Here is a 140,732-nt window from a genome sequence, read left to right as displayed (position 1 = left end):
TATCAGTTACCCGTGGGCAGGCCTCTCTCTGCTCCATTCGGCCTCTCTTCCCCGACCCTCCAGCCAGCGAACAAGAAGATGCTCTGTCAGATTGGGATGGACCATGCAGAGGTCAGCTGTTTGGAAGGAGGCTATGCCACTAGACTACAGGCTAGCTCCAAGTGAGGCCAATGAGAGGAGAAAAGTAAGTTGCAGCCTGCAGCTTGATCACAGAGAGCCCACACCAAGTGAAGGAGAACTATCTCTTGCCATTAATAATTACATTGTTTCTAGCTGTTCTAGGAACAGCTCAGAGAAGGAATAATCAGCTGAAAATGGATTTAAATGATTTTTTTAAGTAACGGGGAGAGAAATATCCATCAAAATTAACATCAGAACATAAAACATGCATACACCTGGGTAAGTGTTTGCAAAATGTCTCTGCAGGGAAAACCAGTGATTGGGGATGTTTAGTGACTAGGGACACTCGTGTGTGCCCAGATTCCTTTGGACAAATCTACTTTTTGCCACAGTGGAATGCTGGTTCAAGTAGACAATGTTGTTTTTCCATGCCTCTCAGAGTTGCAGACACTAGGGAGTTGGCGGAGGTGTGGGATTTGTCAAAAGACAGATATGGGATCCAGAAATAGTCCAAAGCTGGTAAAGAGTGATGACAAGACAAACAAGGCCCGACAAAGCCGCCAGGGGGTAGGGACTCTCCTTAGCAGCAGCTTTGGGGGAAGGGTGAACAGATTTCAGCCAACTGGGCTTTGTCAAGAGCAGCTGGGACTAACAGACCAACTTCCTGCCTCAGTCACTAGGGTGGGCCAGGCTGCTGCTGAAACACATACGATGCATCCACTTGCAAGAAGCTGGGGAAGGTAAACGTGGAGAAAGCAAGGCAAAGATGACAGGGAACTCAAGTAAGTGGCAAAAATATTTTGCATCTCCTGCTATTGTTTTAACTTCGTGTGAGACTGTCATCATTAACCATATGACTCTGCTATTGTCAACCAGTCACTGCCTCCTGCAGGAGCAAGGACTTTTAGAGATCTGCTTCTAAATGATGTAGCGCACTTAAGTAACTTAAAAATTCCTACTTTGTGACTACACATATTTCCAAGGTAGAAGATGTGCTTCCCGAACCTCTGGTAGTTGCAGCTGTGAAAGGGCAGAACCTAGCTTCTACGGCAATGAGGGACCAGGCACCAGGTCTCCCAGCCTCCTTCTCCATCTCCATCTGAGTTGAGCAACTGTTTGTTCATTCATTCAGGAAACATAGTCAGTACCCATATGTTTCAAGAGCAGTCTAAGTTCTTGGAAAGAAAAGTAAAGGGCTATTCCTCTTGCCCGTCAGCAGGATACCTTTCAGGTTTCTGATGTTATCCAGGTTTTTGGTCTCAGCAAATAATGACTATATCTTGTCAAATAAACACAAATCCAGACTTAGGTAGAGACTTTATTTAGAAAGGCCACTGCAATAGGGAGAACACTCATCTCAGAAATCTGCAAACATCTTAAACTCAAACAGAAAAAGGGTTTTCTTTTATATGGCAGAGGAGAGGCAAGATTAGATAAGCAGAATCTTTGGAGGGAAAGCTGAACATGAAAGGGGAAATACCAGCGAGGTTTGGCAGGAAAAGTGTTCTGCTGTGGTCGTGCAATTCCCAGGAGCGGCTGGTGGGGGTGAGGGATGGGGGGCATACCCCAGTGTTTCTGTGCTTGCTCAGGCTTGGCAGAAAGCAGGGTTGAGGGGCCCGCCGCGAAGAGAGAAGCCCGCCTAAGTGTGGTCAAGGCAAAGCGGAAGTTAAGCAAGGGGCAATTGTGGACACTTGGTCCACCTGCAGACACTTTTGATAGGTGTCAGGTGGGTGGCTGATAAGTCCGAGGCCGGTGCTGACGAGCTGCACTCCTGCCATTTTCCAATAACCATCCACTCACTTACCCACACACAGACAGACCCATAGGGCTCCTATCCTGTGGTGACTTTGATTGCTTTACTCTATATTTTATATTTTTCTAGGCCACAAGCAGTAGCTTCCCTTCCGATGGGTAAAACTCAACCTAGTTACCCGCAAAGCACACCCTAAAGCCAAAGAAAAAATGAGGTAACAGATTATTCTTCTGTCTCCTGGATAGAAAAGCCAGAAGAACGGGAATAGAATTTGTAACTTTCAAATCATGAGGAAAAAAAAAAAAATACAATAAATAAAACGACCAAGCTAACAAAAGGCAAGAAATAGGAGGGGGGGACAAAGCCAAAAGAAAAAAAAAGCATGGTAGAGAGAAAACCCAAAATAAGGTGTTGGGAAGAGATATGAACATGTCATTAAGTACAATAAATTGTGGACAATTTGTTATCAATGAAAAGGAAGATGTTCAAACTGGGTTTTTGAAAATCCAGTAATATGTGATTGTGTGATTTACAAGCATTGGGTTATCTATTGCTCCATGACAAACCACTCCAAAACTCAGCGGTTAAAAACAAAAAAGTTTCTCACAATCCTATGGGTTGGTGATCTGGGCAGTTCTGCTGGTCTTGCCTGGGATCACTCATGTGGCTGCTGTCAGCTCAGCTCGGGCTGGAGAGTCTGGGATGTCCTCAACCCATGTGTGGCAGTGGTAATGGCTGTTGGAGGGGCTCCTCAGTTCTCTTCTATGTGGCCTCTCATCCTGCAGGAGGTTGGGTGGGGCTTCCTCACAGCAGGACAATCAGGGCGTTCCCAGGGGGCAAAAGGGAGAGCTGCGGGACCTCTTAGAACCCAGTCTCAGAAGTCGCAGATCACTTCTGCCACATTCTATAGGTCAAAGCAGTCACACGTCCAGCTCATGCTGGTTGGTGTCAGGAGTGACTGCATCAGATTGGTTCAGATTGAGAATGTATTGAGCGAGGGAAACATTTAGTTTGGGTTCAGTGACATATATATGTATGTGGTTTTCAGTCACTTCCTTATGCAGTTGTGATTGCTCACATGTGATTGTAAAAATGTTAGGGAGTATTCCCATCACCCACTGGGCTCACTTACCTGGCATTGTGACTGCAAGGGGCAAGGCCAAACATTGTGTTATAATACGAATCTGTTCTGTGGCATCTGGCAATTACATATGTGGGCAGAAGAGAAAAAACAGGGTTTGAGATACATGGAGCCGAAAACTGATCTGTGGAAAATTCTTCCCATCACCAGATGTACAAAATTGTGAGGAGGGAGTTCAGTTCTCAGTGAAGCTTGTTCAATGCCAATGGTCAATCTTGTCAAGAATATATTCAGTTGCAAAATAGACCAATACCTTCCAAATACTAAGGGAAAATAATCTCAAACTTAGAATTCCATACCCGGCCAAATTATTGATTAAATGTCAGGGCACTTTTTTTTTCTTTTTGAGTGGGAATCACACAAAATGGAATTTATCAGAGTCCCTGTGTCTGCAGGACACAAAACTATAATAGTATTATAAATATCAAGTCCACTTGTGTGAGGTTGTGTGTTTTATGAATCTCAACTAGAAATAATAGAAAATAAATTTCGATCAAACATGCTACAGGAGAGACTGAATTATCTTTTTATTCTTGCAATGGAAAAATATAAAATGTTACAAAATCATTACCACTAAGAAGATGCACTGGTGCTTTGGAATGTGTCGACTTGGCCAGGCTGAACTGTTTCCCAGAATTCCCTTTCTTATGTCTCCATTTAGGGTGGCCACAAGAGACATTCTAGGGGGAGATTTAGCGAGCAGGAGGGAAGCAGCAGCTACTTTGTAGCTTACACATATTGCTGCTTTCCAGCTGGCTCACCTCCCTGGTGTGGGGCAGCAGCTGGGCAGGCAATTGCTCCATCTTTCCCTAGGTGCTCTTCAGCTTCTCCACCTCCTGAGTCAGCTGTATTTTAGCTCTGTGAGGTAGGGTACCAGCTTCCCCCACAGGACATCCACACCATCAAGGCTGGAGACAGTTTCAGTCTGTCCTTGTGGGTCCCAGTTTATGCTCTGGGATGCCAACTTGTCCTTGCTCTCCCCTAGTTTACATCCAGCTTCCTTTCCACCCTGACTGTCCTGCAAACTTCAAGCTCCAGCTGCAGACGCAAAGGCAACAGCCTTATAAAGCATGCTTAACCAGCTCCCACAATGTGCAAGGTCAAAGCTCTGTAACAGATCCCTAGATAGGTAGATAGATGATAGATAGATAGATAATAGATAGATGGATAGGTAGATATAGATAGATAAGAAACATAGATGGATAGATAGATGATAGGTGGATGGATAGATAGATAAAAGATACATGGATGGATAGATAGATGATAGATGGATAGAAAGAAAATTTTCCTTCTAGTGAGACTGGTTTCTGATTGAACCTCAACTGATTCAGAAGGCATCAGAGACACAACTAAAATTTCAGTACTTCCCTGGTGGCACCGTGGTTAAGAATCCGCCTGCCAATGCAGGGGACATGGCTTCAAGCCCTGGTCCAGGAAGATCCCACATGTCGTGGAGCAACACTACCCCATGCTTCACAACTACTGAACCTGTGCTCTACAGCCCGCGAGCCACAACTATTGAGTCTGCGTGCTGCAACTATTGAAGCCTGTGGGCCTAGAGCCCATGGTCTGCAACAAGAGAAGCCACCGCACCGAGAAGCCCGCACACCGCAATGAAGAGTAGCCCCGACTCTCAGCAACTAGAGAAAGTCCACGTGTAGCAACGAAGACCCAAGACAGCCAATAAATAAATAAAATTTCAGGAGAAAAATTACTCTAGGGGTATGTCATGCAGTTTCACGTTAGACTAATTTCCTGGCTTTTGTGATGTTTATGTTTTTTGTTACCATTTTCAAAAATGCAACTTGTGATTTCTTTTCTCTAAGTAATTATTTTTCTGTCATTTAATGTTGTATAATGACATACCTTAGGTCCTACGAAGCCAGGATCCTCTCCTCCTTCTCTAGAGAATGTGCTCCCTCAAAAAGAGGGAATAAACCAAGAGGAAGACAGAGGATCCAGGAAACAGGAGGTCGTGCGTCAGACAAGACAAAGGTAATTTGGAGGATGAGGGTGCACGGAAGTCCCAGGATGCAACTGTGCAGCAGGCCTAGGGAGTCAGCAGCCTGGATGGGAGCAGAGAGGAGGAGGGCTTTAGGGGAGTGTCTCCAAGAAAAGAAAAGAAAAGGACCGAATAGCTCACTTTTAAGAATATACTGAGAGAAAATGTATATTTCTGCAATAAGTTTTAGGTATAGTAATAGAAACATAGGAAAAAACAAAAAACAGCCAGGATAATTATGAGCTCCAGGGAGCACAAAAGATTCTACAAGAAAAGAAATATAAGCATAATTAATTGCATGAACCAGCTGTGAAAAATGTTTGAGTAATTATCATAATGTAAACAATGAACATTGATCTAAGCAAAAATTATAATTTAATCATATTGGAAGGATAGAGGGAGGAGGGTGAGAGAGAGTTTGTGAGAGAGCTAATTCCTCAACTTCCATAGAAAGTCTATAGGTAACATACAAAATTGAAAAAAATAACACAAAATATTTTTTTTAATATGGTGGGAAATATTGGAAGAAGTAGCTGAAAACGTTGAAAGTTTTTGCCTTAGGGAGCTGAAATCAGGACTATTTTTTCATTATAAGCCTTAGAGAATTATTTCATTAAAAATAAGTGTTAATAATAGAAAAAGATATATTAGCTGTATACTTTTTTAAAAGTAGGTGTTGCAATATTAACAGCAGAAAAAAAATAAAATTCAAAGCAACCCACATTAACAAAGGAGACTATTTCATATTAGTAGATGGTATAGTCCTTCAAGAAGATATAATGGGCATAAACATGTATGCGTCTACTAATGCAGCTTTGACAGAAGTTTAAAGAGCAAACGAATCTATAATCAAAGTGGGAGATTTTTGACACATCTTTCAGGAGATCAGGTAAGGCTATGGATGGTTTGATAATAATTAAGTACCTTGATGTAAAAAGTTACCTGAAATATTTTATCCAATAATTGAAAAGTACATATTTTCTTCAGGAACACATTAAGTTCCCCACCCCCCAAATTAAACATTTTTAGGCCACAAAATAAATCGATAATATTCAAAAACAAGAAATCATGCATGACACCTTCACAAACCACATATAATAAAATTAGTATTTTTTTAAAAAAAGAATAGCCGAATGAAACAACAGCAACAACAACCACAAAACCATCTACTTGAGAAACTTAAAATACATGCAGGAAAACTCTTGAGTTAAAGGGGAAATTCAAACTGGAATTACAAACTTTTTTTTTTTACTGTAGTCAAACACATACATAACATAAAATTTCAACCATTTTAAAGTGTACATTAAGTTCATTGATACTGTTGTGCAACCATCACCACTATCCATCTCCAGAATTTTCCTCATAATCCCACACTGAAACCCAAACTTAAAAAAAAAATTATTTATTTATTGGCTGCGTTGGGTCTTCATTGCTGTGAGTGGGCTTTCTCTAGTTGCAGCGAGGGGGGCTACTCTTTGGCGCGTTGCTCGTTACCGTGGCTTCTCTTGTTGTGGAGCCCGGGCTCTAGGTGCACAGGCTTCAGTAGCTGCGGTGCCAGGCTTAGTTGCTGCGAGGCATGTGGGATCTTCCCGGACCAGGAATGGAACCTGTGTCCCCTGCATTGGCAGGCAGATTCTTAACCACTGCGCAACCAGGGAAGTCCCTGAAACACAAACTTTTTATAAGAACAAAAACATGACATAGAAAACGTGTGGGATTTATCTAAAACAATATGCAGAGGATCTATAAACTTCAATGAATTTATTCAAAAGCAAAAAGTTTTTTTTAATTAAGTTTCAACTCAAGGAGCTAGGAAAAAAAAATAAACCCAAGCAAAGTAGAAAATTTCATAAAAATAAAAATCAGAAATTAATGAACTAGACAAAAAAAAGTAGTGGAGTTGATCAACAAAAACAAGAGCTGTTTTTTTTGTTTGTTTTTTTTAAGTCCACAGCTTGGAAATCTAATAGAAAAAGGAGACATGAATAAACAACATTAGGAGGGATGATGAGGACTTGATCATGTAGATAAATAAAGAATTGGCTATAAAAATAACATTAAAATATCTACCTAGAAAATTCCAAGGTATCTACAAAAAATTCTTAGAATAATGAGTTCAACAATGTTGCAGAATATGACTGACACACACAAATCATCACATTTTTATATACTAATAATGAACATGTGAAAACCAGAATTAAAAACACAGCACCTTGGACTTCCCTGGTGGCGCAATGGTGGGGAGTCCGCCTGCCAATGCAGGGGACACGGGTTCAGGCTCTGCCCTGGGAAGATTCCACATGCCACAGAGCAACTGAGCCCACGTGCTGCAACTATTGAAGCCCATGTGCCTAGGGCCCATGCTCCATAACAAGAGAAGCCACTACAATGAGGAGCCTGCGCACCACAATGAAGAGTTGCCCCTGCTCGCAGCAACTAGAGAAAGCCCGTGTGCAGCAACGAATACCCAACGCAGCCAATAAATAAAATAAATAAATAAATAAATAAATAAATAAATTTATAAAAAACAAACAAAAAAAAACACAGCACCTTTAACAATCACCCCAAAGAAAATGAAATACTTATGTATACACTTAGTAAAATATGTACAGAATATGCATGCTGAAAATTACAAAATGCTCATGAAAGAAATCAAAGACAACCTAAACAAATGGAGAGACAGATCATGTTCATGGATTAAAAGACTCAACAGAGTAAAGATGTCCATAAGTTTAATACAATTCATACAAAAATCCCAGCAAGGTTTTTTGTTTTTTTTTTTAAACATAGGGAAGCCTATTCTAAAAATGTTATGGAAAGGAACAGCTCCTAGGATAGCTAAAAGAATCATGACAAGGAGAAGTAAAGTGGAAGAAATTACTCTACTTGATATCAAGTCCTACTGTCTAGCTGCAATAACCCACATACCATACAATACCACAGTATGGTATCGGTCATTGATCAATGGAAGGGAATAGAGAACTCAGAAACAGACCCATTCCAATATACCCAACTGATTTTTAAAAATTTTATTATTTATGTATTTATTTATTTATTTAGTGGCTGCATTGGGTCTTCATTGCAGTGCACGGGTTTCTCATTGCAGTGGCTTCTCTTGTTGCAGAGCATGGGCTCTAGGTGTGCGGGCTTCAGTAGTTGAGTCACACGGGCTTGGTTGCTCCTCAGCATGTGAGATCTTCTCAGCCCAGGGATGGACCCCACGTCCCCTGCATTGGCAGGTGGATTCTTAACCACTGTGCCACCAGGGAAGCCTCCATGCCCAACTGGTTTTTAACAAAGGTGCAAAAGCAATTCGCTGGAGGAAGGGTAGCCTTTTCAACAAATGGTGTTGGAGCAATTGGATATTCACAGACAATGGGTTCTCTGCCTAAACCTTACACTTTATACAAAAATTAACTTAAAATGGATCATAGATGCAAATGTAAAACCTATAATGATAAAACTTTTGCGAAAAAAAGAAAAGAAAATTTTCAGAATCTCGGGCTTGGCAAAGAGTTCTTCGACTCGACAGCAAAAGCAAAATTCATAAAAGGAAAAATTGCTAAATTTGACCTCATCAAAATTAAAAATATTTGCTGTATGAAAAACTCTGTTAAGAGGATAAAAGGAAAAACTACAGTGTGGGAGAGAATATTTGCAAAGCACATATCCAACAGAGGACTAGTATCTGGAATATACAAAGAACTTTCAAAATTCAACAGTATAAAAACCCAAACAATCTAATTAGAAAATGGGTAAAAGTCATGAACAGACATTTCACTGAGAAGGACATGCAGATGACACATAAACACAGGAAAAGTTGTTCAACACCATCAGCCACTAGGAAAATGCAAGTTAAAACCACACAGTGATATGAACAACAACAATAACAAAAACACACAGGATGGGATATCACCACGCAAGTATCAGAATTACTAAAATGAAAAATAGTAATGACACCAAATATGTGAGGATGCAGAAAAACTGGATCACTCACTACAGTAGGAAAAATAATGGCCCTCCAAAGATATATATGTCCTCATCCCTAGAACCTGTACATATGTTAGGTCACATGGCAAGGGGGAATTAAGGTGCAGAGAGAATTATAATGGTTAATCAGCTGACTTTAAAACAGGGAGATAATCCTGGATTATCTGGGCAGACTCAATGTGATCACAAGGATTCTTAAAAGCAGAAGAAGGACACAGAAAAGAGACACGGAAAGAGATATGATGGTAGAAGTAGGATCAGAGAGTCCAGAAAAGAAAACAAACAAACAAACATATATGTGGTCTCCTAAGTAATGACAAAAGTTCCAAGGCTTATCCTGGGGGGAAAATTATCTTTTCAATAAAAGACGTAGGGTCAACTGTTTATCCACATAGAAAAATATGAATTATGACCTCAGCTTACTCTATACACAAAAATAACTTCCAGATGGCTTGGAGATCTAAATGTAAAAAGCAAAAAATAATGCTTTTAGAAGAAAAGATAGATTATTTTCATGTTACTGGGATAGGCAAAGATTTCTTAAACATGGTCCAAAAAATTCTAACGGTACATATTCCAAATCAATAATTTAGAATACTTTAAAATTAAGAACAGCTTTTCATTAAAACACACACACACACACACACACACATACACACACACAGGAATAAAGAAGCCATAAAGAGGGAGAAGACATTTTATATACAAAGGACTCATCCAGAATATATAAAGAACTCTAAAAATCAATAAGAAAAGGATAAATGACCCAATAAAAGAATGAGTAAAAGACGCTTTACATAAGAGAATATCCAAATGGACAATAAATAACAGTGTTCGACTTATTAATCATCAGTGAAATGCCAATTATAACCACAGTGCAATGCTGCTACACACCTAACAGAACGTCCAAAACCCAAAGCAAACAGTGCTGAGTGTTGATGAGGACTCATCGCTGGTGCAAGTGTTAGTTGGTACGTATTGAAAAACTTTGGCAGTATTTACCAAAGCTAAGCATATGCACACTGTATTGCCTTGCAATTCTGCTCCTATAAAAATGTATACATTCCCCAAAGACATATACAGGAATGTTTATAACAGCACTATTTCTTTTTGTTCTTTTGTTTTTGTTTTTGTTTTTTTTACAAAACTAAACAAACTCTCAAAAAGCTTATTCAGATTAATTTTTTTTAATAAATTTATTTATTTATTTATTTTATTGGCTGTGTTGGGTCTTTTTTTGCTGTGCGCGGGCTTTCTTTAGTTGCAGTCAGTGGGGGCTACTCTTCATTGTGGTGCGCGGGTTCCTCATTGCCGTGGCTTCTCTTGTTGCGGAGCACAGGCTCTAGGCGTGTGGGCTTCAGTAGTTGCAGCATGTGGGCTCAATAGTTGTGGCTCACGGGCTCTAAAGCGCAGGCTCAATAGTTGTGGCACATGGGTTTAGTTGCTCTGCGGCATGTGGGATCTTCCTGGCCCAGGGATCGAACCCGTGTCCCCTGCATTGGCAGGCAGATTCTTAACCACTGCGCCACCTAGGAAGCCCCAGATTAATTTTTAAATTTATTTTTTATTTTATGTTGGAGTATAGTTGATTTACAACATTCTGTTAGTTTCAGGTGTACAGCAAAGTGATTGTTTCATTCATATATATATATATATATATATACACACACACATTCTTTTTCAGATTCTTTTCCCATAGGGGTTCTTACGGAATATTGAGTAGAGTTCCCTGTGCTATACAGTAGCTCCTTGTTGACTCTCTATGTTATATATAGTAGTGTATGTATATAACAGCATTATTTCTAGTAGCCCCAAGCTATTGCATAAATGTCCATCAACAGTAGTATGAATAAATGAATTGTGGTATATTCACATGATGAAATACTATACAACAGTGAGAATGAATGAACTATATGCAATGACATGGATGAATCAACCTCACAGACATTCTGGAAATACAGGCAAAACTAGTCTATGGTGTTCGAAATGAGGGTAGTGGGGGCAGGGGAGTGACTGGAAGAGAGCACGGGGAGGCTGCTGAATGCCGATCGTTTTCTTTTTGTTGATGTGAGCGCTGGTAATACATGCTTTCTCTTTGTGAAAATACTTTCCTGTATGCATAGTATACATCAATAAAAATCTAACTGAAAAAAAAAAATGCATCTTATGACCTTGCCTCAAAAATACCCAATATAAAATGAGCAAAATATAAGGAAAAATGCATAAATCCACAATCATAGAAGGAGATTTTAATACAGCTTTCTCAGAAATTAATAGAGAAAGCAGACCAAAAAATTGGTGAGGAAATAGAAGATGTAAACAACAAAATTAACAAATTTGATCTAATGAACATATAATCATGAACCAAACAATTCAATAAAGATTCTTTTCAAATATATGTAAACATTTACAAAGATTAACTACATACTATTCCTCAGAGCAAGTTTGAATAATCAAATAACCAACATCAAACTGTCCTTATTCTCTGAATACAATACAACTGTTAGTATCAAAAACAAAACAAAAGTGGCAGGGGAAAATACATACATTTGGAAATTTAAAAGCGCATGTCTAACTAATTCATGAGTCATAGAACAAATCTCAAGGAAATAAAATATTTAAAACTAAATGACAATGCAAACTCTATCAAAACTTGGGAGATGTTGTTAAAGTGGTACTTAGGGGTACATTAATAGCTATAAATGCATATATCAAAATAAAGAACTGAAATATATTAAAATGAAGAAAGTTTAAAAATTAATGAATTAAGAACAGAACTCAAAAGGCAAACACTGAGAGTTGTATTGGTCTGATTCAGAGGGAGCCTGTGCCACAAGTCCCTGCAGTGCTGCTCAGAGAGAAAATTATGATGTTGAAACCAACAGCATCCTGGGCAGGCTCACAAAAGAGTTTCATGTTCCACTGTGGTGTGAAAGCAGCAAAAAACCTTTGTGCGAGGCCCCAGTGGGAGTGGAGTCCTGCCTGCAGACCCCAGCAAGCATCACCATCAGTCAGGCTGGCCCTGGGCCACAGGCTAGCTCTCCACACGGTCAGTAAGGAGTTCGACTCTGCCTAACTCACAGTTGACTCCCTGCCCTGGGAGCACCTCTGCGCTGAGACTGTGCTTGGTCCCCGTCTGACTTGCCCCAGGTGATATCTGTTCTGACAAAACCCCGGGACCACAGTAGCTCAAGATAGGGTGGGTAATAGATCCCTCGACCCCTGGGTGAGGTACGGATGTTGGAGATCACCGCCTTCACACGCACTGGGGGAGACTGAACTGAACCAGATGGAAGCTCCCTGAGCTGGGGCGGTGTTAATAACACTGCTTATATTTCCATACAGATACATACATGTTTACAAGTGCACGCAAAAAAGGTCTGAAAAGATACATGCTACCTCAGCAAGAGTGGTTATCATTGGGGAGAGCTCTGGGATTGTGGGTAGTGGTCAAGGGGAATTTCAGTTAATCAGCATTTAATTATTTTAGGACAAGAATGAGTTCATATGTCACTTGTAATTTCATAAAAATTCTTTCAGAATGAGACTGGATGGTTCTCATTGGGAGGTACTATAAATAATGCTTTCTTTCCTATATACTTCTGTATTTTTTCAATTTTCTGTTGAAACACTACCAATAGAACTTTCTGTGATAATGGAAGTGTTCTATCTCTCTGCTGCCCGATATACAGTAGCCGCTAGCAATGTGTGGCTATTGATCAGTGGAGACGTGGCTAATGTGATTGAGGAACTGAATTTTTCATTTCATTTCATTTTAATTAATTAAAAAGTTAAATCTAAAATAAACACGTGGCTAGTGGCTGCTATATTGGACAATGTGGTTCCATAATGAGTACATGTTACTTTGTTGCCCTATTTTCAAGGGTTACTTTTCCATTTTTATTTATTTATTCTTTAACTTATTTATTTTCTGCATTGGGTCTTTGTTGCTGCACACGGGCTTTCTCTAGTTGCCGTGAGCAGGGCCTAGTCTTCGTTGCAGTGCGTGGGCTTCTCATTGCAGTGGCTCCTCTTGTTGTGGAGCACGGGCTCTAGGAGTGTGGGCTTCAGTAGCTGCAGCACGTGGGCCCAGTAGTTGTGGCTCAAGGGCTCTAGACCACAGGCTCAGTAGTTGTGGCACCCAGACTTACCTGCTCCTCGGCAGGTGGGATCTTCCTGGCCCAAGGCTCGAACCCATGTCCCCTGCATTGGCAGGCGGATTCTTAACCACTGCACTATCAGGGAAGTCCCTATTTTTCCATTTTTAAAAATTGAGGTATAACATACAATAAAGTGCACAAATTTTAAGTTTATAGTGTGATGAATTTTGACAACCCCCCACCCAGATCTAAATACAAAACACTTCTTGCACCTCAGAACACTCCTTTGATCCCTCCTACTCCAAGTCAGTGCCTTGCAACACTATTCTGACTTCTTTACCAAAAATTAGTTTCACCCATATTTGAACTTCATGTAAATGAAATCATGCCTTACATATTCTTCTTTTTTTTTTTTTATGGCACACGGGCTTAGTTGCTCTGTGGCATGTGGGCTCTTCCTGGAGTAGGGATCAAACCTGTGTCCTGTGCATTGGCAGGTGGATTCTTAACCACTGCGCCACCTAGGAAGCCCTACATGTTCTTCTTTCATTCAACATTATGACATCCATGCTGTTGTATGTAGTTGTAGCTTTGTTCTTTTTCATGGTTGTATGGTATTCCATTGTATGAATATACCACAGTTTCTGCCCTCCTACCTTGCCACCCAGTTCTACTCTTGGTGAATAGCTGGGTTATTTCACCTTTGGGGCTAAAAGCCACTATGAACATTCTTGTCCTTGTGTCCACCAAAAGACTTGTTTGTCTTTTGGTGGACATAGCGTTCATTTCTATTGGGTATATGCCCAAGATTGAAATTGATGAATCACAAGCTATATGTATCTTTACCTTCAGTATACTGTCGAAGATTTTCCCAAAGTGGTTATAACCATTTACATTTAATCATGCATAACTTTTATAATTGGGGGGATGCTATTTTGAGAACTAAGAGAGACAGCAAGAGAAACCCTTTTTCTAGACAAATTCCATAATTAGCAGCAAATTTAGCAATACTACGTAAAATACATTATCCCTCACTTAAACTGATTTATACAGGTATTGGGAGGAGGTTTGGCTTGGTGTCTAAAGAGCTCTGATGCTGGAGTCAGATAACCAAAGTACAGATGTCAGCCCTGCAAATCACAGCTGTGTGATCTTCAGCAAATGACTAACCCTCTCTGCTGTTTGATCTCTTTGCCTGTAAATGGAAATAATATCACCTCACAGGATTATTGTAAGGATTAACAAAATAATTTATAAGTTCCATAGAATGTGCCTTAAATATGGTAAGAATTCAATAAATGTTAGCTACTATTGGTATTACTAATATTTTTAGTTACATTTGGTGACCAGTAGCATTTTTAGCCAGTCAATACATGATAGGCCACTTTCATTACAAAGCACTGATAATTAATTCTCCATTCCCATTCTTTCCCCATTTCAACACTGATCAATTCTTATGAAGTTCCTATCTGATCCCTATGATTGTTGCAGTTTTTCTCTCAAATGGTTGGATGCCTTGAGTGGCTTTTAGACTCAATTTAAGGACCAGTTTGCTAGAGTGTTGCTAAGAGAAAATGCATCTAATTTGCCAAAACCAAATTAACTCCTGATACACAAGGGGAAACGTTTAAGCAGTAAACAGTTGATAAAAATATAAACACTTTTATTTTCCTTAGTCCATGTGGACTTAAACTTAATTATTGAACTTATATTCACATGTCCAGACAAAGCATATGCAATTAGCACAATTTAAAAAATCATACCATCTTCAAATTACCTAAATTACTTATTCAACCAACAGATGATACAAAATCTTTCCGACTAATTTAACCCAACAAGTCTACTCATCATGGGGTCTTTGGATGGCTCTTTCTTTTTTTTTTTCTTTTTTTAAACCCATATCAAGTCTCATTAGGAACACTGGCCATATTTTGAAATAAATACTAATATTGTAAGACACTTCATAATTCAATCTCTTTTATATGCCAGTCACAGCAGATCTTTCATTTTCAATATAATGTTATTCTCTATTGAGTCCTAAGGCAAAATCTTGTCATTGAACACATATGCGTGGGTGGGTGTATTGCAAATGCAATCAATTAATTGACACATTACAACTGAAATGGCTCCGCTTGCTCCATCCTCACTTTTCCAGAATTGCTCTTGTCAATATTCTTATGTTGGGGATTTACAAGGTAAAGGTATTTGTTAGGTCAGACTTGGCAATTTATGGCCTCTGCCTGGGACCTTTCTTATATCCTAGTACCTGGGCTTGGCTTTTTCAGCAGAAAATGCATCTAATCCTTAAAGGACAAGGTCTTCCAGTTTCTTTTGCTCAGTGCTCTTGCAGTCATAGTTCTTTCCCTGCAGATGATGCCTCCTGTTGTGCAGACAGAAGGTCCCTCTTTCCCTGCGGAGTGTCTCATCACTGGGGCTCTGTTATTAACAAATCTGGGGCAAGGTAGTCATAGCAAGATCCCACTACTTTTCCTTTATGTACCAAAATGCATCATCCCGATATCCCGGAAGGAAAATCAAGATTAGCATCACTATCAGGGACTAGCAGTCCAAACATTTACTGACCCAAGTAACCTTCAGAGATGTTAGCTTTAGTTGTGGTTGTTATTCAGGTGGGGGGCAGGGGCAGAGGCGCTGCATTTCAGACACAGGATCAGGAAGCAGAGGTCCCTACACCAGCTGCTTCTTCCTCAAAGAAGCCCTGCCTCCCTTTGTTCTTTTATATTAATGGGCTTTCTCTAATGATCTTCAACAGGGTTCTCATTCCAGCTGATCTTTAGGAGACACTTGTGGGTGGGGGGCACTCCTTTCAAATCACCTTTCTGCAGACAGTTTTCCAATCTGATTCAAGGCCACATCCTGGGCATCTGGTTTCTGTAGCTCAAAGAATTACTGCTCCTGATAAATTGCTCTGAGTTCCAAGGCTACTGCTGTCATATTGCATTCTCTGACCATTTTCCAGGTCCCCTCATACACACTTAGACCCTCTCTCTCTCTCTCTCCCCCGCTCTTCGTCTCTCTCTCTTCAACCCACCAGACTCTATTCCCATCCACATAAGTTTTATGACAAAATACACTGGAGAGAGCTAGCTAGCACAGCACCTGAAGCATATAGTAGAGGCTCAAAAATGTGCATTGAATGAAGAGCTTTGGAGCCCTGAAGTGAGGGATGGAGGTGGGATCACATCTCCACACTTCTGCAGGTTCTCACAGAGCTGGTGCCAATGGCAACCTCAGGCTGGGGGCTGGAAGTGAGGAGGAGACAGATTGTAAACTGCTCAACAACTGGTTCCTTGGCGGGAGGGAGTGAATAGTGAGTTCCCATGTCTGGATAAATATAAACTGAAGTTGCACAACCACCTAATGGGGACGGTGTAGAAAAGGATTAAACCTCAAGTGGGTAGCTGAATTAGCAAGTCTTCAGGGTCCCTTCCCACTCTGGGATTTTATAAGATTCCTTGAGGAAGAAAGAAGGGAGAGGCAGAAACTAAAAGAGAACAGAGAGGAGAGAGGGGGAGGAAACGAAAGAATAAAATTTAAAAGGAGACAAGAAGGAAGGCCAGAGGCTGGGGACCGTGCATGGGCCGAACATTTGAATAGAAACTGCAGAGTTCCTGAGCGCGCTGGTATGTCAACAGGCAGTCAGCAGGGTGTCACAGCACCCTGGTCCTCCGTCTCCAGCCCCCACCCATGCCTGTCCTGTGGGCCAAGCCTTTGGGCCTGGCCTTGCCCAGAGAGCACAAGGCCTAGCTGAGCGTGTGTGTGCTCATGAGGAAGCGTGGCCTGGGACAAAGGGGCAGAACTCTCAGCAGCTCGGCACAATTCCTTGGGGCACTCCGAATCCCAAGGGGTCTCTCGGAGGGGTCTCAATCCATAGGACAGAGGCAATAAGAAGGAGCCCTTCCCTCCACCCGCCCCCTCTCATGAAGAGAGGATTGGGTGCGACGGACCTTGATAAGCTCTCACCAGCCCAGCCAGGCCTGTACCCAAACGCAACCACGTGGGTGGCTTCCTGAACTGTAGGAATTGGGCCAGTCCCTGTCCCCTGCTCAAAGGCAGCATTTGCAGGTAGAACAAAGCAGCCCTCTTCCTAAAAGATATTTCTGAGCTATATCCCGGACCGTGGTGTGGGCTACAGTGGTGGGGCTTGGGCTGTGGTCCTCAGAGAGAGCTTTGCTCGTCTGGGAGGGGAAACTGGGCTCTGGCCCTGGGAAATGTCCCAGCCACCACCTCTGCCAGGAGACAGGCTAGGACAGGATGCTGGGTGTCTGGACCTGGGCCTGGTCCCTAGACTGGCCTGGTCCAATTAGGAAGACAGAGAGGGTGAAGGATGAGAAGAGATTGGAAGTGGGGAGAAGAAAGTGTAGGGATGGAATCTTCACCTGCCCTCCTCATTTTGATTGCTTTCCTCTTCCACCACCCTTCCAGGCTGCTCCCTATTCCCTGGGGGGATTCAGCGGAAACACAATCAGCCCAACCCCACCACGGTAGGTTGGATAGGAGCATCCACTTTTGATCCCTCTGTCTCTCCTGTTCCCCACCCAAGAAGCCCCATTTCTAGGACAATTAAATCAGTGTACTTCCACCCTGATGGTACATGTGCCCCCACCTCAGCCTACACCCACAGCCATGCACTCTGCCCGGTGTTCATGCCTCATTCACTGAGCATCACCCCCCCCCCCCACACACACACACACACACACGGCTCCTGTGCTAAAGGTGCCAGCTTGTTCTGTGGAATCACCCTTCCCTTTGCTTCTCTCCATCATTTGCCGGCTCTGTAGTTTGTGTTACTTGCAACATTTTTGTGCACAAGTCTTGCCCCCGTACATCCTCAGAGAACCAAAGCTGGTGTTGAGACACAGAAACTAGGCAGTCCTCACACACACAGCCACACCCCATCGTAGTGACAGTGTCAACTCAAGGAGGATTGTGCCCGCGTACACACTCACGCGCACACTCTGGGGCTCCCTGTGATCAGTCTGCAGAGAGCCACCCCTCCCTCCCTGCAACCCCTCCCCACTCACTTCCAGCCTCCCGCATCCCACATGGTTTCCCCCCTCCATCCTTGAGTTGGAGGCACCAAGAGCCGGCACCAGGTGTAAACACCCGGTAAAATCACAGGACAGTTAAACAAAAAATCACACAAAGGATCCCAACGGGAGGATCCTATGGGCTCCTTCCTTCTGCGGTTTCCTCCTGCATCCCCCAGGCTTCCTCCCTCTGTCCCCCAACAAAGAGTCACCAAGCCCAGTTCAAATCGATTGTTTTATTGACTGTTTACATACAGACGCCTTTAGAAAAGGGCGCGGACCCCAGAGGGCTATTCTGCCCCGGGCCGCACTTGTGCTGCGCTTCACAAGACAGGGCTGGTCCCGAAGCCCCAAACGCCCCACCCCAAACCCTACGCTTTTCGGCAAGAACAAAAAAAGACCACCGCCCGAGTCGCCGCGCCGCGTCCCCTCTCCCCACCCTCCCTCCCGCGCGCCCGCCTCCCTACACTACACTTGACACACTTTTACAGGACACAGACTTTTCTCCTACAAGAGCACGCTCGTCTAGGACTACAGCCGGGCAAATATGACTACTCTCTTGGAAGGAGGGGCGGGGCGGGGAGGCGCGAGGACCGAGGGGCTTTTCTTCCTCCGGATCCCGCCGTATGGTTGCGCGCAGGCTTTGTGCGAACCGGGGCGCTGGCCCCTCACCAGAGACCCGGGCCCGGAGGCCAGAGTTGGCTTCCTGCGCCCCCGGCGCTTCTCGAGCTGAGGTCGGGGCCGCGTGCAGCAGCGGAAACCGAGCTGTCGGGTCTCCAGAAACCCCGACTCACCCACAACGAAATTGGCCCGGGACCAAGGCCGCACCCTCCGCGGAAAAAGGGGCGCGTGGTTTTGCGGCGCTTTAAGTTAGGGAGAGAGAGCGAGAGAGAAGACGGATTCCTCCCATCCCCATCCCCATCCCCAGACACACGCACACACACACATCCAGTTTTCCCAGAGGCTAGGAAGGGAGTGTTAGCACCAGACCCGGAGTGTCACTGTCTTTGAAAACAACGAAAATGTGAAAATCGGAGCGCGGAGCTGAAAGGCGCCGCAGGCACCCGGCTCGACTCCAGCTGGTCAGAAGCGGTGTGGGGGTGGGAGGACAGAAGCGTTTGGTGGGGCTTTGAAAATAAAAACTGGGGAGTCGCCACCGAATCCTGGCTCCTGGGAGGTGCACCCCGGAATGGGTGGAGTAGGGGTTAAGGCGGGACCCCGTGGCGCCCCACGCTAGGGACATCTGCTGGGGGTCCCGGGCTGACCCCCAAGCCACAGCATTACCATCAGATGTTTCCAGCGTCTTCTCCCATTTCCTCTGGCTTCCGAGCCCACTGTGGAGCGGGCTCCGGGGCGGATTTCGCAGATAATTGCAGTGGGAATGGAGAGGCTTGGATTTCGCCTCACGGTCAGCGGGTGGTGTCTTACACAGGGAGGGAGAGGCGGGAGCTGTGCTTGCCACGGAGGGGAATTCAGCCCACAAGGACAATGACCGTCGTGGGTGGGACTGGTAAAATCGTCCCACTCCCCACTAGAAGTCCCCAGCAGTCAAGGTTAGGGGGTGGTGAGAGAGTGAACAAGTGAAAGTTGGGGGGGGGGGGGGAAATCCTGCCAGCCCTAGGCTTCTGCTCCCAGGCACCCAAGGTGGGGGATGGGAATGGGCTGCCAGACGGGCTGGGGGTTCAGCCCGCTGTCTGCCTGTAGTTGCCGTTAATCTCCTGGGCGATGTTGACCGCTTCGGCACCCAGGGGCAGCCGATCACTGTACTCGGAGCCCGCCTCGAACTCCTCTTGGTTGGCCTTGGACTGGGATTCCGCCAGCGAGCAGGCCGCTAGGCTCTCCTCCCTCTGCAGGTCCCCACCGGGGTCCCCCTGCTCCACATCTTCGTCAAGGCCCTCCCCAGGGGTCTCCTCTGGCTCCTCGCCGCCCGCCTCGCCGCCCGCCGGGTAGCTTTTCTCGGACTCGAGGTAGGAGGCACGCGGGTCGAAATCGGCGGCGATGCGCTTCTCCATGGGATCCGGGGCCTGCGGCCTGAGGATAAGGCGGTAGGGCTTGCCCGGGTGTTTGGCCAGCAAGTGGCAGCAGGCGGCGCCCAGCAAGGGCACGGTGGCCAGCACCAGGAGGAACACGCTCACCGCCACGATGACCAGCAGGGAGGGCAACTCTTTCTTGGTGGCGAACACCACTTGCACGTGGCAGGCCTCGCCCGCCAGCGCCAGGCACACGGAGTAGTTGGTGCCGGGCCGCAGGCCACGGAACCAGTAGGCGTTGACGCCCTCCTCCACGCGCGACCACTGCACCGCTGCGCCGCCCCCCGCCGGGCACAGATAGAGCAGGCGCAAGGGCCGCCGCCCGGGCCTCCCCGCTCCCGCAGCCCCGCCGGGCCCAGGGCCCCAGCGGGCCGCCAGCGGCGTCAGCTGCACCCGCGCCTCGCGCTCCGCCACGTCCAGCGCGATGACGCCCAGCTCAAAGACGTGCGGTTTGAGCTCGGCGCTCTGGTTGAACGCGTGGTTGGACACGTACCGCGAGGGGTCCCCGTGGCCACAGCGCTGCTCCTCTACCGGGTCAGCAGAGACCTGGTCTTCCGCCTCGTCACCCTCACCTGCCTCCTCCTCCTCCGGCCCTGCCTCTGTCTCCCCGAGGACGGTCACCCGGCCCAGGCCTTGGCCTTTGATTTTGCCCTCGGGCTTGGAAGGTAGGACACTGTTGCCCCGGGTTTTGGCTGTGGACTTACGCTCAGAGGTTGGAGCCTGCCCATCAGGGTCTCCCCCTGCGCCAGGAGCGTGTTTTGGGGGCCCGGCCGCTGCCACTGCCACGTGTACTGACGTGGAGTTGGCACCCAGCTCGTTGTGGGCACGGCATGTGTAGACGCCTGCCTCCTTGGCACTCAGGAGGGGCACCAACAGGGAGCCGTTTGTGAGGGCCAGGAAGCGCGGGGTGGCTGGGGGCGCGGGCCAAGCGGGTGCAGGAGTCGGGGTGGGGGCCTCTGTCTGCGTTGGCCCATCCCCATCTCCTTCCTCATCCCCGTCTTCCGCCGCGTCCCCGTCGTCCTCCCCGCTCCGGATTGGCGGCACTAACACTACGGTGCCACCCGGAATCTGAAGCTGCCATTGCAGTTGGGGCGTCGGGTGTCCTTCGGCGACGCAGTGTAGCATGAGCGTTAGGCCGGAGCGCAGGGGGCTGCCCGGCGCCTCCGGCGGCGGCTCAACACTCAGATGCACACTGGGCGGTGCACAGGACATGGCGGGCAAGCGGTGCACCGGCACCCCCTGCAGCGCAGGAGGAGAGGCGCACGCGATGGAGTCGGGCTCCGGTAAAGACACCCGGGTGCTCGCGGCCCAGGCCTGCAGCCACACAAGGCTGCAACCGCAGTGGAAGGGGTTATGATAGAGCTGCAGATGTGACAGCGCGCTTAGCGCGTCGAAGGTGCCAGGAGCCAGTGTACGAAGCCGGTTGTTGTTGATGCGCAGGGAACGCAGGTCGGGCAGTGCACCGAGTGCGTCCCGGGGCAGCGAGCCCAGGCGATTGTGGTTCATCTTCAGCAGCTGTAGCGCGCTCAGGTTACGCAGGTCGCTCCACGGGAAGCTGGATATGAGGTTGTGGCTCAGGTCGAGGTTCTTGAGCTGGCTCAGCACCGCCAGCGAGCCCGGCTCCACCGTGCGCACCTCATTGTGCGCCAGCCACAGCGACGTGACCTGCGTGACGTCGGCGAAGGCTCCGCGCCGCAGCACCGTGATCTTGTTGGCCGACAGACTAAGCGTGGTCACGTTGGCCGGCAGTCCTTCCGGCACCTCGCGCAGCTCCTTATAGGCGCAGTCGGCGAACTGGTGTGCGTACTTGTCCACGCAGGCGCACGGCTCTGGGCACGATCCGGCCACTCCTACCAGCGCCCAAGCCAGCCACAGGGCCCTCAAGGGCACCATCGCGGATCCTGCAGGTGGAAGCCAGGGGAAGAGGGGAGAAGATGACTCACTGCGCCCCAGCTTCCCACCCCTATCAAGCTCTTCCACTGTAAACTCGTCTAGGGCAAGTCCCAGGGCCCCGGTAACTTTCTCCTCTGTGCCCAGGAGCCTCTCTTAGGCACGAGTTGGAGATAAATAAAAGCCTCGGAATTCAACGCGTGGTCCCTCTCAGGGTCCTTACTTCCTTTTCTAGCCGCCTCATAACTCGCTCTTTTTTCTCTACCTATCCTGTCAGCCATGGGCTGTGCCCTCCGCAGGCTGAGACGGTAGCCGATCTGCCCTGGGCTTTGCATCGACCCTTGATTATGTTTCTAAGCCTTCGTTTATCTCAGGGAAAGGGATACATAGAAAGGGTTTTTTTTGTCCCTGACCACCTGTCCTCCCTTGAACTCTGTCCCACGACACAGCACACGCCCAGCACACGCCTATACAGGCACACAACAATACAAACACATGCCCAGACACCTGTCATCAAACCGCCAACTTCCGCAGGGGGTTAGGGGTTCACAACACCCAAACATACATGTAGACGTACAAACACAAAGACACCCAGACACAGACACAGTATATTCTGGAGACCTCATTGTTCTCTCAACTGAACACGGCATTTGTTCAGCGTTCTCCACCACGGGGCAAAGCACTTTCCTGTTCATTGTGAGAACTGAGAGACACCAGGGCACATGTCCTCACACAGACCAACCCACACACAGGGATACAGGCGAGCACTTGCGCCTGCACACAGCCCTCTAAGACTGAAATCCCAGCAGATCAGCAAATGCTGAGAACTTGCTGCAGGTGGCAAGAGGCTTGGGACAGGGAAACAGACTCCTCAGGCCCCTCTCTGGCTGCAACTTAAGCCACCTGCCCTGGGTTGCAACTCCTGGGAGGGGAAAACCAACAGGGTTCTTGGATCAACCTTATGTCTGATGAAGGAGGTCCTCTCCTCCCAGCTGGGACAGAGAGCAACGGAGGGAGGTCACTAAAGATTCTCGCTCCCCTCTCCGGACCTTTCCAGGCAGCTCCCATGGGGGCGGGGGAGTCTCCAGTTGATGGGTCAAGGGGGCTGCCACTAGCTAATCAAGTAGAAGGTTCAAGACTCGGCCTCTTTCTGCAGGCCACAATGCCGGAGGACTCCCCCCCCCCCAAAGATTCTTATCCCCAGTCACACCAAACGCACTTACAAACAGATTCCCCGCTCCCACTTAGGGCTCCTGGCAGGTTCGGCAGAGCCCCTCCCACACTCTGGTCTTGGGAACCCGCGTTCCCCACTCCCTCTTGCTCCGGAGGAAAGGCCCCTCCCCTCTTCTCCTTGAGAGCCGGCAGGGTCTGGCACCCTGGACGGAATCTACCCCCACCTGGGTCAGGGTTGTGGGGTGGTCTCCGCGGCTTACCCGCTGCTCGCCGACTCTCCGCGCGCTGCCCTCGGGCTGCAACCCCTTCTCTAGACTTGATGTCGCGCAGCCAGGACGACAGCCCAAGAGCACTTCCCACATCTGTTGCTACGACTGTGCGGAAGATGAGGAAGAGGCAGAGAAAGGGACAGGTAAGTTGTGCACTCCCCTAGCCCTGATGTCCCATTTCAGTTTTTCCTTTCACGTCTGTTCCCCCCACCTCTCACTGGCTGCAGAGTGAAGAGAGTCCTCGCGCGCTCCCGGGCTCGGTAGGGACGCGCACAGCCTCTCCCACCTCCCGCATCATCTACATTTGTTAAAGCCACAGAGACTCTTCCCCTGGCCAAGAGACGTTGGTCACAAAGGGGCGCCCCCACGTCCACCGCCCTCGGCTTGGCTCTTTCCAGTTCATCACACTCCCGTAACCCACATCCCCCCCACATTTACGCGTCTGCAGACATTGTCACTATCCCTAATTACACAACCCCCTCCGCATTCAAAGACGTTGGCACAGACACAGACCCTCACACCCTCCGCACAGTCCCTCTTCGCAATGTTCGAATTACCCATCATCATGTAATAATCGCACCAATGTGTTGAGGTCTCGCTACGTGCACACAGATTTTCAAAGGCACACCTTCACCCGGGACAGTCACCATTCCCCCCTCCTGCACGCACACACATTCACGCGCACTCACCCTCACGCGCGGGTCCGCCAGGGCCCGTTAGCTTTGCTGCTAATTGAATGTGAGCCGCTTTTACGCCCCGCAACACGTGAGGCAAACCATCTTTGAAGAATTTGGGGGAAGGAAAGGCGCACGCCTGAAGTGGGGGAGGCGTGTCTCTGCCTTAAAACTCTTTTTGCAAAGGCAGGCGGTGGCGCAGACAGACCTCGCGCGGGACCGGCTGAGCTGCGCGCCGCCGGGCTCGCGCGGACCCTTCCTCCCCGCACCCCGGCTGCTAGCCGCCTCCTCCCCGAAGCCACGTTCAACACGATGCATAATTGATAGTGTTAGCAGAGCGCCTCATCCTCCCTGCTATTTTTGCCTGGATCTGCAGCTACGAACCCTGGTCTCCCCCGCCCCCACCTCACCTCAGCCCGTCCAACCCGAAGACTGGAACGCACCGCCCTACAGGGCGCGCGGGGAAGCAACGCTCCCCTCCCCAGCCCACCATCGCCCCTGCCCAGGCTCCTCAGCTTGACTCTGTATACGTCTCGTCTTTTGTGGCTAAACCAGCGCTTGAAGCCCACCACCCAGCGCGCGGGCTCATACACACCGCCGGGTGGGTCAGGGCGTGTGGTTACCAGCCTCCGCTCCCTGGACGCCGGCCCGAGCGCAGTGAAGCGCCTCGCCTTCAGGTCTTGCCAGTTAGAGGCGAATGGGGCTCCGGGGCTGCAGCAGACGGCCGTACGGAAAAGGATGGTTACAAAACGTCTGCTCCTTTTGAGCACTGTGGGTTGGAGACTTAAGGCTGGAGCATCTCTTTCCCTCCTCCGCCCCCGCCAACATCTTCACAGTCTAACGAGCAAACACACCATCAACCCCAAACACTATCCCCCAAAGCCTCCGAGGCCCGATACCGCCCTACTGTCTCACACCCTCACACAACAGCCGGCCTCAGCAGACTCGAATATTTGCTGTTCCGGACTCTCTCTTCCTGTCTCTGGCGAAACCCCGATATTTCTTTTAGCGACAGGGAAGTGGAGGCGCAGGGATGTCGAGGCATTTGTATAAAACTCGAATTCTGTTCCCCTGCAGTGCCCATGGCAGCCCTGGAGACAGTTGCTGACCAGAATCGGAAAAGGGGTGCAGGCTCTGGGAAACAGAGCCCCTGCCTTCCCCGGTTTTTTCATAGACACTGAGCACACCCGGTGCACATGGCCCCCCAGCCCTCACTCGGGCCGTGGCGGTCTCTGGAGGTGGTTGGGTTTGGGGCTTCTGAGATCAATCTTCCGATTTGAGTGCTGAGCATTTTAATGAGCTGGAGAGGGGGAGGAGAGAAACGCGTGAGGAGCGCTGCATCGAAAGAGACCACCCGACCGGGGTTCCGAGGAGCCTTTGTAAATTAAATATGAACAGACTGGAGCACGCACACTCCGCATCCTTCCCTCTCTGCTATTCCTGCGGTCGCTACAGGCAGCCCAGCCAGCTGGGACCAGCGCATCTCGCTCAACCCAGAATTCAGAAACCAAACTTCACTCCACCTGCCTGGGCCCGTACTTCCCACAGACGCCCCGGGGGAAGGGCACGGGGGCGCCCTAAGGGAGAAGGTGTCTTCGAGGAAGGAGGAGGAGTAAGAGGATCTTGACCATGCGGTGGGGGGCAGCGGGAGCAGGTCCCTAGTCTGGGAGTGAATCCAGGCGATTTGGGCCTGACTGGGCCGGGGAATGGCTGGCCTGGCACGCAGCCTCTTTGTCTGCAGACCCGGGGGCGGGGGGGGGGGGGTGGTGGCGCGTCCTGGATGTGTTGTCCGCGCATCTTGGGAATCCTGAAAGGCAATTCCAGGAGACTTGGTCGAGGAAGGAGGATCTGGGGAGTCGGGGGCCCAGCAGCGAGGTTGGAGAATTGGGTCCTGGTTGGGGGTCCTGGAGATTTTCCCTGGAGCGGGGAGGGGGGCCTGGCATAAAGGCAGTGACCGAGGCATGAAGGCGCGCGACTCGTGGACCCTCCACGGAATTTTCACCTTTTTTTTTTTTTTTTTTTTGGTTCTTTTTGCCTTCGGCTAGGAGGCAGGCGTACGTACGGGGAGGCAAGCAGGGGATGGATACTTGGAAGGGTTGAGGGACTGGAAGACAGGCTGGGGAGTGGGAGGAAAAATGAGCTCGCTCACTCTCCGCGGAGAACTTCCCTGAACCGCAGGGACCTGCCCAGCCTGCGTCCTGGGAATCTCTGGGACCTGCGAGGCAAAAAAGACCCCCATTCCTTGCTCTTTTGCCGGGGATGCAGAAGCCAGGGGAGACAGGGCTCCAGGCGCCTGGAGGGCGGCTAAGGGCGCCGAGTCCCGTGGACCCCCGCAGCTCCCGCCCACTCTCCAAGCAAGCGCTTTTGTTCCCCGAGTCTGCCCTGGGGGAAAGACAACCCTTATCCCCGCTTTGGACCCTGGAGAGTTCAGTGCCCGCCCTGGCAGGGCTGGAGCCCCAAGTCGCCCCGAGCAGAGTCCGCCGAGGTCTGGGGTGGGAGCTACGACTCCAGGATAGGCCTCCGAGCTCAGCTAGGAGAATACTAAGCGCATCTCGACCGGCGCCGCCAGGCACGTAGGAGCCTCTCTAATGTCTGCAATGTTGATAACTGAAGGGCTGGGAAACCAGGAGCGAAGAAACCACCCCCACCGCCACCCACGTCTTTGATGGTTAAAGAAACAGACACCTAATTAGGTGTGTGGGAGTAGGGGAGAGGAGGGATACGAGGTTCCAAGACGCCGGCGTGGAGGGCCCAGATTTGGAATCTACAGAATCCGGGCTAAGGCTTTTTGACTAGGCTGGGGTACCGACCCTAAATACACCCAGGGAGGAGAGCTAGAGCTCTGGGCAGCTTTCTGTGGACCTCCATCCTGCCGACCCGCGCGGTCCCGACGGTAGGGCGGTTTGAAACCCCCTGGATCCCGGCACTCGCTACCCGGGTTCTGTCTATTCAAAGCCTGGGGCCCAGGCCTGGTTCGCACGCGCCCCCTGCTGGAAACCGCCTGCCGGGCTCAGAGGCGCGGGGCAATGACTGGGGTGCTCTGGGGGGCCAGGAGGGTCTGCGGCTTGAGCCAGGGACCGAGGCGTGCGCTGCTCCCGGCTCTGCATCCCGCACACTGTTCCTAAGTGGGAGACGCTAAACCAAGGCACCGAAGCTTTTCTTCCCATTCCCACTTAGTGCATGTCCCAGGAATCTGTAACCTTCTCACCCCTGCCCAACACAGGCACAGTCCCGGCCTCGCACCCGGTGGTGTTTCCAACATCCAGGGCACAATAGGTACCCTTGGGACACTGAGCAAACCAATAAATTTAGTTCTCCCGGGATGAAACCGTCCAGTACTCCTCCCCAACCTTCCCTGTGCTGCGTGAGTGCTTTGTCTTTGAGGCCGGTACCCAGGCCTAGAAGGCAGTCCTTAAGTCTTCTGACTTTGCTAGGGACATATAAAATGCCTGAGATCTGAAAAAAATATTTTTCAGGCTCTAAGAGGGGAATAGAAAGCTGCAAAGTTGGAAGTAATAGACGTTTGATTAAATGTTTCAGACATGAAACAATGTGCACACGATTCAGTTGCAACTGCACTCAGAGCTGTAGGTGCCCTTGTATTTAATGTGACAGGTGGGTGATTTAATGAATGAGGGAGAGCCTCTGAGAGTAAGAAAGCCAGGACCCGGAAGGGCATCACATATCCCCAGCACAGCAGCCTACACAGGAGACCCTTCCCATCTGCCCTCCAGTCAGAAGCTCATACACACACAGCTTCCCACCTTTCAGCTTCTGTAGTCCCTGTTTATAAACCACCCCCACCCAACTTCCATCTCTCCTTCCCCTCATACACATTCTACATAGTGGTTAGGAGGGAAGGTTCTAGCATCAGACTCCACCATGTACTCACTGTGTGACCTTGGCCAAGTTACTTAACCTCTCTGTGCTTGGGGGGGGGTTATAAATAAGAATACCTATTGGGTTGCTGTGAGGATTAAATGAGTCAATGCATCCAAAGCACATAGTACTTAGGTAGTGCTCAGAAATGAGCTATTATTTTTTTCAACAACAGCTAGAATTAGCCATCATTGTGACCTTGCAGCATTGGGTACAGGTATGATGAGATGTCCTGCTGAATCTGCTCCTACATGCTTGTGTCCTGCCTCCCCAATAGGGGGAAAGACCTTGGTCCTTCCCCCAAATATCTCTCCTCACTCCCCCTTGCATCTCCCACACACCATGGCATAGGTAAAAATCAGAATTACTGTTATTATTTGTTAAGATTTCTAGTCTCAGATACTTAAACCCAGATTCTGATGTTTGTGGCTGTTACCAATGTGCCTGTTTGGGAAGAGAGACCTGCAGCTGCAGGCTTGGAGAAAGGTTTTTAATTAAAACCACAATCTGTTTAAGTATTTATTGGGCTCTGTGGCTTAAATTATTTTCTAGGGAAAAACAGAAAAATCCACATTTGCATATGGGAAGACTGTTGATTTCAGAGGAGAGTGGCAACCTGTGGCAGTTTGCTGGAGGCAACTGGGAGGAATTTCCTGAATGGTTCAAATGAAGCTCGACATTATTAATAAGCTGGGATCCAGTCCATGACCTTCCTCCCAGTGCTTTTATGAAATTAGCTTAACTTGCTGCCAAGGCGCTTTATTGCCATCAAAATTAACGACAGCTCTTCCAGTGGCATCTCATGTAATTATCTGGGTCTGAGCTTATCTCACCAAAGATGGGAAACTCCTGCCTGGAAGAGGCAACACTCCTGCCTGGGCAACATGCTTAGCTTTCTACCCAGCCCAGGTAGCACTGGTTCCCCCAGAGTGGGAGTCCTGGGCAGCCAGCCCCTCCATGGCAGGGGGAAGCAGGGGAAGGGGCTGGGGCGGAGGCAGGGAATCATTTATGATGCTTCCATCTGCAGATAACTAAATTTCCATCTCAAGTGTTTTAAACTATTAAGTGCATCATTTCACAAGTGGGAAGCCAGGCTGGCTTCAGGGATGGTTGATTCAGCAGCTCAATGACATTGGCAAGTTCGGGTTCTTTCTGTCTCTCCTCTCCCACAGGGCTTCAACTTGAGACTCATGTCCCTCAGTGTCATTGGAGGGCATCGGCAGCAGCTGGGGTCACATACTTATCAACAGCAGACTAATGGAAGAGAGACATTGGATTCTCTTTCCAGAAGCCATGCCTCTCCTTAGGTCTTATTGACACATATTGGCTTAGGACTCCCCACCTATGAGCCAGTCACTAGCAAAGGGGATGGAATTGATTGGCTTAGAGTAATCACCTAGCCCTGAAATGGATGTTGAGGAGTCAATCCCAAGATTCACTACAAGCAAGAAATCGCCTTTAAGTAGAAGTTGGGGAATTGCATGATCAGAGTAATCTAACATTGTATCAAAATGAATTGAGAGGGGCGTAATTAAAATGAACCATAGTAGATACCCCCCTTATCTAGAAATTAGACCAGTCTATGTCCACAGCCCGTGACCAGCGTCAGGGCTCAATGTGTGACCAGGATCAGGGAACTCTCTTGGGTAGGCATACAAACTAGAGGATTCTCTGCTTTCATAGAATTCTTGAAAGGATAAAAATCTGTTCCTGGAAATGCCTGTGCTGGGATTATTCAAAGCTATTTTGGGAGCAGTGGAAGTTTCAGTTGTTAGTTGGATATTTATGAACAGGAGATGCTTCTGAATTCAAAGATGTTCCTACATGGCTTCACATCCGGAACATGTCACCAGGTCCCATTGTTGAAGGAATCGGTAGAGGTAGGCAGGACACTGAGGCTTGTAATACAGGAAGCAATGTTTATTGTACCGGTACAGGCCCAGTGGACTAACATCCAAAGACTGAGCCCCGAAACAAAGAAAAGTTTCCCCTTTTATAAACCAGTTCCCGCACTTTTTGGGAGCCTATAGCTATGTTTATCTAGGCAGGGGCAAGGTACAGAGGCCAGAGTGCAGAAGTTAGGTTTTCCCTTATCTCCTTGACTCAGATGTCTGGGCTGTTTATGGCAGGATCTCTGTAAAAGAGGCCATAAGTTACTTATTCCCTGAGGCTTGCATTCTCTTCTGTTTGCCTCTTCCTTCCCTGCTTTTGTTATTAACCTGCCTCACCATGGCAGAGGAGAGAGGCACTTTATTGTCAAGGTGGAAAACAGGAGGAAGAATTCTGCTGGTCTTTGAAAAATGCGGAGGCAGCACAAAGCTGCCAGCTTCACAAATTTGCTGTCTGATCTTAAGCAACTCCTTGGCTTCTCTCATTCTAAGTCACTACCATTGCGAAGGTAGAAGAATGGGCTAGATGTACTCTGAGGTCCTTTCAGGGCAGCTGTCCTGAGATGTGGCTTGAGAAGCGGGTTTGCAGGTTGAATTGGGGCATTTAGCAGGCATCTGCCAGGGCTTCCTGCAGTAGGAGGTCTTCAGAAAGTCTGGGGACCACTGCTTGCCCTCTTCCTCATGCCCCTGGACAGTTTCTTTGTTTTCACTCCCACCACACTGCAGCCTGCCTCATCTCTTGAGGCCTTCAGCACACCTGGGCCCAGGAGCTAAACCCCCCCCCCCCCACCTTCCTTCCCCCAAACTGCTGCACACAACTCACAACTCTGTGGGCAGTGGGAGTCCTGCTACAAAACACTTCCTGAAGGTCCTTCACATAGTAGGAGTCGGGGGACAGAGGGGATGATGTGATTAGAGATTAAATCTGATCAATGAATGTTTCAAGAGCCTGGTGTGTAGGACCAGGAAGAAAGGCCAAGGCTGCCAGGGGCTCCCTGGCTGATGGGGTGGGGTTGGTGGAGGTGGATGCAGAAGGGAGACACAACCCTTCCAACAGCTGAGGCCACTCCTCTCCGTTCTGGGGCCCTCTGCTCTCCATTGCCTGCTGCCATCAGAGGACTTGGAGAGAGGTCACAAGAAATATGCAGTCAGAGACTCCCTCCCCCAACCCAGTGTGGTCCCCAGCAGAGCCCACAAGGGCAGGGCCCAGGGAATCTCCTCCTCCTCCTCCAGCCCTCAGACTCAAAGCTCCTGGAGGGTCACCCAGGGTCTCCGCATCCACTGTCCCCATCCAAGCCCATGGGGGCACATGGCGGCATGGATTAAATTGAATTTCCTCCTGGGTATCTTCAGTCTCTTGCCGTCATCAGGCTTTTCATTTGTTTTTGGATATGGTTTCCCAGAAGCAGAGCTGAGACAAGGATTCTCACACCAGTGATCTAGTAAGGAAATGCCTCAGCAGAAACCAGCCAGGGAGAAGGGAAGCGGGAGAGAAAGGCGAGGAAGCCAAGCCAGGGTGCGGTTTCAGGCGGTCTCAGCCTGATCCCAGGAGGCTCTAGGCATAACCACATCTCATTGTTTGTCCCGCTTTAGGGAGGGAAGCTTGGCTTCCACAGACACAGGGCAGTCAGACATTCCCTAGGGACTGCCCCCCCACCCCCCGGACAGAAACTTCCCAGCATTTCTGCTCTCTTTGTGCCTATAGGCAGTCGGCTCCAGTAGCCGAAGGGCAGGCCTCGGAAGAAAGTCACAGGTGTGAGCTGTCAGAAGTAAAGCACACAGAAGCAGAGGGATGGGCACGCAGACACGGGTGTGCTGCACCATTCATGCCACGAGTAGTCCCTGAGTCCCCCGTACGTAACCAGGTGCCCGGCTTGGCCTGGGTGCCCCTGTGAAGCAGGCAGACGCTGTCTCTGCCCTAAGAGTGCTTACAGGCTCTGGCACCTCCCGGCATGTTCAGACATTCTGTGTGCGTGAACTTTGGGGCTTCTGGGAGGCTAGTGTCCCTTGGACGGGCTCCATCTGCTCCATCAGGTCACCTGGGGCCAAAGCCGGAAGGACTCTTTGAAGCCTGCACTTGTCTTAGACAAAAGACAGACAGGGAGCTGTCCGGAGTCTCAGAGCATCAGAGCTACCCTCTCTCCCTACCCCTCTGCTTTATTGGAGAGAAGACAGGCCAAGAGGAAGGTCGCAGAGCAGGTAGGACTGGGAAATGCCCCCCAGCATGCAGCTTCTCTGAGATGCCCTCCCAGGGCAGTCTGGTTAAGGGTAGGCTGAGCTCGGTGGCCATCGCTGACCTTGCTGGTTAGGAAGCCCTTAAGACTCTCAGGAGATGTGGCCTCTCCAATGGCAGAGGGCAGCTGTTTCTGGAGTGGGACAGGTGCCCCTACTTTAGGCCTCTTGTAGTAGCCCCAGGTAGTCCTCCTCCAGGGCTCGTGGCCACCAGAAGCAGAGCCGTGCCCATGTCTGGGAGGGACCAAGGTTGTGCTGTGAACTGGAGCAGTCCCTAATTGCAATATGCTGTCCCCAGCCAGGTAGCCACTGGGGCAGAGGTTTGGAGGAAGGAGAGCCCTACCTCAGGTGGGCCTTGGTGCAAGGCAGAGGTGCCTCCAATCTGCACCCACGCAAGTCCAGTTCTAATGGTCACATCTTTTTAACAACCAGGTAGAGTTCAGTGTCAGAGAATCCAGAGCAGATCAGGGGTGGGGCTGCACCTGCTTTGCCACTGACTTCCTGTGAGACTTTTGGAAAATTTCTCTATTCCTGGTTTGTTTCCTCTCCTGTGCCTTGGAGCTAATCATCCCTCCCCACCTACCTGCCTCAGCTGGGACAGTAGCTCAGATCTGTCACATTCCCCCTCATCAGACCCGTCCCTACCAAATTCATCTCCCCAGGAGGGACAGTCCCTCACCCCCACCCCCCACAGTTCTCCGCAATGTCCCCTTTGAAGTTCCCCAAATAAGCTTTCCTGCCGCCTGCAAAACCAGCATGGACAGGCTGGGAAGGGTAAACCCATGCAGCGCCTGTGATACCTCAGCCTGTCTCCCCGAGCCCTTATCTCCAGACCCAGCTGGAAACTTGATGTATTTATTTGCTTCTCCCAGGACCTCCTCTATCCAACCCACATCTTTGTTGGTGCTGTGAGAAAGTGACCTTCCTGCAGATGGCTGTGTCTCTTAGCCAGGTGGGGGCCGAGGAGGGAGGCGACCGTAGTAAATCCCTCCAGCCTGCAGCCTGCAGGGTGACCCTAGGGTAGAGGAGACAGCGGAGGAGGTTTGGAGAGATGGGGACAGAGGTACCAGCAGAAGGAGTTGGGGACAGTCACCCAAATCCTAAATGGACTGGAACCAGAATGGGGGGAGGGGAGGGAGGACTGGAGGGGAGTAGCCCACAGTGCTTTCTGGGAGTCAGCACAATGCCTTCTCCTCTGTGGCGTTGGATGTATACCGTTATTTTTTATTGAGGATTGCCAATTCACAAACTTTAGTGCCTTATGTCTCTTGTTTAATCTTCACAATTTTCTAAGTATGCACTGTTACCCCCAATTTGCATATAAGACCACAGAGGCTAAGTAGTTTGTTCAAAGTCACACAGCAGAGCTGGGATTTGAACAAGGTTCCTCCACAGCCCATGTCCTAACTACTACTCAGCATCCTTCCCTGCCCCAAGCAGACTCAACAAGGGCACTGCCACCATGGCCCAGCCTTGCCCACCCCCTGCCTCCTCCTTCGTTGGTCTGATTTACTCTAGAATCAGTCCACTGTGGTGTTAGCCAGGGCTTTATGGCTGTAGAGCTCGAGGAGAGAGTCAGCCCTTGGGTAAATTCTACCTCCAGGCCTCTGCACTCTGTATGCACAAAGAACTCAGTTTTAGACAATCAGACAAGTGCCATTGGATTTTGCAATATCTCCTATCACACTTGTTTGGCTGGATAGCTCTGTGGAAAATTTCTGTGGTTTGCTAGCCAGCTTTTGTAATCTGCTTGGCTATCAAGTTTGGGATATTTATAATATTTGTAAACTGACTTTAGCATAGTCCAGGCAGCTGGTCTTTGAAAGAATTCTTCTGGACTGAGTTTAAGGAAGTTCCTTGAGCCAAGAATGAAGGAATTTTTCCCTCTGTTGGCAGCAAATGCATTTTGTAGGAGTGGTAGAGATTTTCAAACTTTTTTGTTTTGTTTTGTTTTTGAGAAGGGGAGTCAGTTGAAATTCCAGACCGTTCTCCCAATAGAGTCTCCACAGGCATCTGCTTTATTCAGGTCCAAAAGGTTTGGAGCTGTCACCTGGATTCTGAGACAAAAACAAATGATGGTGCTGCCTCCGTTCCTCACTGGCCCCAGGCTCCTGGGCCTGGGACTGAGTCCAGGACCAAGGCCACCCCAGGGAAGTGTGTCCTCAGAGACCCCTGCCCATGTTCCCTCTCATCTCCCTGTAGCCTATTCTCACCTCATCCCCACCCGGGAACTGAGCCACGTGGAGGGGCTAACTCCCACCATGATACGTCTTACTTGCATTATAACTGGGGATAGGGCCTTACCCTAAATCATGCATTCTCAACAGGGGCAATATTACCCCAGAGAGGATGAAAATTGGTCCAGGGTAGAGAGGGCACTAACAACCTTAGATATTCCAATGGTTTCTGACCCTCCAAAGGACCACAGAACATAAACAGATATACAGTTTATCTGTGTAAGGAAGACGTAAGATGACCTCTATTTGCAGATGACCTAATCTTACATGTAGAAAATCCTAAGGAATCACAGTACTAACATTTCACTGGGGAGTCATGACTAGAAAAAATTTGTCTAAAAAGTCTCCTCAGGGGGGCCAATTAACAGGCAAAAAAGTTGGAGAAGCACTGTCCTTAAAGAAAAAAAATAGAAAAAAAAAGAAAAAGAAAAAAGAAAAAAATAGAATTAGGATAAGTTCAAGCACTGGGACCAGAAGGCTGGGGTGTGAGTTTTCTGGGGTCTGCCTTTTGCATCATGTGAGATAAACAGACCAGGAGGACACGGGAAGGAGAGAGTGGAAAACTGCCTGCCACCCCTCAAACGCATGGCAATGCACCCGGCAGTGTGGGCCACAGAGGGCTCCAGTGTAGACACAGACTCCCTGGGGGCCATATCCCAACTCTACCACATTCAAGTTAAATGACCTGGAGCAAGCTATTCAACCTTCCTGTCCCAACCCCTACCCCACTTCCGGGATAGAATGAGGATGAGGATGTAATGGCACAGGCTGTCTGGGGAGAGTAAATGAGGTTAGCTGTGCTGAATGAGAAGAGTGTCCAGCGTGTAGTTATCTTTCAGTCGTTAGCTGGGAGCTTTACTTACCTGGTTGGCCTTGAGGCTTTCATGCCTGGATGGTCATTGCACTCTCTCCAGGGTTCAGTGAGCTCAGGTGGAACCCCTGCCGGGTGCTTCTAGAAGAGGATGGGAAGGGAACCTGACGACACTTGGGGCTCTGTATTAGGGGGCCCTCCCCAGAAGTTCCTGCCCATCTGTCCACAATTTCATAGACATTTGTGTTGCTAAAGTGACACCTGTAGCTTGAAGAGTGACTCTAGCTCCATTCCTTTTTTTTTCTTCAAATATTTATTTTGGCCATGCAGCGAGGCTTGCGGGAGCTCAGTTCCCCAACCAGGGATTGAACCCCAGCCACAGCAGTGATAGCAATGAGTCCTAACCACTAGGCCACTGGGGAAGTCCCTATCCAAATCTATTCCTAATTAAATTCCTAACTCAATTCCTAACCTTAATCACCAAATGTGACCCTAAATTTGATATAACCCCAAATCTTAACCTTAGGCCTCATGCCGACCGCGAACCCCACCCCATCTTACTCTAGTTCTAACCTGGGCCCTCACCTTAGTTCTAATCTTCACCTATAATCCTTACTCTAACGCCCCTGGTAGCCCAGTATCTCCCAAAATTAAGTCCCCCGCTTCCGCAGTCACAAGTTTTGCTATACCCGGCTTCCTTCTGAGCTTGGAGTTACTCCATATTTGTCTTTTAACTAGACCTTTAAAGAATCCCATTTTAGCATCATTCTGACCAACTATATTCCAGAAATCATGGTGTTGATAGACTGGCTATATTTTTTCAAATAGATGTTACAATAAATACAAAGCCGTTTACAGGTTAAAAATGTTTCTCCATGCACCATCTACCTAAACATCCCTCCCACACCACCCGAAGTATGCGCAGCGCTTTGGAAAAGACTGTTGCTACCCAGAGCCTTAACCCCACACACCGCCTCTCTCCATCGCGGGGAGCCGCAGCCTCGGCACCCGACCCCGTGGGGCTGCAGCGCCCTCTGCTGGCGAGTCTGGGAGCCGCTCCAGCTCGGCTCGCTCTGACATTTGATGTCACTAGCTGTGTAGTTCCTTTAATTGCGAAGACTGAAGAGAGGTGAGAAAGGACCCCTTACTCTAGGTATAGGAGCTGGGGCACCCGGGGTGTGAGGTGGAGACAAGCCTGAGGTCAGAGGAGGTGGGAGCAGGGAGGGTGAAGGGAGGTGCGGGGTGAAGGGTCACCTCTGAGTTACGGAGAATTGTCAAGGTTGGGACTAGGAGTCAGAGTGAGTCTAGGGTAGGAAGAAGGGTGGAAGCGGGGCTGGTCAGGGCTGGATGAGGGGAGGGGGCAGGGCAGGCGAGTCCTGTGTTTGCTAAGATCAAGTCCTTTGTCTGCTAAGATCCAGTATCTGTTTATTTTCTATAATTTACAAAGCAACAACACAGTCATCTTGGTTGTCAGTAAAATAAGATCTTATATGTGCGGTTCTTCATACATTAAAAGGCTATTTTCACAAACATTTTCTCATTGGTTCACACAAGACCCTATGAGGTAAAAACAACCCATATTGTACCATTTTAGAGTCGGATTCTGAGCATCAGGGAGTTTGATGTTCCAGACAAGAGTCAGAGGCCACTGAGTGAGGACGGAAACTCAGGGTCCTGACTTCTAACCTAGCAAGCTTGTGAGCAGTTGACATGGATAAACCTGAGACAGAATTCAAAGATGAAGCACAGGAGACATATTTGAGTTTGTGATTAGAGACTAAAAGTCTAGGACTGGAATTTGGGCACCTGGGACAGGTAGGTGGGGCTATGGGCGGTGGCACTGCTGAAATCACGTTACCTGGCTCCTCACCCAGGCCAGGGGGATGCTAATTCCTACCCTGTCTGTGCCAAGGGAATCCCTGCAGATACTCATGAGAACTCCATCTGTGACATCCAGGGTACATGATTATCCAGCAGGGGGCAGAGGTAAAGATCCTACATACCCTGGGCTCTGGTCCCTGACTCCCTCTAGGGGGTAATTTTTGAAGCTGGTGCTTTTTTTCCCTCCCTGTGCCCCCCCCCCCCTTTTAGGAGATGATCCCAGACCAGGCCCACCCCGGTCTCCCCACTTGGGAATTGGAGTTTATATCCTTGAGGCCTTTGGCACTGAGCAATATGGGGCTCTCAGCTCTGCTGAGTCCAGAAAGATCCCCCCACAAAGAATAGCTATGCCAGCAAGTGTCCCCTTCACCAGGCAAGAGGCTGCTCAGTGGCTCCTGGGGTGGGCTGGGCAGAGTTTGTGGTTGGTGCATCAGGCTTTGAAGATTCACATCTCTATTAAAGCCTGTGACAGTGGAGAGAGGCGCAATAGCCCTTTGCCATAAAACTTGTGATCAGCTCCATCTGAAGGCAGAAAGCATTGCGAGGCTGAGCGTGGAGCTGGAAATCAGCAGGCTCAGTCCCGGGGTGGGACTCAGGGGGAAGATGCCACAAGGCGTGGCCCAAGCGCGGCCTTGCTACTGCCAAGATGGTCATCACAGCCAGACAGAGGCTGCAGCCCCTTCCTCCCCTCACCCACCAGCCAGTTTCCCTAAGCTTCAGAGCCAGCGCCTACTTTAAATAGAAATCTTATTTTAAATGCATCAGAGTTCACTGTGAGAGCCAGTACTCTCACGTGGCAGCAGGTTCCTAGATGATCCCTCAGTGGGCCTTCAGGGCCCCCACTGGATGGGGGCAGGGGTGTGGGCACACAGCCTTCACCCACTTGAAAGCTGAGGCCATGGAGGCATCCCAGTATCAGGGAGCCAAGGAAGAGGGATGGGAGAGGGGCAGGGAGGAAGGGACAGTGCTTCTGCTAGTCAGACAAGACTGGTCTGACCTACCTGTGTCCTGCTGCTGACCTCTAGTGTGACCACAAGGCTGGGGCCAAGGGCTCAAGAATGAAAACATCCTAGACCACTGCCTCAGAGGCCTGCTGTTCATTCCTAAAACCCCAGAACAGCAGAGTTGGATGCGCGCTCTGCGACCAGGTGGACTAATCAGCCCATTTTATAGGTGGGGACATGGGGGCTCAGGAAGGGGCCCTTTCCTGGTTTTCACTCAAAGCACACAGTCAGGGCCAGAGCCAGGACTTTCTCTGCTGCTCCACACTGCTTCTCCTTGGAAGTCTATCAGAGCAATGGTTCTGAAACTTGGCAGGCACCAGAATCACCTGGAGAACCTGCTAAAGCACCTCACCGAGCCCCACCCCAGAGACTCCAATGCTGCAGGTCCCTGGACTCCACTGAGAGCAGTGCTGGGTGGAGGACACACCTCAGGAGGGCTGCGGGCCGGGGGCAGTGCAGAGAGCGCTAAGGGAAAGCCTCGACCAGGGGGAGGCACCTGCGTGGCCAGGAGGAGGGACGTGCGCTTGGAAGGGTCACAGTCTGGATGCAGGGACAGGCGTGGAGCAGCAGCCCCTGCCTCTGCTGAGAGGAGGCCTTTTGGGGGTGAAAATGCTCCAGAGGGGAGGTGAACAGAGCAGGCCTCCGGGCAGGCAAAGGCTGGGAGAACCCAAATCCATAAGGGATGGTTTGGTTTGAAAGGCACTTCGGTACCTGTGGGGCCGCTGGTGTTGCAGGCAGTGTCTGCGGGTGCCGTCAGCAGGTCCCCTGGGACCACGGCCAGGGGTCAGGGAGAAGCGGCCAGAACACCCTTGGGAGTGGGAGTCGGGTGGCTGGGGCAATATGGAGGCTACTTTGAGAGTCCAGCGGCCAGGCCTTCTTCACCAGGGAATTCCTGGCTTCTGGCACCTGAAGGGGAGGGGCCAGGGGTCTGGTGAGCTAACTCCCCCGTGCTCTGGGAGCACCGCACAGGGATCTGCTGGCCCCTGGCAGGTGGCTGCTTGGCTTTGGAAACGTCTCCGTGGGATTTTTAGAGAAGGGGAATTTGGTCCCAGAGAAGGAGAACTGATTCTGGACCAAATGACAAAGGAGAACTGGGGACCAGGACCTGGGAATGCTGTGATGGGCCGTGCCTGGCTCAGGGACTTCATCCCCAGAGAGTCCAAGCCAGTCACCCCCCTCCTCTCAGCTCTGCTGGAAAGCCCTTTCTGCCAAGCTGGGGTCAGACAGAGGGGTAGCAATGCCTTCTGCCCCTGGCGAGGCCGGCTCCTCCAGCAGGCCTTCGAAGTAGGTGCCTAGAGCCTGCAGGTTGAGTACAGCCTGGTTGGGGGACGAGGAGGGGATGTGCAGGCTCAGGAAGCGGTTGTACCTCTTCAGGCCCCCCTGCGGGTCACGACGGTGTGCGGTCAGCAGCTCCTTGAAGTTGACCATGTGGAGGGCCAGCAGGCGGGCCTTGGCCCGGGGCAGGACGGCTGCCCGCACCAGGGGCTGCAGGGACGCAAAGCACTGCAGGCTGCTGAAGGAGTAGACGTGCGGGGCCAGCTGGGGGCCCGGGGACACCTCCAGGAGGCTGCACAGGTCGCGCATGGTCAGCACGGCTGCCAGGGCGCTGCGCTCACTCATGTTTCTTGCCAGGTAGGTCCTGGCCAGATTCTTGAGTTTGAAGCTGCTGGCCCCAGGCACGCACTCCCGGATGAGGGGCAGTGTGGCCAGGAAGCCTGAGATGGCATTCTGGAACGCCCCCAGCTTGTTCATGTTCTCCAGGGCCTGGAAGAAGTTGGGAAGGCCAGGCCCCCACAGCTTATAGCAGGCCAGGATGGGCTGGTGCATGTTGCCCAGAAAGTGCAGGAAGTGCTGCAGCCCCACCTCCAGGGAGACGGCCTTGGAGCAGACATTGAAGGCCTCGGGCTGGATGAGCACGCGGAACTGGCTTTCCTGGTTCACGGCCGCCAGCTGGCTAATCTTCTGGGCTGGGCAGGAGAGAAGGGCAGCGTGAGGCCCCCAAGGGCACCAGGGAGCACCGCCGGGAGCAGGGGGTGCTCTGGTGCTCTAGGGCTGCCGACCCTACCATCTAGAGACCTTGGGTGGGGCCTGCTGGCAGGAACCAAACATCAGCCTCAAATGCAGCTCTGACCCTGGCTCTGATGGGGACAAGGGTTAGAAGGGCAGGTGGGGCTGTCCTCCATGCCCACACCTTGCTCCCCTGCTAGGAGTCCAGCTGCCCCCTGCCCTGCCACCTGTCCGAGTTCGCTAAAGCCTCTTGCTCCAGGTTGCTCCTGCCTGTCTTCTGCCAGCCTCCACCTACCTACCCTTGAGACCAGTCACTGTGTCTGCCTAGCCCTCACTCCCTTTCCCCTGGCCTCCAACCCCACCAGTCACGTAGCTAAGGCACCCAGCCGTCAGAGCGTTGGGTCAGACAGCACACCTGCCTGGTCCACTCCATTCACAGCATGGCCTAGAATCTTCCAGTGAGGTCTGCAAACTGCCTCCCTATCCTATGGAAACACCTGCTGCTTCCGTCTGCCTGGGCTGGCCCCACGTTGAGTCCGGGCCACAGGACGGGGCCTGGCCTTCTGCAGGGCCAGGGCGAACACTGTGGAGTTCAAGGAGGAGGGGTCATATCTCTCTGTGACCTTGGCTCTGTTGGCCTCCCTGTGCAGCTACTGTGGAACGCATGGGCCCTGTACTCAGAAGTGTGCAGTCACAGCCTAAGACTGTGCTTGGATTGCTGGTCTCACAGGAGCAACCTTCACATTGTGTGAGGGGTGAGGGGGGCGGGAACTCAGGGAGGCTCTTGCCTCACGCCTCAGGCACTGGTCAAAGCAGACGTCCTTATTCAAAGAACTAAGTTCAGACACCTGGGAGGCCCAGGGGAGGCCCAGTGCTCTACCCGCCTTCTGGCTGCAGCCATCGGGCAGAGCTCAGGGCTCTCCCAGGCTCGCAGATGGCTCTGCCTGCACTTATCTGGGGGACTCAGGGACTACGCGAGAAAGGGGTGGGGGTGGCCACTGGGGAACCCACTTTCATTGTCAATCTTGAGGTCAAAGAAAACCAGGGGCCTGTCTTCCGCTTGGGAGTCGTCGAGGCTTTCATCCAGGACCCCGAGGGAGCTGGGACCCTCCAGCTGGAGATCGCTGGACTCGCTGCTGCTGTCAGCCGGCTCTCGGGAGGACTGCAACACAGAAAAACTAACAGGTCAGGGGTCTGCTGGGGGCGAGAGGGAGCACAGTGGAATGGGAGCCTGCGCCCGTGAGCCGGTGTGCATACTTGTGTGTGCACGTGTGTGGTGGGGGGGATAAAAGCACACGGGTGTGGCGGGGGCATCTGTGTGCTCCCAAAGGGGGCATGTTACTGGGAGAGGGAGGGTGGGTTTCCAAGCGAGTGCATGAACAGATGAGAATGTGTGGGGTTGTGAGTGTGAACCGGGGCTTGTGCATTCGTGTCTGAGTAGGATGAGATCACGTGGGCAAGGGTGAGTGTGTGTGAAAAATGTGTCGGAATGAATGGAAATGTGTGTGTGTGCCTCTGGGTGTGCACGAGGGGTGTGGGTTTGTGGACCTGTGTTGACACAAGTGTGTGTGAAAGTGTGACACTGTGTGGGTGAGCGTGCACGTGGGTGAGCAGGGCTGGGTGCGGAGGCTCAGGGACGCTGCCAGTGCCGAGGTGGGCGGGGTATGATGTGTCTGCTCCTCGCTTCATCTCTCTGTTCAGACTCAGAACAAACATCTTGAACTTGGGACAGAGGGAAGGAGGCTCATCTCGACCCTCAGGTGTTATTTGGAAGGGGCAAGCTTCCTGGCTTTTCTTGTCCCCCAAGGGAGCTGAGGCCCCAGTGTCCTGCACAAAGGAGAAGGGAGAGCTGCTCGGCCTCTGGGACATCACATCTAGGGGGACACACAGAGCCCGGCTGTGAGAACACTGGAGACAAGACTCAGAACCTGGGGGCCCTCCATCATTTGATGTCTAGGAGATGGCTGTTTGGGGAAGCCAGAGGCTGGCGCTCCTCCAGGCTGGCACCTGAGGCTCTGTTCTCTCCAGCACCAAGGCAAGAACACCGTTGAAAGGCCTTGGGGGTGAGGAAGGGCTCTGGCTCTGAGTTTAAACCCTGGGCTGGGGCTAAAGAGAGGGGTGGAGCCTTTCATAATATAGAGTTAACTGCTTATCATTTGCACACCTGCCAAAGCTCGACATCAGTCTTTGGTGGCCTGCTCAGAACCTCCTGTGAATGCCCCCTGTAGACTTTCACCAGACACCAGAAGGAAGGGACACGGTCAATGTCACAGGGCCGGCTGGGGGCACTGCTGGGAGCAGGCCTCCATCTTTTCCCCTTAGGGACTGCCCCTGGTGGTTGATGGAGACGGCCTCACCGAACTCTGGCCTCTGACTAACGTTCCTGGTCTGGGGCAGAATTAGCATCCTCTCTTAGGCTCTTCCACTCTCCAGGTGAAACATTTGTTTTACCAAAACTTCAGTCAAGAGCAAAGTCTTTACTAACCACAATCAAAATGTGCTGGCTTGTCCTGAGAGTGGCTGATTTTTACTTTATTTGCATTTCATAGCCCTACCCCATGCTCACCAACTTCCTCCTAGTCACTGGTAGAAAAAGACTTTCACTATGAGTCCATCTAGAGCTGGTTTTGCTAAGAGCAGCCTGTGAGTTGTGGAACTTTATATCCGAGGCCCTAATTTGACAAAAGATACGCCTTGCATATCTGTAGCCTCGATTTAGCCACGCAGGGAAGGCTGATCTGGCATGTCTTGCTCTGAGTCTCTGTCTCACTGTCACGGCTCCCTTGCCCCCGTGGAAGCAGCCTTCTCCAGGAGTCTTCCTTAAAGTTGCTAGCTGGTAGACAGGAGATGCCACCTTCTTCCTCCATGGGAGAATCTAGTTGTTTTCTGTTTCCAATCTTCCAGTGACTGCTCTGATCACCACGCAGGGGTGTTCTCACACTTGGGCCGGTGGAAAGAGCTGGATTCCCCTTGCTATGGCCTCCCCTGGGCTTCGGCTGAAGAGCTGTTCCCTTGGCCAAGTGCTCTCTGCCACCCACTGACACGGTATGCTGGGCTTTCCCCTCTTCCTTCTCCTCTTTGTTCCAAACTGCAGAAGCCCTCGCAGTGGCCCCGTGTGTTTCCATCTGTCTTCTGGCACTGCCTCTTCAGGATGTAGGGCCAGACTCTTCTCTTCAGATATTCTCTTCCAAGAGCTGAGCTCCCTGGAGAGCAGCACAGCTGCAACCTTGAGCTAACCTCCCCCATCTGTACACCAGGGTCATTTATGATAGCCATGAGAACCTCATTTTTTAAGCACCTCCCATGGTCCTGGGTTCATTTTCTCTTTTATAGTCATGGAAATATCCTTTGTCCTGAACTTACTGAAGACTCTGCCGGCTCCCTTCATAAAAGGATACCCCTTTCTGCTGAGTTGTCAAGGGATGGAGGGCTGACTCTTCCAGCCCTGACTCCTCTTCCTCCCAGATTCCTCTTGCCCTTGGGGGCTTCCATAAAGTATGGCTGCCCTATGGGACTGGTCTCACTGGAATGCCTTCCGCTGAACTCCAGCCAGCTGTAAACGCAGTTTCCCCTCCCTGCCTTAAATCCCAGCAGTACAGCTGGGAAGTACTGACACGTTTGAAAAAGAGTTTTCTAAACACCCAGAGTTGACAAAATCAGCACACAGAGGCTCCGGTGCAGGGGAGCTTTCTGCCCCTGCTCACTTTCTGCCCCTGTTCCACCCTCACACTGCCACTCCCCAGCCTTATTCCACAATCAGGATAATGGGGGGGGGGGGGGGGCGGGGACAGAGAGGGACAGGGGCAGAGACCAGAACCCAAGAGTCCAGGGGAAGGCCTTTTGTTGGAAAAGGCCGGGATTTGCTTGCAAGGGAAAGAAATGGCAGCAGAAGGAACTGAGTGGGGAAGAGACCAGAGGCCGTGTGTGAGGACTGGAAAGTGAAAAGTGGGAAAAGGTTTTGTGGGACCAGGGAGTGGGAGATGATGAGGGCCAGAGTGAAGGGGTGGAGGGTGGAAGCAGTGCTGCTGTGAGTGAGCAGTTGGATCTCCTGTAATAGCCTTTGAAAGATTGGAGTAAATACTGGATACTTCGTTAACAGACTGTTTCTTTGACTGCAAAACTGTGTTCAGACTGAGCCATGTGGAATCTGGGATTTTTGGGGGGATACGCAGGCAACTAGGACACACACGCAATCAGGTTCACAAGCTCTATTTCCCTTATCTTCATCACAGTCAACTTAGCAGATCAACCGCATCCCAACTCAACACGGCGGGTGTGATGGCCATAGCAAGGTGCTCATAGGAAGCAGCTGGGTTGACATCTTATCGCCTTCCAAAAGTCTAGAAGGTTTATCTGGGAAGACCCAGCATCTCCCCTCCCCACCTGGATCCTATCCCAGCAATTTACACATCACCTCTGTTCAAGCCTGATACGTACATAAATGAGCCAGCACTTCTCTGACACAGGTGTGCAATTGACTCCCCCAATTTAGTGGTTCTCTACCTTGGCTGTGCATAAGCAGCTTCAAAATACCTTGATAACTAGGCTGCACCCAGACCAAGTCAGTCAGAATCTCTGGGGGTGGGACCCAGGAATCTGTCCTTGGTAACAGCCCCCAACCCAAGCGATACCTGTGTGCAGCCATGATTGGCAACAACTGTCCTAATTATCGGTTCATTGCACGTTCGGGGATCAGCAAATAAGACAGGAGCCAAATTCTTTGATATTCAACATCCCCACGTGAAGACACCTATCTAGTATCTGACATTAATGGTAATCAGAGCCCCCAGCTCCTGAGGAACTTTCTCAGCACCCGAGCTTAAGCACCAGCTGGGATCGGTCTGGCAAGACACACGCACTGCTGTATGTTGCAGACACAAAACCCCAGGTCTCGCAAAGCCTGAAGGCTCCAGAGATACCTCACGTGTTATCTGTTAACCTAGACGATCCCATTAGCCAGACTGTGGCCCCTACTGCCCTCTGCCCACTGCTCTGGCTCCTCTGCAGGCTGCCGCCACCCATCGGAGGACACGGCTCCCATCCTCTCAGCCGAGCACCTGTTTCTTTTCCTGATACGCACACTCACCAGCATCGCGGTCCCTCCTCTGGATCAGCTGCTCCCCACAGGCCTCCCTTTCACTGACAGTCACCACTGCCACTTCTGCCAGGGGCTGCCCCCTTGGCGAGTCCGCCTCCTGCTTCCACTCGGTCCTGCTGCTACCAGGCACTGGGGTGAGCCTTCTGTTTCAAGAGTGGGTGAGAACATCTATCTTTTTCTGCTGTGGATCTGTTGACACAGGGCCCACGGCAGAGGTGTGGCAGACCCACCTCCTTCTTAAGCACAGTCCTCACTCCAGGTCTGCAGCATAGACCTGGGTCCTCGCCCCTCCATCGCAAGGCTACAGCCCCACTGCCTCTCCCAGCAGGGGCGAGGTCTGCTACAGAGCACCCCTGCTGCTCAAGCAGCCTCTCCCCAGCCCTGCCCACCACACCAGGTCTGTGCCAGAGTGCCCTCCCTCCCCCCACCAGGTCTGGATTCCAGCCACCGACACAGCTGCAGCCCGAGCAGGGAGCCTACACACCCTGGTACACTTGGAAAATGCAGTATCTTAGCAGGCCTCTCACACACTGGCAGATCAGATAAAGGCTGCAGAGAGGGGAGGTCAGGGGAGTCTGGAGCACCCTGCAAATGCTGCCCTGCCCCCCCCCCCAAGGAACTCTGGGAGCACCAGGGATCTGAAAGGGGGCATGGAAGGTGGGTGAGAGATGCACCTACTTAGGTGCACCTGATTTGTTTTCCTTTTAAATATTTTTTTTTTCCAGTAAGTTTTGGACTCTTGTAGTGGTTAATTTTAAAAACGTGCCTTAAGAACACCTACACAAAAGCAGTGATCCTCTGGCTCTCTTGCCTCCAGACCTGGTCTCCAAAGGTGAGCAGCTCCTTCTCGTCATCTAATTCTTCAACCTGAAATGCACTTCTCCTTCCTGAGTTGATCAACCTCAGGTATCACCTAGTGACTCCTTGCTGACAGCTGAGCACTAGACTAACCCCTCCCCCTCCCCCCCCCACCCCACCCCAAAATATTGCTGTTTCATCTCAGTGCCTCCACCTGACACTCATGAAGTCTGGCAAGACTAAGGGCATTCCAACCTTTTTCTCACTCTTTCCTTCCCAAGCTTCTATCTCCACTCAGGGTCCGTCTTGTTTTAATTTTATCAAGATTATGGGATAGAAAGAACTGCCCAGATATCAGAGGAATTTAGAACATGGAAAAACTCAAAAAGTGATTGGCTGTGGGAATAATAAAAAGGATGAGGGGTGTCCTGGGCAGCTCTGGGGTCTGGGCTTCTGCAACTAGGCAGAGGATGCAGTTTCCTGAGGAGAGGAGGAGAGGCGAGTTTGAGGCTTACTGTGGGGCGTCGGGAGGCCGTTGGCTCTCCTGGTCTGCGGGCAGGAGCCCACAGTGCAGCCGTGGCTGTGGCTGAGATCATGGCGGGAGTGTATACAGACGAGACAGAGAAGGCCCGGAACCTAAGCCGGAAGAACAACATTTATAAGAAAAAAGAGATCTGAAGGGGGAGGGAGGAGGAGCAGCCAGAGCTGCAGGAGGAAACTCCCTGAACCCAGGGGAAGCAGAGTCTTTCGAGGAGTTAGGACGGAAGATGACCACTGGACTAGGAGGCATGGAGGTCACCCTGGCGCTGGTGGCAGGGCTCACTGGGACGGTGGGGAAAGGTAGGGGAGTGGGGTGAGGAAGGAGAGCTGAGCGGGGGAGGTATGGAGGAGGAGGTTGCCGAGATGGGAAAGACTTTCTTCAGGGTGCCTAGCTGTAGCCCACAGAAGTGTTTGAAGACACAAATGAGGATGGGGAGAGGCAGGGACGCTCCCAAGGAGGCAGGAGGGCTGGGGCCAGGAAGAAGGGCAGTGAGTCCTAGAGGGAGGTGACCATCCCCACCACCCTAAGCGGGATGGGGGAAGCATGTGATGGGGTGGGGTCCGTCTGTCATCAGAGGGCAAGATGAGGGCTGCTCCCATGCCACCTATGGTCCTGCTAGGGCAGAAGGTGCAGCCACCTGCCAAGAGTGGGGGCGGGGGATGAGGGACCAGAGCTAGGGAAGGGGGTGTGCAGTGAGGGGCTGTGGAGAGCTGGGGGGCATGCGGAGGCAGGAGGCCAGGGAGCCCAGGAGACAATCATTTGTAGCTTTCCTCGCCTTGACTTTTCTCCAACAGAAGTTGGCCTCCAGGTGGCAGCACAGAGCAGGGGATGCTACTGAACCCTTCCAGGGCTTTCTTTGGAGGGCAGGTTACCAGGAGTCCAGGGGGTGGCAAGGCACCGAGGTCCTGGTGAAAATTTGGCTGAAATGGTGGACCTTGCTGGCCGGTGGGCAGGAGGAAGAGGCAGAAGGAGCTGGGAGGGAGAGAGCAGAGGTCCTGGAAGTAACAGATTGAGAGCTCAAGGAAGAGGAGGCAGTGGTCAGTCTGTTTAGAGATGGAAAGTTCTCAGTGATGGAGTGATGGTGAGGTACTGGGGAGGGGGGGAGTGGGGGGGAGGCATGGGGAATGGGGTTGGCGGCTACAGGGGAATGGGGCAAAGATCCCTGAAAGGTCAAGGAGAGGAGAGGCCAGGCTGATGGATGTTGAAGTCACCCAGGAAGAAGGCCAGACCTGGGTGGGGAAAGGAGGCAGTCTCTCTACATGAGGGGAGGCAGGAGGATGTCTGAGATAAGCTGGGGAAAGTGCGGTTCTTCTGGAGAGCCCAAACCTCAAACGCACAAGGGATCTTGCCAGGTGGTGGGACCGAAACAGTCCAGGAGGCACAGAGGGCCTAGATCCCACCTCCCACCTCTTGACGCTCACAGGGTATGGGGGGAAGAGGGACATAGTAGGACCCCACAGGTGAACCAAGTGTCAGTGCAGGGAAGAGACAAAAACCACCTGCAGGGAAGAGCTAAGCCCAGCAGGGAATCTGATGGTCACGGAAGAAGGGTTTGCAAGGGTCTGCACTTATTCAACAAGTGTTTATTGAACAGCCACACCTGCCAGGGCCTGGGAGCCACACAGTCCCTGTCCTCGTGGGCTTACATCCTGGCAGAGGCCCAGTGGGAAGGCGTGGGGTGGGGTATGGGGCAGTGGGAAGTGCAAAGGGTGAGAGAAGCTTCCTGGTCTTGAACAAAGAGGCCACGTGAGGAACTGAGGAACGGAATGAGGGCCTGAATCTCAGTCCCGCCCTCCTGGCTGGGGAGGACTTAAGTCTCTTTGTCCAAAGGTCCACGGAGCCATTCACTCCCTGGTTTACTCCCTGACAAGATGTATTGGATGCCTACTGTGTGCAGGGCCTTTAGGTGTGTGGGCTGGGCTGGACAGCGGGGTGGAAGGGACTCGGGGAGCAGAGGGTGTGTGCTGGCTACAAGGCTGCAAGAGGAAGGTGAGCAGGGTCGGGGTGCAGAGGAGGGAGGCACTTGGGGCCTCAGAGGCTTGTCTGCGGGGCACTAGTGCTGGTGGGAGCCTTTTCCGGAGGGCGGGGTGGTGGGAATGCATCTCGTGGGACTTCCTGTGGGACCTGGACTTGGGGATTCTCCACGGGGGCTCTGCCAGAATCCCCAGAGGACACCCCTGCTCCAAGAGTCTGGGGTGCTCTGCCTCCCCTGAGCCCCCCCAGGACAGAGGCACCAAGCTGGGGAGCCACAGGGGAGAGAGGAAGGGCAAAGAAGTTGTTGAGCCACTGGGCCACACGCGGGGAGCCCCGCAGGGAGTGGCTGCGGGCTCGCGCTGCTTGCCCCACCCAGCGGGGCTGGCCACTGGCCCTTTGGAGGCGGGCGGGGGGATCCTGGGGACCGGCAGGTTGGCTGGGAGGCCCGATGGTGGTGGCGGCCGGGGTGGTGGCTTGGGCTGTAGAGGGAGGACAAGTCCACAAGGGGCCACAGTACAGTTTGAGAGGCAGGCGTAAGATGTGGCGAATGCGCGGGGTTCCTGGTGCTCTGCGGGACACGAAGCTGATCCCACGGTGGACGGCAGCTTGCTCCTGGTGACCGGCAGACTGGCTGGGGCACTTGGCGTCGGGGATGGCAGCTTGCGCATCGGGATGGTGGGGAGGACAAGCCAGGGGGCGGCATGTGCCACGGGGCAGACGGGAGGCCCGGCAGGGGTAGGACGCTCGGCGAGCTCTCGGCGTGGGGTGGGCTGGCGAGGAGGGAGGCGCGACGGTCTCCGTGGGTTCCACACGCTTTCCAACACAGAACCTCAGACTGAGGGCTGGAAGGGACCTCGGGCCACCCAGTCCAACCTTCCACTCTATTCCGATCCCTTTTGCCCCTGGACGGGTGACAGCCCAGCCTCCATTAACAAACCTCCAGGGACAGAAGGGTCACAACCCATAAGGCCACTTGTTCCATTGTGGGACGGCTTTAAAGAAGGTCTTCTCACATGGAGTCACAACGTGCTTGTCGGGGCCCTGCACGGTGCTGCCCTGCTCCCTCACACCCCCACACGGCCCTCAACAGCTGCCAGCGACCAGGGAGTAGGTGCTTGTCTGCCCTCCTTACTGAGGACTCAGGAGGGCAGAAAATGTGTAAGGAAGCTCCAGACACAGAGATTAGCTAGTCCAGAAATGAGACAGAGCTCTGGAAGGAAGCCCTCCGCCAGCTTTTCAGAAGAATACGTGTGATCACTAAAGGCTCCTGCCCTGGTGTGGAGGGAGGGCTGGAGCCATCCAGACCCACAGCTGGCATTTGGAGACTATCGTCTGGACAGCTCAGGACTCACTGCCTCGCTGGTAAACGCCCCAGGCGCGAGGCGAGTCTGAGAGTCACCTGCCATGGCTGTGCCCCTGGGACCCGGAATGGGGGGAGGCAAGAGTCCTGGGTCGAACTTCGGAGCCACTCACCGAGTTTTCGGGATCTGACTCTTCTGAGCTGCTGATCACCACGACGCGCTCCTCTGAAACAGGGTAGGGGAGACAATGTCAGGGCCTGCCAGGGATGCTCGCGCATGGGGACCCGGGTGCTCTCCCGTGGGATGCCTTGCAGGCCGGTGGACTGCGTGGGTGACATGTGCCCTGCAAGGGGAGACGTGAACAGCCAGTGTGTGTGCCAGTGTGGATCTGCTTGTGCAGAGGGGTCACACCAGGTGGCTTTCCATCACTGCCTGCTGTGCCTTGTCTGTGAACACTCAATTCAACTGTGGGCCCTGGATTGATTCAAAAGTTACTACCTGTGGAGGGGGTGTGACAAGCACCACCTGGTTTGGAACCTTTTGCCATCCTAAGGCAGCACACTGGTTTATTCCAATTCTCCGCTCTGTGAGCCGAGATGTTTGAGTTAAAAGATACTTTAGGTTCATCAAAACCTTCTGATTACCAAGAGCGTCTGTTCTTGGTAGTTCTGATATCAAGAACTATTGGTCAGGGTTCAGTGTGACCAGGGAAAGGGGTCAGTGTGGGACCCAGAATGAAAACAAAGCTGGACCCTGGGTAAAACAGACCCAGAAAGAACTGTCTTGAACATTCCAGAACTCTATGGGTTAACCTCAACTCATGTGAAAGAACTCCCTGCCTGGCAGGAACCATAAAAGGTTTCTTAGACGAACGAGGTACCTTAGGCTAGGTGGCCTTTGCAGAAAAATCTGGGAACCGATAGGTGAGGACTTTACCCAAGCCCCCTCTGGGAACTGCCAGGCACCCACCAACAAACATCTCTTGGGGAGACCCACCCTGTGCAGAGGCACCATGCTGAGTTCTGTAAGAGCATGTTAGGGAAAGGAGATAAGGAAATGTGGTCTTCAGCCCAACCTGCTCACCACACTGGCATCCCAGCAAAGCACAGGCTACACTATCCACTCTCATCCCTAGGCAAACCCTGGGCTTTCCCTTCCCCATTTGGTGGCAGCTGAGGGCAGGACACAACAGGAATGCTGTTGGCTTTGCGCTCCACGGGTGGGGTCAGGATGCAGAAGAGGGGTCCCACCCAGCCCCTGGAGGACAGCGTGCAGGCCTCAGCCTCTGCTGCCCACGCACCTCCCTACCTGCCGCCCCAGGGTCGCTGGTCGCATGGTTGCTGTCGGGCAGGAAGGTCTCATTTCTTATGACAGGGCTCTTGGGGCTGGGGGAACTTTCCAGGCGGGGTGGCAAGACTGCCTTGGAGGTGCTGGGCCTGGGCTGCTCAGAGGTGCTGGGCCTGGGCTGCTTGGGGGAGCTCCGAGCCAACCTTAACTCTTTCTCCTCCTCAGACTCCATCTTGATGATCTTCCTGGGGCACTCGGTCTGGCAGGACTTCCTCTTCTGTGGTGTGGCTGTGTTGGAGACCTCCTGTGCAGTGGGGGGTCACAGGGTAGGGTCAGGAGCCTCCAGGGCACGGGGGTGGTGGGCAGAGACCCAGACCTGGGTGGCAGGAACCTGTGCCCCCATGCCCTTTGTCCCTGCTGTGCCCTCTGCTATCTGCCATGCACGTCACGCCTCCCTCTCTACAGGGTGCCCTCCCAGGTCACCATGCACTCTGGCCCTGCTGGTGACCATGGCACCAACCTCTGCTGGGCTCTGACTGCCCTGGGAGGGGCCCACGCTTGGAAGGGAGCTTCCCGATAGGGCAACCAAGAGCAGGGAGAGGGCAGAGTAGGTGCCTATTGAGGTCTGGAGTCTCACTTCAGCTCCACCTCTTACTACCTAGTGGGATCTGGGCCTCGGGAGGAGAGGTGAGGGCTGGGGAGAACCTTACCTCTCTACAGGAGGGGTCTTTGATGGAGTAGGCGTACACGGGTACAGGGTGTGCCCCTGGCACCGGCTGTACCACAGCCATTCCTGGCGCCTGCACCTGGGCCCTCTGCACCTCCTCTGGCTGCAAAGCCGGGAAAGAAGGGTAGTCAGATGTGACCAGGCAGCAGCCAGGGGTCAGCCCAATCCCCAAGGCCTCACCCAGACACAGGTACGGGCTGCCCAGTCCAAAGCCCAGAGCCTACTGGGGACCAGGAGTCTTTCCCACAGCCTCCATGAAGTCACCCCCTTGTGAGCCTGAGGTGCTGGTGTCCAGGGACCACACCGATGGCTGTGCATCCTAAACAGGGCTGGAAGAGGACCGCAGCGATCACACTGCCCAACAACTCAAGGTTCGCCTGACAACCAGGCCCCGCCTAGACAACTCCAGGGACAAAGTGCTCACCACTGACGGAAGCAGTTCCTCTCCAGCTGCAAAGTCACAACAGGGAGGAAACCCTTCCACTGAGCTGACACTGGCCCCCCGTCACCTGTTCACAACAGCCAAAAGGTGGAAACAACCCAAATGTCCATCAACTGGTGAACGGATAAACAAAATGTGGGACAGCCATTCAGGGGAATATTATTCAGCCATAAAAAGGAATGAAGTTCTGACACACACGTCGTGGATGAACCCTGAACACATCATGCTAAGTGAAAAGCCAGCTACAGGAGAATACATACTGTATGATTCCATTTACAGGAAATATTCAGAAGTGCCAAGTGCACGGAGACAGCAGATTGGTGGTTGCCTAGGGCCGGGGGAGAGGAAGTGAGAAGTGACTGCTTCATGGGTACAGGGTTTCCTTTTGGGGTAATGAAAGTACTCTGAAACTAGAGGCAGGATGGCCATACCAGACTGTGAGTGTACTAACGGTCACTGGATTGTACACTTTAAAATAGTTAAAATGGTGAATTTTCTTATGTGAATTTTACAATAAAATTATAGCTAAAAAAAAAAGAGGATGGTACTATATTATGATTATTGCCAATCTACGGAGAAAGAAACCAAGGCACAGAGAGGTGAAATGATTGCTTAAGGTCACACACCTAACGAGGGCCTGGACCAAGGCTTGAATTGTGTTTTCGAAATGGAAGTTCCCTTCCTGCACCCACACTGTATCCTTTACATCCCTCCGCACCATCTTTCTCTATCATGGGAAACTCAAGAGTGAGCTGGGCCTTTTGTGGGAAGCATCCCTCCGAAAGGGGAGGCCCAGACTCCGGGCCTCAATCCAAGGGCCCTGGCCTGCCATTCCTGCCTGTAATCCTGACCCCTCAGCACCTCACACTCCCTGTGCAGTCAGTGGATGACCTTCCATCAGGGGCCTGCAGTCCATCCACCCAGTGAAGGAAGGGGATTCCCATACAGCTGGAGGGGGCTCTGAGTGGAGCAGAGAAAAGCCAGGCACTGGGCTGTAAGAGGATGAGGCCAGGGATGTGCTTTTCTCAGGGGGACAAGCTCTGTCCCTCCATGGGTGGGGGACACGGTCAGGCCCACCCTCACAGGGTGAACAGCAGGAATTACTGGCCAAGCCCGGAATGGGGAAGGCAGAGAAGGCCCTGCACAACAGGCCATGTGCTGGGGACCTGAGGTGGGGCTCTTTTTGCTATCAAGTGCTTTCATGTGAAATGTGGGCTCCCAAACCATTGGCTGTAATGGGCTGATTTCCTTCTCTCCTCCCTCCTTCTTGGGTTTCTTTTTCTCAACACCTTTACAGAAAGGGAGGAGAGCTGGATCAGAGAGTGGACATGTGTGTGGGAGAGGGAGAGAGGGGATGATCCCCCAGGTCATTTTCTCCCAGGCCTCTTGAAAAAGTACACAATCTCCACAGTACTCTCTGTGCCAGTGTTCTGTCAACTACAGTTGTAACCAATGAGTGGATCATGAAAGCAACGTCATGACTAGCATTTTTTTTGTATTACACAGAATAGTACAGAACAGAAAATATTAAAGTACATCCCACGTTTATAAACATAATCTTTTTTTTCCCCAAAACTTGTTTTAGCTACAGGTATATGCATGTGTATACCCTGTAGGTTAGATGTAAAATATATTTTTACAGTGGGTGGTGGTCAAAAAAGTTTAAACCACTTCATACTCATTAAGATGACCACTATTTAAAAAAAAAAAGTGTGAATGAGAAATGTGGAGGAATTGGAACCACTGTGCACTGTCGACGGTAATGCAGAATACGGTGCAGTCACTAGGGAAAATTGGTGGTTCCTCAAAAATTAAAAATAGAATTATTATATGATCCAGCAATTCCACTTCTAGGCAAATTTTATGTCTTATGTATTTGATCACCATTAAAAATGAAAGAGTTGAAAAGGTGCTGGTCTATCCTTCCGTGTGTTTCTCTGCATACTGCTGGCGTGTAAGAGAACCTCTTTCCACATGGGCTGTGAACTTCCCCAAGGCAGGGCTGGGTTGTTCTCCACCTCTGTCCCCATCCTCCCTGACACACCCTCCCCCCAACCAATGTTAATGAAGGCTTAGTAAAGAAAAAAAAAATCATGACGACTGATTTATAGTTGTTTTACAGTTTTAAAACTATTTTTTTCCATTAAAGTATTGTGACATCATTACAAAAAGAGCCTAGGAGAAACAGAGGAGGGAAAATGTCCAAGCCGCTGTTGTACCCGAGCGCTCCTAGTTAAGCCTGTTGGTGCTTGCCATCCTCTCCGCCTAGGCACGAGGTGCCCATGAAAGTAAACCAGCAGTTTCAAGAGGGATGAGTGTTGGTGCTAGAAGCCCAGTTCCTGCCTCCTAAGGCAGGAATGTGGGTCCAAGAGTTGCCTTTCTCTTGGCACAGCTAGACCATGCCTGCCACCCTCAAGCGGCCACACCTGTCTTTTGCATTCGTGGTATGTGACCCACTTCCATTCCCCAGCTCCATCCATACCCACCTGCAAGCCTATTACCAAAGTGAAAGCAAGAGACTTTGCACAAAGAGCATTCTTCTGATGCTCCAAGTTCAAACTTAGTAGCTGGTAGTGAGAGGTCACAAGACAAGACCTGGCAAAATGCCTAGACCTTCCTCACACAAGAGAGTACGGGCTCTCTCGCTGTTCATTAAGCAGTGACTGGCATCTGGAAGACAGAGCAATCTGGGGACCCAGGGTACTTTCCACTATCATTCATATCATTTCTTTGGGGACATTTTTCATTCCAGCATTGTTTGTGATACCAAACTACCTAAATAGCCAAGGGATTGGCAAGATAAGCCATGCTACGTTCACTTAATGGGCCAGTATGCAGATGCAAAAAGGCATCAGGAAGCTCCCTGTCTACTGATGGGGTAAGAATTCCAAAAAAGTACTATGCCTAGGGCCCAATACTACGTATATATAGTACTGTGCTACTTTTGCACATTAAAAAAAAAGAAAGAAAGAATGGAAAGCAAATATATATACTCATATTTGCTTGTAATTACATAAATTCTGGAAGGATATGTAAGAAATTAATAAAGATAGGCATATGAGTGTAAGAATTGGACAGATGGGGGATAAGGTGGAAGACACATCATTACTTTTATGTTTTTATTTCTGATCATGTGATTGTACTACTTATCCAAAAATAGGATAAAATGTCTTTTTTTTACCTTTTTTTTTCGGCCATGCCATGTGGCTAGCAGAATGTTGAACCCGGGGCCACGGCACTGAAGGCCTGGAATCCTAACCACTAGGCCACCAGGGAACTCCCCTGGTGTTTTTTGTTATCTGTTTCATTTAAATGATTTTTGTTTTATTTTATTTATTTAGGATTTTTTTAAATGCACCATTTTATTTTTATTTATTTTTTTAGGCTGCGCTGCAGTGGCCTGTGGGATCTTAGTACCCTGACCAGGGATCAAACTCACACCCGCTGTAATGAAAGCTAGGAGTCTTAACCACTGGACCACCAGGAAAGTCCTCCCATGGTGTTTTTCACTTTTGTATATGGGTATATGGGACTTCAGTACCAATAAAGTTAGGAATTGGCTTCAAGTCCTGCCCCTAGCTTGCTATGTGGCCTTGCGTTAAATCACACCCTCTCTCGGGGCCTTAGCTTCATCCTCTGTACAAGAGAAGGTTAGACTCCAAGATCTCTCCTTGCTCTAAAACTCTCAGCTCCTAAGCTCTGCCTCCTATAGGAAGCCTCTCCTAATTGCCTCAGCCTACAGCAACTTCCCTCTCCTACAGGCCATGCCATGGCAATCATGCCACGGCTGACTGCCCTCACCATAAGACCTGTTTTCCATGGAGGACCAGTCAGCTCTGGGCCCAGATCCTCCACAGGTATGCACACCTGGAGGACCAGGATGGGGAGCAGACCAGATGCCCGGTCCAGGAAGGAACTGAAGAAGCTTATCCTGGCAGAAAGAAGCCACGCATGCAGCACCCAAGAGGAGAGGTTAAAGGGATGCCATTGCATTTCCACCCAGGGATGCGCTCTAAGTCAGAGCAGTCCAGAGACGGAAGTGGCTGCCTCAGGAAGGAGTGAGCTTCCTGTCCCTGGCGGTGTGTGCATGACAGCTGGACAGCCACAGGTCAGGGGTGCTGCAGAGGGAATGCCAACAGTAGAGGGAGCGTGGGCACTTTCCAACCCACGCTGAAAACTATGGTTTTTGGAACTATGTTGGCCCTGAAATCACGCCGACGGAACCCAGGCTGCTGTGATCACTGTCCGACTCTGGGCTCCGTTCTTGATTCCTCTCCAAGAACCATGCGTGGGGGAGGACAGGGGGCAGATCCACACACCTGAGGTGGGGCACACGGAGGGGAGGGTCACCTGCTGCATCTATCAAGGGCCTGCCTACCAGCGACCACCTCCTTTATTTCCTGTCTGTCCCCGGGCCTAACCCTTCCGGAACCCACTGGGAGCTACTTTGGCATTTAGGAGCCCAGAGCCGGCCAGCCAGCCAGCCCTTCCTTTGCTCCCTCCCACTGAAGGCTCCAGTCCAGGCCCTTGCTGTCCTTCTCTTAGGTGCTTTCCCTCCTCTACTGCCTGCAACACAGAGAGAGCAAGACTCAGGTTCCTTCCTCACACAGGGGAACTCCCACCCCGCTTGACCTGCAGGACATACTACCTCCCCTTCAAACCTCAAGTCCATCTCACCAGGTCATTGTCAAAATTGTCTCTGGGAGTGCCCGCAGCTTCTGGGCTGGCTCTCCTGGATACAGCTGCATCTGGAGAACACAGAGAAGATCACAGGCAGGTCAGGGACATCCGTGGTGAGAGGCATCCTGTCACCCTATTGCTTTTCCTGGAGACCCATTCTCCAGGGCCTCTGGCAGCACTGGGGCAGCTCCAGGGAGGGACTGTAATTGGAAAGAAAGCTCCCTGACTGCACTGGGCATGAACTCAGCCAGAAGGAAGGGAGAGGTGGCATTAGAGAGTGCTTGCCTTTGGCTCCAAACTCCAAGCACAGCTCTCTCCATCTTGGGGCTACCACCAAGGCAAAGCATGGACAATCCTAATGGCATTACTGCTCACTGATTTCTCTGCATAGTGAGAGCTCCAAGATACTCTTCTGACCTGCAGCCTTTTTTTTATTAAATCTAAATCGCTCATGCTTCAGAATAAAATAACTCTTTTCTCTGCCACTGCCTGGTTACAACACCCAAGGCAAGCTGTTTAAACTCTATGGAGGTCATTTTCTGTGCATAGGGTAAGAGTCATTAAGAGTCACCACCTAGGTGGGGAAGGCACAAGTCCATGCCCACTCTAGTACTGTACTTTTATGAGCCCACGTCCACTAGCTCCAAGGGCAGGAGTGAGCAAGGTCTCCATCACTGGTACCTGCTGGAGAACCTGCAGATTCTGTAGACTCCCTCCCCTTTCCCAGTAAGGGCATCTTCACACCAGCTGACCAGAACTTAAGAGTCCAGCCTAGAGATTTTGTCAAAGAGCCATTAAAGTCTCCCCACCCTGGAGGCCCTCTTGTGTACCCCCTGTGTCTCTTGGAACCGCCCCCCCCCCCCCCCCCCCCCCGCAGTGTCCCTGATGTCTCCAGCTCCTATAAAGGTGCCACAACTCCTGGATTTGGATTGCAGAGCCAAGCGGTCTCATTTTCCAGCTACGTGATGTGCCCAGACCTTGTCTCCCAGTTGGACTGGGTAACTCCAGGTCAGGAACTGGTTTTCTGTCTCCCCACTTCCCAAGTGCCCAATACCAGGCAGGGCCCAAAAAGGTTGGCAGCTGGTCCACCCATCCTAGGGGCAAAAGAACTCCCCCACTGAGCTCTAGCATGGTTTTGGGTAAGCAACCAACCACAGGGGAGTGGGTGGTGGTTCTCAGCCCCTCTGCCTTAACCTCATGTTCCAGTTGACTTCTCTGTTGCTGGGCACAGGTGGCTTAAGAGAACCTCCTGAAGTGGTTGGTCCCTCTGGGGCTAAAATGGTTAGGGTTTGGTTCTCAGCTTTGTAGTTTCTTAACTTCCTCAAGAGTCACAAGATTGCAGCTAATCTATAGGGTCTTGTTAATCACTCAAACGTGATCCCTCTGGGTGGCTGCGGCCTTGCGTCAGTGCCTCCTCTCCCCCAGATTTATCCTGTACCCTGTAAACTATGATGTGATCAAACCTGAGAGACAATAAAAACTCCCCAGTTTCCTTTTCTGTTACACGGAACTGATCTTTTCTACCCCACCTTTCCCAAGGTGCAGTGGCAAGGCCCAACCCCTTAAATGGTAAACAGGCCAGCCATGAGGGTGGCTTACCTGTGTCCTTGGTGATGCAAGAGACGAGGTCCTGCAGGCGCACCTTGAATTCGTCGAAGCTGTCTGTGCGCACTGTGGCTTGCAGGCTCCGGGGCTCCTCCTGGCGCAGCTGGTGGAGTGCCTTGCGCAGGAAGCCGTGCATGTCCAGCACCTCCTGGTCGGAGGCGTAGAGCTTCATCCTCTGCACGAGCGCGCTGCCCATACGGATGCGCTGCAGCACAGCATCCAGGCGGCCCAGCTGGCCTGCTATCTCTTCGTGGTCCTGCTGGTACCGCGCGTTCACCCTCTCCAGCAGCTCGCGCTCCTGCGCCAGCACGTGCGCTACCACGTCGCGCACATGTGAATGGATCAGCTCCTCTGTGTCGGCGCGCATGCGGCCCAGCTGGCTGACGGCCGAGCGCATTTGCGCCTGCGCCACGCTGAAGGTTCGGTCCTGCTCCTGCAGGTCCCGGGTCATGGCGTCCAGCTCCTCCTGCCGCTGCTGGATCTCCGTGCTGATGTCGCACTTGAGCTCGCTGTGGCCCCTATCCAGGAGCGCGCAAGAGCAGCACAGTGGCTTGGAGCAGCCTCGGCAGTAGATGCTGCGGACACAGAAGGCTGGCCTGATTAAGGGCTCTTCTGCTTTTTTTCTCTTTAAATATTCGTTATTAAATTCCTCTTCAAAATTTACAAAACTTTGAATCATGGTATATTTCTACGTTCGTGCTTTTCTCAATTCAGTGTTTGTCATTATGGTGATAGTATCCAAACTACCAATAAAACTTACTAGAACATAAAATAATTACTGAAGTAATAATAGCTAGCCTCCATCCGTGAAACAATGCAAAGACGTACAAAAAGAAAGTTAATCATCTTTTCCTAGCGCTTCTGAATTTCCTTTCCTCACCTCGGAGGCAAACAGGTGAGCACCGCGGGTGTATCCTTCACACCTCTCTCTACTCAAACCACTTTACACAAATATCCAGATTATGCTGCTGCTAGCAGAATTCTAAGGACTTGATATAGTTCATCCCACCTAATCCTCGGTAGAGTTTAAGGGAGAATTATTGTTATCCTCATTTCACAGACAAAGAAACCAAGACATTCAGAGCTTAAATAATTGGCTCAAATATCTACAATTTTGGGCAGGCTGATGTTCTTAAAAAAATAAGATCATGCTAAACCATTACTCTGTAACTTCCTTCTCTACTTCAACTTTTGTTCAGGACACTCCTCTAGGTCTACAAGTATGGATCTAACGTATTCTCTTTAATAGCTCCATTACATTCCAGTGGACCACACTGATTCAGTCATCCTGTTAACGGACATTCCAGTGATTTCCTGTTTGTGCATTTTTTTCCCCAAGATGCATGATGCGTTATGTAGCCTAATTCATGGATCCTTTTGTTTCTATGAAATACATTACAGAATAATAGGATTGCTAGATCAAAGAGTGTCTATATTTTTATTCGTTTAATATATTTTAGCCGGCAAACACTTCCATAGCACTTACTATGTGTCAGGCACTATTATAAGCATTTGACAAATATCAACTCATTTAATCCTTCTAACAATCCTATGGAGTGGGGATTATTATTATCCCCATTCTAAGGATGGAGAAACTGAGCAAGAGGTACAAAAACTTGTCCAAGGTCACACAATTAGTAACTGGTAGAGTCCACATGCAAATTGTAGTAGGGCAGAATAATGGCCCCCATCCAAGTACTAATTCCTGGATCCTGCATATGGTACCTTACATGGCAAAAAGAACTTGACAGGCGGGATTACATTAAGGATCTCAAGATGGGAAGATTATGCTAGATTATCTGGGTGGAGCCAAGGTAATCACAAGAGTCCTCATAAAGGAAAGAGTGGGGAGGCAGGAGAGTGAAAGGGAGAGGTGATGATGGAAGCAGAGGTCACAGTGACACTATCCTGCTGGCTTTGGGACTTCCCTGGTGGTCCAGTGGATAAGACTCCATGCTCCCAACGCAGGGGGCCTGGGTTTGATCCCTGGTCAGGGAACTAGATTCCACATGCATGCCACAACTAAAGAACCTCCATGCCACAACTAAAGATCTCACATGTTGCAACTAAGAGTCTGCAACGAGGATCCTGCCTGCCACAACTGAGACCCAGCAGAGCCAAAATAAATAACTAAATATGTTTTATAAATAAATAAATAAATAAATATCCTGCTGGCTTTGAAGATGGAAGGGGATCATGAAATACAGAATGCAGGGAGCCTCTAGAAGCTGGAAAAGGCAAGAAAATAGTTTCTCCTCAAGAGCCTCCAGAAGGAACACAGCCCTACTGACGTCTTGATTTTACCTCAACGAGCCCATTTCAGACTTCTGACCTCCAGAGGTACAAAAATGATATTTTCTGTAATGGTTTAGGTCCCTGAATTTGTGGTAAATTGTTACAGCAGCAACAGGAAACTAATAAAAACCCAAGCAGCCTGGCTCAGAGTCCATGCTCTGAAATGCTGCAGTACTGCCTCTTCAAATATTACCAGAAAAATTACTTCTCTAGAAATACTGCTGCAATTTACTGTCACCAGCAGTGATAATAAGAAGTCAGCCCACCTGAAGACAGAAGAAAGGATTTTAGCTGGGGCCACTTTGGCCTCAATTACTGGGATCAACTTGTCCCAGAACTGCCAATAGAGCCTGCTGGCCAATCCAATTCCAAAATCTTGGCACCAGATACTAGTCCCCAGCTTTGCCATCTCTCAACCCTCCCAAGTCACCCAAGGTGGTAAGGTCCCAGGGCTTAACCCTCCTGATCAAACACAGGAGACTTATGCCATGCTAGCAAAGCTTTTCCGGAGACAGAAAAGTGTGGAAAGGGGGATGCGGGTTGCCACTGGGCTGTGAGCCTTCAGCTCCTCCAACCCCAGGAAACTAGATCTAAGTAAAAGAGACCCGCCCTATCACCCAGAGGCAGGGCCAGTGACTGAGGGAAGTGGCAGGTGGAGCAGAGAAAAATGCTGGGCAGATAAGGATCTGACCTCAGCTCTACACCCTTCCTTGGCAGGTCATTTAACCTCTCTGCACCTCAGTTTTCTTATCTGTAAAATAGGGATAATTCCTACCACATATAGGAGTGCTGGAGAGGATCAAATGAGATAGGTCCTACATGCATGTTTTTAACAAAGACTATGATTATAATTGACTGAAATATTGGTGCTCAATAATGGCACTATTAATGAGAAATGCTAAGCGATTACAAAAAGAATGAATAACTCTACAGAGGGCAATATTCATCAAAATTACAAATGTATTTATCCTTTGACCCAGCAATCTCCCTTCTAGATATCTTTTCTGCAGCTCCATCTCCATCATGAAAAAAACATCTGTACAATGTAACACAGTCCATAATAGCAAAGAATAAAAACAACCTAAGTGCCCATCACTAGGCAGTGTGTTACATAAATTATGATGCTCCTGTACAATGGAGTACTATGCAGCTGAAAAAAAATTGAGGAAGTTCATTATATGGAAAAATCTCCCTGGAAAACTAAGGATAGTAATAGGAGTATTAGGAAGATTAGATGAGTTAATATATATAAAAGGTTAAAACAGTGACTAGTATATAATGTGTTCAATTATGACAATGTATATGTTAAATAAAAAAATCAAGGTGTAGAAATGTATTATTATAGGATGCTACCTTTTGTGTAAGAATGGAGAAAAATAAGAATATATTCATATTTGATTGTATTTGAATAAAGAAATCTTGAAAGGATACAAATTAATAAAAGTAGTTATAGGATGGGGCAGGGAAGAGGTAGAGTGAGGCATTTCACTGTATGCCTTTAGGTTGCTCTCATGTTTGAACCTTGTGAATGTATTACCTATGTTTTTAATTAAAGAACACAGTTCCACTAGGTGTGGTCAATTAGATAGGCTATAGAAATAAAGGGAGAACTAGGGGAACCCTCTTGTACTGTTGGTGGGAATGTAAATTGATACAGCCACTATGGAGAACAGTATGCAGGTTCCTTGAAAAACTAAAAACAGAATTACCATATGACCCAGCAATCCCACTCCTGGGCATATACCCAGAGAACACCATCATTCAAAAAGACACATGCACCCCAATATTCATTGCAGAACTATTTACAATAGCCAGGTCATGGAAGCAACCTAAATGTCCATCAACAGATGAATGGATAAAGAAGATGTGGTACATATATACAATGGAATATTACTCAGCTGTAAAAAGGAATGAAATTGGGACATTTGTAGAGACATGGATGGACCTAGAGACTGAAATACAGAGTGAAGTAAGTCAGAAAGAGAAAAACAAATATCGTATTGTAACACATACATGCGGAATGTAGAAAAATGGTACAGATCAACCGGTTTGCAAGGCAGAAACAGAGACACAGAAGTAGAGAACAAACATATGGACACCAAATGGGGAAAGTGGGCGGTGTTGGGGGGGCGGGTTGGGGTGGGATGAATTGGGAGATTGGGATTGCCATATATACATTACTAATAAGAAAAAAAAGAAAAAATATCAAATCGTACACTTTAAATACATGCAGTTTATTGTATGTCAATTATATCTCAATAAAAGTTCTTAAAAAGAAAAGAAAGAAGGAAAGGGAGAATAGAACCAGTTGTCATTTTCCCAGCTTTGGATCCATGGGAGAGGGGCTGAGTCTGAGGTGAGCGTCCCTTCCTTAGAAAGAGTGCTTCAGGCCTGGGAGGGGGACCCCTAGGGTGGCCTGGCTGGCTGGAGAGTAAGACTTGCTGGGTAGACCAGTCTCTACTGGGTCCCCTTCTTAAGCCCCTTCTGCCCAGAATGGGGTCTCCCCAGGGAAACCAGCACCCCCCTCTGGATGGAAGGAGACAGTTGGCTTCAGGTCTCTGTTCAGGGGCCTGCATGAGATGCCCTGGGGTCCAAAGCCCCCAACTTTCTGATAAGACTGAGGTGGAGACCCTGAATCAGAATGACCCATCATGGGCCTGCCACCCAAGAGCAGGGATGACTTCCTTGGCCTAGGGTTCCTTCACCCTCATTCAAAGGACACTTACTGAGCACCCACCGTATGCTTGGCACTTTTGGGGGAGACAGAGGTGAGGTGGGCATCTACCCACAAGGAGCTCCATGACAAGGACCCAGACCAAACACAGACAGAGAGGTGTCGCTCTGGAAAGCAAAAGGGCACTTATTTGCTCCTGGAACAATCGAAAGAATGATTTAAAACACTATGGAATCAATAAGAAGTTGCTTAGCAAAGTGTATCAACGTCCCAACTGGAGAGACTAAATAGTATAATATTAATTTTCCTCAAGTTAACATAAAGGTTTAAAGCAATTTTAGCCAAATTACAGATGAGACTTTGAAACTTAACCAAATGATTCTAAATTTCACGTGACAAAAAAAGAAAAAGAGAAAAAATAATAAATTTCACATGAAGGAGTAAACAGATCAAACAGCTATGATATTTTTTGAAAAATCACGTAAGGTAGGGGATTTTCTCTGCCACTGACAACATTATAGAACTACCATTATTAAAAGTGTATATACTAGTCTAATACTCAAGAGAAAGGTCAGCACAACAGACCAGATAGTCCTGAAAGAGGCTCCAGCATCTATCTGAATGTAATATTTTACATAATAAAGAACGCTTCCCAAACTAACGGATAGTAAAGTGTTTTTCAACAATTAGATCAGGAAAACTGGCTACCCAGGGGGAAACAAACCAAGTTGGAGCTTTGCTTCATACACTACACCAAGATACAGTTTTGATGAATTAGAGTTAAATATGAAAAATAACTCCATGGAGATATAACAGTTGACTATTTACTTTCATGACAGTAAAGACCTTATAACCAGTGAAGAAATGGAAGAAATCACACAATCAACAGATGCAGCTGACTGAAAATTCAAAACTACCTAATTTCTGGAAAGACATTCACGACCTCCTATTTTAAGAAAAACACACTTTGTAACACTAAGTGTCGTTCATTCTGTTTTAGATGATTATAAAGACAGCAGGAAGGAAAGGAAAAAGTCTGTGTTGATAGTAGTTATCTCTTTCTCTTTTTCCCTTCCCCTTTTTATTTACTGAAGTTTTCCAAAAATTTCCATAATCAATTCTAAACAAAGGAGTTTGGACTTTAAGTTGGAGGCGATGGGGAACCATCAGAGAATATCCCAACTAGGAATTACAGCAAAGCTCTTTCTCTTCTGCCTTGTGATACATTGTTTTGTTTATCCCTTTATGACTGTTCAGTGAATTGACCACACTATTAATATTTTAATAAGAAGCCCCAATATGTTTCATGGGTTCTCAGTTTTCCCATCCAAAAGCTGCCTAGCTATAAGGCCTTGAGTAAATTACTTTCTCTTTCTGAGTCTTAATGGGGATATACAATGGGGACATTGTATACATCCTATACAATGGCGATAAGGATGCTTTCTCACAGACTGTTACAAGGATGAGGGGCTGGTGTATGCGAAGTGACCAGCACAGTGCCAGGTACACACTGGACATTCTGGAACTGTGAAAGAAGAGCAGGCATTAACCACACATGTAGGGACTTCCCTGGTGGCGCAGTGGTTATGAATCTGTCTGCCAATGCAGGGGACATGGGTTCAATCCTTGGGCTGAGAAGATCCCACATGCCGCAGAGCAACTAAGTCCGTGCACCACAACTACTGAACCTGCGCTCTAGAGCCTGCAAGCCACAACTACTGAGCCCTCATACCGCAACTACTGTAGCCCGCACGCATAGAGCCTATGCTCCACAAGAGAAGCCACCCCAATGAGAAGCCCGCGCACCACAACTAAGAGTAGCCCCTGCTCACAGCAACCGGAGAAAGCCCACATGCAGCAATGAAGACCCAACGCAGCCAAAAAAAAACACCCCCAAAACCACACGTGTACACGAGGCAAGGGATAGCCCTGTTGCTGGTGGGTGAGCCTCTCAACCTCAGGTAGTAAGGAAACATCATCAATGAGTGTGGTCTCTGGGTTTTTCCCTTCCCAGTAGGGACATGCTGCCCTAGACCAGCCACACTTCCCACTAGCACCAGAGCAGCATGCCACTTCTTCTGTCCCTTCTGCTGTCCTAGGAAACAGGGTAACTGAGAATGCAGCAAGCAAAAATCCTATGAAAATAGGACCGGTTGGAGGAAAGCTGGCCCCAGAGCAAAACTCCAGGACAGGGCATGGCTTGCCTGAATGGTGACAGAAAAACTCTTCACTTCACCACCTCCATCTCAACAAGGGTGACTGGGAGCTTTCACTTTGGTGGAGTAGCGAAAGGTGCGGCCTCTTTTGGAAGTTCAAATAATTAGCCAGAGGGTAATTAAAGGGATCTGTCAGTCATTCACAAAGTAGTATGGATGCATTTAATGAGACTGGTTTCCTGCTATCTCCAGGGTGACACAGTTGAGGAAATAAGATTTCTGAAGCCAGGAGAATTGTAGAGGCTGGGATGCTCAGAGAGCGTGAAAGCACTATTCCTGTTGACCTCCCCTCCTCCAACTATTCATTAGTTGAGAAGGTGGTGGCAGAGGTGAGAAAACCTGAGGTCTTAGAGAGGAAGATAAGAGATGTTAAGAGAAGCAGCAAGGAAAGAGGAGAGGAGGAAGGCTTGTCTATTCCACACTACTGTCTTATGCTGGCCCCACACCCAAGAAAGAGGAAGAGAAAGCTTGTACTTTCCCTTCCTCACTCTTTTCTATGTAGGTCTCTGCTTTCAAGACATGGGGCTGGCGTATCCATGGTGGACAGTGTTCTTCTGGGCCATGTCACTCATTCAGTAGGTAGCAGGTGCACTGCTGCATGGGTCCCCTGCCGCCCCTGCCCTCTTTACGGCAGTGAACGGCACTGCTATTCAAAGGCCACTCAAGCCAAAGATCAGGGGAATTCCAGATTCCTCCCCTCCTCAACTGCTTCAACAATAACTCATCATTAAGTCTTATTAAATTCTACCTTCATCTCCTTAAAAAAAAATTACTGAGTACCAACTATGTGCAGGTATGGGGTTAGAATGTAGAGATGATTAAGGTAGAATTCTGGTTCCTAAATCTGTCACATCAGTTTCCGTTGCTGCTGCCTTTGCTCTTGCCCCAATTATGGCTTTTCTCCTTCAGCACGGTCCCCTAATAGGCCTCTTTGCCTCTGGTCTCTCCAATCAACCTTCCCAGTGCCACCACATGGTATTTCTAAAATGTGATCATCTGGGAATTCCCTGGCAGTCCAGTGGTTAGGACTCTGGGCTTTCACTGCCAAAGAGCCCAGGTTCTATTCCTGACCAGGAAACTGAGATCCCATAAGCAGCGTGGAGCAGCCGGAAAAAAAAAGTGATTATTGCCATACACTGAAGTAATTGCAATGATGCCCCCTGGAAGTACAGTTAGAATAGTATTAAGTGCAAGAAGTATTTTAAGTAACACATAAGTTATATGTTAATGAAGGAGATTAAATTTTTGAACAAAGATCACTTGGGCAAATTCACTGAGTTTTATAATAATGCACTATAATTATATAGTATTGGAAATTAGTGAACATGAACACGATTTGGGTTTACATGCCAGTAAATGCTGCAAGACAACAAGGCAAACTTTATCACGTAGATAAGTACGGTGATTATCAAGTTATTTTATTTAAATCCAACCTAATTTCAATAAATAAAATGGCAAAAGAGATGGAAATAGCTGAAACAATTGATTAATTAAAGCCATGAATAAGAAAAATAATATTTGATGATTAAGGTAACAATAGGTTAATACTGTATTAGTTAAGTAACGTATGGTATAAACAGGCAGTTCTTCTATTTAACTGTACCAATCTCAAAATACCTCCCAAACTCTAACAGCTTTGGCAGAACAAATCCAAACTGTAAAACATGCCAAAGCAGGCATGTGTTACAAAATTCAATGACTATAAAGTTAATGATTAAATGTTAATAGAAATCTGGTGACATAGAAAACAAGCAGTAAACTCCTTATGTGACACCAACAATTTTGATATTCTCAAGAACTTTTATAAAAATGGGTATAAAATGATTTTCTGTAGCTTTGAGTGTATTCTGTGGTTCTGATCTTTGCTACTCATTCAATACTCATTAAATATATGTTTCTCCCAAATTGTAGTAATACTGTTAAGAGTACTAATCGGAAAAAAAAATAAACTCATAAATTAAAAACTGGAATACTAATGGTAATAGAGCAAGAGGAAAATGAGGAGGAAAAGGAAGAGGAAGAAAGAGGAGGGGAGGTTACGCAGGAAAACTTCATTGAAATAAAGAGAATTTTTAGACTAAAAGAGCAAGCTGGGTTTCAGAATAATTTGATACAAAATGTTTGACACCAAGACAGCTTGGTTAAATTAATAAACTTCAGGAATGAAAGAGATCTTTAAGCATCAAGACAGAAAAAGCAAATAAATTTAGCCCCAGGCCCCTCCTGGTGAACATCTGATGCCGGGAGATAATGCAGCAAAGTCTACGATGCTCTAAAGGCAAGAGTGTGACCAGGTATACTACACCCAGCCAAGATGTCATGCAAGTGTCAGAGCAATTGATAAACATTCTCAACACTAAGAGACTAGGAATTCAGAACATGGAAGTCCTTCTTGAGAGAAACTGCTGACTGACAACATCCGTCCAACCAAGATCTGAGTCAAAATAAAGAACTTATGAAAAGTGGTGTTACCAAGTGAGGGAAGCGGGGAGGGTTGGGGGGGAATTGGGAGATTGGGATACCAAATTGTATACTCTAAATATATGCAGTTTATTGTAAAAATAAATAAATAAATACATAAAATAAAATAAAATAAAAAAAGAAAAGTGGTGTTAAAGTGAATGGACCAGTGCCATGCATTGGAGCCACTGTGACATGGAGCCAAGACTAGAAACACGGGTGTGGACCATCCTGATCTTTCACAGCAAAGACTTCGCTTCTATGGTCTAAAATGGATGTATTTCATTAAAAACAAACTATAAGCCTCTTAATATTTTCGTAATTTTTTGCTTAATCTTAGAGAGGTCTTTTAGGAAGTATTTTATGATGAAGAAATATTTCTTTGAAGTTTGGCAAGTCTAATTTTACTTCAGTATCTTTTTCTTTCGTCAAAGTCAAGGAAGATTAAACTTAACATTGCTTAAATAGCAGGCTTCCTTTGAATAATCTAATTCTAAGGGATAATACACCCTGAGCTCTAAACAAGCAACCTGTAGAATCCTTTTTTTGCAACTGGGCCCTGTTATTAGTTGAAGACTGCCTATATGCGGAAGCTGACAACACCAGGACAGACTCTGCACAGAGTCTGCAGTCAGGAAATCCTGCATCCAGTCCTGGCCCTGGCTCAGATAAGATCTCCTGTTTGGGGATGAGCTCCCATTAATGTTCTGGCCTTTTGCAACAATTCTCTCTTCCTCAATAGTCTTATAGGAGGGTGTGGGAATTAAGGTAACAGCACAGGAAAAAACATTTCAAAAGAAAAGTGCTTTATTGTGTTAAGAAAAGGTCCACCAGAAGAGCCCGTTCTCTGACCACACGGGAAAAAGTTTCAGTTTCCTACTGAAAGGCACTGCCCAGGTACCAAGGGGTCGGAGAGCTTCATTCAAGGCTGGCTTCAACCCTGTCCCCTGCACTCTGCTTCCTGCTGCCACTGCATGATGTCCGCCTCTGCCCTGGACCCTCCCCTGGGCTGCCCAGGGTGCCTCTCCCCACCTGTTGCTAATCATTCCAACTTCTGGTCTTGGGAACTCTTATCCCAGTGTATGATCTCATCATACCTCTCAAGCTTGATGAACAGGTCTTTCATTTTCCCCAGTCAACTATAACAAAAGCTCTTCCCACCTACAAGTTTTGATGGTCCTGGATTAATTCCCCTACCCCATCCAGCCAAGCTTTGGGATCTGACACCCCAACATGGGTCTCAGCTCCATCAACAGTCCTAAACCCACATTACTCTTGGCTGCACACGCGATGAAGAGGCTGGCAGCCACCTTGACCTCCAGGTCAGGCAGGACATGGCAGTGTGAGATGCTGGCCTTCTCCCCACGCTGCCATCTTTGCATTCTTGCAGCCCTCACGCCTACCTGCGCCGTGGCCTCAGCCTCCGAAGGGGCCAGGTCCAGATTCTTTGCTTCCGTTCCAGTTGGGTCATGTATCCAACAATAAGGTGGTAAATCTCAAATTCTTTATGGAATGGGGTAAAATGTAAATAAGCATGCTGCCAAAGAAAAAAACTCCTGGTCTCCCTGCTCCTAAACTTGCCCACTTCAATCAAAGTACCAGAGTGCAGAGAGGATCTGAACATCATTCCGTTCTCTGCCTTAACACCACCAGTGGGTTTCCAATAGAGCCCCCCATAGGTCCATTCACACTGGTTCTACAGAATATTCACTGGTACAACAAGAGCACAAACACGGAGCAAACTGAGAGCACTCTTTGTCCTGGAAACTGTAGGACAGAGTCCTGACTCCTCCGACTCCCTCACGTTTGACCCTAGCTCACCCTTCCAGGCCCTGCCCTCCTGCACAGCCTTTACCTGCAGTGCCGGCAGCAGACTTGCCAGTGCCTCTGCCTCTGCACATGCTCCCTCCCCTTTCTGCTTCCTTACATGTCAGGCTAAGTGTGACACCCCCTTGGAAGCTGCTGTCCCCAGCCAATCCAGGCTGGGCAGGTGGCCTTTTCTGAGATCACTTGCCTGGTGCCTGCCTTCCTTCTTCCTTCTGCCCTTAAATAACTGACTGAGCGCACAGCAGATGTCAGCCCTCTGGCAAGGGAAAATATGAGGGAGAGGACAGTGGAAGATATGAGGGAGATAGTGAAAATATGAGGGAGAGGGCAGCTATCGGCACCGAGTGACACTGGTTCCTGGAAGCACTTTGCCGCCTCGACTGTTAACTGCAGACCTTGTTCCTCCACCAGACTGTGACCTCAGAGGGCCAGTGCTGTATCTGTTTGTATTTATACCCTAGCAACTAGCTGAGGGCTTGCTACATAGTAGGAACATGGGCTGAAAGAATGGACTCCATAGGCATGGTGACCAAATGCCAATGGCCCCAGGGAGGTCAATCCCAGGCTGGGTTTGAAAGTTTAAAGCCACTTCTGATGCTGCTCCCCAATGTGAGACCTAAGTCAGCTAAATGTCAAAGGATCGAATGATTTATTATTGACTTGTAACCTGAAGGAAGTTGTGGGTTAATTATGACACTGAGGTTTTGTGCAGAAGAAACAAGTTGAGTTTTTCCAGTAACCACTGATAAATTGTGAAACAATGTGAATTGTGACTGTGTCTGAATGGTTTTTAAGCAACATGGTCAGGTTTTCGAAGCCATCTACCATGCTCAAGGGAAGAGAATCCTGTCCTCTTGCTGGCTGGACCTCCTTGCCCATTGTACCTGGGGAGAAATCTACCTCCACCCCCACACCAGAGGTGAAGCACTCTGTAAGCTACCATCATCTGGGGGCTCTGGCAGAGGCCCTGTCCTCACTGCAGGGTGGGCGGTGTAAACTGTGGTTTATATAGTTGCTGCCAGAGCCTGTCAGTTACTAAAATTGGGCAATCGAGATGTCCACATTTACAAGTGAGCAGATGAAACAGAGCCACAGGACCTATAAAGAGAATCAGCAGCCAAAATACGGACCAAACTGATTCCTGGCTCACACTGAAAAAAAAAGTAATATAGGAAACATAAACATTCTAAAATTCTAAGTTTGTTTTTCAGGGAGATTTAAGAATATACACCAAGAAAACAAGAACAAGCTGACAAGAAAAAGCATCCTGAGAACACTGACCTTATGTGGCAATTAAAAAAACATGATTGCTAGGGGAAAAAAAACCCAAATTCAACATAAGTAGTAAATAGTAGAAGGAAGTCTCTTAAAAAAAATGAGTTGGTGGATTAGAAAATCAATTCAAGTACGTCTGAGGATCTGGGAGAAAAAAGTAACAAAATTAATGAAAAAAACTTAAAAGATGTAAAAGATGGGTTTAGAGTCCCAATCTCCATATAACAATAGTTGCAGCAACATGGATGGACCTAGAGATTGTCATACTGAGTGAAGTCAGACAGAGAAAGACAAATATCATATGATCTCGCTTATATGTGGAATCGAAAAAAATGATACAAATGAACTTATTTACAAAACAGAAATAGAGTCACAGATGTAAAAAACCAACTTACGGTTACTGGGAGGAAAGGGGGGGAGGGATAAACTGGGAGATGGAATTGACATATACACAGTACTATATATAAAATAGATAACTAATAAGGACCTCCTGTATAGCACAGGGAACTCTACTCAATATTCTGTAATGACCTATATGGGAAAAGAATCTAAAAAAAGTGGATACATGTATACGTATAACTGATTCACTTTGCTGTACAGCAGAAACTAACACAAAATTGTAAATTAACTACACTCCAATAAAAATTAATTTTAAAAAGCCACACACAGAAACAATAGTTGTAAAAAGAAAAAGTCAGCAAATGAACAAAAATCAATACATTAAAAAGCAGAAGACAATTTCTTTGAGCTAAAGAGAGATTTGAATTTTCAGTTCAACAATGTCAGAGAGGATTCTTGAAAAAAGAAAAGACCTATAGCGTGATCAATCATTTTCAAGAATAAAGAAAAATTATATAAAAATCCTTAGCAAACAAAAACAGATTACCCACAGAGGAAAAAAATCAAGACAATAACTGAATTTCTCATTCTGCAACACTGGAGGCCACAAATTGATGAAGTAATATTTATATATTCTAAGATGAAAGATTTGTGATTGTGACCTCAGTATCTTATATCCAGCTAAACTTTCCTTCAAATGTGACAGCAGGGAACTCCCTTGTGGTCTAGTGGTTAGGACTCCATGCTCTCACTGCTGAGGGCCCAGGTTTGATTCCTACTCAGAGAACTAAAAAAAAAAAAAAAAAAAAATAGAAGTCCTACAAGCTGCGCAGCATGGCCAAAAACATTTAAAAAGATAAAAAAGATTAATGTGACAGCAAAAGAAGGATATGCAAGTTAAGACACTTAAGGTTCCAGAAGATAAACTTTGTAAAGCAACCAAAAAAATTACTTGATGTATTCCAGCCAAATGGGAAATTAATAACATTAAATAGTTGAAGAAAGAGAAAGATATATCATAGAAAAAAAATTATTGTGAGCAATGAAACCAATTAAAATCTAAGATTATAGATAACAAGTGGGTTATAATGTGATGATGACACAATAATTGTCAAAAATGGATGCTTAGAATAGAAAAGGCATATAAAATTTGGTAATAATCTAGAGCTAAAATTTCATGTTATTCCAACTATATCTGAATGTGGGAAGGGAAAGAGGGGAGAAGAAAAAGTATGCTAAAAGTTTTATCTTATCTGGAAGAATAGTTGTAATCTACTCTTGATCGTGAAATACATACACACACGTTCTAATATGTTTGTTAAAAAAATTTAAACAAGAGTTGAAAGAGGAGCTATATATGTGATATATCTCTACAAAGAATACACACTTTTAAAAAAATTCTAGGAATATGCTTGTCCATGTACTAGCCGATCATACTGTAGAAATTAACATCAAGAGAAAATGTTTAAAAAGAGAAAAGATTGAAATTATAGATATTTGAGAAATGATTGACTATAATTACACTATTTATCAAAGTTATGGGATGCAGCCAATGTCATACTCAGAGGAGAACGCATGAAACAATAAGGATAGCAAAGAAATGAATTAAATGTTCACTCAGATGATGAATAATGAGAGAAAAGTAGAACAAAGAAAATAATGATAAAAACAAAATGATTAACTAGAAAAAAGGAAAACATTAATATCAGTAAGCAATAAAAGGAAAGACCAAAACGCTTGTGCTTTGAAAAGATCACTAAAATAACCATAAATATACAATATTAGCAATAAGAAAGGGGACACAATTACAGGCAAAGAGGAGATTTTAAAATTATAAGTGATAACTCAGGATGAACTAGAAAACATTCCAGAAACTCTGGTTCAAGATCCCAAAAAAGGGGGAAAAAATTCTACTCTCCAAAAAAGGCACCTGTCTCAGATAGTTTTTCAAGAAACTTCTATAAGCTTGAATTGTTTATGTCTTTATTCTATAGCAGAGAAATTATAAGAATAGCACATTAACATTTATTGAGTATTTAACGTGTGCCAGGTACTATGCTAAGCAATTTATATATATTATCATGTTCAAAAAAGCTTACAAACTCATTGAAAGATATTAGTATCAAATGGATAAGAATACATGACATGGAAGTCATACATATTCATAAAAATTGATCACATTTATAAATATAGATAATAGCTTAAATAAAACAGTACTAAGTGGAATCTACGTAGAAATTAAAATAATAGTATATCACAATCAAATAGAGTTTTCCCTTCTGGGAATTAAAAAATGGTTCAACATATAGAAACCTATTGATATAATTCATCATACTAAAAGGTGAAAGGACACCTTCAGAGTCCAAAAGAACATCTATTTCTGAGTTAAAAATAAAACAAAATAACAGCAACAACAAAACTCTTAGTAAACTAGAAGTGGGAGGTGACTTTCTTAATGTGATTTTTTTTAATTAATTAATTTATTTTATTGGCTGTGTGGGGTCTTTTTTGCTGTGTGCGAGCTTTGTTTATTTGCGGTGAGTGGGGGCTACTCTTCGTTGTGGTGCGAGGGCTCCTCATTGCCGTGGCTTCTCTTGTTAAGGAGCACAGGCTCTAGGTGCGTGGGCTTCAGCAGTTGCAGCGCATGGGCTCAATAGCTGTGGCTCATGGGCTCCAGAGCACAGGCTCAATAGTTGTGGCACACGGGCTTAGTTGTTCCGTGGCATGTGGGATCTTCCTGGAGCAGGGATCAAACCCATGTGCCCTGCATTGGCAGGTGGATTCTCAACCACTGCGCCACCTAGGAAGCCCCTTAATGTGATTTTTTTTAAAAGTCACCTAATGAAGTCAATAATAAATGTCATACTAAACAAGAAAACATAAGAAAGTTTCTCATGAAAGACAGGTACAAGACAAAGTTGCCTTTTCTAACCACTTCTTCACATTATTCAATACTGTCCTGGCAGTTCTGGCCAATCCAATGAAACAAAGCTACAAAGAGGTAATATGTATAAACACTGGAAAGAAAAAATTATATTATTTGTAGGTGATAGGACTTTTTACCTAGAAAATCCAAAAAGTCAACTGAAAAACTTACAAGAATAAAAGACCCCAATAAGATGGCTAGATGTAATATAAATATACATAAATTAATAGCATTAGTGAATGTTAGTGATAACCAGCTAGAAATTATAATGGAAAAGATTCCAGTCATAATATTATTACATATTATAAATTTAACTATAATTTAAAAGTTCAAGATGTTTGTGAATAAAACTACAAAACCCCAAAGATATAACCAGAGATGAGGCCAATTCTTCCAAGATTTGATGCCATCTCAGTCAAAAATCTCAATGAATATGTAAGTTCTGAAACTGCATGAATTGTAAGAACAAAAGCAACTGCACAAATTATAAAAGCAAAAAACTTTTTAAGAATGGGAATTCACCCTATCAAATCTAAACCTACAGGATTCCTTACAGCAGTAAGAATTAGCATAGGAATAGTTTGCTGCAGAACAGAGATTTACAAACATATTCATGACTACATAGGCATTTAGTACAAGATTAAAAGGGCATTTCAGATCAAAGCAAGAGTGGATTATTCATAAGCTACAAGGATGTGTTGTACAACATGGGGAATGTAGCCAATATTTTATAATAATTATAAATGAAATATAGCCTTTAAAAACTGTGAATCACTACATTGTACACCTGGAACTTACGGAAGAGCGTACATCAGCTACACTTCAATTTTAAAAAAATGGGAAAAAACAAACAAAAAGTAGATTATTCAATAAAAGTTGAGAGAACTGGCTTTCCATTTGGAGAGAAATGCAAAGTGAGGATTCCTACCTTATACCACACACAAAAATAAATTCCATGGGAATCAAAGATTTAATTATAAAAACAAATTATTAAAATAGAATATAAGTAAATATTTTCAACATTGGCATGTGAAAAATCTTTCCTAGGAGGATCAAAGCAAGGTACCATAAAGGAAGAGACTGGACTATTTAGAACTAAAAACTTACACATAACACCTCATATTAAATGAATGACAAAGGTCAACACGGGAAAAATATCTGTGCTAGAACAAGCTCTTACAATTAAAGACTAATTTCTGAAAGTAAACAAACAAATAAGCAAAGGACCTCAAGCTGGCAATGCACAAATGAAGACGTTCAATGGCCAAAAAACATATGAAAAGCCACTGGACCTCAACCTTAACAATTAACAAAGAAATTCAAATTCACAATAACAGTATCAGCCTCTGAGGAATCTGGTAGTACAGGTGATAAGTCTCCAAGCAGGAAGCAAGCAAGCCACACTCAGTTTAGCAGGAATGGAGCTCTGTCTGAGTGTGTCCCCAACAGGCAAAGAATACCTTCACTTTGCAAGCAGATCCCCAAGAATCTTATATAAGCTCTCTACTGGGGCGGGGGGTGGGGGAGGTGCGGGTGGGCAGAGCATTAAAAGTTCTCATAGGTATGCTACCTTTTTGCTAAAAGGGGGAAAAATAAGACCTATAAGACTATATACTCCCAACTGTGTGTATATTCACAAACTCTGGAAACATGCAAAACTGGTAACCATGGTTAACTGTGGATGGGGGAGGGAGAAGTCATGGATGTTACGCAGATGGGGGACAGAATGTAATGGAGACTTTGTTCTTTCTATAAATTTTGTTTGTAATTATTTGAACCATATAAATGTATACTCTATCCCCAAAAACCTGAATTAAAACCCTGTGCTGTTTAGTAAAAATAATTAAAACTGGACTTGACTTTTTTTTTTCATATACACCTTCCCAGGAAGCGCCATGTCCAAGTTTTGATTTTTTGGACAGAAACTAACCACAGCATTTCATCCTAGAACCCAGCTATACTGAGACTCCATGGCAGTGCTTATGGAAAATTCCACTATAAGACAGGGCAGTTTGGTAACATGTATCGAAATGTAAAACTTTCATACCCCTTCCCCTAGCAATGGCATTTCTAAAAGTTTATTCTGAAGAAATCACTGGATACGGGTGAAAAGATGATTCTGTAGCATTATTTCTTATAAGGGGAAATCGGAAACTATTACCATCATCCATTTGCACAGGATACCAAAAATTGTGGTCATCACTACCGATGCTGCTGGTCTGTGGACCTTATTTTGAGTTGCAAGACTTTAGAAGCTCCCCATGTTCCCAGCTGTGAGACTTGAAGCTCTGGTCCCTGCACCCTCTACCTTGCTCTTAGATGCGCCACCCCACCCTAGGCCGGCCTGCTCACCTGGTCAGCGCAGGGCTGCGGTGGTTGGGGTTGGAGCAGAAGATGTTGTTAGACTTGCGCGTGCTGTCTAGAAACTCCTGCACCGACTGGCTGCGGAGCTCCACCAGTGGCCGGGCCTCGTGCTTGAGGAACCACTGGTGTGCCTCGATGCACTTGGCGCAGAGGAGCTGCTCGCACTCGAAGCACCAGTAGTCGGCCGACTCTTTGCAGCGGGTGCAAAGTGCCTGCACGCCCACGATCTGCCTGTACACCGACAGGCGCCGCTGCAGGCTCTCGAAGAAGACATTGTCCAGGGTCTGTGCATCTGTGCCTGGGGGCCAGGGCGCCTGGCAGATGGGGCATTGCTTGCCTGGCTCCTCCAGGCATCCTGAACACAGCGTGTGCAGACAAGGTAGCAGCTTGGGGCACTTGGCTTCTGCCTGGCAGCCCTGGCAGCGCAAGAACTGGAACTCTTCCTCCATGATTTGCTGGGGGATCAGAGAGGGAGATGAGATCTGAAGTCCCAGGGGTCCCCACTCAGTGGACACCCGCCCCTATGGCTGAAGGCTCAGAGTAGGACTTCCTATCTCGTACCAGGTTGTCATTGCATGATGTAAGACCCAGGCTTATCAGTACCCCAATCCTCCATTTACTCAGGCCTTCCCACTCTCACTCCACAATTTACCGAGCATCTATTTCTCATAAGACATAGTACTAGGCCCTGAGATACAAGGATGTATAGGACAAATCCCTGCCTTCAAGGCACTCAGTTTAAAAAGGAGATTCATTAAGTGTACATCATCATAACCTCACATAAAGTGCTTAATACACTTTGGTGGTCCCTCAAAAAGTTAAACACAGAACTAACATATGATCCAGCAATTCCACTCCTAGGTATGTACCCAAAAGAACTGAAAACAAGTACCCGGATACTTGTAAACCCGTTATTCTGTACACAGCATTATTCACAATAGCCAAAAGGTGGAAACAACCCAAGTGTCCACCAACAGAGGAATGGATAAACAAAATGTGGTACATACATGCAGTGGAATATTATTCAGCCTTAAAAAAGGAAATTCTGATCCATGCTACAACATGAATGAACCCTGAAGACATTATGCTAAGTAAAATCAGCCAAACACAAAGGGACAAATATTGTAGGAGTCCACATATACAAAATATCTAGACTAGGCAAATTCACAGAGACAGAAAGTTGATTAGAGGTTACCAGCCACTGGGGGAAGAGGGGAATGAGGAGCGATTGCTTAAAGAATACAGATGTTGTTCGGATGAAAAAATTCTGGAAATAGATGGTGGTGATGGCTACACAGCATTGTGAATGTATTTAATGCCACTGAATTGTACACTTAGAAATGGATAAAACACACATAACATATATGTGTTATGTATATTTTATCACAAAAATAGTGCTTCATACAGTACCTGGCACATGAGGAATATTCATAAATGTTAGCTAGTATTGTTAATATTATTCCTAGGTGTAATAATGCAAATAAAAGTTACTGTAATATGGTGTTATTTGTACTTTCATGAAGGACAGTAAAAAGGGCCTGGAAGAACACAGAGCAAGTGATCTAAGGTAGTTCCTCTGGGGGTGGGGAGGCTGGGGAGTCCGTGCAGTAGAAGACTAATAAACCCCTAATAAACCCCTTGGGGATAGGGGTTGGGGAGCAGGGTGCTCCAAGAAAAGGATCCAAGAAGCTTCCTAGAGGAGAAACCTCAGGATTCCTTCCTAGAGAGGAATCTTGAGGCCTTAGCCAAGGACACCTCTCTCCCACTTTCTTATCTGGGAACTAGGTTTCTGGTTTTTCCACACCTAGCACATGCTGGGGGTTCCCAGGCCGGTGCAATAAGGCTACTACCTCCATTCTCCCTAACAGGTGGTCCTTCATCTGAGGAAGGGGAGAAGAGGCAGGTAGCCAGCGTGGGCGGAAGAGTCCGGTCCGGAGCGTCACTGACCCTCAGCATCTTATCGCCACCCCCACCCCACGCCCCGCTCGTGGAGAATCGCAGCCCAGAGAGCCCTCCACCCCAACTCAACCTGGTCCCCTTTTCTACTTTCCGCGACCTCGACCCCAAACCGAGGTCAGGACCTCGTGCCTGGTCTTCCTTCTTTGTGTTCCTCTTTAGGGTACTTGGCCAAGTTTCCCTGTCCCTCCTCACATCTCCCCCCGACCATAGCAAATCAACAAAGCCTGAACCGCGTCTTCCCAAACGCAGCAGTACCTCTGCGGGGCCGTGGCTTTGGCTGGGCTGGTGGCCTTCGGAGGGGGACTCCGGCGGAGGCATGGCGGAGGCGTCGGGCAGTGTGGAGTCCTGCTGGGGCCCCGGAGATCGGGTGGGTGCAGGTTCCTGCTGCATGGACTCCAGCGCAGTTTCGATTCTCGGTTTGGCTCGTGGTGGTAGGAAGAAGCTGAACCCGAGGCGCGAGCCAGAGGGCTGAGCTCCCACAGCGCGCGAAAGAGGAGGGGTCCGCCTAGGGCCCGCCTCCCGAGAGGAAGTGAGACAGGCTGCGGGCGGTCCTAGGGGCGGAGAGCCGACCGCGGGTTCTGACGCCGGGAGGAGGGAGCGCGAGGAGAGGAGTGCACGCACAGCTGGACAGTGGCAGAGCTGACCAGGAAGTAGGCAGCCCCCGCCCTGGGCTTCGAAGCCTTCATTCAGCTCACACTGGCACAGCTTTGTGCCAGCTCTCAGCTGGGAGTCGAAGCCGCACCGATGAGACACACGTGGCTCCTACTTTGGAAGGACACCGGGTCTGATGGAGGAGCAGACCCCCCAAAGGAGATTTTCACATAGTATTGAGACTGGCTGGAAAGGCGATCCCTTAGCTGGGACTTGAGAGAATGGTGGGAGTCTGCCAGGGATTCAGAGATTGGGGGGACACTTTAAACAGAGAGAACAGCACATGCAAAGGCATGGAGGTTTGAAACAGGGGTGGCCTGTTTAGAAACTAGTTTCGAAAAAAACAACTAGTTTTGGTTATTTTCAGATTTAAGAGGGGACCCACGAGTGATGTCGGCCCAGGAGTGGGCTGGGGCAAGATGACAGCTAAGAAGATGGACCAGTACTGTGGGCAAAAGAGAGTCGGTGAAGGGTTTGGAAACGAGGAACAACATGATCCGTCGTGCATATTGGGGCAGTGACTCTGACAACCTAGGGGCAGGTGGCCTGGTCTAGGACAGTGGCTGTGGGATGAAGGGAGGGACCTGAGGCAGAGACACTGGGAAGACACTGAGCGGAGATGAGGGGAACAGGGTGTTGCGTTGTGTGACAGGTGGAAGGGCTGGTGAATCTGAGGCAATAGGGAGTGGGGAGGGATTGGGGAGAGCTGGTGAGCAGGTATGAAAAGAGTGAGGAGAGAGCAAGTTAGCTCTTGGCCAAAGGAGAAGCCCGAGCCCCCAGCGGGTGAGGGGAGAAAGCACAACTCCAGGTGGCATCACTGGGCCAATGCCCTTGTCTTCAAACTTCAAAGCATCCCAGTCGTGCTGACTCCTGTGTACCCATTTTGTGCTCAGTTCCAGCTTGGGACAGACTAGAGGGATGGTGACAGGGGTTTGCTCTTGTAAAGTTTATAGTCTGGGGTGGGCGTAGGGTGATGAGGGGAGAACTAACTTCCGAGGGACTGTGCAAAGCCTCAGGAGCCTACCCTACCCTGCAGCTTGATCAGTGCCCCCAGGACTTTAGAATAAGGCCATCAAAGTAGGAAAAGCCAAAGATGGTACACAGACATCTGCAGAAGGAAACTGGGAGTGGGCTGTGGCTTGAGGGGCCTGAGGAGGCAGGACTGGCATGTGTGAGACAAGGAAATTAATTTCTTTGCCCACTTTGGAAGATGGCCTGCCCAACAACTTGTTGGAAATTAATGCTTCTGAAAGGAAATTCACCATTTTGCATTTGTTTTCTAAAACCATGGAGAGGCAAGTTACCTCTGGCTACCTGGATCAAGGGGCGTTCCGTTTCTGTATCTGCAAGACTGAGGATCTCACCTCTATGATGCTCTGGAGGGCTGCCCTGGGATAGCGCTGTGCAATTCCCTCCTTCCTTACTCTGCCATGCTCCCTGAGGTCTGCACACGAAATTTCCTTCTTTTTGTGCCCAAGTTCAGGCCCTCCTGCCCCACCTTGACCCAAATGACCTGGCTACCCCTTCATTCAACAGATAAGCACTGGGATCCACTCTGTGCCAGGACCTGCTTGCTGGGCTGGGGAAATGTAAAGAGAAATAATTTGTCAATCATGCCTTGGAGAAACCCTAATTCTACACAAGGGCAACTTTCCCAAAAATCCCGTTCCTCGTTTTTGAGTTTGTGCTGAGAAGGCTGGTAGCATTTCCTTGCTTCTGGAGAGGACTCAGCTCCTCAAAACCACCTTACAAAGCTCAACTTCTCTTCCTGCTCCTTTTCTAAGGCCTAGTGGGAGCAGGGCATAGGAGGAGACGACTCCTGTGGGCTTCCAGGAACATAGACTAGCCTCCCTCCCCGCCCCGCGGCCGCACTTCGGTCCTCCCAGCGCAGGGGGCGCTGTGCGACAGTGAAAACCGGGCCGGTCTGCCTCCTCCTCCTGCGCCCTGGCCGTCGCCTCTGGCGGCGCAGGCGAAACCGGAAGCGGCGGCCGGCAGGGGCGGGGCAGTGTAGCGGCCGGCCGGTCAGGCGCTGCACCACGCTGGGGCGCGGGGCGTGCCCTCGTCAGGAGCCATGCTCGGCAGGTCTGGGTACCGGGCGCTGCCTCTGGGGGACTTTGACCGTTTCCAGCAGTCGAGCTTCGGTTTCCTAGGCTCGCAGAAGAGCTGCTTGTCCCCGGAGCCGGGCGGCGTGGGGCCGGGGGCCGGTGAGTGGCCGCCCAGCACAGCGGATCCGGGGAAGATCGGCCAGCACCCCTGGGCCGGAACTCTCTGCCTCTCGGGAGTCAGCTGGGCTTGCGCCCTCGCACCCTAAGAGGAGGGACCGAGAGGGGGTCTCCACGATGTGGAGAAGGGCTTGGATCAAGCGCTGGGATGCTACCTCTGATCCGCCCTTCCGAGGGCTACAGGGCTGCAGCACCAGAGCTTTCTCGTCTTCCACAAAGCCTCGCCCCACCTCTTTTCTCTTCGGCTTTTATCAGCCCAGAGGTTTCAAGTTCCCATTTTGCCTAGAAAGAAACTAAGGTCTAGGCGTAGGAGGTCACCAGCACATCAAGGGCACTTGGCTGCAGAGAAATGGCAGAATCTTCACCTTAGGGGGCACCTCTAGACTCCCTGAGCTTGAGTATCTCCCTGTTTCTTGGTGGAGATGCACAGGCTGAAAAGGCAGGCCCTCAGGTGCCTGTCATGTCTTCTGGGCCTTGTCTTGCTCCAAAGCCTTGAGTAATTCCCTTGGCCCATAGGCCAGATCCCATATGCCTCAGCCTGACAACCAAACCCCAGAGGATTTGGTCCCTCTGTGACCCTTCTCTAATGACAGCTGTCCCTATCCAAGGGTTCCTTTCTTGCAGGGCCCACGTGGGTCAGAACAAGGCAGGAAAGGAGATTTAGTATTCTGGGGCTCAGAGAGCCCAGAGAGTATAGGGTTCCTGGGAGGGTGGAGCAGAGGCTCCTGTCTGCTTCCTGTTCAGGGTTGGGAGAGGAAAGAGAGCAGAAAATAACCTCTCTCAGATTCTGGGGCTTTCTCAGCTGTCACTCCCATTCTGGGCTCCTGGTGGGGGGTACTATTGTTCAGATGAATCTCATCCTCCTTGTTCCCCCTGCCCCACCTCTCACGTGAAGCTATGTCAAGTGAAGCATGCATTTGATGGTCCATAGGGCATTAAAGTGGGGTGAAAAATTGGGAGCTAGGAAAGAACATCTTAGCCCTCATCTTTGGCATCGATTCGAGAGCTGTTAGTACTTTATCCCTTTAGGCTAAGGCGTTATCTCCAAAAGGACTTGAAAGCACACTTCTGGGCCTGATAGTAGGGGAGTGTTATGCCAGCAGCATTCAGTTCAATCCAGTGTGTGTTTACAGATACCCAGGTACTCCTGGCCATGCCAGCTATGGGAGGCAATATGAATCAGACAAAAGGATTGACTCCTGCTCAGCCCAGTGAGGATAGCATTGTGGAGCTTCTCAGCTCTAATGACTACTGTCTAGCAGAGAATAGGCCTTGTGAGGGTAGGACTTGGGACAGGTTAGTTTTGATATGCAAGAGGAAGGAACCGTCCTTAACTAGCACCTGCCCAAAGATATGGCAGTAGTATTAGGCAAGGCAATATTTGATAGTCCTTAGGGCACTAAAAAGAAGGGAAGAACTGTGAGCTAGGAAAGAACATCTTAGCCCTGAAAAGAAAGGAGCCACTGAAAGGGGAGGTGGGCAAAAGCTACACTTGACCGAATTCACTCAGCCTGAAGCTGTCCTGCGAGATCCAGTCGGCATTCCTTGACTACCTCTGCTCTCTTGTCCCCAGATGCACCTCAGAGCTGGCCCTCCTGCCTCTGCCACGGCCTCATCAGTTTCCTGGGGTTCTTGCTGCTGCTGATCACCTTCCCCATTTCCGGTTGGTTTGCCCTGAAGGTAAGGCTGGCTGGGTCAGCCCAGTGGTTGGGTGACACTGCGAGCTTTGGCATTGGTGGATGAATTCCTCATCCTCCACCCCCTTTGCCTAATTTATTAGCACACCTCTGTGAAATGGACTGGACAAGAATTGTTCAGGCCAGGAAACTGAGACTCAGACTTGTCCAAAGTCATACTGGGAGCCAGTAAGTGGCAGAAACAAGTCTTCCCAAGCTCCCAAGTTTGGGGGTCTGAACACTGGCTTTAAGGTGCACACAAATATCTTCCTCCCTTTGGGTTAGGCTAAATTAGAAGTGAAAACCACTCAGCCTGGCCTAGCAGGTGATAAGTAGCAGGAATTGAGGCCTCGTTTTCAACAGGGTATGGTGCAGGTGGGAAAGGGTGAGCTAGAGTTGAGAATCGCACCTGAGAGCTGTAGTGAAGGTGGAAGCCTACCCCATGTGGCCCCAGGCAACAGCTGGCATCTCTAGAAAGCTTGGGGTTTGCTGTGGTCTAGAAGAGAGTCCTTAGAAGGTCCTAAATCCTAGTCTTAAAACTGCCACTGAAACAAATATGTGGCCTTGGGCAAGTCACTGCCTCTCTGGGCCTTCATTTCTCAATTTGGCCATATTTCCTTCTTTGAGGACTCCAGGAACCTGAAGTTGGCAAAGCCCTTTACTTGGTGTTGCTACTAGAGCACCCCGGCTTTTCCCTTAACTAAGACAAGGGCAGACGGTTTCCCGGTTTGAGTCATGTCTGGCTTCAGATCGCACAGGTGAAATGTTTCACTGAGGAGCAAGTCAATACAGTATGGCGGTTGAGAGCATGGCTTTTGGAGTCATTCAGAACTGCTTTCAAATCTTGCCTGTTTCACTTTGGGGGCTTTGTGACTTTTGAGCAAGTCAGTTAACCTCTCAGAGCTTTGTTTTTACATCTAAAAACAGAGCTAAGGATACCTGACCCTGAGCAAGGCCAGAGGGAGAGAGGTGAGGGAGGGACCTGGGCAGGTGGCATTGCCAGCAGCAGCTCAGTGCTTTCAGCCCTTTCCCTTGCTGCTGTGGACAGATCGTGCCCACCTATGAGCGCATGATTGTGTTTCGACTGGGTCGGATCCGCACCCCTCAAGGACCTGGTATGGTTCTGCTCCTGCCCTTCATTGACTCTTTTCAGAGAGTGGATCTGAGGACACGAGCCTTCAATGTCCCTCCCTGCAAGGTGAGGGGCTTCTCGGCTCCCGTGGACAGGGGGAGTGGGGGCTTGTGTTGGGTGTATTGTGGATGCCAGTACCTTGGCCTGTGAGTAGCTGTTAGGGATGAGGGGTGAAGAAGATACCAGAAAAAGGAGGAGGGAGGCTGGGAGGTCATCCTTGCTCCATATACCTAAGCTCTTGAGGAGCTAGCAACCAGGCGAGAGGGGCAAATTGGGTGGTCTCAGTGGGCCTGGCCTCCCTGCACCCCCAGCCCCTCTTTCATGGCCTCCCCCAACAGTTGGCCTCTAAGGACGGGGCTGTGCTGTCCGTGGGGGCCGACGTCCAGTTCCGCATCTGGGACCCAGTACTGTCGGTGATGACAGTGAAGGACCTGAACACAGCCACGCGCATGACGGCCCAGAACGCCATGACCAAGGCCCTGCTCAAGAGGCCTCTGCAGGAGATCCAGATGGAGAAGCTCAAGATCAGCGACCAGCTCCTGGTAGGCAGCTCCGCACAGGGCAGAGTTCGGTAGCTGGCACCTGGGCCCGGCTCTGCCTGCCAGGGTGCTTTAGCAGGGCTCCGGCTTATTCTGGGCCTCGGTTTACCTTATGTCCCAAGAGTGTAACAACTTTTGAAGGGTCAGTGGTCCGGGTGGGACTGTGAGATGAGGAACAGAAGATGGCACAGATCATAGTGATCTTGGGCAAACCTGTCCCTGAGCCGTGAAGGGGCTGGGACAGGGGAGCGCCTTGACAGAAATTCTTGGGCCCTGCCCTGACCCCCTGCTGCCTGAGGCTTTACTCTTCACCGCTCTGTAGGGGTTGCCATGACAACACGGGGCCTAAGGGGCACCCTGTAGCCTCATGGGGCAGGCAGGTGGGTAGAAGGAGCAGGGGCCTTCCTGGGGAGGCACCTTCTGGGGAATTCCATGCTCCCCAAGGCAGCATGTGCTTTTTTGTGGTTTTGTGCTCTTTGTTCTGAAGAGAACAAAGGGACCTGAGGCCATTTGGACCTTTTTCCTGCCTCTTCTCTGAGTGTGAGCAACTGCACTGAAATTCACCTCAGATCCCTCCTGTGACAAGACAGGGTTGACATGCACGTGGGAAGGCATGTGCCCTGCCCCTCATGCTCATCTGGTGCTTTCTCCCATGTCCTGGCAGGGGACTGTGGGTGAAGTTTCCCCTCGTTCCCCTAGGCTCTGCTTTCCCCGGGGTTAGAGGACAGGAAGGGAGTGGGGTAATGCCAGTCCTGGAGGTCGCAGTCCCTTCAGGAAATAAAGCAACTGCGTGAAATTCCCGAGAAAATTCTATTTGTGGTAGTAACAATAGCTCTCACATGCGTAGCATTTTGCCTGCCTCAGTGTATCTCAGCTTTACAGGTTTGCTGCAGAAAGGCCGGTATTATTGTTTTATTTTGGAGGACGGAAATTAAGGCTCAGAAATTATTTGACCTGCCCCTAAGAGCCATGGTCAGAGGCAGAGCTGGGCCAGAGCCAGATAACGTGCCCCCCACCCCCAGTCCAGTGCTCAGTCTTATACAACTCTGATCACAAGTTGATGACAACTTTTATTCATGAAACCACATTCCTTTTTGTTGGTGTTGTTTGGTTTTGTTTTATTTTTTGGATGTGTCGGGTATTAGGTGCAGCATGTCGACTCTTCTTTGCGCCACTTCTCTCTAGTGGCGCGTGGGCTCCAGAGTGTGTGGTCTCAGTAGTTGTGGCGCACAGGCTTAGTTGCCCTGCAGCATGCGGGATCTTAGTTCCCTGACCAGGGATCGAACCCGCGTGCCCCGCATTGGAAGATGGATTCTCAGCCACTGGACCACCAGGGAAGTCCCCCCACATTCCATTTTAATTTACCTTTAGGAAGAGAAAATTGCTCTCAGCCTCATTGCACGTTGCTTTGGTGCACCAAAGCCAGGAGAGGCCATTTGGGGGAGTGAGTCCCATTCCAGGGCATTAGGGTCATGTAGGGCCATTGACCACACTGAGTTTGCTGCTGGTAAAGTGGGGTCAGTGCCCGGTTAAAATGAAGTCTCAGGACATCCAACACACCTCGCTTCAGGCCTGGTTCAGGCCTGCATTTCTCATTCCCACTGCCCCTCTGCCTACTCTTCGTCTGGAGGGATTGCACGCTCCCCACCTCGCTTGCTGGACCCTCGTTAGCTGCTCACCCACCTGCGCTCCAAGCCAGCCGCTTCACCCCTCACTGCCCAGGCCCAGCCTCCCCCACTGCCACCCCCACCCATCCCTCTGCCGCAGGCCTTGTCTCTTAAACCTCAGGAGGAAACACTCTGGGGTGAGAACTCTTCAGCTTCCTCCTGCATCACCTCTTCAAACTCATCTACATGTGTATTGTTTTCCTGCCTCACTGGAAGCATCTGTTTCCTCCTCTGAGGCTCGTCTCTGCCCGGCAGTGCTCTGGGCCCAGGACTCGGCTCTCTCCCTCAGTTCATCCTCTTCTCACCTTTCTGAAGGGACACGTATTCTCCCTTTGTCCCAGACTCCCTCTAGCTCTTAACCCCTCTCTCCCCTTTCCTTCCTCCCCTCATGTCCTGCCCAGGCTCCTAAGACTGACGTCACTGCCGACCTCATGGTGACCTCCCTCTTGCTGGCACAGGGGCACTTCTCAGTCCTTCCCTTACTTCACCTGGAGGCAGCCTTTGGCTCCATGGACCCATGCTTCTTTCATTCCTGGATCCTCTGTTTCCTCAGACTTCTGTTCATCCGCAATCCTGGTTACTCCCTGTTCTTCTGCCCCTCTGTTTCCAGCTTTCCCTCAGTGGTCTCTTCTCTCCTGTGACCTCCCAGGAGAGCTTATCCACCTGGGGCTTTTTGCCACCTCTGGACACTAGTTATTCATAACACTCTGATCCAGTTCCACTCTGTCCTGCTTCCTGGACCCACTTATCCAGTTGCGGTTGGCTGTCCTGTAGACACCTCAAGCTTAATGTATTTATAAAGTCATCATTCCTTTCCTACCCACCACCAAATCTGTGTCTTCCTCTGTGTGTGCTCTCTGGGTGAATGCCCACACTCACGATCTGTGCAGGAACCCACACCAGAAACCCGGCTCCTCCAGCTCCTCACCGCCCTCCCTGTTTTCGCACATCCGTCAGCAAGCCCAGTGGTTCTATTTCTTTAGTGTCCTTCTGTAGCTTAATAGAGTTTACAGAGTTGTGCGCCTCCCCTGGTGTATCTCAGCTCATAGCCGCCTCTCTGCCTAACACTACATCTGCATCACTGTTGCCTGCAGTTTGAAACAACGTCCTACCTGGTCTCCATGCCTCTACCCTCAGCCCCTCCAATCCAGTGTCCACATAGCAGCCAAGAGAATGTTTGCAACAAGCAAGACTGCTCTGTCACTTTCCTGCCAAACTCCCTTGTACCTCAGAATAAATCCAAGTGAGCGGGAGCAGCTGCCTCTGACCCCTGGGCTGTCTCCGGTGTCCCAGCCCACACTTGAGGGTCCAGCTAAATGGAACTGTGGTTGCTCGCAGTTCCCCAAACATTCAAGGTGCTCCTGTCTGGGCTTTTGCACATGCTGTTCCCATTGCCTAGAAGGGTCCTCCCCTTATGCCCCTTCACCTGGATAACTCCTCCTCCTCTTCCTGGCATCGCCCCCTCCTCCCTGCCCCACACGCTCTCCTGGTTGCTCACTACCAGCTGCCCACAGCTGGGTTGTAATTGCCCTCTGTCTCTGTCCCGGGCTGGGAACGTCTCAAGGGCAGGCCTGGTGCCTCGTGTGCCACCATGGCCATACCAGCCTGCCTAAGAAAGGTGCTCTGGAAAGGCTTGTTGATTGAGTGCCATCTCTCCCCACACCATCCCCCAGCTGGAGATCAACGATGTGACCAGGGCCTGGGGGCTGGAGGTGGACCGCATGGAGCTGGCAGTGGAGGCCGTGCTCCAGCCACCCCAGGACAGTCCAGCCGGGCCCAGCCTGGACAGCACCCTGCAGCAGCTGGCCCTCCACTTCCTGGGAGGAGGCATGTCTTCAGTGGCAGGAGGTGCCCTGCTCCCGGGACCAGGTAAGGAGCCTCAGGGAAAGGGGGGGTACTGACCAGGGCACTCAGCTTGGTGTCCAGCATAGACTGAGCTTTGCTACTTGTTCCCTTAACCAAGCACCTTGTGCTGTGCACACCCTGCCCAGCTGTTCAGGGCAGCCTGATTTTACAGCTGACCAGAGCTAAGGCAGTGAGAAAAGTCTAGGCGTCTTGAGTGTGTGGAGGCCTTTGGGAGCCTCCATGGGAGGAAGCAACAGCATCCAGAAAAGACTTTTGGATTCAAGGCTGGAGTAGCTTAGAAGTGGGATTTGCGGTTATAGCTAAAAACTCCAGGACAGCTTCTTAGCAGAGGAGGAAACCGAACACAGGCCTGAAGAGGACGTAAGAGGGAACTGCTGCAAAGGTACGGAGGCCACAGTGATCCTGACCTTGGCAGCACATTGACCTCCTTCTCTCTGCCTCCCTCCCCGATCCCGTTGGCCACCCCCAGCAGATACCTTGGAGATGGTGAACGAGGTTGAGCCGTCTGCCCCTCATGGTGGTGCCCGGTCCAGCCCCAAGCAGCCTGTGGCTGAGGGGCTGCTGACGGCTCTGAAGCCCTTCCTGTCTGAGGCCCTGGTCAGCCAGGTCGGGGCCTGCTACCAGTTCAACGTCGTCTTGCCCGGTGGCACCCAGAGCGTCTACTTCTTGGACCTCACTACAGGTGCAGCTGCCCTGCCTACCCTCTCCTTCCCACTGGGGTTGCTCGTAGTCCCCACCACCCGTGGTCCTTTCTCAGGCTGGGCCCTGCCAGCAATTTAGGGCAAACCCGTAGCTGTCAGGGGCTCAGATGCCATTTGCAGACAGTGACTCTCCAGGCCTTGGTCTCCCTGCCCTGTCCTCATCCGCAGGACAGCTCAGATGGCTGAGCCTCCTATGCCAAGAGCCCTGCATGCCTTGCAGGCCCCTTCATGCCAGGCTCTGTGCTGGGCGTGTTTTGTGTGTTATCTCACCTACTTCTCATCATGAGCCTGTGATTTAGGGATTATCATCATCCCCATTTCACCAGTTTGGAAACTGAGGCTTTGAGTGGCCACACAGTCAAATGGGACTTGAACCCAGGATATGAGAACCTGAACTCTTAAGTAATGTTTCCACCCCTCCCAGTGGGACATGCTAGCCTCTTCTACCCTCTGCAACATAGCTGTCCCCCTACTAATGCTCAGTTTTCTTTCTCCCCACAGGGCAAGGGAGGGTGGGACACGGGGTGCCTGATGCCATCCCTGACGTGGTGGTGGAGTTGGCCGAGGAGGACCTGCAGGCCCTGTTGTGCAGGGAGCTGCGGCCCCTGGGGGCCTACATGAGCGGGCGGCTGAAGGTGAAGGGCGACCTGGCCGTGGCCATGAAGCTGGAGGCTGTCCTCAGGGCCTTGAAGTAACAGGTTTGGCTGATTGTCTATAGCACAGCCCTGAGTCTGGCACCAAGCCAGGGGGGGCATCTTGGAGGAGGAGGCATTGGCACCGCAGCTTGGATTGTTGAGGCCCTGAGACGTTTCAGGCCCAGCAAGAGCCAATGAGTAGAGGCTGGGAGACACTGGAGACTGCGGGAGGCCGAGTCAGGCAGCTCTGCCTTTCTCACCCACAGTGGTTCCCTGGACAAGCCTTTGCTGATCCTGGTCCCCTGCCAAGTGCCTGGTCTGAGCTGGGTACGCAGCACGATGACAGGAGAGCCAGGCCTGCTGTGCTCTGCTGGCTATCTGACTGGAGAGGCAGGGCGGACAGAAACAGCTTGACAACAGCTGGTCTGGTGCCAGTGTGAGGGAGCATTGCATGAGGCTCAGGCTCTGGGCTGCCGCAGGGGGGCTGGAGAGGCCGGAGGAGGAAGAGGGAGGGGAGGCGGCCATCAAGAAGAGGTCCCTGCAGTGGGAGGGATCTGGGGACCGGGCTGGGTCCGCCTTGCTGATTGCAGTCCAGGCCCAGGCTTGGGGGACGGGAGAGAGTGGGGCCGGCTCCTCCCCTGGCCCTGCTCCTGAAGATGTCTTGACTCACCTCCCAGCTTGGTCTTGCATGCCTGACGGATGGGGGCCCAGGGCAGCATGAAGGAGAGCCCTGCTGTTCCTGTGCTTCTTACCGGAGGTTTGAAAACCTCAAATAAATGTGGTGTTTACAACATATTTGGAGAGAAGTAGGGGTAACGGGGGTGGGTAAGGAGGGTCTCTGAGACGATGCCCCTGCTGCCAGAGCGGGGCCCAGGCCCTGAAGCGTGACGCAAGCCCCGGCAGTGCTCTCGAATCCCCCACAGGTCCCCTTCCTGCCACGGGTCTCAAAGTGGCAGGAGCAGGGCACGCTCTTCCTCTATCCTCAGGGTAAAGGTTTGCCAGGAAAGAGCGGGTGTGGGTGTGGCAGAGCTGGTCTGGCAAACGTTAACCTAAGGAAGGGCAGGGCTGGGGCTGCTACCGCATTCAAGAGAGGAGTGGGAGTGGCTCTCAGCTGCCCTCCTGTTACACCCCGGTCCCTCTTTCCCCACTGTTCTGGCCCAGACCCCAGAGGCCCAGAGAAGGGGAACCTTAGACATCTCGGGTTCTAAGAAATGAATCTCACATCCTGGAGAAGCTTGTGAAACAAAAACCCACAGAAATTCGAGCCTTCTCTTTGAGGAACAGCCTCTGGCTTGTCCTCTGGCACCAGGCCTTCCCCCTCAGGGCCCTCTCCAGCTGCCTTGGCACCAGGCTCCATCCAGTTTGCCCTTTTGTTCCTGCCAGTGCCTGCCTTGGCCTACTCTTGTGGGTCCTCCCAGGGTAGACCAAACCGCCTTTGGGTTCAGGTTTCAGCCCCAGGGCCCCTCCCTGGAGGGCCAGAAGCCCAGGCTGCTGCCCCTGCTCTGTCCCTCTCTTCACTCCTCTGGAGGCCGCCCAGCCAGGGGCTGCCTGTGCAGAAGCGTCCCCTTCAGCCCCCACCGGCCACACTCCCGCTGCGCAGGAGCCCGCGTGGGGCCTGGGCTCCTCTGTCCCCCCGGGGCTCCCCTTCTACTTTGGGGCTGTCCTTGCACCCGTTCCCTACTGTATGTGTCCCTGTTCTTGCGTAAGTGCCTGCCCTGCCTGCTGGACCTTGAGCTTCCTGCCTGAGCCATTATTCTCTGTCCGTGGCTACCGCACACAGTGCCCCAGGGGTAAGGAGGAAAGCCCCAGGAGTCTGCCCTGCTAACGCTGAGGGGAAACCGAAACTCAGACTGTTCTTAGCAGGTGTCAGAGTCAGCATCACTAGAGGAAACAGAAACTTTTCTAGATGTCTGTGTGGGTGGAGAGCAAAGCCTGTTGCAAGCCGAGCATACCCGCATCGCGTTGAGGGGAACTTATCTCTCGGTGAGGCCAGGACTCCAGGAAAGGGAGCCCACAGGTTCAAGGCCTCTGAGCTTCAGAGAGCCCAGCAGACTTTGTAGTCCCCAGGGTGGGGAAGAGGGGCACCTAATGGGGCCAGGGTGTGGGGAGGGAGGGAGGGGGTCCATCAGAGAAGGCTTCCTGAGGAGATGATGCCTGAGACTCAGCTACGTGGAGATGAGAGCAGAAAGCAAGTGGGGGAAAGAGGTTCCTTGGAGGGGAAAGTCCCCGTGAGGACACAGAGGAGGAGACAGTGGGCACCTCCAATTTGGGGAAGTGGCACCTTAAGTCTGAGGGGGGATGTGTACAGGGATTTTTGTGGGGAGGGGATAACAGTAGTAACATACTGTGAACAAAGTATCCCCTGTACTGCACTAGACACTTGCTGTTTTTTTACCTTAAGATAACCTGATGAATGAGAACTAAAATAGTTATATTATGCTATATTGATATATGTATTATTCTGATGTTATTTTTAAATAAGTATTTAATTTTGAGTAGAGAATTTTAAAAAGGCATGCTATGAAAATTGTCCCTCATACTCCTGGCTCCATCCACATATTTTCAAACAGGTATCCCTTGGGATTCCTTGATTATTCTTCCAGAAATTAGGGTTAAAAAAAATACATTTACAAGAAAATCCAAGAATATTATTCTCCCAGGTGGTGAGGGGTTTGTTTTGTTTTTATGGTTTGTTTCTTTTTTGCAGAAATGGCAACATAAATACAATGTTGATTTGTTCACTTAACCTTACACTTAAGAATCTTTCCATATTAGCACACCTAGACTTTCCATATTCAATTTTGTAGATATGTAGGATTCTGTTGTATGGGTGTATCATAGTTTATTTAACCTGGTTTGCATTGATGGACATTCCGATTTTTTTGTGTGTGTTTTGTAGTAATAACCTTTCACATATGCTATTTCACCTGTGATTGAACGTTCACCTGTGGGATAAAGTCCTAGAAAGAAAATTACTAGGTTAAAGCATTTATAATTTAATACTGCTCAAATGCCTTCATTGGGGGTTATTCTAATTTACACTCCCATCATCAGTGAGTAGTCTGTTTTTCCTCAGAGCCATGCCAACACAATGTGTTATTAAACTTTTGGATTTTTTGACAGTCTAGTAAGTGAAAAATTGCATATCAGTGTAATTTTTAAAAGTTGTTCTGTTGTGTATTACTTTTTAAGAGTTGGATTTTCAGTCCCAGCTAAAACATAGAGTTTTGCTGTCTTCCTCCAGCATTTACTTTTTTTAATGTGATAAAAATGTACCCATTTTAAATGTGTTTGATGTGTGTGGACAAAGGTGAACACCGTGTAACCACCAGCCACCACAATCAAGATATAGAACATTTCCATCAACTCACGTGGTTCCCTCGTGTCCCTTCCCATTCGGTCCTCACTGCCCCCACCCCGCCACCCCCAGGCCCAGGTCATCATTGATCCGCTTTCTGTAACTATTGATTAAATTTCACTTTTCTAGAATTTCATACAAGTGAAACCATACTGTGTGTACCCTTTTGTGTCTAGCTTTTTACCCTGTAGTGTTTTTGAATCCTCTATGTTAGTATGTGTAGCTGTAGTTTGTTCTTTTTTAGTGATATTCTGTTGAATGGATAGATGTACAATTTATATATTCATCTGCTGATGGACGCTTGAGTAATTTTCAGAAAGTTTTGATTATCAGAACTCCTCTGGACATCTATCTGCATACAAGTCTTTGTATGGATGTACGAGGGTGAGTCAAAAATTATCTACACTCCGGTTATATTAAAACTTCTATAAATTCTACAGCCAGAGTGCAGGTAATTTTTGATTCACCTTCGTATGTTTTCATTTGGGTTAATACTCAGGAGTAGAATTTCTGGGTCATGAAACTGCCAAACCAATTCCAAGATGATCATGCCAGCACTTGGTGTTTTCAGCCTTTTCCAGTGAGTGTGACTGATGACTTTGAGCCTTTTTTGGGGTTGCTTATTGGGCATATGTCTTCTTTTGTGAAGTGTCTGTCGGATATTTTTTTTTTCACTTGAAAAAATGGCTTATTTATCTTACTGGTATAGTATTCATAATAGCTTTATGAGTTCTTAGTAAATCGTGGATACATGTCTTTTAGGAGATATATGTATTTGGAATATCTTCTGCCAGTCTGTAGCTTGCCTTTCTAACTTCTCAGTGCTTTATCTTGAAAAGCAATAGTTTTTAATTTTGATGAAGTCCAGTCTATAATTTTTTAATGGTTGAGGTTTTGTGTCCTTTCCTGGAAGTCTTTGCTCATATTTGCTCAAGGTCTTGAAGATTTTCCCCTGTGTTTTCTTCTAAAAGTTTGTAGATTCAGCTTTTACTTTTAGGCCTGTGGTCCATGTTGACTTACTTTTTGTGCGTGGTATGAGATAAAAGCCTGAGGTATTCCCACCGCCCATCCCCCCACATGGGTATCTGGTTGTTCCAGCACTTCTTGTTGAAAAGATATATTTTCCCCACTGAATTAGCTCAAAAGCTTAAAATTTTCATTTCTCTTATCTTGTGTGAAGCTGAACATTTTGTAATATGTTTAAGAGCCATTGTGTTTCTTTTTCTGTGAACTGTTATTTCCTCTACTTTGTCCACTTTTTTAGTGTTGGTTGTTTCTATTTTTGTTTTGACATCTGCCAGCTCTTTAAATACTAGGGAGATTAGCTCTTTTTGATATGAGTTGTAAAAATTTTTTAACCCAATTTGTTGTTTGTATTTTCACTTTGCTTATGATATTTTTCCATGGAATTTAACAAATGTATTTGAAGTGATATATATTTTATTTTATGGCTTTTAAGTAAAAGCTGTAAGAAAAACTTCCATTCTGAGATCATAAAAGAATTCCATGCACTCCCATTATTTTATTTTTTACATATAGCTAGCTATTTGACCCACTTGGGATTTAAATAGGCATAAAACATAAAATATAGAACCACATTTTTTTCAATGCCATGTACTTCTGTTTGTTTTGAGGTCTATGTCTGAGCTTTTTCTTCTATTCCATTGGACTAATGTTTGTCCATGCACTAGGGCCACATGGTTTTAATTATTAAGGCTTCATAAAACGTTTAATATCTATAAGATTAATTCTTTTTAATGCTTCTTAAGAAATTCTTCCTGCCTATTCTAGTTTTTTTTTAAATAAACTTTTAGAATTACTCAGTCTAGTTAAAAAAATTGCTTATATCTTTATTGAGATCATATTAAATTGTGAAGTAACTCAGAAAATTGCAATCTTTATGATACCGCATCTTCCCATCTTGAGAACTTGGCATGTGTTATGTCTTTTTTTAATGTTCTTCAGAAGTTTACAGTGTTCATATTGGTCTTGAACATTTCTTATCAAGTTTATTCCCAGGTACTTTATCTTTTCTAATACTACTATAAATGGGGTCTTTCCTTTCATTATATTATCTGATCAGAATGCAATTTACTGCTCTGTAGGAATTCAGTGCCTTACTAACTTAATTCTCACCTCACTAACTGTATTTTTATTGAGTGCTTCATCTTTAATATACAGTCATCTGCAAATGTTGATAACTTCACCTCCTCATTTCAGGGCTTTAAGATGCATTCTCTTGTGCGATTGCATTCGTTAGCATGGAGATGGCTATTTTTAAGATGGAAGTGAGAGGATATTGTGCTGAGGGGGAAGATCCAGTAGGGAGAGAGAGAGGGAGATTCTAGAAGAGAAGGGAATGGGATCCTGAGCCCTGATGGAGTATTAGCCGTAGACAAAGACTGACACCTCACCCTGGAGAAAGAAGGAAGGAAATAAGGATGGGGAGGACAGGGGCAACCCTCCCCCCGCCACACAGCCTAGCACCTGGGGGTGGGGTGGGGTAGGGGTGTGGCTCTGGGATGTTTATTAACTGTAAGAACTTCAAGGGAAAGAAGTACTAGTGGTAAAATCTTAGTCATTGGGTCACTTACACGGGCCTCTCTGGGTTAGCTCCTCAGTGGGGCCTCCACACCAAAAACCATGAAATGAGAGTGCTGAGGGGGTGGGGACTTGGGGAGATTTGTGCATTGGAGGGGCGGAAGCTGGAAGGAGAAAATTTCTGGCTTCTCCTGGTGAATGGTTCTTGATTCCCATCCTAGGTCAAGTGGCGTCCAGCTCCCCAGCCAGGACAGCAAGTGTTTTAGTGATGGCCACAGGCCAACATCTTCAAGACTAGCAAGGAGAAGCTGGAAGTGCAAGGTGAGCCTGTAACGTGGCCAGGTAGGAATAGTCCTGGAGAACCTTAGGGTGCAGAGCTGGAAGGGAGCAGGAGATGACTGGTGCACAGATGGGAAGACTGAGGGCCAGCAGGCCCAGAGAAAACCTTCCCAGAGGGGTTTTTGGCAGGGCTGGGCCCAGAACTTATGTCTCATGGCTCCTAGCCATGACTTTTCCTCTACATCAGTGGGGCCCATGGGGCAGTGGGATTGGCTTAGAATAAAGAGGGTCTCAAGACCCTGGGGCTTTGTGTTGCTCTGCTAAGCCCAACTCCACTATATGGGGGTGGGTGTGGACAGAGAGGGGGACATTCCCCATCTGGTGCCCCAGATTCCCTGCCACTCAGCCAGGAGAGAGGCTTGAGAAAGAGAGGAAAGGAGAGAGGAGGGGAGAAGAGCAGAGAATGAGGAGGGGAGGGTGATGTGGAGAGGAGAGGGAGGAGACTGAAGATAAGTGATGTGCCCACCACAGTCCTCTGCTGGGAGCTACGTCCTCTGGCCTGGGACTGCAGTGTGCTTTCATTGCCTTTCCAGAGCCTGGCACAGTGTCTGCCATGTAACAGGCACCAGCAACTGGTTTTTAAAGTGCACTTGTTGCATACGATGAAACAGCATTCGATTTGCCAAGGAAGATGGAGGTAGAGAGAGATAGGACAGAGGGAGACAGGTGGGGATAGGGAGAGAGGAGAGACAGATGGAGAGGGAGGCTGGAAGATGAACAAGGAGAGAGACAACAACAGGGAGACAGGCAGCAAGAGGGAGTAGGAGCCAAACCACTGTGCCTACCACAGGGGCGAAAACAGGGCCCAGAGGGTCACCCTGGAGGGGCCAGAGTCCCCCCTGAGGAGCAGAAGATGCTTGTGAGGCGGGCACCCGAGTGGTCTCCTGGGCACCTTGTCTTCCTGGTCTGAGTTTCCACTCCTTGAAGGGAGCCCACAGAAGCCCAGTCATGAGCTTGTGGCACCATCTTGTGGCAGTTTGCAGGATAGCTGGTTTTCTGCTTCCGAGGTGTTTTCAAGGGCTGCGAAGGATCTTGGGGGCAGAGGGGTTGCCACTGTGGAGAAAAAGGGACGAGCAGAACCAGAGCCTGAGGTGCAGCCCTAGGAGATGCTCACGTTGCCTGACTGTTCCCATACATGTTCACACGTACATATATTCCGGTGTGCACCCAGGCCAGGGTGGGCTGAGTGGTGATGAGCGGGGAGGGAGGGAAGTAGGAGGCAGGAAAGTGTGAGAATTTGGCCAGGAGAATTGGAGGAGATTGACCAGAATAACCAAGAAACTGCAGATCATGGAGCTAAATCGGTGAAATGGGGCTCGTTGTATCAAAGGCTATTTTAAGACCTTCCTAGGATGAGGTGCTGTTAGTTTTGGAGTTTTGTCCCCCAAATCAATCATTAAAATGTACATTAAATATAAGATAACATGAAGTGATTTTTGTAAGTGTGTCTTGGAAATTATTTGGCTAAGAGTAATTCATTCACAGTATAATTATCTGCAAGTTCTTAGCACTCCATGTGCATTCGTTTGCATTCTGGAAGTACAGAGTTTAAAAAAAATCTAATCTACAGATTATTTCCAAATAGAATGCAATTCTTATGAACATTACATTTAATAATTAAAGAAGTTGACACAGAATTAATGAGGTAAATTAACAATTGATGACATTTGATTAAACATTTATTAATTTGGGTTATTCTGTAGTTTTTGCATTTGGAGCTAGACTTTTCTCAGGTTTTAAACATTTATGTAGGTTCCTGAGAGGCTCTGGGACTCTGGGTACTGTGTCCCTTGGGACTACCTTACCTGCACAACGAGTGGCCCTGATAATACCTGTCCTATAGGAGAGCTATAAGGATAAAAATGAGATAGTGTATGAAAGCATTTAGCACAATGTCCAGCAAACTCCAAGCACCAATAAAAAAGTAGTAGATGTCATTAAATATATCTGCACACACATAATCCCATATTCTTGCAGTCATTCATTCTAAAAAATTGTATTGGGCACTCACTCTGTGCTAGACAAGGCAATGTTACAGGTGCTGGAATGGTAGTGAACAAATAAACCAAGATGCCTATCCTTGTGGAATTTACATTCTAGTTTAGAGAGCCAGACATAAACAACAAGCATTAAGAATAAGAAAGGACCTGTGTGCCACATGAGGGCCTGCTCTTCTGGAACTGATTTTTAACACCCATGCTGATTGGGATTCTGGGCTGAGAAGAACTGCAAACAGCCTCGATTATCCATTTCAGCTTTGACACCTTAAAACCCCCAGTCTCCGATTCAGGTGCAGAGGATGAAGGTTCCAGAGGGCAGCTTATGTTGATACCGGCTCCCCTGATCACTCTGCCCCTTGGCCTAAATATGTATTATTTACAGGAAAAAAAAGAGAAAGCCATATAGTATGTTAGAATGCCATCAATGCCGTGGGAGAGGGCCTGGTGTGTTCTAGAACAGCACGGAGGCCAGTGTGGCTGGAGTGGATGGTGGGGGAGAGTGGGAGATGCAGCTAGAGGTGAAAATGGGGCCAGTTTGTGTGGAATCTTGTAGCCATCGTAAGCACTCTGTGCAGTGGGACGCTGATGGAGAGTTCTAAGAGAGGAACGTGGGAGACTGTACAAACAGACAAGGGCCAGACCACGTATGATAATAGAACTCTGATCCTCAACCTGCAGCAACCTGCCAGGAAACCAACCCCTTACATACAACAGTCAGCCCAGAAAGCCAGCCTGCCAGAAGTCATACTTGCAGGAACTCCGCCTGCTATCTCGAGTGACAGTCCAGGAAGCAAAACAATAACTTCTGTAACAGTCAGCCCCAAGTGTGTCAGGACTCGATTGGTAACTCACAGCTTCACTGATTTTTGTCCCTGCTTTCAACTTGGGACCAACCAGAGAAAGCCAAATATGCATCCCTAACCTATCACATAGGCTGCCTGCTTCTGGTCAGCCCGCCTCCAGCTCCTCCGGGCTCACAGCCTCCCATCAGGGCACACCTGAAGCCTTCCCTGTTTTCCACTATATAGAGCTTTCCACGTCTCTGCCTGTCTTTGAGTCTCTGCCAAAACAGAGCGATGGTGGCTGACTCCCTTGCTATAGCAAGCGCTGAGAAAATAGCCTTTGCTGTTCTCCTTTGGCTGGTCTTCATTTATTTCCACAAATGACAGAAACTGCCTTACATTATAAAAGCTGCTTTGTTGAGAATAGACTTTATATTGAAGTAGGGAGACCCATTAAGAGACCATTGTAATAATCCAAGCAAGAGATGATAAGTGGCTTGGACCAGGCTGGTAGCAGGGCAGGCGATTAGAAGGGGTTGGATTATAGTTATGTGTATTTTATTCTTTTTATTTTGCAATTATAGATTCACTAGCAATTGCAAAGTAATGCACAGAGAAGTCCCATGTCCCCCTCCCCCAGCCACCCCAGCGTCTCACATAACCACAGAACCGTATCAAAACCAAGGAATTGACGTTGGCATAATCAACTGAGTTTACTCAGATTTCACTGGTTACACATGCGCTTGTTTATGTGTGTATACGTGTGTGTTTAGCTCTACACAGTTTTGTCACGTGTGTAGCTTGGAGTAACCACCACAGCAGTCAAGATGCTTGACAGACAGTACCATCACCATGAGATCCTTGGTGTCACCCCTTTAGAGCCACACTCCTTCCTGTTCCTAACCCTGACAGCCACTAATCTGTACCCTGTTCTGTGATTCTGTTACTCAGGATTGTTGCATAAATGGAACCATGCGGTGTGTATTCTTTTGAGGTTGGCTTCTTTTCACTCAGCATAATTCCTGGGAAATGCATCCTAGGTGTTGCGTGTGTCAGCAGTTCACCCCTTTATTGCCGAGTGCTATTCTGCGGGGTGGGTGCACCACAGTTGCTTTCACCGTTCCCCCTCCGAAGGCCGTCTGAGTGGTTTCCAGGTTTGGGCTGTTAAAGTAAAGCTGCTGTGAACCTTTGTGTACAAGCGCCTCCATGAAAATAAGTCTTCGTTCCTCTGGGATAAATGCAATGGCTGGGCCCTCGTTAAGTCCATTTTTAGTTTTGAACTGGTTATATTTTGAGGATAGAGCCAAAGGATCGCCTGATAGATTGGATATGGGCGTGCGAGAGTCAGGGATGGTTTGAAATGGGCTAATTCACTTAGTGCTGGAACATAGTAAGGGCTCAGTAAACGTCAGCTCTGCAGGTGACAGCAAATACAACCCAAACTATGGGGAAATGAGAAAACCTGTGAGACATAAGCCAGAAATGTCACCTGAGACAGTGGTAGGAACCACTCAGAGGGCACTTAGTGTACGGCAACCCCTTTGATTATTTTCATGTGGAAGTGAAAGAGAGGAGTTTCACTTCCTCTTAGGATATAGAAAGCCACAAGAAAATGTCACTCCCATCCTGACAAGAAGGAGAAGACAGGTAATTTGCAGAACTGTAATTTTTTAAACCCATCAGAGAATTGAGGTCGTCATAGACAACCAAGAGACCTGAATTCCAAAGAGCCAAATGGTTTTGCCTTGGGGAGAGCTTGCTGGGGGGGTGGGGTGTCGTTTGCCCTCCCCTGCCCCCAGCTCTTTCCCAGGAGGAAGATTGGAGGCAGAGCAGTAGTGGGAGAGGGAAGAGACCCCCTTGGTGGCACAGACATGCAAGAGGTGACTGGCTGCTGCTGGAGGGTAGGCTCACAACCTCACCTTCTTCCCAGAGGACGTTCTCTCAAAGCCACTGGGGTGGGCGGGGGCAGAGCACAGCCAACTTGGTCCCGGGGCTGCTGAAGGAGAGGCGGAAACTAAGATCTACTCCTTCTGGGGGAAGGATAAAAGTCAGTGCCCCCGTTTGCCCCTGTAAAAGGGGCAGGAAACATTCTCCTGTCCAAGACCCACAGGCGAGGGTCAGGAACACTGCCAAGGCCCACCCTCTGAGCCCCAGGCGCACAGGCTCCGTGAGGCTGGGCCAGGACAGAGAAACAGCCACAGCAGTCTACCACTAGGGGGCGAGCAAGAGCATGCAGAGGGACCTGCTCCGTGGGGGAGGCAGGCAGGGACCTCTGAAAGCAAACAGCCAGAAAGACCCTCTGGAACTGCCATCTACAAGAAACCCCTTTTTAAATATAAAGACTTAGGTAAGTTAAAAATAAAAGAATGGAAAAAAAAAAAAAAGACATGCACTGAACCAAAGCTCAAGTGTCCGTATTAACATGAGACAAAGTAGACCACGGAATAGAATATTTCCAGGAATAAAGAGGGACAATACATAATGATAAAGAGGTCAAGTTCATCAAGAAGAAAAACAAGCTCAAAGTGTATGCACTGGAGAACAGACCATCAGGATACATACAAGTACGACTGGTAGAACTGAAAGGAGAAATAGGCAAATCTACTTCTTTCTCAATATTTGATAGATTGAGTGACTAAACAAAATCAGCCTGGATATGGATAACTTGAATAACACTATTAACCAGCTTAATCCGGATGACATTTATAGGATTGACTCCACCCAACAACAGCAGGATACACATTCTTTTCAAGGCATGTGGAACTGCACCAAGTTAGACCATATGCTGAGCCATAAAACAAGTCTCGACAAATTAAAGTCATACAAGTATGTTCTCTCATCATAATAAAATTAAACTGGAAACCAATAACGGAAAGATATCTGGAAAATCCCCAAATAGTTGGAAATTAAACAACACACTTTTAAATAACTCATGATTCAAAGAAGAAGAAACCATGAGAGTAATTAGAAATATTTTAATTAAGTGAAAGTGAAAACAGCATATCAAAATTGAAAGCAGCACCTGGAGGGGCATTATAGCGTTACATGTTTATATTAGAAAATAGAGGAGACTATGACTGTTTAGGTAGAGATTTCTTAGATAATATAAACAGTACAATCCACAAAAGAAAAAAAAAAAAACCATTATATTGGCTTTCACCAAAATTAAAAACTTTTGTTCTTCCAAAGGTACTAGTAAGAAAATGAAAATACACACCACAGATTGGGGAAAAAATATTTGCAAAACATGTAACTGATAAAAGATTTGTATCCAGAATAAAGAAGTCTTCCAACTCTATAATAAGACAAGTCAATTAAAAATGGGCAAAGGATTTGAGCAGAAACTTCATCAGACATGAGATATGATGGAAAATATGTATGTGAACAGATGCTTAACAGTATTAGTCATTAGGGAAATGAAAATTAAAACCGCAATGAAATACCACTACGTACTACTAGAATGGTTTAAAAACACACACACAATACGAAGTGCTGGCAGTAGCCACTTTGTGGAGCAATAGCCACTTCGGAAAACAGTTTGGCAGTTTCTTGTACAGTTAAACATACACTTATATGACTGAGAACCTCATTCCTAGGTATTTACCCAAGAAAAATGAAAACGTGTATCCACGCAAAGACCTGTGTGTGAATATTGACAGCAGCTTTTTTTTGTTTTCATAATGGCCCCAAACCGGAAACAACCCAAACACACATCTTCTGATAAATGGAAAAACAAATTGTGGTCCACACAATGGAATACTACTTAGCAATAAAAAGGAACAAACTATTGTTCAACAACATAGATGAGTTTCAAAAGTATTATGTTAAGTGAAAGAAGACAGATACAAAAGGCCACATACTGAATGATTCCATTTATATGAGATTCTGGAAATGACAAAACTATAGGGACAGAAAAGCAGATTAATGGTTGCCAGGGGATGTGGGTAGGGGTAGGAAATTGACTACAAAAGGCATAAGAAAGCTTAAGGGTGATGGTAATATTTTACATCTTGATTGTGGGGGGTTTTCTATGATGGCACATACTTGTCAAAACTCATCAAAATGTATGCCTAAACTGGGTGAATTTTACTGTATGCGGATTATTCTGTAATGTACCTGAATTATATTTTAAAAGTGAAAGAGACAATAGGTGTGAATCAGAAGTAAGATGGCCTTTGATGTCACGTATCCTGGGAATAGAGTCCTGCGCCGTCTGGTGGCCTGAAGGGGCAGTGACGGTCCTATTTGCTGGCTGAGGAGCTCCAAGGCTACTGGGACCTTAGACAGAGGCCAAGGACCCCCCTCTCTTGCCTGCTATGGGTGCGCTGCCAGCTGGATCAAGCCCCTTGGGCCCAGGATTCTGTTGCCCAGGTCACCACAGGCACTGTCCCCAAGTTTTTGGGGGTGTGGATATTGATACAGCAAAGAGGGAATTCCACCAGCACTTTAATCAGATGTTGCCAAGTCCAGCAGGGAGAAAGCAGAGAATGTAACATTTAAAAACAAACAAACACTTAAGAACTTCTCAAAAAGGAAAAGAAATGACAAATTATCAATCCGATGGAGTATTCCAGCTGACCACAAGTTTCCAGCAAGCAGCAATTATTCAAGCTGCGGCCTTTTTGTATTTTTGCAAGCTTTGCACACCTGCTCCTTTTTCTCTTTGCTTCCCAAGAGGGGCACTTAGGACCATACAAAGGGAATGTTGTGTCCAAATTGCCTGGATCCAGATATCGGGTCCAGTTTTGCCTCAGCACAGATCTGGGGCACAGGAAAGCATGCCAAGCACTGGGTGTTGGACAGTTATGGGCAACACTGACTGCCTTAGGCAGTCAGGATTCCATTTGCTGGCCTTTTATCCAGAGTTTTGTATCCAAAGTAAAATTGGTCTGTGGTTATCACGAAGGTGGGTAGGGGAGGATGCTTATCTTTGCCAGATTTGAGTGCCAGGATTACGTGAGCTTCAGAAATCAATTCAGAAGCTTAAAACCCATCTCTCACTTCCCCCATATGCTCTGGAAAGGTTTAAATAGAGAAGTAGAAATGACCTGTTTTTCTGGTTTGAAAGAACTCATCCGAATACTCTCTACATCTCGGATCTATTTTAGAGACGACCTGTAAAATTTCTTCTGTAGTTATAGGTGTTTCACTCTTTGAGTCAATTTTGGCAATTTACAAGTATATTCCTAGAATATTGTTATTTAATGTTGAAGCGCTAATTAATAAGCATGGAGAACGTGTGTCCTATTCTCTTAAATTTCAAAAGTCATCTCCATTGCTGCGTTAATATTTCCTTTCTAACCTTATATTTTATGTTATTTTTCTTGATTAGAGCAGTTGATGGGTTGTCTATTTTAACTTGCCTCTACCTTCCCCTTCCCATGAAGAACAACCTAAATATGAGTTCCACTACTTCGAGGAGGCACTATGCTTCTCCTTGCCCAGCCACTTTTCGAGCTGCTGTTTCCAGGAGTCATGAATCCAGAGAGCTGCGGAGGAAGGAGCTGAAGGTTTGAACAGCGCCCTGGCTGTGCTTCAAAGCACAGACATGTGGCTTTTTGTCTGGTTTCAGATGCCTTTGAGGATCTGGTGGAAGGCACGCCCCTGTCTCCAGAAATTTGCCTGCGTTTGAATCCTGGCTCTCCTATCTACTAGCTGAGGGAACTGGGGCAAGTTTCATGACTCTATGCCTCAGCTTCCCCATTTGCAAAATGGGAATAAAAACAGTGCCTTCTTCGGAGGGTCATTGTGAGGATTACACAGGCTAACCTTTGCACAGCATTTAGGGCAGAGCCTGGCACGTGGCTAACTGTTCAAGAAGTTAAACATCATCATCGTTGTCATTAGCGGTATTTCCTGCTGGGTCTTTTTCTCCCTCCACCCCCAGGAGGTACTCGTGCTTCCCCACCCCGAGGGCCAGATCTGAGGTGGCTTCTGTGAGCTGAGGCGCACTGTGGGGTGATGGAAGGTTGCCCCAACTAGGAAGAGGAAAGGAGTGAGGAGTTAGAGAGGTTGTGGTGGAAGCAGGCAGAGGAAAGAGGTCGCGACAGCTTCCCCCAGACTCGGGAGATGGGGGCTGTGGCTCTGCTAGTAGCAGGGACAGTGTCCTGCTCCTGGTGGTGCCCTGAGGATGTATGAACCTTGACCAAGCTTTGCAGGAAGTGGAGACATCTGCCCTCGGGGGTTCAGTCAGTGAGTCTGTGTGCAGTGGCTAGAGGGGAATGGAGACCACAGGGCCCCTCTCTGATGTTCTGGGCCTTTTGAGGCTTCCAGGCTGGGAGTAAAATTACTCAGGACATTGAATTTCCCACCTGGTAGCCGGGGACTGAAAGTGGATTAAATTTTATTTAAAAAAATTTTTTTAAATAAGTGATTTCACATAGCCAGGGCATATAGGAACCAAAACCTGCTTCCCCTGCCTTCCGTACCTTGAGTTTCTTTGTTAAAGCTTTTCATGGACTTTCTCACTTTTAGAAAGTTCTGCTGCAATTTCCAGGGTGACGTGTATCAGGTGCACCCTTGGGTCCCGGGTTCTGGCTGCTCTCCTGAGCCGAATCCCCAGACTTCAGTGAGGTTTCCAGGTGTGGGCAGTGCATCTCATTCTCCTTGGCCAGCTGGTGCCAGCCCTGCCCACGGACACTGACTGCAGGACTCCATCTGGGGGATGGCAGAGGTTTGTGGGGAGGCGTGTGGGGCTTCCCAGCAAATGCTGTGGTTGGGTGTGTACCTGACGCAGCCACAGTGAGGAGCAGCTGGGGAGGGCCCGTCCCTGGGCGTGACCAGCAGGGCTTGGAGGCCTTTGAGGGTGGCCATGAAGGGGAGATGCGCGGTGGGAGCTGGGGAGGGATCGCCCTGCCCCAAGCTGGAAGGGCAGGTGTTGTTAACCTTACTCTGTCTGAGTCAGCAGGACACGCAGGAATCTTCCTCAGGAGGCTGGCCCCAGGGGCAGGCATCAGGTGTGGGGCTGGTGCGGGTGCCACGGAAGCAGGCTGAGGGGCCTCCAAGGCAGAGGGGAGGGGCTGGGTGCACAGGCATTGCCATGGACCAAGAGGGAACCTCTTTGGCACTCAGTGCCTCACCACCCAGGCAAGCCTCATACTGTTTCCTTGGAACGTGGCTTCCGAGGAATAACCCTTTTTAGGTTCAGGCAGGAAAAAGGTTTGCGGCTCCTCCCCTTCTGCTCCTCCTGCGGAGGTCTTGCTCACCCCTACCCTCTGGCCCCTCCGGAGCCAGGCAGGCGCCCCCTCCTCAGGAGCACTGTGCCTCCCCAGGAGCCTCCCTTGAGCACCTGCTGAAGCCTGTGGCCTCAGATAGGCTCCCATGCTAGGCTTCAGATTTCTGACCTGGGAACGGGGGACTTTTGACTCTACCTCATAGGGATCTTCTGACATTCTGGAATTTGGTGACCTTGTCTGAGCCTCCCTTGCCCTCCTGGGGGCACCTAGGAAGGAAAGGGTGGGCTGGAATCAGGACGACATCTCTGAGGCGCACATGGGCACAGGGTGCAGCAGAATGGTGACCCCCGGATGGCAGGCCTCCGCCCGCACCCCTTCTCAGTCCTGCCACCCGGCCCCAGATGGAGCGTAGCAGGGCCGCAGCAGTCACCCCGTGCCAGGGAAGAGTTGAATCCTGGCAAGACTCCGTGAGGGAAGGCTCGAGGGGCTGCAGCCACATTCCATCCCATCCTCTGCCTGGGCTGGTGAGTGGCCCAAGGGCTCCAGTGGGCTGGGGCCAGGACCTTCTAGAAGCGCAGCATGGCTTCAAGAAGCCCTCCCTCTCCACCCTGCCAGAGTACCTACTTGCTTCCAAGGATCCTGAGGCATGAATAGTGTGAGAGCAAAAAGAGGGCACCCCCTTCTCCTTGGAGGACTCTGAGTGCCGTGGGTCGGGGAGACCACAGTGATCTGGACGGGGTGGGTCCAACACCCTGCAGTTCACCCAGTACCTGCCCCTGCAGGAGTAGCTCACTGGCTCTCCATGTCAGCGTGTGGGCCAGGCAGGAGAGCATTCCCATTTTACTGATGGGGAAACTGAGGCCCAGAGGTGTAGCATGCCTCGCCCAAAGGCACATAGCCAGTGAGCAGGAGAATTGGCCCTGGAACCCAGAGCCCTGGTTCTGGGACTGAGGTTCTTTCCCTTTCTCACTAGTGTTACTCCCCTGGGAAGGAAGGGAACTGGCAGGAGGCAGGTGGATGCAAGAGTGTTCTGAGGGCTTGTGGGAGGGGAGGGAAGAGAGGAGGCGCCTGCCTTCTGCTTCTTCCCGCCCCGAAGCTCCAGTGTCCAGGAGCTCTGGGTATCACTGCCAGGACAGGAGCTAGAGGGCCGCCGCCCCCATCAGCCTCTGCCAAGTAAACGCAGAGGGAGATGCCACCTCCCATGTGAAGGCTGCACCTTTGCCCCTAGAGGCTGTCTTACAAGGTATGGAGCTCACGTTGCCGGGTGCACCCCCTCCACTCCCTGTGAGAGGAACTGTGTCTGATTCTCCTGTCTGCTCAGTCCCAGCACAGGCCTGGCATTCTGTAGGCGCTCAATACGTGAGTGAGGGAGCGAGGGGCTGGTGGAGTGGGGGAGTGCGTGAGAGAGCAAGGGGGTGGGGTGTGAAGCTGCAGGGCGGATGGCGGTGGACGATGCGGTACCTGGGGCCCCTCCCACGGTGGGATGTGGGCATTTTCCCACGAAGCAGGCTTGGCCCCGAGATAAACCCTGTGGGGTTTCCACCGTGGGCTTGATGCCCTCTCGGTCAAGCTGTGGTCCTGACAGGGTGGCGGCTGCCCTTTCCACATTCTGCTAGGGAAGGATGAAGCCCAAGGATGTCCCCTGAGCCCAACTTAGTTTTGGCCAGCCTGGCCAGCAGGCCACATGCAGAACCACAGAGTAGAAAAACCTTGTTTTATTCAGCCCAGGCCTGGGCAGTGTTGCTCTGTGGTATGGCCAAAATATAAAAAATAAAAACCAACAACCAACAAAATAACGTTGTAGGGGAAAGTTAAGTACACAGTTGGGCCTGGCATCCGGAATCCCTGTGGTTTCGGTCCACGTTCGCTCCCTGAGGCGGGCAGGGAAGGATGCTCTTGGCGTCCAGCTGCCCCTGCCTGTGGGTGGGGGGTTGGGCCCCTCGGGCCGGGCTTGTCCTGGCAGGAGGCTGCCTGGGGAGCAGCCCCTGCTTTGGGAGGTGGGAAGGTTGGCTGCCTGTACACCCTCTCCACGATCAGGATCTAAGGAAAGAAAGAGAGCAAGTCAGCGGCAGGCTGAGGGTAGGGCCCCTCACTCGACTGTCGGCAAGGCCCCCCGTGCCTCCCCGGCTGAGCGCTTCCCTTCCGCAGCCCAGGTCCCTTACGGGAGGGCGGGCACGGGCCTCCATGTCCCTCAGTAATCTGGGCTCAGGGAAAGGGGCTCCAAGAAGAGGGGTTTCACGGGCTCCCATGCAGGGCTCGGTCTTGGCACAGCCCCCTCCCCGTGCCCTGAGTTCCAGATTCTTTTCTAGGCCATCAGCAGAGCTGCTACTGTCTGAAAATACTTTCTTGTTTTTTCTAACTCAGTACTTTTGGGGAAAAAAAAAGGCCTCCTTTTTCCTCTTCAGAAACATGATTGAAACCCACAGGCGTCAGTCCCGTGGCCTTTCTGGGAACGCTCCGTCCGGCTTCCTGCGCGCTGGCCCAGCCGCCCGCCTGCGGTCAGGGTCGCGGAGACACACTAATGAGACCTGAGCCTCTCCAGGCACTTCTGTAGAGGGCGCGGAAGGCAGGGCCTCGGCGTTGCCTGCGCCCGCAGGCCCCAGGGGAGCCCGAGGGGGGCGCGGGGCGGCTCCTCTGTCCGCCCCGCTGAGGCGCCCAGCTCGTGGTGCCGCCCCCCGAAACGGGAGGCTGCTTGGATGCACCTTTCCCAGCAGCAGGAGGAACAGGAGTGCACACAGACTCCCCGCCTCCCTCGCACCCCTCAGCCTGCTGCTTCTCTCCTAGGTCCCTGCCTCTCTCCCTCCTGCCTCCTCCTCCTTCCCTAGAATTGCTTCTCAGAAAACCTCTGCTGCTTAGGTGACTCCTGGATTTTTAATAGCTGAGCAAGACAAGCCCTGAGGAGCGAGAAGGTGCTGGAAACCCAGGCCTGCCAAAGGGCTAGGTTGCCAGGGATGGGGCAGGAGTTAGTCGTTTCAAACATACTCTGTGACCTGGATAATTCTGATCTAATCCTGCTAACGAGGAACCTAACCTCTGAAATGAACCAAAGGCTACTGTTCTCACGGTGTGTGTGTGGGGGGGGGGGGGAGGGATGGGGGGGTCGGGGGAGCTGTGAACAGTTAGCTTAGTGGTAGCAGCCAAGGGTGAAAGGGCTATCTCTAAACACACGCTGAGCCCGCACATACCAAGCTCTGACCCTGGTCACACTCTGAGCCCTGACCGGGGTCACATGCTGAGCCTTAATCCTGGTCACACACTGAGCCCTGAGCCTGGTCACACACTGAGCCCTGAGCTGGTGACAGGCTAAACCTCTCATACCTGTCAACCATTAATAAGCACATGTTTGGGGAAAGATGCTTCTCTGGGCCTTGGAATCCCTGCCATTTGTCCCCTGGATGATGGACTAAAGCTCTAGGAGACTACTCTTTTTCTTATTTTTTAAATGGGAAAGAGTTGCTTTGATCTGATCAAGCATTTAAAATTCACATGGAGTGGGACTGGGTTTTTTAATGAGTTTGTAAGCAGGGGGTCCCTATGCAAAGTACTTCATGTGAGAAATCAGGAGAGACGCTGAGGACAGCCAGCCCGGGGCAGCAACGCCTGAGGAGCCACGTGCCAGAGGCCTGGGCCCAGAGTTCATCAGCTCCCTCCACAGTGGGGCCCATGGACTGATGACCGATTAGAAGTGGTTGTAACCAGAATCCCTTCTAACCTGGGACTGCTTCATTCATTCCACCTGTTACAGACACTGATGACCACACAGCTGCCCCTCCCTGAGCACCAGTGTGAAGGGTCCTGGAACCCACACAGACGTCAGGCCTTGAAATCCTCCTCACAAGCCTGCGTGGCAAGTGATGAAGAGATAAATAGTTCAGAGAGGTGAGGTGAACTGCCCGATGGCCCAGAGCAAGGGAGTCACAGAACCAGGGTGGCAGAGCCCCGTGCACCTCCACCCAACACGCTGCCTCCTGCTGGTCGTCTGCACGTGAGGAAAGACAGGGAGCCACGCCCCAATCAACGCCCCGCAGGCTGAGCGCCGCCCCCATCCTGAGCACTCGGTCTGGGTGGGTATGGTGGGTCGGCCTCCTCCTGCTCAGCCTGTGGGCTGGCCCAGCCGCAGCTGTGTGTGGCCGTCAAGGTGACCCGCCGTGCAGGGATCCTGCGTGTCTCACGCGGCCCGGCCTGCTCCTCAGGTAGGAGAGGGGCTGGAGTAAGGAGGGGCTGGACGAGCACTTACTGCACAATTTTGCAGTTTGTGGCAGACACATAGCGACCTGTATAGTGGATGTTGCATCTCACCACGTTGTTGGTGAAGTCAGACTCCAGAACAATGTACTTTGGGTTCACGTGCACCTGAAGAGGGAACGGAAGAGAAGGGAAAGGGATCTGGTCAGGGGGCTGTGCTTCACTTGGTCACCAGGGAAGGTGGAGAGGCAGACAGGCAGAAACAGAGGAGACAGAGAAAGGGAGAAAGGGAGATGGAGAAAGACTGTGCGAGACCAAGAGACCCAGAGACAGAAATACCCTGATGGAGAGACAGGGAAGATGTGGGGAGACAGAAAGGAATGAAGAGATAGCTCATAGTCAAAGAAAGCATCATTGGATCATCCTTCTTGGAAGATAGGAGGCTTCCCCAGAGTCAGAGCCCAGGCCAGGGGAACCCACATGGGGCATTCAGAGACACTGCCCCAGGGAACCCAGCACTGAGTGAGGGATGGAGCAGGGATCCCATGCCTGGTCTCCCTGAGTTGGAGGCTTGAACCCTTTCCCTGTGCATGCCTAGATGATCTGTGGAAGGCCTGTCTGATGCCAGGTTGCATCTCCTGCGCTGGAGCCCAAGGCACCTGACACTCATTGCGATGCTGACCCAAGCATAACCTGTCTGGAGAGAAGCATCAGGACGCAAGGAAATCTTCTAAATGTTGGATGGATAGGGGAGGGCTTCACTGGGGCAGGCTATACCCGGCCCTATTTGCAGAACATGTAAGAAGAGATGCCATGATGTTATATTTAAGTTACATTCCCTAGGGACAGGAACTGTGCATTACTTAAGTGTCTTGAATCCTTGGAACCTAGAACTCAGCAGGGCCTTTACTGTATGAGTTTGCTGAGTGGGTGAGTGAGGGAAGGAAAAGAATAGCCTTGACAACCCTGGCCCCTGGGTGAGGCTGAGCAGAGGCCCCCCTGCGCCCACTGAGAGGGGCTCAGGATCAGGCTGCAGCCAGCTGCTTCTGGGCTGCCGTGCTCTGAATGCAGCCGCCCAGCTGCCGGTCTTCATGCAGGTTAAAGCCATCTCCCAGGCCCCACTTCTCTGCTCTTCCTTTACTCCAGCATAGAGCAGTGGGCCCAGGGGGGCTGGCAGGGTGAGTCCCACCCTCTCTCTGCACCTGCAAGAAGAAGGCTAAGATTTGGCTTCCCCAGGTGAAGTCACAATGACCTGGCCCCCATCCAGCCTGCATGGATGTACCACACTGGGCTGTGTGTCTTTGGCGTGCTTTTCTACTTGTCTCCCCCAAGGGAAGTGGTGTTGGAGTGAGCGGACATGGAAGAGGGGTTCAGGCCAGAAGAGGGGTTCAGGACTGTTGGTCACAGGAGCCCTTGGCTTTGCAGGGGTCTTGTGAGGACGTGAGGGTCTCTCTCAGGAAAGGGCAGTGTCCTCTCCCAGGTGGCACAGAGCCTGCCCTGCCCACAGACAAGGGGATGGACCCCATGGCTCTCCAAGTCCTCTGTCAGGGAAGACAGGGTCACCACCTCCTCTAGCATCACCACACCTGCACCGAGGTTCCTAGGTGTTTTTTATGGGAAGAGGCTGTGTCTGCCTGAGGCTAAGACCTTCAGATGGGAAGTGCAGGCCTCGGGGACATGTCAGCTGCTCAGAAGCTGGGGGGTAGGGTGGGCAGGGAATATGCCCAGAGGGCAAAGCTTATCTCAGAGGCAGTGAGCATCAGGTTGGAGGAGTGCCTCTGACCAGGGGCCCCACCTTGAGGATGTAGTTCCCGGGCTGCACATCGGTTATGTCAATCCACTGGCAGTCGATGTCTGCGTTGTATGTGTCATAGCAGCCTGGGCTCAGGCCCTAGGAAGAGGGACAGGAGCAGAGGTTGGGGTGCTGTGCACTCCTCAGAGGCTCCCCATGCCCACTGCAGCAGCCCGGGGTCCTCCTTCCTCTGTGCTTCGTCCTGATCCTGGCCCAGGGTCGCTGCTCAGAGTGGGTCTGCCCCGTCCTAAGCCCACTGCGTGGACGGACCAGAGAGACAGCTGTAATAGCCAGATGGAGGGATGAAATGAAGGTGAGGGGATGCCTGGGAGAGATGGATGAAGGAATGGACAGAGAGACAGACAGGCAGGATAGATGGACACTCTGGATGTTTGGACAGAAAGATGGATTTGGGTGGACAACTAGGCAAATGGAACATCATGCCATCCAGATTTCGTTGGAATGTTCCTTTCCTTCCATAAGCAGACACCCCTGGGAATGGAGGTGGAGGGTCGTCCCCGAGGGGCCCTGTGGTAGCCTCAGAACTGGCGAGAAGACCCACATTCCGGCTGAGCAGAGCGGCTAGGAGCCTTGGCACTAGCCCATCTTCAGCTTGGCCCAGCTTCCCCATCCCTGGCAGGCGTCCCCCCCGTCCTCTGGAGCCCCTGCCCTGGCTCTCCAGCCCAACCTGCGTGTGAGAGGTGCACGCGTAGCGCTTGAGGTTGCCGAAGTCGCAGGTGCTGTCCTCCAGGCAGAAGCTGGCCTTGTGACCCTCAGCTACCTTCTTGCCTGTGGCTGCGTCCAGCAAGTCGTAGTGGCTGAACTCGTCCATGCTGTGGTAATGCCTAGGGGCAGCAGAGGAAGAGGGAGAAGAGGGCCTAGTCACCCCAGCTTCCCAGCCCGCTCCCCTCCTGAGACGGGCCCAGGTGACCCTGCTGTGATACCACCTCCTGACCAGTCTGGGCTCCTGGGGCTCCTTGGGCCCTGTGTCCCACAGGCAGCATCTCTGGCGCCAGTCCCCCTAGGAGGGCACCTCCTCAAGACCCCTCACTTCCTCTTGGGCTCCTACCTGTACTGGCTTCCGTTGGGTGATGCCCTGTATTCTAGATACTTCCACCCCCAATCAAGACCGATCCTCCTACATCCCATCTTCCATTCCAGCTTTTGCTAAGGCTCCTCTGAGAAATCCTTGCCCCAGTGATGGCTCCTTGGCATAAAACACCTCCCGGGGCCCTGGCACCAGCACGGCCCCGCCCGGAGCGCTCATGTGGAGGGGTGCTCGGGCACAGGGCCCCTGGCCCAGAGGAGGGGGCGGGCCAGGCGGCCCACTCACTGGTGGCAGCTGTGCCACTCCCAGGTGTGCCGCGGCCGGTTCGGGAGGAAGTCTGCCGTGCCCTGGTTCTTCACGCGCTGGGGGAAGCGCAGCAGCACCCGCACGTCGTAGTCAGTGGCCTCGGGGGCGTAGGCTGTGCTGTGGGAACAGGGCGGAGACCGGAGGGGCTTGGTACCAGACACAGACACCCAGCGTGGGTCAGCTCACCCCTGAAGGTTCTCACGTCTGACCCCTGCCCTGCAGCCAAGGCTCAGGCCTCTGTTCCCCTCTGCTGGCTGTCCCTCCTTTCTGGCCTCTGCCACGTGGCTGGCAGCTGCCAATGGAGCCTTTCTAAAGCAGCATTTGGCCTGATGATGACCCTCTGCGGGTACCTGACGCCTGCAGGTGACTCTCAGCTGGGGACAGCCCCGGAGGGTGGGGGCAAATCAAAATCTTTGGAGGGCTTTTATAAAATAGTCCTACCCAGGAGATTCTGACCTTCTCCCTCCCCCTACACTTCCAGCTTCAAACACTGTTTCCCAAGCAGACTTAACTCCTTCACTAATCTGTACTTTTGCCTGTGCTGTTCACCTGACCCAGAACTCACCCAGCTTCCTAGACCCAACTTTGGCCCTCTCCTCCAGGAAGTCTGCCTTGATTGCCCCACTTAGAGGACTCACGACTGCCTGTGAGATCTAACGGTGCTGTCTACAGCACACCCCGATACCACACACACCCTGAGCCGGGTCAGTGCTTGTAGGCCACCTCTCCCTGACTGGCCTCCGGGCCAGCCACCTGCCCTTTTCTGCTCAGGAAGCACTGGTCTGGTGTGGACTGCCTGCTCACGATTCACTTGCTGACCCCCAGCTGCCAACTGAGGTGGGCCTTGTGAGGAGAGAAGGGAAAAGAGGGAAAACTGAGGGGCAGCAGTGAGGGGACACACGTGTTCACACCTCGTAGGTAGGAACGAGGGCGGGCTGAAGCCTCCTCCCTCTGCAGCTGACTGCAGACAGCTGTCTTGGCCAGCCTCAGGGGCACTTCCTTGGCACTCATTAAGGTCTGGGCCCTAAGGCCAGAGGTAGGAGGTGTCCAGTCATGGGGATTAGCTCTCTCTGAGAGGATGTCTGAACAACAGGCGGTGCAGGCTTCTGTCTGCCAGGACGTGAGGCCCTTGGCGTTGTCTGAGGAAGGCTTGGAATGTGTCTGTGTCTGTGTTGGAACAAAACATCCTCCTTCCCTCTGTTCAGTTAAGTCCTGCCCTTCTGTTGGGCTCAGCACACCGTGGGAAACCATTAGGGTCTGGGTTCTAGGCCCAGCTTGGCCACAAACCCGTGGTGAGACTTGGAGCAAGTCCCTTCCCTCATCTGAGTTCTGAGTTCTGCCTGCTCTCTGTGAACTGGCACTGGTCTGCAACCCACGCTTTCGATGATCTCCGAGGGCCCTGCTGCTCCAGGGCTTCAGGTCTGCTGCATTTTCTAGGTCTGTATCCCACGCCCAGCCTCCACGGAGGCCTCAGCCCTTGCCAACCGCTCCCTCCTCTGGCCTCGCACAGCTCCAGCCTGCCAACCGCCACTTCTAGCTCTCCTTCCACTCCCTGTCGCTTGGCTCTGGGTGAGAGGCCACTTTCTCCAGCTAGACCAGGAGACCCCTCGGATGTAGCCTCAGCTGCCTCTTCCCCGGCCCATTCAGGAGCTCAGGTGTGGGCACACAGGATGTTCCCTGAAGATGGAGTAACAGTTTGGTTTTGACTCAAACTCCTCAAAACTCAGCCTCGATGGACGGCCGTGGAGACTGAGCTCCTCCCCACTGGAGGAACTGTAGCAGGAGCAGGACTGTTAGGCTGCTGTCTCCCCAGGGACGAGACCTGAGTGGGCATGCCGACTGAGTGGAACTCACGTGTGGTCCCTGGACCGGTGCCAGTTCGCACGCGGTCTGTTGCCAGTCTGTAACGAGATAAGGAACTTGTGCCAGCATGTAAATCAATTACATCATTAATCACACTGTCTAGTTCAGCTGATACTTTTTTTTTGAAGCAAGACTTTCTCGATTTTTTTTTTTGAAGCAAGACTTTCTCAATGAAGGAAGCAGTGAGTTGGGTTACATTCCAGTGCAAGCTCTTCATCTTGTTACAGATAGATAACAGTTTGTGGTCAGCGACTCTGAGTGGCAGTGAACAAGCGGTTCCATAAGTGAGAAAATGTTGAAATTCTAAAGGGCTTCCCAGATACTCAAAAGTGAAAGTAAATAGAGTTCAAATGTTTAAAAAAAGCAAATAATTAAGAAAAATAGGAGCTTTCAACGTAGACAGATGTCAACAAAAGAAGCAGGTCAATGTAATCTTTAACTAGTTCTTTTAGCACAGGGAGATGTCCCCAAAGCATACAAATTTGAATGGAACATTTGCTGTCAATAAATTTAAACGCAAGCTCTGCAAGAGGAGAATCACCCAGGAATAATGGAGAGTTGGCTGTGCTCACCTCCCGGTTCAAGTTAACTGGTGTCCTTCCCTTCTCTTTAGTGCAACACATAACTGAGGCCTCATTGTCACCCATGCCCACGGCCCCTGCTGGGCAGCCCACACCTGTCCTCTGTGGAGAAGGCCCCATAATCCTGCCTCTATCCTGAAGGCACCTGTAAGACCTCCCTGGGCTCCGCATGAGGAACCTTCTCACGAGGCAGCTCAGATCTGAAGGTTTTAGTTCCTCTCACTGCTCCTTAGTTACTGACAGGGCAACACAGACCTTTGGGGCTGGTGTGAAAATTAAACGCCACTAGGTTCCTCATATAGTGATGTATACGGAACTGCTGGATCACCCTCATTCCCGTCCCCACCCCGCCACCCCGACTTCCTTGGGGGAGGCAAGGCCCACCGATGACGAGGCCAGGGTCGTACAGCCTGCGGGCAACCTGGCCAGCGTGAGCACAGGCTCTGGGTGACTCCTGGGGACTGTCCACGCTTCCTCCTCATCTCCTTACCTGGCCAGACACTTCTCCTCCGCAGCACAGCGCAGGGAGTACAGATGGGCTCTCTGGACGTATGTGGACGCTTGCACGTAGTTGGGGTCTGGGACCAAGTCAGGGAGGCCTGGAATGGGGAGTGGGAGAGAGGGAGGAGGTAGCAACAGCTCGGCATCGAGGAGGGTCAGGCTGGCCGGGGTTGAAACCCGGAGACCTCCCCGACCCCATACGCCCTTTGCCATCCTTCTTCCTCTATACAGGCTGTCACCTCCTCCTGGAAGCCTCCCAGCGTGAGCGAGTGTGTGACTGGAACCACTCACCCTAGGCTCAGGTGTGGGGTCAGGGAGATCAGGGAGCAGGGCCTCATCTCTGGAGTTCCATGCTGTTGGGACCGCTGAGCCTCCTGGCACATGAGTCAGAAGGGGGTGACTGGGTGGAATTTGGAGAGCCAGAGAAGACAGAAGGGTATTCTTGGCAGGGAGAGTAGCAGGAACAAGGGCCTGGGGGCAGGACTGAATGAACCAAGTAATTTCCTGACAGCATTTCCCAGGCCTCTGGGCACCAGCCCCCAGATACCCTCTGCTCCTCTCACCCCTGCAGCAGGCATTCTCTGTGAGCCGCCAAGAGAGAGCCCTGGGCTTCTGGCCCCAGGTGGGTCCCAGAAGGCTCCTGGGCAGAACCAGGTGGTTGGCAGAACTGGGGGTGGTCAGGAAAGGAGGGGCTCACAGGAAAACAGAGCAGGCTGCTGACTGGGCAGGATTCTCCCACCCTTCTCAGGATTCCTTGCATCCTGTCATTGGCCCCCAGACCTGACCACACCTTCCCCTGTCTGCAGCCTCTGGCCTCCAATCTGAGGAGGGCCTGGTTCCCTCCCCTGCCTAGGGGAAGTCTGGAGTCTGCTCCAGCCCCTGGATCACTTGTTCCCCAGGTTATGCGGGAGCCAGGGGTCTGTCCCTTCTGCACCCCCCGCTCCCCCCACACGTAACTTACTCCCAGTGAGAATGATTAGGAATGAGCAGAAACCGAACTCAGGTGTCCAGGCCCTATCCACATGGAACAGAGGAGGAAAGACCTTGAAGTTGGGTGTGTGAAAGGGCTGGGAGGTGGGCAAGGGGACTTGAGAGCCCTGGGCTCCATCTCAGCGCAGCCACCAGCTTAAAGGGGAATGGCCGGGGCCTCCACGCCCCCTCCCCTCCCAGGCTGCAGGGACTCTGGCGGATAAAGGATAAAATGAAGCTGTAAGTTCCGCTTAGCTTCTTTCAAGCCCTCTGTTCTTGGGGGCCAGGCATGGGGAGGGGGCTTGAGTCATGCAGACAGGTTTCTAGCCCCTTCTTCCTGCTGCCAAAACCCTCTTGTCAGCTTATAGATCCAGAAGATGAGGCAGAGGAGGGGGACTCCGGCTTCTTAGCCTTTCCCAGAGGTGTCTGCTGCGCGCCACCCCTCACAAACACATCCCTGGGGCCCCCAGACCCTCCCCCTGCTCGCCCCAGGGCCCCGGCCCCATGTAGGAGCAGCCAGTGTGATCTCACCTACTCGGAATGAAGAGGAAGCTTGGAGCACAGGGTGGGTGAGGATGAGGTGGCTCCTGGCTGATGGGGGCCGTCTTGGCCAGCCTAGGCCCCATTACTCAAGCCCCCAGGAATGCCTGCAGTCATTTCCCAAGGGATCCTCAGGCCCTGAAAGCAAGGGCCACCTCGATATCAAGCTGTTTCTCACCCTCTGGTCCCCAGAAGCTAGTGTGTGGGGGAGGTGAAAAAGACAGGAACAGTCCCCTTTCCCATTATCAAAGAGCCTGTCCCTCAGCGACATGTGGTGGTGGGTCGGCTGGGCCTGAAGCTTCATAAGACCCAGCATTTGGCACCAGACGGCCTGCCACCCCACCCCAGGCCCGGTTTCAATAAACACTGCACAGATGGCTCTACAAAGCTTTTCTGGCCCGACCCTTCCTCTCTAGGCCATTTCATGAGTTGGCTATGCAGTCCACCAGGGAAGCTGGAAGAGCCAGCTAAGAGGCCAGAGATATTCAGGGCCAGCAAGGACTGGTGCCATTCCTGGCCTCTGACTGTACCCTATGATCACATACTGGGTTCTGATCCTGGTCCTATACTGAACCAAAGATGACCATCTTCCTTTTACTGTGGAGGAACTTCAGGTTCAGGTGGGTGCCTCCTAGTCCAGGAAGTCTTCCCTGATTGGCAGTGACATTCCAGGCTGCACATACTTCTGTCTCACTACTAGATCTGTACCATCTATAATTAGATTTCATCATATTTACCTGTGTTTACTCCCCTCCAGACTATGCACTCCCTTAGGGCAGGGACTGGGCCCCACTCACCCCCTCAGCAGGGCAACCCACTGTGCTTTGGGGCTGACTGACTGTTAGGCAGTCAGTCTCTGCCAGGCAAGCTTCTTTAACGATTACTGGCTTAATACTTTACTGTTCCAATCATCCACGAGCATGCTCCTCACCCTGTCTCCCTCACACAGAGGTGCTGGAGGTAACAGAGGCTCAGAGAGGGCAATGAATTTGCCCACTGTCACACAGCAAGTCAGGGAAGCCCCAGGAGGTGCTCCCAGGTCCCAGCCTCCTTCCAGGATCCTACTTGTTATTCTTCTTTTTATAAAAATGATTTTTCTAAAGTTATAATTTACACACAGTCAAATGCACAGATTGTAGGCATACAGTTTGATAAGTTTTGACAAATGTATACACAGTGTAATTACCACCACATGTTTCCATCATCCCCGAGAGTTCCTTCCTGCCCCTACCCAGTAAATACCCCCTCCCTCCTCCCCAGGTAACCACTGACCTGTGTTTTAATCACTAGATTCGTTATGCCTTTTCTAGCACCTAAATGAAATCACCCTGATCATTAGTTTATGTTCTGTGTTCTGCATCTCTGACCATCACAGCGGCTCCCCCGGCCCACCCTCCACCTCTGTCACACACTCACTGCCCTGGGGGAAGCTGCTGAAAAAGAGAGCAGCCTCAGAAATTCAAGCTGGGTTCCCCCACCCCCTTCAGGATCCCCTGCTGAGGTCCCTGGGAACAGCAGGCCACCTCCCTTGGCTGGTATGTTTTCCCAGGAAGGAACAATGCCTCCTTCTCCACTGCTCTCCCAGGAGGCATTCCATCAGCAGCCAGGCCTGCAGACTTGGGTTCTCAGCCCCTCTATAGGGGCTTGTGTGATGTTGGAAGGGGGATGAGGGAAGGCTTGAGTGGGGGCTTGTGGATGTAGGGGTAGGGGTACCAGTTTGATGTCTCTGGTTGTGTACCCCTGGTTGGGGGGTACAACCAGGACCTCCAGGCAGGGTGGCTGATGTTGGGTGAAGTCCAGATGGTGGGGAGGGGATGGTGCTCCCCTCCCCTCCCCACCATCCCCAAAAGTGTGCATTTTAAAGGAAGATCCTGGAGAGAAGGTAAGGCTTATTCAGAAGGCAGGGAGAACCACCAGTCATGGGATGTAATTTGGGGGCGGCAGGGGGAGGGGGAGCTGGGATCTCTTATCCAGAATATATGGAGTCATCCAGCCCTTGGACTTGGCACTGGAGGCATTATAAAGTAGCTTCCAGTGCGGTTTTCCCAGAGACTCCTGTTTTCATAAATGCAGAGAACTGAATTGATCATAATTCATTTCAGAGCAAACTAATCATTATCACTGGTCTATGCAAGGCCCCTCTCATAATTAAATTTTTTAACCTTTATCCTTACCCTGACTCTCAGACCTATCTTTGAACATCTGTGTCTCTGTGTAAAATCTGCAGCGTGTTGGAGGTGGGTATGTACCCTTGAAGTATATAAATGATATTGTCTTATGGATCTTGTTCTGTTTCTTGATTTCCAGTCAGCGTAAACTTTTAAGATATGTCAATTTCATTGCTTGTCACTGCTAGCAGGACTCCACAGTACGCACCCCCCACGGCCAGTCTAGCCATGGACCCCTGGGGATGGGGCTGGCCACTCAAAGGCTGGGCGGATGGTCTTGCTCAGGCTACCCAGGGAGGCCTGGTCACCGTCGGTGACCTGCCTTCCATGCCCAGGAGAAAGGCAGGAGCCTGACTTCTTACCTTACTGTCAGAGACCTTCTGCATGGCCCTGGGCAGGCCTGGCCCCTCTCTAGGCCTCACTGCTTCCGTTCGTGCAGACTGATTGTCCTCCACCTCACGCATGGCCTGGAGTCTGGGGCTGGACCCTGTGAGCACTCTTCCCCAGGACCAGGACTGGGGGGACACTGAGTCAGAGGGCAGCAAAGGCCCCTGGGATGACCAAAGCCGGGCTGTTCGGCTGGGGAGGGACCAGGTGGGAGTGAATCGGGTCCTGAGGCCATTTTGCAGGCAGCCTCTGGTCTGGAGAAAGCGCTTCAGCCTTGGGGGGCCCCATCAGACCCTCCGGGGCAGTGTAGACACAGCTGAGGGACAAGCACCAGGGCTCGGCATTCCCACTCTGCCCCTGGAGCTTTCTCTGTGGGGGATCCAGGGCCCCTACACGCTGCCTCTTGGGGGGCCAATGTCCTCCCACCTCACCCAGGCTGGGCCTGGAGCTGCCGGCTGACCACAGGCCAGCCCGTGGGAAGCCGAGGACTGTCTTCCCTTTCTCTGGCAGGACTCAGCCGGGCCCTTCTTGCGGGGACGTCTCCAGCAGGCGATTCCACCACCTTGCCCGTCGTCCTGCTCTCCAGGTCCCTTCCCTTCCTTAGGCTCAGTTTCCTCCGGTAGATGATGGGGGGTTGGACTAACTGTCCCTGGAGTGCAGGTTTGAGGGCTCCATAAACACTTGAAGATTAAAATACTTTCAGGAGCTATTCAGTCCATTCTCTAGCCTTGGGCAAGAGCCCAAGACCTCTCACAACCTCTGCAGAGGATACTTTAGCTGCCAGGAAATTCTCACACCGTCTGACCTAAATCCTTCCTGCTTTAGGAGGAATCCGTTCCCTCCTGCTCAGCGGTTCCTGGCCGCTGCCCAGAGCAGAGGGTCTGAGGTTACATTCCTGCCGCTTGCCCACACCTCACCTGTTTTCCTTTTGGCTTCCCCTCTTCTGTGGGTTCCATAAACCTCGTCTTTCCTCCCCCGGCCTCCTGCTCACAAGAAGCAGATGAAGGAAAATGGAATGCAAAAGAGCCCTAATCTCTTGAGCTTGGGGTTGGAGAATAAACAATGTCCAGCAGGAACCGGTCAGTGGGTTGTGAAATATGTGCAGAGCAGGATGTTTTGGCTCGAGCGGCCAGACTCCAGAGGAGCCCCTAGGTGGGGAAAGCAGAGAGCTCACAGAGCATGGCCTCGAATAAAGAAGAGCTGGGAGGGCCTCCAGGGCAGGAGCCGGCAGCTCTGGGTGCTGTGAAATTATCGTCTAATAATCAGGACATTAAATTGTCAGCACCAGCCTGGCAGTGCCACACCTGAGTGATGGGCAGGCAGGCAGGCAAGGTGGCTGCAGGATCTGCTGTGACCGCCATGAAGGGCAATGTAGCCCAGACAAAGGAGCTAGGATGGCCATAAAGCCTGGCCCAGAATCTTCACTATCTCCCCACCACCTACAGAATCAAGCCCAGGGTGGCAGCTAAGGCCCTCTGTGATCTGGCCTTAACCTGGCCTTCCACATCTCTTAACCAGAAGGATCTGTAGGCAGCTCCTAGCACAACTGACCTTTTCTGCCCCTGGCCTCTGACCCCATAGTGCCCCTGTCCTGGAATTCCTTGCTGGGCGCGTGCACACACACACACACACACACACACACACACACACACACACACACACACACACACACACACACACACACTCTTATTGGGGCACAGTCTTTAGGCCCCAAAGCCTACCTTGTAGGCCCCTCCTCTGCCACCACCTCCACTGCCCCCACGAGACGGGGAGAGCCAGTCCAAGGGCAGGGATGGCCTTGCTCCTCTGGGTGGCAGGACCACACTCAGAGGAGGGGATGTGTGTTTGTTCAGTTGAGCAAACTGCTCAGGAAGTAGCCGGGGCTGAGCTGGGAGGAGGCTGCCGCTCAGCTCTGGGGAGGTGAGCTGCCTTCCCCTCTGCTCAAGCCTTCTGCCACCTCCTTGCACACCTCACCCACTCCCACTCTTCCCAGTGTGAACACAGGCCCCACCCTCCTGCCGGCCAACCGTTGCAGGCCCTGCTTCGTGCCCCTGCCCCCACCTCCAGAAGCCTCTGAGGATCCTGCAGTCTCCTGGGGCCCCTCCCTGCCCCTCAGACCCTTCACAGTGACCTGAACTTTTTATCTTTCTTACAAAACCCACTCGGCCCACGGCCTTCCCATCTCAGCTTATGGCAACTTCATCCTTTCACCCTTGATGTTATGCCTGACCCCTCTCTTTCTCTTACACCCCACGTACAATCCATCGGGAAATCCCATCATCTCTCTCTCCAAAATATATCCTGAAACGGACGGCTCACCGCCTCTGTTGTTACCCCCGGCCCAGCCACCAGTACCCCGGTCTGAATCTCTGTACCAGCCTCCTCTCAGACGCCCCCTGCCTGACTCTGCACTGTCCATTCCCAGCATAGCAGTCAGAGACCCTGTTTAAATGTCACTGCAGTAGCTCCCCAATGCATGGAGAGTCAAAGTCAAAGTCCTCACAGTGGCCTACAGGCCCTCCATGGTCTGGACCCTGTTACCTCTCTGACCTGTCTCCTATAATGCCCCCACACCCATGCCATGCTGCTCAAACCACACTGGAACACACTTGAAAGCCCCAGGGAGTTCCTGCCTCAGGGCCTTTGCACTGGCTGTTTCTTCCATCTGGAATGGTCTACATGCAGATAGCCGCGTGGCTCACTCATTTGCCTCCTTTAAGTCTTTGCTCAAACATCGCCTTCACTAGGCCCACCCTGACTACCTTTGTAACCTCTCCCAACACTCCAGATCTCCCTGACTTATCTCTACTTTTTCCACAGTACTTAATTACCACCTTCTATTATTTACTTATTATGTTTACCCATGAAAATACAAGATCCACAAGGGCAGGGATTTTGTCTCTTTTTTTTAAACTAATGAATACCCAACTCTAGACAAGCACCAGTACACAGCAAGGCACTCCATGAATATTTGTTAAATGGCTGAATTTCCTCATGAGATGATTTCTGCCCTCCTCAGCCAGGTGAGGCCCCTGGGGAAGGGGAGGGTGGGATTGTCCTTTGCCTGCTGCCCGGCTGCCGGCCCAGGTCTCGGGGCACAGCGTGTTCTGAGAGCTGGCGAGTCCGGTGAGATGGAAGTGGGCCTGCGCAGTGGCATCCCGCCCGCCTGGTCTCTCGCCGCGGGGCTGAGACCTCAGTGAGGACAGGGATGGGTCCAGGGTGCCCATGAATTCTCTGTACACAGCTCAGGGCCTGGCACCTGTACACCCTCAGCGAGCACAAGCACGAATACCGGCCCCCCGCAAAGGGTCTGCTGGCCCTGCCTGTGTGAGCACAGCCTTCATTATCCGGCAGAGGCTGGGACCCACTGCAAACGCCCTTTCTTTTGAAAAAGGATTAGCTTTGGGGCTGGAAAACCCGTGGTTCCAGCTGGCTTACGAGGGGGAGGGAGGGTGGGTTGTCTCCTGAGACTCTGGTGGCAAAGGCCCCTCAGGCCTCGACTTCCCCACCTGAGTGCCTTCCTGCTCTGCTGTCCTGACACCCTCTCCCCATCTTCAGGTGATACTGAGATGCCCAGTTTCTGGGTGTCCATTAGTAAGGGGGGGAAGGACCCAGGTGCAGCCCTGGCCCTGTAATCCTGAGTCCAGACAGAGAGGCCCTCCGGGTCCAGCTGCCTGTGGTGAGGAGGCTGTGAGGTCAGGGCAGGGGAGGGACGAGACCCAGCCTCCCCTTCCGGCCTCCCTCCTGAGCGGACTGCTGCCCCGCAGGAATGCCGGGCACGGAATTGGAAGCAGGTGTGGGCTGCCTGGGCGGACCGGCCGCTGCTCCCCCAGCCCCTCCTCTTCTGCCATTCCAGCCACTGTCCTGGGGAGTTTTCCATGTGTTCTTGGCTTGGACAGGAGGAGGGTGGACTTGGGCTGGGACTAGTGGTGAGGAGTGCCCCTTTGGAGGCGAGAGGGCATTGAGATGGGGGCCCCTGGGGTGTGGAGAGAGGGAGGAGAGGGGACTAAAGGCCAGTACTCCCGGGCCAAGTGAGGCAGTAGCCTGCAGCCTCTAAGTCCCAAAGAACTCCCCACCCTGCTCGGCCACCACCCCAAAAGACTCTGTGGGGCTTGAGAACTCAAGGCAAAAAACCTGAACTTTTTGTGTCCTCGGGGGTTTAGACCTGAGAGAAACAATGAACTTGGAGACACACCCTTCCCTGAGGGGCAGGAGCAGAGGGAAGGTTGGGGCCGTTCGCTGGGGGAGTCATCCTGGGTCTGAGCTTGGCCACTGATGAATTCTGAGACCTTGGATGAGTTACTGAACTTATCTAGCCTCAGTTGCCTCCTCTGTAAGTTGGGGGTGATAATACCATCTACCTCACAAGCTTGCTGGGGGAACAAAATGAGGAAATGAAAATAAAATGCTTGGCATAGTATCTGGTGCAATTAAGAGTTCAATAATATCAGCTGTTATTATGATTATTTAAAATGGGAGTCGTCTCTTCTTGTGGGGATGGTCCAGTGTGAGAGCAGGGGAGAGAGGATGTGGCCTTGCAACTAGATGATATGAGAGGAGACAGGAAGTCTGCCTGCGATGAGGCTGCCCCGGACACGACTTGTTTGTTCTGACACTAGTGACCTTCAATTGCCAAACAGGGGAGTAACAAGAGGACCCAGGTCCCTCTGTCTCCATAGCTATCTGACCCTCTACCCCAACTTCCTTAGCCTGAAGTCTCCATTTCTTTCTGAAGGAGCAACTTGAGACAACTTCAGGGAAGGAAGGAGGGATGCTGAGCTGTGATTCTGCCTCTACCAGTCACCAGTTATGTGACTTTGGACAAGTCACTTAACCTTCGAGGGCCTCAGTTTCCTCATCTGCAAAATGGGGGTAATAGTAATACTGAGGGTTGTTCTGAAGATTAAGCAACTCTAATTGTAAAGCTCTAAGAACAGTGTCAGGTGCTGCAGACATGCTTGTTAAATAAATGTTCTGGAGTCTGGAGTGGGAATGACAAGGCTTCATGCTAACACCCCACTGGGGAGGTGCTCTTTGCTTCCAAAGCTGTGCACACTCTCTGTTTCATCTCACTCTGTTGCAACCAGTGCCCAGAATGTGGTAGGCGTCAAGTATCTGCTGAATGACCAAATGGATGTGCAAGGTAAGCCTCAATACATGAAAATTTAGAAAAAAAATAATGTCTGGGGGTTAAGATCACAGGATGGGGAGTCACACAGACTCAAATTCTGGTTTCACTACTAAGGGGTTGTGTGACAATCAGCAGGTGAGCCTGTCACCTTATCTATGAAACGGGAGGGATAACAGCATCTGGCTGGTGGGGTTGTTGTGGGAATTAGAAGAGATGATGTATAAAGTGTCCAACATAGGCTAGCAGAATTATGCCGCTGGAGGTGGCTAGCGGAACTGAGGCCCAGGCTCAAGTCCCGCCCCGCCTGCCTTGCAGGTGGAGTGAGGGTCCTCCTGGGTCAGCTCAGTGCAGTGCAGAGATGACAGGCTCAGTTCGAGTTCTGGCTTGGCCGCATCCCGCTGTGAGACCTCCCAGGTCTGAGTTCTCTCATCTGTACCAGAGGACCATAATCCCCACCTTTCTAGGAGGCTGTGGGGGTGAATGAAATCACACATTCAAGTCACAAAGCTCAGCAGGTGCTCCTCTGCGATGGCTGAAGCCGTCACCATCATCCCCGCCTGGGGCTCCAACTCTGGAGGCTTGCTGGGAGGAGGCCTGCTCTGTCCTTCCCTGCATCTATTCCAAGCCTTGTGGAGGTGGGTGGGTGACCTGAGTCAGGGAGGCAGCCTGGGGCGGGGCGGGGGGGTGGGGCGCAGGCGGTGGGAGGTGCAGCAGGGAGCCAGGGCTGCTCTCAGGGACTAAAGGGCCCTGTCTGGCCTCTTGGGCGCAGGAGGCTAGATGGGGAGGGGCGTACCTTAGAAACATCCCTGTGTGAGTGCAGGGAGATGAAACACCTAGGCCTAGGAGAGCAGCACAGTCCCTGTGGGGACCAACAGGTTCTGGAGCAATAGGCTAAGGCACTGAGATTTTGTCCTGAAGGCCTTGGGAGCCACAGAACCTTCTTGAGTAGGAGAGTGATACGGTCAGCAATGCAAGGGTATATCCGCCCCATGCACAGGACGGACTGGAAGGGACCAGGGAGGAGGCAGCCCCAGCTCCGATTGGCTGTATGAGGACAGAGAAGGAGGACCCACTCCAGGCAAGGCGGGCATAGCCACCAGAGATGCCCTGGGAGGACAGCCAGGGTGGCTGCTCCACGTTAGTTTCATAGGGTGGCCAGAGCCAGTGAATCAGGCCTGGGGTGTAAGGGGGAGGCTCTGGGAGAAAAGCCGTGGTCTTCTAGGGCCAGCAGTCATCTTAGTCCACACGAATACCACCAGCTTGGAAAAGCTGAGGCTGTAGGGAGGCAGGAACAGGGACAAGGAGGCCAGGAGAAGAGGCCTGGCCATGGGAGAGGGAGGGGCACAGTGCAGGGGACGCAGCTGCGTCTGGGAAGCAGGCAGCCAGCCTCCAGGCCTCTACAAGGATTTGCTGTGACAGCCAGGCCAGGTGTGTGACCTGGGCTTCTGTTTCCTCACCTTCCCTCCAGTTACACATTTCAGAGACAATGCAGGGGTCCTTGGGCAGCACCCCCTCTCTAGGGTGGGAAGGAAGGGGGTGCAGGCGCCCAAGGAAGAAACCAGACTCCGACAGGCGCTTGGAAACCGCCCAAACGTGGAGGACGTGGGCGGTGCGCACATGTGTTTGGTGTTGTGAGGACACGTCCACGCCCACATACACGCGCAGGCTGCCAGCGCCCAGCCTCAGACCCCTGGGTGTGTGGCCAGGAGGAATGAGGTCAGTCTCGGAGAATCCGCCCTGGACTCCCACACCAGGCCTGGGGGTCTGATCTCAAGCACAAGGCTTGGCCTTCCCCGAAGTGGGATTTTCCATGGTCCCAGCCTAGCAGGGTGGGAAGGGGAACAAATGATGGGGGAGAAGGTACTGCTTCCTCTCTGGCCTCTCTGTGAGCTCTGATTTAGCCTGCACCCTCCTCCCTCCAACCAACAACCCCCCCCCCCCATTTCTAGGGAAGGGGCACTTGGAGGGTGCTGACAGATTGTAGCAGTGCTTGGGCACCTCCTCCTCTTGGACGTCCTCCCTGAGTTCCTAGCCCCCAGCTGGTGAAGCCCCTTCCCTGGCTCCCCTAACCCAGTGCCTGCCCAATCACAGCACTGAGGTGCCCCCTTTTCTGTGCCTCCCTCAGGGCAGGGCCTGGGTTCAGCTTGGCATCTATATACTGTCTTCAGGGGAAAGGTCTTTAATCCCAAATGAACACTGGGGCTGAAGGGCAAGGGCCAGAGGCCCTGCTGAGCACCAGGCACCCCCACTCCAGACATGGCCTCACTCTGGCCAGTCCCCCTCTGAATCTTAAGAACTGATAAGCTAAAGAAGGACCTTCGAAGAGCCACTGGCTTGGGGCACAGTCGTCAAGTCCCAGGCCTGGCTCTGCCAGCAGTGCTATTTGAGGCCTCGGTTTTCTCCTCTGCCCAGAGGTGGAGTGCTCTGGCTGAGCCTCACTCTGCGGTCTTGCATTCTAAGAAAAGCCACCACAAAAGTTGAGCCTATAGGTAAAGTGTGCTCTCTTCCACGGAGCTCGAGGGGCAGTTGATGCAGAGCTGTAACACACCCTGCTACAGGGATGCTGCAAGTCCTGGTGAGGATCGGATGTCAGTGAGGCCATGGTGACAGGAGGATGCATTCTTATCACATCACAGAAGGGCCCTCCATCTAGCTCCTGTCCTGAGCTCCTGCAGGTTCTCAAAGTGGGATTCAGCATCCAACTGCAGTACTACTCCTTGAATGTGAGGGAGTGAGTACTACCGGTGGGCACACTCCTCTCCCCTAGCCTTGGGCTCCAGCAGCCGCTAGAGAGACAGGAGTCCCCACCCCTGCACACCAGCAGCAGCCTCTCATCCAAGGGCAGTATGGCTGGAGACAAGGCAGAGTCCCCATGCAGACAGAGGCAGAGGAGCAAAGGCTGGGGGTGCAGTACCTGTGTCCCTGGGCCCCACAGTGCTCAGCCCTCTCGGCCTGGCGCAGCAAACTTGGTGTGGAGCAGAGACTCAGGAGCAAAGAACTGGGGCATTCACTGCAGCCTGAAAGAGGCAAGGCTGGGGTGGAAAGCATATGCACTGGGGACTTAATGGAAGACCTTAACCAAACCTGACTTTGTATTTGGAGAGAGAGAGAAGCAGGAAGCGGAATTCTAGGACTGCAGAGGTTAGGCCAAAAGCTGTTCAGCCCTGGCCAGACCACTAGTGGGCCCTTGCCAAGGGAGCCCGCCTGCTATCAGCATATGTGGAGTTGCTTATCTGAAGAAGGAAGGCTGCCCCTTCCACTGTGTCCCTGTGTGCAGATGGCTTGGGCTTTCCCAAGACCACGTCATAGCTTCAACATCCCTTGCACCCCTGTCCACAGCTGCCTCCTGGGACTCTCCCCCAGGGCCAGGACTAGGGTGAACTGAGTTAAGTGACTGAGGCCCTGGCCTGGGGTGCAAAATTTAGGACGGTGCCTAAAAACTCCATAACTAAGAGAAGTAATATTTGAGGCAATATTTTTAAAAATCAAAATTAATACGAAAAACCTGTGATGAACAAAATATCAAAATTTCAAATAAATGCAGATTGGTATTGCTCATTTTTCAGTTTGCCTCAGGCTTGAATACAGTTTGACATAGCACCATTACTGATTCTATTTAAAATTCTGATATTTTGTTCATCTTTTTTTGCATTATTTTTGATCTCAAAATGCATTACAATATTACTTATCTCAGTTACTAAGTTTTTTGGTGCCCAGGCCGGTGCCTCACTCACCTCTCTAGTCCGGACTTGCAGTGAAGGAACTCTGAGTCATCTAGTCTGCACTCCTGTCAGGCCAGAACCTCTCTTTTAACCTCTTGTTCATTCTGGCCAAGCTCTCCTGTGCCCAGTGACCAGGAACCTGCCACACCTCCGGAGGCGCCCGCTAAGGCCTTTCCGACCCTAATGCTCCCTGCTTCACCCTGCCAGGCTGGCGGTGGGGCACCTCCAAGAGTGGAGGCCATGCCCTGATGGGAAGGAGGGAGAGGCGGGGAGAGGGGCTCCTTTACTTTGTCCTCAGACGACCCAAGCCAGGTCTGGAAGGCGTCTCTTTCCAAAGCTTGTCCAGTCCCTCCAGCCCCTACCGCCCAAATCAGAGCCCGGGCCTGCCTGGCCAAATCCTGGCACCGATGACGACGCGTGGACAGGGCGAAGGCTGGGAGGCGGGAAGCACTGGGGCTGCCCATAGGGGCGAGGGTGGGGGTTCCTTCCTTAGCAGCTGGGGGAGGCCTTCCGCAAAGGATGGAGGAGGGCCGGGGCGCCGGGACGAACTCACCTCGACCGTTCTGGTTGGGCCGGTACACGCTGCCCACGCTCACGCGGCCCTGCTGCGCGCCGTTGCGCTCGGAACCCGGCGGGGGCGCGTCGGAGCTGCGCACCGGCAGGTAGGGAGGCTCCAGCACGCGGAAGGGGGGCTGCGGCTCCACGGCCCGCGGCGGGCTGTAGGCCTCGGGTGGCATGTTGCCGTAGGGCGGGTACCAGCCGAGGCGGGGGGCGCCGCCGTTGGGCTGCGCGGCGTCGGGGCCCGGGTCGGGGTAGGCCTGCTCGAGGCCCGTGGTGCCCTCGTTGTACAGGCTGTGCGAGTAGCGGCGGTCCAGGCCGTCTGCGGGCTGCGGCGGCGGCGCGTACGGCCTCTCCGGGGCCGGGTAGAAAGCCTGCGGCGGGTACTCGGGCTGCTCCTCGCCGCCGCCGTACTCCTCGTAGCGCGCGCGGGGCTGGAAGGGGTAGATGACGCCCGCCGAGGCCACGGCCGCCGCCCCTGCGCCCAGGCCGCCGCCTGCGCCGCGGTAGTACACGTAGCCCTGGTCGTAGGTCCGCGACGCGGGGTCGTACGTCTCGTACTGGCTGACGAAGGGCGCCTGCGGGTAGGCGAACTGCTGCGGGAAGGACGGCGGCTGGCGGTAGGTGGTGGCGAAGGCCGAGGCCGAGGCCGAGACCGAGGAGGCGGAGCCCCCGTGCCGTTGCTGGGAGACGGAGGTGCGGGCCCGGGCCATGCCCGTGCTGTCCCCGACGGCCACCTCGCGCCAGTTGTCGGGCACCTGGCCGAAGCCGAACGGGTGCCGCGCTTGGCCACGCACGGTGTCCGAGCCCACGCGCCCGGGCAGGGGCAGGGGCAGGGACGGGGCCTGCCGACGCCGGAGGCCCCCCTGGCTGCGCCGCGGCGGGGCCTGGGGGGCGCCCGCCAGCAGCACCCGGGAGTTACCCTCGGGGCGCGGAGGCCCCGCCGGCACGTACTCGGCGCCCGAGTTGAGCAGGCTGTACACCTGCCCATTGTTCTCCCACTGGATCAGCTGCCGCCAGCGTCCCGGGTCCGAGCCCTGCCCTGGCTGCGCCTGCTGCCCGTGCACCAGGATGCAGACGCAGGCGCCCCACACCAGGGCCCCCAGCTGCCAACCAGCTAGGGCCAGAGCCATGGTGGCCCCTCTGCAGAGGCCTGGTGGACCGAGAGGCTCTCAGGAGTGGCCCCCTGTGCGTGCTCCTCTTCCCAGGGCCTCGAGGACAGGACGGCTCCTTGCCTGCCCCAGCTCTAGCTTTGTCCATCCTGGCCTTGTCCCGAGCGGGACGGCTCCTCCGATGACAGCATTTCGAGGCCAAGGGGTCAGGGCAGGGCAGGGGCGGTGCCCAGGGCTGCACAAGGCTCTCTGCAGGGCACCGTCAGGCAGGACCGCCTGGGGGCCTTACATGGCCAGCCCGGCACTGGCGGGCCGCTGGGCTGGCGTTTTCCCACTCTGAATGAATAAGCAACAGGCTGGGAGCGTTGGGAGGGAGCTTTCGGGCTGCCTGGTCCGCCTGCTGGGGCCTCCTCCGCGGGGCCCTATGGCCCGCCGGGTTTTAGCTATGTGGCCTGTCCCACAGCTGCTGTGCTCCCTCAGTCCCTGGAGCTCCCAGCCAAGCCACAGACCTGCCTCTGAGGAAGGGAAAGAAGTGGGGAGTAGGAGGGCGGGGCCTCTGGGGACTCAGCCTGGTGAGTGGGGCCCTGGCAGGCATAACAGGGCTGAGGTGTCAGCACCACTCTGGCCATTTCTCTCTGCTTTGGACCCAGCATCCCTGGTCTCACCTTTCTGGCTTCTTGTTTGGGCTTGAATGAGCCCCTGACTTCTGTCCACTCCAGCCTCTTCCAGGGCTCCTGGGCTCCCGTTCTGCAAAGCAGTGCTGGGACACCCTCCTTGATAGTGGGTCTTCCTGGGGGAGATGCTGAATCCCAGCTGAACCACTCTTTGATTCTGGACCTCGGGTGCAACATAGTTCACTGGGCCTGAGTACAAGGAACATGGAGCTTCAGCTTTTTCCCTCTTGGCACACCCTGGGCCTTACTCTCTCAGTCTGTAGAACAGAAGTATGCCCCTGTGCTGAACAGAACTTGTGAAGTCATGGGAGAGATCACCTTGCTGCCCAGCATGTGTGGTTTCTGTCCTGTATCTCTGGGGTCTACATAGCCTAGAAATAACCTGAGTGTGCACGTGGATAAAGTGAAACTCAGGGGCTATCTTTGATATGGGATAGGAGTCATTGGAAGGCACTATGTGCTGTAAGCATAGAATAGCAGAAAGGGGGATTCAGGCGAACGGGACTAGTCCAGTTGCTGCGATTAAGTTGCTGGGTGATCTTGGGCAAGTCCCTTCCCCATTCTGATCCAGTCACATCTGATGAGTGGAGGATTAGACCAGATGGTCCCCAAGAGTGCCTTGGCAGTTTCTCCATTCTCTCAACAGAAATAGGAGGGGCCTCAGACGTTTGAACACTTTGGTGTCCAAGAAATCACTCTGAACGCCTCCCCTGGGCTGCCTTCTCCAACCTTGGTTGTGGGAACTGGAGGGCAGAAATTGCCCTCCTGTGCTTATACACTACGGAGGAAGAACGTGCCCTTATCTTGGTCTCTCCAGATTCCCCTTCTACCTTGGAAATGCCTGGAGACCACCTTGGGAAGCCAGAGGGGATAGCCCTCAGAGACCCTGGACCCCTGCCTCCTCATCCTTGCCAGCCTGCATTTGTGCCCCCATCAAACCGTGCTTCGGGATGAAGCACTCGGGGCATCCGTCTACCGTCAGAGTCCAGCCAGCAACCATTCAGTGCGAGCTCCTCAGCTCCCGGGTGTGGGATCTGATCTCAGATTCCAGACAGGACTCCTGCAAAGCGCAGCTGGTTTGGTTCAGGACAGTGAACCAGGAGGGTTAAGTCTTCCTTCCCTCCCGCCTGCCCCCTGCAGTGCTGGCCTCAGCTGCTTGGAATCCCTGGGGTCCTGTAGGGCCCTCCCGCCAGCCAGATGGGCAGCAGCGCCAGGAGAGGAGAAGGAGGAGCAGTGGAAACAGGCCTCAGGGTACCCCCAGGCAGAGAGGGGAAGGGAAGAGGAGGAACAGAGGGAGGATAGAGGATGGCTCTGAGGAAGGGGAGCCCCACTGGCGGAGTGGAGAAGACAGAACCCCTCTTCTCGAGCCAGGCAGGGGACAGGGGCTGCCTCAGGGCTTTGGAGCTGTGGGGAGATCAGGGCACAGGCCATTGTGCGCAGCCGGCCTCTGCCTGGAAGCCAACTCCTGGCGTGAAACCCTACCCAATGCTGGCTCCTGCTCCTCTTTCTTTTTTCTTAATAAGGTCGAATCAGAGTGAGTCAGAGGAGCCAAGTTTCCTGTTAGGTTCTGTTTGAATAAACTCTGCTCTGAACATAGCTTGGGCCTCTGCATAGGCTCCTGGGGCCAGGGCTGCGGCCCTGCCAGCCATCTCTGCTGAGACTGGAGACCTGGGGTTTTGGCCTGGCCTGGCCCCCAGATGCTCCCTGGGGAAGCCTGTTAAGCTCTCAGAGCTTCAGAGTCTTCATCTATAACTTGGGGGTAATAATACCTTTCTCGTGGTATATTTGGGAGGATGAAATAAGCGAATTATGAAAAGTACCCAGCACAGTACCAGGCATGTGGCCACTCTGTTTCCTTTCCTTTGGACTGATGAGAGAAGGGAGGGGTTCATCCCCAAGGGTGTTCCCCCCGTCCCCATTTTATGTGTCCCTTTCATATGTTATCTCTGTCTTCAGCATCCTTCCTTGTGCCCAGCCCAGGGTGAACCCCTGGGGCCCGTCCTCTTCCCTCCTCTCCACCCCCTCCCTTGCCCTCCTTCCCTCTTCTAGTCTGGGTCTCCCGAAGTTGCTGACAAGACCCCCTCAGATCTCTGAGCCCAGGGGAGCCTGCCTGGTTTCACCTCTTCACACACAGGGCAACGCGTTGCCTGAGTAGCTGAAGGTGTCCTGGCCTCCTTTGATTGGAAGCTGCAGAGTGGGGGTCCGAGAGAGACCCCGGCAAGCTGCAAAGGAGGCAGAGCTGGGGTCACATGAGGGCTTCGAGGCACCAGGCTAGGCTGGGCCTGAGCTGTCTGGAGGTGAGGGGGTGGCGGGCAGCTCCTCCCTAGGCCCTGTCCCTACGGGCTGGGTTCACACCCACAGTTTTAAGACCTAGCCATGTGGTTGAGGCTTGTTGCCAATCCCTGGCACTAGGAACCAGGGTTCTTGGAGGGCTGGGGTATAGGGCTGAAAGAGCCTGTTGGTCGTGTGTGACTTTGTTAAGAGTCTGATATGTGCTGGACCCGGCTGTCCTGCTGCTGGGCTTCCCATGGGACAGCCGGTGCCCTCTGACCCTTTGCTGGAACTCTAGGCTCTGGAAAATCCGTAGGGGAATGAGGAAACCTCAGACCCAATCCGCAGAGGGTTTGGGAAGCTGAGAAAGGACAGATGCAGTGGGATGCCTTACTGCTTTACAGAGGAAAGGACCAGCAGGCCCACTGTGGGTCAGAATGTTTCTATGGTTACAGGGAAGGGTTGAGGTACGCTCCGGGTGCCCCTGCCCTCTGTGCCCCACATGGGACAGGGCTGGGTCTCCCCCACCCACCATGATCCCTGGCTGCTGAGCCCAGGCCCCTGCACCTGGGTGGGCAGCTCAGGAAAGGCCATTGATGGGATTTGTGCTAAACTGGGGATGGACGCCTCAGCCCAGCCAGCACTGGACTGTGCAGGCCCCCGCTGCTGCCTCTAGGCACTGGGCTGGAGGAAGTGCTGAGTGAGGAGGCCTGGCGAGCTGGCACAGGACACGCTGACTCTGCAGGGAGAAGACCACCAAGTGACCACTGCCAGCTGGGCCCTGCGCCCTCCCCTCCCCCGCAGCCACATCTGGTGCAACGGTGAGGGAGGCAGGGGGGCTTCGGTCCCCAGAGCCAAGGAAGGCAGCCGTGGAGGGGCCCGCAGAGGGGGCTGGGGCCCTTTGGGTTGGGAGTGCCTCTCTTCAGGGCTGGAACTCTAGAGAAGCCCGGAAACGGGGGAGGTGAGGTCAGAGCCTTTTTGAGGGACAAATGGGAAGGGGGGAGGGAAGGAACCCACCCTTCTCTAGGACCCAGGGGAATTCGGTGGCTCTGGCCACCTTCTCCTCTGTTTTTCCTCCTAGCTCTCTGGGGCTCCCTCCTCCAAGGTTCCCTGGGGAATTGGAAATACCAGAGTTGATAAAACAGTCTGAGCATCAAGGCAAAGCCCTGTGAGGCAGGAAGCTTCCTGGATCCCCTGATCCCCTCGGCCACCAGCCCAGCCAGCTTCCCTCCTTGCTGACTTTCTCTCTGTCCAGAGAGGCAGGCGGGGGCTCTGTGGCCTGCTGAATGGTACATTGCCTGTTCTCCCTCCCTGCATCCACTCCCTCCCAGGGTCCAGCGCTGGCAGAGGCAGGGAAGATCATTATGACGGGAACAGGAGCGGGAATCTCATCCCAGGGGCCTTCCTTGGGTGGCGGGATTTTGCTGAAGGTGTTGGGTGGGGCCTGCTGGGTAGGAGAGCCCCTTATGTCAAGGTTAGGGGTAGGGTGGGGCTCAGCCAGCATGCGGTGGGGAGAAGGAGGTAAGAGAGCCCCCTGCCCAAAGGAGAGAGCTGCCAAGACCAAGCAGGATGCCAATCCCTTGAGCTGTAGTCCAGCAAACCCTGGAGAACTGGCAGGGAAACTGAGGCAGGAACCCAGTGGTGGTTTTTTTCTTTTTCATTTTACTTATTTCTTATTTTTTTTGAGGTACACCAAGTTCGATCATCTGTATTTATACACATATCCCCGTATTCCCTCCCTCCCTCGACTCCTCCCCACTCTCCCCGTCCCAGTCCTCTAAGGCATCATCCATCCTCAAGTTGACCTCCCTTTGTTATACAGCAACTTCCCACTGGCTATCTGTTTTACAGTTGGTAGTATATATATGTCTGTGCTACTCTCTCACTCCGTCTCAGCTTCCCCTTCACCCCCTAATAGCAGCCTGGCAAGGCTCCGGGAGGCTCTTTTCTCTCTCTGTCTCTCTGCTTTTGTTTTCCTGCCTCTGGATCTTTAACTTGCACTTGGGTCTTTCTGGGTTTCTCTACCTTTTTTCAACACCCCCCCATTTTCTCATTCATTCATTCATTCATTCATTCATTTTCTCTCTCACCCACCAACCCCCACCCCCTCGTTTCAGTGGCTTGCAGTCTCTACTATTTGTTTCCGTTCTTTCACATCTCTCTTACTGCGTCTCATCTGTTTCTCCCAATCACTCCATCATTTGTCCATTCATTCAGTCAGCCTGTTCCCTGAGTGCCTGATGAATGCAGGCCCTGTGTTGGCTGTGGGATCCCCCAAAAGCTCACAGTCTTGTGAGAGTGACACACGTAAACAAACAAGAACAGAGTAACTGGTCCTGAATAGAGGTGAATCACCATGCTGACTCTGTGACCTCTGAGTCACTCAATAAATATTAGTTGAATAAATGAATGAATGGTAAATTTCCTGTTCATATCTTTGACTATTTTTTGTTGTAACGTTCCTCTGCTTAGTATTGATTTATAAGATGTAGTTTATTTAGCATCTTTTCATATATCACTTTGTTACATATTGTGCAAGTAATTTTTGAAGTTTGTCATTTGCATCAATATTTTTAATACTTTCCTTATATACTGAAGTGTTGTCAGGTTATTGATTTGTCCTTTATGATCTCAGACTTTATTGTTGTGTGACCCTTGCCTTCATCAAGAATGTATACATTTTCAATTAAATTTCAAGTTTTTTAAAAAAATTTATTTATTGGCTGTGTTGGGTGTTCATTGCTGCGTGTGGGCTTTCTCTAGTTGTGGTGAGTGGGGGCTACTCTTCGTTGCAGTGCATGGGCTTCTCAGTGTGGTGGCTTCTCTTGTTGCAGAGTACCGGCTCTAGGCATGTGGACTTCAGTAGTTGTGGCACATGGGCTCAGTAGTTGTGGCTCTCAGGCTCTAGAGCGCAGCCTCAGTAGTTGTGGTGCACGGGCTTAGTTGCTCTGCGGCATGTGGGATCTTCCCAGGCCAGGGCTGGAACCCGTGTCCCCTGCATTGGCAGGCGGATTCTTAACCACTGCGCCACCAGAGAAGTCCCTAAATTTCAAGATTTTATAATTTCACTTCACTTTTTTATTCAACTCTTTATTTTATCTTCATATATGGTGAGGGGTAAGAACACAACTTTAAAACAAATTAAGCCACTGTCCCAATGTGAATCATAAATTAACCCATAAATGAATTCCTGATGATCTGAAAGGCCATTTTATCATATGCTGAATATTTTTCTGGACTTTCTGCCCTGTTCCATTGGCTTATCAGATCATTTTTACACTGATATCCCCTATTTTAATAATTATGGTTTTTAAGCAAGGGTTATTAATTTAGTCCTATTTATTTATTTATTGGCCGTGCCATGCGACATGTGGGATCTTAGTTCCCTGACCAGGGATGGAACCCGTGCCCCCTGCAATGGAAGCGTGGTGTCTTAATCACTGGACTGCCAAAAATTATTTTTTGCTCTTGTCATTTAGATGAATTCTAGTTTTTTTGTTCGCTTGTTTTGTTTTTGCCAAGTTAAACAAAAACAAAACAAACTATCCCTCTGGGAATTGGAATTGGATTAAATTTATAAATTAATGTAGTGACAATTAACTTCTTTGCAACACTGAGTGTTTCCAATCAGGAACATGGTGTGTCTTTCTATTATTAAGGTCTTTTTAACTGTTGTTCTTCAGTAAAGTTTTATAGATGAATATATGTGTTTGGTGCTTCTTTTCATGAAACATAGCAATGGCATCTGTGGTAGGCTGCTTCCGAAATGGTTCCCAGTGATCCCTGGTAGTCACTCCCTTGTAAAATCTCCTCCCTTTTTGTGTGGGTTGGACCTAATGACTCGCTTCTAGTGAATAATATGTGGATAAAAGTAATGGGATGGGGACTTCCTAGGTGGTGCAGTGGTAAGGAATCTGCCAGCCAGTACAGGGAACCCGGGTTTGAGCCCTGCCCCAGGAAGATCCCACATGCCGTGGAGCAGCTTGCATGTGCGCCACAACTATTGAGCCTGTGCTCTAGAGCCCGTGAGTCACAACTGTTGAGCCCATGTGCTGCAACTACTGAAGCCCACGCACCTAGAGCCTGTGCTCCGCAACCAGAGAAGCCACGGCAATGAAGAGCCTGCACACCACAATGAAGAGTAGCCCCTGCTCCCTGCAACTAGAGAGAGCCTGTGCACAGCAACGAAAACCCAATACAGCCGATAAATAAATAAATTTATTTTTAAAAAGTGATGGGATATTACTTCTGAGATTTGGTTGTGAAAGACTGTGACTTCTGTCTTGCTGGAGCTCTCTTTCTCTCTCGGGCTCTCTCACTTGCCTGCTCTAATAAGACCAGTTGCCATGTTGTGAGCTGCCTTAAGGGAAGCCCATGCAGCAAGGAGCTGAGGCCCTCAGCCTAAAAGCCATGTGAGTGAGCTTACCCATTTGAACCTTCAGATGAGACCACAGCCTTGGCTAACTACTTGACAGTAGCTTCATGAGAGACCCTGAGACAGAGAACTCAGCTCAGTCACACCCAGGTTCCTGACCCACAGAAACTGTGAGATAACAAATGCTGTTGTTTTAAACCACTAAGCTTTGAGGGTAATTTGTTATGCAGCAACGGATAACTAATACAGCATCTTTATTTATTGAATTTTTGCATAATGTTTTCTAATGGGTTATCAGGAAGTAAAAAGATATTAACTTTTCTGTGGTTATTTTATAACTGGCCACTTTACTAAACTCTTCTATTCTGATAATTTTGTGTTTCTTTTCCTAATTTTTCTAAGAAGAGAGTCTAATTATAAACAATATCCTCTTCTTATATTTTTTCTAATTGCATTAGCTAGAATTTTTAGAATAAAGTTGAATAACAAGACAGTAGCAATCTTTGTCTTGTTCCCATATTTGATGAGAATGCTTCTTGTATTTCGCTGTTTTGGTGTCGCCTGTGGGTTTGAGAACTGATATTTTTTACCATGTGAAATAAGTATACTTCAATCTCTAGTTCACTAGATCTTTTTAAAAGAAAATCAGGAGTGGATGTTGAAATTTACTAAACATCCATTCAACATGTAATATGATCTTTTTTCTCCTGTGGCCTATTGCTGTGGTTAATCAGTTTCCTGCAGTTTTGATATAGCATCGTTCGTGCATTCCAGGAATGTTTGCTTACTATGTATTCTTTCCATGGTTCTAGTACTTTCACTGTAAGCATCTTTGCCAAGATGTCTTTGCCACAAAAGTTTACATCACATAACTAACTGGCCGTAAGGCAATTAGGGACATTAAGGAGGACAGAAACATGAAAAACGAATAATGAAATTAAAAAGACTTTATTACAAAATACAAGACATTTGAATATAGTTAAAACATGTATAGATTCATGGCAATACTACACAAACACCTGATTCTATTTTGTGGATTGTACCTCAACGCATTTGTCTTCCAGGTCTTTCATTCATAGCATTTTACACCTTTGCTTGTTGACTTGTCTTCTCATTTGGCATTGCTCTTTTTCTTTCTGGCTAAAATTTCTTCCTTCACTAGGAGAGGTATCCGTTTCCAAATCCTGGGATGCATATTTGTACCTTAGCTCTGTATTGAGCCGTGAGAGCCTCTGCACTGTCATTAGTTCTTGGCATCATGTCACCTATCCTTTGATTGTCATTCTAGACTTGTGTGGGAAAAGTGAGCTCAACTCTGCACCTTTGAGGCCCTCGAGGCCTCTTTCTCCTCCAATGTAGTGTGTTTCAAAATGAGAAAGCAGCTCTTGGGGCAAATCATCGTCATCTGTCAGCTCCATAAAGCCATCAATAACGTCGCTAACTGGAAGAAATGCTAACACATTTCAACCAGTAGAAACCATACTGTCAAACCAAAAACTGCCAACCAGTTATTTTGATCTTTCTCAGCAAAATTGCCTTACAGCCCATTAGTTATACAGCAAAAATGTTTGCCGCAAAAATGCTTTCGGCAAAGATTTCTGTGGCAAAGATGCTTACGGTGAAATCACTGGATACACTTTTTTGATGCATGGTTGGACTGGCTTTGGACTTTAATCTGATTAAATTTTTATCAGGACTTTACATCTATATAAAAGGGACCGGTGTATGTCTCATTCATTCGGGCTGTTTTTCTTTGTGCCATTTGTCAGGTTTTAGTGTTAGGGTTATTCCAGCTTTACAAAAGAGTTGAGAAGTGTGTGAGCCAGGGTCCTGGCAAGAAATGGTCCCCTAAAATGGTTTAAATAGAGAGACTTTAATGAGGGACTTCCTATAGAAGTGTGGATCAGGCGAAGGAAACAAACAAGGGACAGTGAGGCACCCAGAGACTAGCGCTAATGGGGAGACACCACCATCCCCAGCGCTGCAGGGACGAGGGGGGAAACCCAGAGAGAGCTGGCACCTTGGAGAATAGGTCCAAGCAAGAGCTGAGGTTGGGGACACTGCTACTGCCAGAGAGAGGGCACTAAAGTGGGGAGGGAGCAGGAAGAATGTGGCAATGCTTCTCGCCTCCAGCCCTCCAGGCTCCTGCCCTTCTGCCTGTGTGAGAACCCATCCAGAAGCTGGAGGATCAGGAAGCCTGGGGGATGAATGTGGTTTGTGGGGTCATCCCCCTGGGGCCTGGGACTAGACAGGGAAGGATGTGGTTTCTGCTGTGGTTTCTGTCTCGTGGCCGGACTCTGATGGATACGTACGAGTACATAATCATACGTCTGACAAGTTTTTA

At 50.4% G+C, this 140,732-nt stretch overlaps 4 protein-coding genes across 22 annotated transcripts; 1 reads left to right on the top strand and 3 right to left on the bottom strand.

Moving 5' to 3' along the window:
* Positions 1-18,631: 18,631 nt before the first annotated feature.
* On the bottom strand, positions 18,632-23,652 carry ISLR2 (immunoglobulin superfamily containing leucine rich repeat 2). Its single transcript, XM_057722854.1, has 2 exons — positions 23,511-23,652; positions 18,632-22,088 (listed from the first exon to the last, which is right to left on the bottom strand). The coding sequence occupies exon 2, from the start codon at positions 22,078-22,080 to the stop codon at positions 19,840-19,842; it is 2,241 nt and encodes a 746-aa protein (XP_057578837.1). The 5' UTR covers positions 22,081-22,088; positions 23,511-23,652; the 3' UTR covers positions 18,632-19,839.
* A 13,002-nt stretch (positions 23,653-36,654) lies between these two features.
* On the bottom strand, positions 36,655-79,399 carry PML (PML nuclear body scaffold). Of its 13 annotated transcripts, none has more exons than XM_057723296.1 (9): positions 79,177-79,399; positions 76,951-77,417; positions 58,581-59,161; positions 56,979-57,049; positions 51,843-51,962; positions 51,154-51,436; positions 50,018-50,070; positions 41,145-41,295; positions 36,655-40,093 (listed from the first exon to the last, which is right to left on the bottom strand). In XM_057723296.1, exons 1-9 carry the CDS (start codon positions 79,309-79,311, stop codon positions 39,309-39,311), a joined length of 2,646 nt encoding a protein of 881 aa, XP_057579279.1. In that variant the 5' UTR covers positions 79,312-79,399; the 3' UTR covers positions 36,655-39,308. The 13 variants fall into 13 exon arrangements, with proteins under 13 accessions (XP_057579279.1, XP_057579284.1, XP_057579291.1 ...); XM_057723301.1 differs by having other exon boundaries at positions 39,946-40,088; XM_057723308.1 differs by lacking the exon at positions 36,655-40,093 and having other exon boundaries at positions 41,149-41,295; positions 51,336-51,436.
* Positions 79,400-81,569: 2,170 nt separating this feature from the next.
* On the top strand, positions 81,570-92,099 carry STOML1 (stomatin like 1). 7 transcript variants are annotated; one of them, XM_057725121.1, is made up of 8 exons: positions 81,570-81,858; positions 83,365-83,474; positions 83,613-83,722; positions 84,519-84,668; positions 84,941-85,144; positions 88,482-88,677; positions 89,144-89,356; positions 89,877-92,099. In XM_057725121.1, the coding sequence occupies exons 1-8, from the start codon at positions 81,644-81,646 to the stop codon at positions 90,068-90,070; spliced, it is 1,392 nt and encodes a 463-aa protein (XP_057581104.1). In that variant the 5' UTR covers positions 81,570-81,643; the 3' UTR covers positions 90,071-92,099. The 7 variants fall into 7 exon arrangements, with proteins under 7 accessions (XP_057581104.1, XP_057581099.1, XP_057581098.1 ...); XM_057725116.1 differs by lacking the exon at positions 83,613-83,722 and having other exon boundaries at positions 81,570-81,776; positions 83,368-83,474; positions 84,624-84,668; XM_057725115.1 differs by lacking the exon at positions 83,613-83,722 and having other exon boundaries at positions 81,570-81,776; positions 83,368-83,474; positions 89,147-89,356.
* Positions 92,100-107,905: 15,806 nt separating this feature from the next.
* Positions 107,906-131,438, bottom strand: LOXL1 (lysyl oxidase like 1). The gene is made up of 7 exons (XM_057724322.1): positions 129,952-131,438; positions 116,471-116,579; positions 113,516-113,653; positions 112,871-113,027; positions 112,186-112,281; positions 110,443-110,558; positions 107,906-108,245 (listed from the first exon to the last, which is right to left on the bottom strand). The coding sequence occupies exons 1-7, from the start codon at positions 131,087-131,089 to the stop codon at positions 108,239-108,241; spliced, it is 1,761 nt and encodes a 586-aa protein (XP_057580305.1). The 5' UTR covers positions 131,090-131,438; the 3' UTR covers positions 107,906-108,238.
* Positions 131,439-140,732: the final 9,294 nt, after the last annotated feature.

This window comes from Hippopotamus amphibius, chromosome 2 (assembly GCF_030028045.1).
Source record: "Hippopotamus amphibius kiboko isolate mHipAmp2 chromosome 2, mHipAmp2.hap2, whole genome shotgun sequence".
Lineage (NCBI taxonomy): Eukaryota > Metazoa > Chordata > Mammalia > Artiodactyla > Hippopotamidae > Hippopotamus > Hippopotamus amphibius.
This window is presented reverse-complemented; position numbering and strand designations above follow the sequence as displayed.

What these genes read in the sequence shown, in the direction of transcription:
- ISLR2 (XM_057722854.1), bottom strand. Translation starts at nt 22,080, where the DNA reads ATGGTGCCCTTGAGGGCCCTGTGGCTGGCTTGGGCGCTGGTAGGAGTG.
- PML (XM_057723296.1), bottom strand. Translation starts at nt 79,311, where the DNA reads ATGCAGCAGGAACCTGCACCCACCCGATCTCCGGGGCCCCAGCAGGAC. An exon ending in CGCAGCCCTGCGCTGACCAG is followed by an intron (nt 59,162 to 76,950) that starts GTGAGCAGGCCG and finishes CTGTGTCCGCAG; the next exon opens with CATCTACTGCCGAGGCTGCT. An exon ending in CAGCGACCCTGGGGCGGCAG is followed by an intron (nt 50,071 to 51,153) that starts GTAGGGAGGTGC and finishes ACCCTGTTTCAG; the next exon opens with AGGAGCGCGTCGTGGTGATC.
- STOML1 (XM_057725121.1), top strand. Translation starts at nt 81,644, where the DNA reads ATGCTCGGCAGGTCTGGGTACCGGGCGCTGCCTCTGGGGGACTTTGAC. An exon ending in AGATCAGCGACCAGCTCCTG is followed by an intron (nt 85,145 to 88,481) that starts GTAGGCAGCTCC and finishes ACCATCCCCCAG; the next exon opens with CTGGAGATCAACGATGTGAC. An exon ending in TGCCCTGCTCCCGGGACCAG is followed by an intron (nt 88,678 to 89,143) that starts GTAAGGAGCCTC and finishes GGCCACCCCCAG; the next exon opens with CAGATACCTTGGAGATGGTG.
- LOXL1 (XM_057724322.1), bottom strand. Translation starts at nt 131,089, where the DNA reads ATGGCTCTGGCCCTAGCTGGTTGGCAGCTGGGGGCCCTGGTGTGGGGC. An exon ending in GAGGAGAAGTGTCTGGCCAG is followed by an intron (nt 113,654 to 116,470) that starts GTAAGGAGATGA and finishes CTGTTCCCACAG; the next exon opens with CACAGCCTACGCCCCCGAGG. An exon ending in CCGGGAACTACATCCTCAAG is followed by an intron (nt 110,559 to 112,185) that starts GTGGGGCCCCTG and finishes TTCCCTCTTCAG; the next exon opens with GTGCACGTGAACCCAAAGTA.